At 45.3% G+C, this 140,331-nt stretch overlaps 8 protein-coding genes and 1 long non-coding RNA gene across 13 annotated transcripts in view; 5 read left to right on the top strand and 4 right to left on the bottom strand.

The window, feature by feature from the left end:
• The window catches only part of C1QTNF6 (C1q and TNF related 6), a 6,312-nt gene extending 2,076 nt beyond the window's left edge, over positions 1 to 4,236 (top strand). The window contains exons 2-3 of the mRNA XM_066550386.1: positions 1,859 to 2,096; positions 3,689 to 4,236. Of these exons, the coding sequence (XP_066406483.1) occupies positions 1,865 to 2,096; positions 3,689 to 4,236 (780 nt within the window). The 5' untranslated portion in view covers positions 1,859 to 1,864. The remainder of the gene's footprint in view (positions 1 to 1,858; positions 2,097 to 3,688) is intronic.
• Positions 4,237 to 20,289: 16,053 nt separating this feature from the next.
• IL2RB (interleukin 2 receptor subunit beta) lies at positions 20,290 to 34,723 on the top strand. The gene is made up of 9 exons (XM_066549861.1): positions 20,290 to 20,482; positions 20,805 to 20,931; positions 22,379 to 22,493; positions 23,657 to 23,768; positions 24,304 to 24,452; positions 24,882 to 25,059; positions 26,858 to 26,954; positions 28,779 to 28,863; positions 30,205 to 34,723. Exons 1-9 carry the CDS (start codon positions 20,401 to 20,403, stop codon positions 31,039 to 31,041), a joined length of 1,782 nt encoding a protein of 593 aa, XP_066405958.1. The 5' UTR covers positions 20,290 to 20,400; the 3' UTR covers positions 31,042 to 34,723.
• A 3,850-nt stretch (positions 34,724 to 38,573) lies between these two features.
• On the top strand, positions 38,574 to 53,768 carry TMPRSS6 (transmembrane serine protease 6). Its single transcript, XM_066550319.1, has 17 exons — positions 38,574 to 38,721; positions 38,895 to 39,037; positions 39,217 to 39,284; positions 40,500 to 40,684; positions 43,401 to 43,442; positions 44,286 to 44,490; positions 44,821 to 44,957; positions 45,167 to 45,279; positions 45,766 to 45,875; positions 46,950 to 47,095; positions 48,015 to 48,113; positions 50,032 to 50,145; positions 50,430 to 50,546; positions 51,269 to 51,437; positions 51,823 to 52,094; positions 52,777 to 52,913; positions 53,610 to 53,768. The coding sequence occupies exons 1-17, from the start codon at positions 38,574 to 38,576 to the stop codon at positions 53,766 to 53,768; spliced, it is 2,364 nt and encodes a 787-aa protein (XP_066406416.1).
• Positions 53,769 to 55,131: 1,363 nt separating this feature from the next.
• KCTD17 (potassium channel tetramerization domain containing 17) lies at positions 55,132 to 62,646 on the bottom strand. 5 transcript variants are annotated; one of them, XM_066550822.1, is made up of 8 exons: positions 62,133 to 62,646; positions 61,403 to 61,511; positions 59,587 to 59,678; positions 58,570 to 58,665; positions 58,063 to 58,188; positions 57,277 to 57,355; positions 56,743 to 57,032; positions 55,132 to 55,867 (listed from the first exon to the last, which is right to left on the bottom strand). In XM_066550822.1, the coding sequence occupies exons 1-7, from the start codon at positions 62,337 to 62,339 to the stop codon at positions 56,776 to 56,778; spliced, it is 966 nt and encodes a 321-aa protein (XP_066406919.1). In that variant the 5' UTR covers positions 62,340 to 62,646; the 3' UTR covers positions 55,132 to 55,867; positions 56,743 to 56,775. The 5 variants fall into 5 exon arrangements, with proteins under 5 accessions (XP_066406919.1, XP_066406920.1, XP_066406921.1 ...); XM_066550823.1 differs by having other exon boundaries at positions 56,816 to 57,032; XM_066550824.1 differs by lacking the exon at positions 57,277 to 57,355.
• Positions 62,647 to 68,453: 5,807 nt separating this feature from the next.
• On the bottom strand, positions 68,454 to 71,249 carry MPST (mercaptopyruvate sulfurtransferase). Its single transcript, XM_066550827.1, has 3 exons — positions 71,141 to 71,249; positions 70,049 to 70,701; positions 68,454 to 69,436 (listed from the first exon to the last, which is right to left on the bottom strand). Exons 2-3 carry the CDS (start codon positions 70,641 to 70,643, stop codon positions 69,138 to 69,140), a joined length of 894 nt encoding a protein of 297 aa, XP_066406924.1. The 5' UTR covers positions 70,644 to 70,701; positions 71,141 to 71,249; the 3' UTR covers positions 68,454 to 69,137.
• Positions 71,250 to 71,309: 60 nt separating this feature from the next.
• Positions 71,310 to 80,117, top strand: TST (thiosulfate sulfurtransferase). Its single transcript, XM_066550828.1, has 2 exons — positions 71,310 to 71,931; positions 79,625 to 80,117. Exons 1-2 carry the CDS (start codon positions 71,346 to 71,348, stop codon positions 79,921 to 79,923), a joined length of 885 nt encoding a protein of 294 aa, XP_066406925.1. The 5' UTR covers positions 71,310 to 71,345; the 3' UTR covers positions 79,924 to 80,117.
• Positions 80,118 to 80,126: 9 nt separating this feature from the next.
• LOC136557204 (uncharacterized) lies at positions 80,127 to 85,149 on the top strand. The gene is made up of 3 exons (XR_010783742.1): positions 80,127 to 80,453; positions 83,266 to 83,413; positions 84,981 to 85,149. It is a non-coding gene; the product is annotated as an uncharacterized lncRNA (long non-coding RNA).
• Positions 85,150 to 103,843: 18,694 nt separating this feature from the next.
• Positions 103,844 to 117,629, bottom strand: CSF2RB (colony stimulating factor 2 receptor subunit beta). Its single transcript, XM_066550048.1, has 14 exons — positions 117,547 to 117,629; positions 116,547 to 116,716; positions 114,269 to 114,398; positions 112,099 to 112,292; positions 111,637 to 111,785; positions 110,577 to 110,748; positions 110,364 to 110,496; positions 110,104 to 110,264; positions 109,071 to 109,216; positions 108,796 to 108,970; positions 107,694 to 107,784; positions 107,356 to 107,425; positions 106,470 to 106,573; positions 103,844 to 106,169 (listed from the first exon to the last, which is right to left on the bottom strand). Exons 2-14 carry the CDS (start codon positions 116,614 to 116,616, stop codon positions 104,966 to 104,968), a joined length of 2,799 nt encoding a protein of 932 aa, XP_066406145.1. The 5' UTR covers positions 116,617 to 116,716; positions 117,547 to 117,629; the 3' UTR covers positions 103,844 to 104,965.
• A 1,604-nt stretch (positions 117,630 to 119,233) lies between these two features.
• Positions 119,234 to 129,962, bottom strand: NCF4 (neutrophil cytosolic factor 4). Its single transcript, XM_066550302.1, has 10 exons — positions 129,872 to 129,962; positions 127,873 to 127,957; positions 126,571 to 126,724; positions 126,194 to 126,264; positions 124,660 to 124,787; positions 123,622 to 123,679; positions 121,953 to 122,051; positions 121,081 to 121,211; positions 120,922 to 120,987; positions 119,234 to 120,147 (listed from the first exon to the last, which is right to left on the bottom strand). The coding sequence occupies exons 1-10, from the start codon at positions 129,901 to 129,903 to the stop codon at positions 119,919 to 119,921; spliced, it is 1,053 nt and encodes a 350-aa protein (XP_066406399.1). The 5' UTR covers positions 129,904 to 129,962; the 3' UTR covers positions 119,234 to 119,918.
• Between the last annotated feature and the right edge of the window lie 10,369 nt (positions 129,963 to 140,331).

Below are 140,331 nucleotides of genomic sequence, written 5' to 3'. Positions count from 1 at the left end.
CCATCTCTCCCACCCTGCATTCTTCTCCCCTCCAAAATGCCCTTCATTCCAATGTTCTGGTGCATCCACATTGTGCTTACCCCAAAGGCACAAGCTTGTCAGCTTGGCGCCAAGCTGGGGACAATGGTCACAGCCAGGGTTTGTTTCCAGATCCCCAGTTTTGCTGGCAGGCAGCTCCCAGCAGCCAGGCTCGGCTTCAGAGCAGGCACACCCCTCCCATCCAAAAAGCTCGGCCTGGAACCTAACCAGGGGACATGACCGGGGGATGACACGTGCTGGAGCACAAGGCTTGGGGCTCTGCCCAGGCAGAGGGGATGACCAGAGAGGGAAAAAACTGATGCCTCTCCCAGTTGGCAGCTGCTCCTGCTAGAAATATCATGCCTAGGGCAAGAGGCCACAGTGATGTGCAGAAAAAACAATGCAGGAGAGAATGAAAGATGAAGTCTGGGGACATGAGTGGGTCAGGCACAGCTGGGGAGAGAGCATGGCCAAGAATGGCCCTGGGACAAGGGACTAGCACAAAGGACTGAGGGCAGAATTCTGTAGCACCCTGCCCGAAGGAACGTCTGTCTCTTGCACCAATGCACCTTACCTTGTCCATCCTGAGATGCCAAGGGTGGGACACTGCCCTGCTGCTGTCCACCCCTTGCACAGGGCACAGTCCGTGCTGCCTGCCGTTTTTTGCTGGCTGGAAGTGAAAAGGCAGAGAATAAAACCAAACTAATATCGTGTGCAAGGAAAAGGCACTTCCTAGGAAAGAGTTAAAAAGACGCTGAAACCCAAGCCGGTTTGGGATGGAGAGCACCCAAAGCCAGGGAGGGAGCAGGCGGGAGAGGAGAGGGGAGGGAGCCGGTCCAAGCCCGGCTTGCGCACCCGGCCAGCGCTGCGCAGTGCCTGTGCCAAGAGCCGGCTTCCTTAAAGCCATGGCTCGGGGGCCTGCCCTGCAGGCAGAGGGGAGCCGGCGAGCCGGGGCTGGGACGCGGAGAGGGGAAGCTGCGGCCCGCGGGGTGAGCGCTGCGCGGTGCCGGGGCAGGCAGCACTATGGGGCACGGGCTGCCACAGGGGCTTTCTCCGCTGCTTGGCGTGCTTGTCTTTCGTAAGCACGCTTCTCTGCAAGCTGTGGAGCTTCACGTCCCTCACCCTCGGCAGAGAGGCAGCTCCCCTCGGGTCCGCCCAAAGGCTGCGCTGGGGCCGGCCGGCCCCTCGGGAAGGTGCTGGGCTTTGTCTGGGAACCCACTGGGCACGGGCGGGAGGGGACCGAGCCGCCGGGACGGGTGGGATTTGAGGGGGGAAAGGAGGGGGCTGGAGTTAGGTTCCCAGCCCACAGGGGAAGAGGCATCTCTGCTGGGACATGGGGATTTTGGAGTTAGATTCCTATAAAGAGTTGGTATGTAGTGATAGGAGGGCTGGAGAATTTTTTACAGTGATTCCCGCAGATTGAGCAGCCTACCAGAGCATGCTTTTGTTAAAGAGCTGTTGAGGTTGGACTCAATGACCCTAGAGGTCTTTTTCAATCTTAACAAATCTATGATTCTGTCTCCTTCCTCTATCCCAGCCTGGGGATTGCATATTCTAGTGGCTTTAATGGTTTGCCTAGTCAGCATCAAGCCTGCTCCTAAGGTCAGCACCAAGTCTCCACTGGCCTGGGCAGAAGGGCGTGGGGCATCCTCATGGGCCATGTGGTTGCTGCTCCGATTGCAGCTTTCACTAAGCCTGTAAGCTCCCTCCACAGGACAATACCATTTCATCCCACCCCAGCCCCAACCACAGAAAGATATTTTATCATGATCTCTGTTCCATCCCCTATGTTGTCCCCCTTCTTATACCTCACTCTTGGCACTTCCTCATATCTTCCCAGGTCACCATGGACATAACCTACCTGCGCACATCCCTGACCTTCCTTTTTCTCCCTCTTGTTGTGTTTGGGGCACCCGCTGATGAACCCAACCTCACAGAACCAGGCCCTGGTGCTTGCAAGCGCTGTTGTGACTCACTGGACTCCTCCACAGATACCCCACCAGTCCCTCCCAGCCACCACCACTTTCCCTACCCAGTGCCAGAGGTCCGTCCCTACATCAACATCACCATTCTGAAGGGTAAGTCTTTGCCCCGGATGCCAAGGCTGGTTCAGGGACTGATGGCATTGCAGTGGAGGTGACAGCTGGATTGCTGGTCTGCTGTTGTCCTGAGACCACCAGGAGCCATCCTGGAGGATAAGTGACCACACATGCTGTGCCCTGGGTTTAGGCATTTTGTGCTGTGATGAGGAGTAGCCTGGCGGGATAGAAGTCAGTGCTATCTCTGCTGTGATCTCTGTGTCTCAGGATGTGCCTGCTGCTAATTAGTCCTCTTTGCTAACACAGGACAGCCTCTTGCCAAGCTGGGAGGACACATTCCTTGTCTCAGACTTACAGAGTCCTGTAGTGCCCGAGGGAAGGAACACTCCTTATCAACTGCAAAATAAGCATGTTTGGAGGGCATTGGCACCCAGGGAGGTTGTGGGGAAACTTTCTCCAGCACCGTGGGTCATGTGCATTTGGGATCGTGAGGAGGGCAAAGGGAAGCAGCAGTTATTTGCAAGCACCTCCAGGTTAAACTTGCAGTGACCCCCAGCTCATTCCACCCTGCAGTGGCTGGCTTGGCTAAGGGGAAAGGGTTCCCTATTTTAGATCAGCTCCTCCCTTCAGGACTCCCCTTTTAGCCTTTGCTGTGGGCAAAAGCCTGTTCCCAGCTGGATGCTGCCACATGCTTCTTGTAGCTCTGTGGTTTTTCTGGGTTAACTGGACGGATGCTCTCCCTTCCCTGCCCTGCCTGGAAGTAGCTGTAATCCATCAAATCTCAGAAGGGCAGATAGAGGCCTAGACTAGAGTGGGGTGTCATAGGGGGACCTTCAATACCATGCAGGGGATGGAGAGGAGGAAAAGAACAAGATACAGATTTTGAATGCTGTCACTTAGAGCTGGAGGCTGCTCTGAGTCCCATTTCTTCTCTGCATACACAAAGTACATTTTGGTGCTGGTCTCTCTATGTATTGATGCCTGCCCAAGTGTGTGATGGGCAGTGCACATACCCCACGTTAGAAGTGCAGTATTAATTATACAAGATGCTCAAAGCACGCCAGTATTGTGAAAGCATCATCCCTCTAAGCTGCAGTGCTCCATCTACCCAGTCCAGCTTGGATCTTTTCTCTCTGACCCACCCTATTGTCCCTCCCTAATCATATTCCCCCACAGGCGTTAGCAGTTCCTCCCCTCCTGCAGCCTACAGCCACACCAGTGTGCATCCTCTGTGGATAATTGGGTCATTGGAGAGGTGCATGGGAGGTAAGGCTGTGCTGGAGGTAAAGGAGTGTGGGGGAGGAAGAAGAGGTCGAGAGCCCCAGTAGTACTGTGGGCTGCTGGGCTCCCTCTGAGGCTGAAGTCTCCTAGGGAGACATCCTGGTGCCTCCAGCAGAGCCACATCATTTGGTGAGCAGGGGATTCATTGGAGAAGAGACTACAGTCACTCCCAGAGTTCTGCTAGCTGCTTTCCCATGTAGAGCAGTGGTATTGTCACCCTCAGAAGTGTTCCCTCTTCTGGCATTGCCCCATTCTTGTGCAATCCTCTTCCTCCTCATTAGGCTTTCTCACTGCCACTTCCACATCTTCTGGTATCACACAGGAGTTGTGTCCTCTGCTTCCTCCTGTAGGAGAGAAAGGAGACCGGGGAGAGCCTGGGATGCCAGGGAAATGGGGCAAAGAAGGACCACGAGGCGAGCGGGGTGCCCAGGGCCAGAAAGGCAGCAAGGGACAGATGGGCACGGCAGGAGACCCCTGCAAGCATCAGTACGCTGCGTTCTCCGTGGGCCGCAAGAAAGCACTGCACAGCAGCGAGGGCTTCCAGGTCCTGATCTTTGACACCGTCTTCGTCAACCTCTACAGCCACTTCGACATGTTCAATGGCAAGTTCTACTGCTCAGTGGGTGGACTTTACTATTTCAGCCTCAATGTCCACACCTGGAACTTCAAGGAGACCTACATGCACATCATGCACAACGAAGAGGAGGCTGTCATCCTGTATGCCCAACCCAGCGACCGCAGCATCATGCAGAGCCAGAGCCTCATGCTGGAGCTCCAGGAAAATGATGAGATCTGGGTGAGGCTCTACAAGCGGGAGCGGGAGAATGCCATTTACAGTGATGATGTTGATGTGTACATCACCTTCAGCGGGTATTTGGTCAAGCCCAGCATTGAATAACTCCTCTTCCTTAGGGCTCTTAGGCCTTTTCCTTATTCTTCTCTCTTCCTTTCTCTCTCTCTCTCTCTCTCTCTCTTTCTCTCTTTACTGCCCGTAACCACTGCAAATCACTTGGAAATGGGCCTGTCAAATCTCTGGCACCGAGTGTGAAACTTGCCACACTGGCTCCCACCTCACGCTCTCTTGTAGCCAGACCTGTATCTGTCCACTTTACATCATGGCACTACCACCTCTTGCCCCTCACCTCATAACCCCAACTTAGGTTATTGGCTTCTTCTCAATCTGCCAGCAAGCTGCCCCTGGCATTTAGGGTTCTAGAGCAAGAGGAAAGATAAAATGCTGCTCCTGGGCCTGTGTCCCTCCTTGGGGCTTCATACACAAAGGACTCCTGTGGAAAGGGCTAGAAAGTCCCCACTGCTGAGGTACATCCTGGCTCCTCTCCATCCCAACTAGACATGTTTCAGTTTTGCAGCCTGAAACAAGGTCTTGATGTCACCTCTGTTATCTGTAGTCTTGAGAGCAGACTGAGGTCTGATGGTCTCCTGTAGCACAAGGAAGATGTAGGAGCACTGGGAGAGGATATTGTCTTTTCAAAAGGAGAACACTTGGCCTTCTAAACTGGTTTTCCATAGACACTCTTCTGTGTCTCAGACTCCAGGCTGGCTGTCAAACCTAGACCTGGTGGGATTGTCCTCCTCTGTGCCATCTCTAGCTCTTCAAAGGGATGAAGGGCCAGACACCTGGCCAGACCCTTCATGGGCATCTGCCCATGATTCAGTAGAGGCAGCCATTCTGTTCCCACTAGGGATCAGCAGTACAGAACGAGAGACAGAGAGAGAAAACCTTGAAAACCCCTGGGGTGCTACTCAGTCTTGGCTCGTCAGCTATGGGAAGCTAGTCCAGAGAGGGAACCCAAATCTGCTCTCCTTTGGCAGAGGTGCCATTTCATTGTCCTCCTGAAGGTGGTTCTCCCACGCTGGTATTGAAGGACCACTGTTTCAGGGCCTGAGCTTGAGGCTGTAGGGGCAATTGCAGTTCAATCCATTCCTAATGTGGACAGGCTGCCATGTCTTTGCCTCTGTGATGGAACAGAGATAGAGGTGAGACAACAGCACCTTGCCCAAGGGTTAAAAGCTTCCCTGCCATATGCTCCATGCCCTTTTCTGGCAATCTCATTAGAGTAAGTGAGGAAAACATGTGGCTAAACAAACCCTCGCTCTTTTTGTCAGGTTGGAGATGTCGCAGTGAGAAAGGAATGCCAGTGGTAGGGTTTTCTAGTACTATTTATATTGGTCTCACACTGCTCCCACTGGCATCCCTCTGGTGGGGATGCTGCAGTCCTGGGGGAGCAGGTGAGGCTGGCTCAGCACTTTAGGAACCCTACTTCCATGTGATGCTCCCATAAACAGCAGTGCCAGGACTTGTCTCCTTTTTGAATCTCAGGGCAGGACAAGCAGGAGAGACACAGGTATTTCTCCTCTGCTCATCACTGGTCATGAAATCTTTGGACTTAACGTGGGTTCTGCTGTCTCATTGATGAGCCACGGTCTCTGCCTATAGCACCTGGGAGTTCCAGGGCTCTCCCAGAAGAAATGTGCATCATTGTACAAGATTATGTCTGGTACACACAGCCCGGGATAGCAAAGGAACAGGGACCAAGGCTAAATATTAAAACTGACCTTGAAAAAATTGCAGGGCATTTTCTCTCTTATCCTGTTTGCTTTATCTGCATGCTTTTCTAAGGAAGCTGCATGACTGCAGTGAGTTTCAGGAACTTTGCTCTGGATCCTCCCCACCACTGTCAATGAGGCAATGGGTATAAAAACAAAGTTTCACTAAGGCAAGGCTGATTTTTTCACAGGGAAACATGTGATGAAGGGATCATGGAAACTAAAGGAGACTGTGGGTTTCCTCCTCTCCCTTAGCAGGTCAAGTGTGTGGAATTGCTCAGGGACAGGATTTCAGATAGCAGAGGAAGCAGAAAGCTAGAAGTGATACTCGGGACTGAATCCCTTTCTCTTTTCCTCAACAGGCTGCAAACCCAAATACAGTCAATTTACAGTGCCCCATGCCTCCCTGAGGAGAAGCAAGCCTCTCTAACACTGAATATCTCCATAAACAAGCTTCCTTCTTTCTCCTTTCCTATTTGGTGATTGAATGCTGGTGACAGGTCTCCTGTGCTATCCATGAGCAGCCAGAGGGTGCCTGATGCACATGAGAGACGAGGGCAGGGGGACCAAAGGGTGTGTTTAACAGGCTTCTGGTGCTAAACAAGATGGCATTCCCTTGGTGCTAAATCAGATTTCAGGAGTATTGGGTGCTTTCTGGAAAGTGTAATAGGCTGAGTTGTGATGTACTCTGGAATTAATGGTGCTTTATGTAACAAAACCAAACAAACTCCAAGAACTTTTGTATATATATATTTTTTCAGTGGTATTAAACTTTTTTCCTTGGTTGTTTTGCACTTAAATCTGTTTTTGTCTCCCAACCTATTCCTTCTAGCTCTGGTTATTGCTGAATGATGTGATGGAAAAGACACTGGCCTGAAATTGACTGGTACGAAGTTTAACTCAGCTCTGAAACTTCCCTGGGCAATCCTGTGTCTGTTTACTTTGCAAGGAACTATTACCTTAAAATATTAACTGCTTGAACATTTCTAATTATGAAAACCCTCTCCCTTTTGCTGGAAAAGCTTTCAGCAAATTCAGAAAAGGATTCTTTGGAGATTACAAAAAATTCCCAGGACAATACAATGGGTTGTAGGAGTAGGCTTCAAGTACTTACTTATATGGAGGAAGGGTGGGTTAATGTTGGAGTTCTCTTAAGGGAGATCAGATCCCTTTATCTTATGAAATTTTTTGCACATTCTTCTATCAAGTACTTGGTAAGCACTGTTTTCCCTATGACATTTCTCTGTTCTCTGCCAAGAGCTGAAGGCCAGGAAGCAGAGTGTAGGAGGGATAGTAAACTGTTGACTGGACACTTATGCTTCCTAATATTGGAATGAGTGGGAGTTCCAGAGTTAAGCTGGACATGCATATTTGGAAGACCTGTGTGTGATGACAAAGGTCTGAGGTTCAGGTCAGGGGTGGAAGGACAAGTGGCAATTGCTCATAAAGTTGAGGGAGAAGGGAAGACATGAGCAAGGCCTGGAGTCTTGTAAGCTTGAGTGAAAGATCTGGAAGGATAGAATCCTAAGGACAGGGAGATGCCTTTTGGGGTCTCAGTCCAAGTCAAAGAGGTACATGGAGTTTTGCTTATCATCTTTGGACTGAGGGGACTCCTGCTGAGGTAGAAGGACAGGCAAAAGAACAAGACGAGGTGCCCATATAGGACCTTCTGTTTTGAGTTTAATTTGCCTTCACATAGTTTCTCCTGTGGTTTGATGTGTACCAGACGCTCATTTGGCAAAGGGTGGAATACATAATCATACACATCCCTACAGGCCTCTTTGGTCCTGTGACAGGCCCAGAGCAAGGGCTATATATATCCTAGTAAATGCAATGGTCTGTCAGGTCAGAGCCCAGCCTTCTTCCCATTTTTTATTTACTTCTGAGGAAGCAGATAAAAATGTGTCCTCAGGAAGTGTAGTGGTTGTGTTTGTGCATGTTCCTGTTCCTTGAGGTGAGAGGCTGGCAGATTGGAAGTGACTTTGTCACACTTACAAAAGGTGAGGAAAGGAGGGAGGGAGGGAGGGAGGAAGGGAGGGAGGGAGGGAGGGAGGGAGGGAGGGAGGGAGGGAGGGGGGACAGGAAATGTGCAGTCAGATCTTCAAGAAAAGTTTTCTATGATTCAACCTTTCAGCCTGGCCCCTGAAGAGTCTCCTCAGCCAAATCCCTTGGGGCTAAGATGCACGGTGACAGGCAGGGTCTGTAGCTGGTGCCGCCCCTCACACCATGAATGCCTGACCAGGGAGTTGCTGCAGGTGGGGCTCAGATCAGGCAAGGGGAACCCTGCAATGCTTTGAAGGAACAAGGTCTGGGGCAGATCAGCCCTGCTGGCCTGCCAGTGAGTGCACCCATGCCCAGAAGGCCATGAGACTGTTCATTCATTCATTCATTCATTCACCCCAGGTCTGTGCTTTTTTCCATGCAGTAGAGCTGCCCTGTGGAATGTGATTCAGGGGTGGGTGACAGCCAGAATCTCTCTCCTGGACAAGCAAGTGCCCTGGGGTGCACAGCTACAGCACTACCCCTGGAGCTGTGCCTATATTTTCCCCTGAAGGAGTGATCCAAACTCTGCTGCAAAAGGCTCTGTGGACATGTCGGAAGTTTGTTCAAGGCATCTCTCACAGGGCTGTCCCTGAAAACTGCCTTCCTTCAGGTCCCTGGTCTTGCAGGTATGAAAGGAAGGGAGTGAGAGAAAGGAGGTGAAGTGCAGGACATGGAGCAGTCCCTGGGAAAGGAAGCTCATGCCAGGGACAAGTCAGGAGCAGCTGAAGACCGTGCAATAGCTCCTTGCCCTGTGATGGCTGTGGGAAAGGGGAAGAGAGAAGCAGGACAAGGAAAGTATGAAGGAGGCCCTTGACCCTGCAGGTGGGCACAGGCGGATGTGCCTGCACCCAAAGCACCAGGGAGAGCAGGGACACAAGAAAGGACCTGGCTCCACATCCCTTCAGAGCCTTTGTCACAGGAGGCGCAGTCACAGGAAGAGTCTCTGGCCTTGCCTCAGCTGCCAGCTATGGTGCAAGATCTGCCCCACATCAGTGCACTATTCAGGGGCTGCCACACTGCCCTGGAGCAAGTTTCCCCTCTGCTGCAGCCTGCTGTCCTTCCTCCTCTCCCAAACCTCCCAGACAGCCGGCTTCACTCACACCCCAGCCTTGTTCATCTCCCAGGGTCCAGAGAGGGAGAGGGGGCGATGCAACACCCCAGCCAGCATTGCCCAGTGCCACAAGCAGAGCTGCCACCTCCCTCCATCTAGCACACTGCAGCCAGATACCAGCAGTGGATTCAGCCTGCCCAGACCTCCTTTCTCCCACCTTCCCTTTCCCACTGCTGGCTGGGAGCTCCCACAGGATTTAAAGGGCTGGATGTGGACCCTGCTCAAGGCTATGTGGATGGTGGGGCACAGCTGCATTTGAGGGCAGTTGTGAAATGCACGCTGCCTCGTGTGGTGTGGCCCTTCTCTGACCACAGTGGCAAAGCAGGCCCTGGCCCAGTCACACCAGGCTTCAGAGGCCAGCTCAGTGCACACTCTGCTGTGACACCCACACATGCCAACACACATACCAACCTCACATGGACACCTCTCACCTTCCTGACAACGGAAACTGTTGCCCTTTGCAAGCCTGGCTCGCTCTGAAGATGCTATCAGGAGGTGGGCAGAGGATGCTGAGGCTCCAGGCCTCTTTGGTACAAGCACAGCTCCCTCATCTAATGAAATACCTCCTCCTTCACCCACCAGCTCTCTGTGATCTCGTGCCTTGCAGTTATACCACAGTGAGGACCAGGGCAGGAGGTTTAAATCAAAGGCTTCCGACAGTTTCTCATTCCACAGACCATCCAGTCTCCTGGGTTTATGTCACTTAACTCACAAATGACCTGTGAATTATTGCAAAACTTCACACTTTTCCCAGGCTCTCTTTGCAACAGTTAAGATGGGAGGGAGCAGGATGTAGAGCTTTCAGCTTGGACAAGCTAAGGATTAGGGAACTCTCCATCTACCTGGACAGGTTGTAAATGGAGGCCTGGGTGAGTGGGAGGCAGGAATCTGTGTTTTTTCTTGATCCATTTCAACACAACTTGCACCCGTTGCCAGTGTGGGTGAGGATGGAGAAGCGCAGAGGTGCCTCCCCTGATGGTGTGAGCTGCAGTGCACCCCTGAGGGGGCAGATGTGCCCAAGCCTCACAGGTGCTGCTGAGGGCAGATACAATGCTTCAAAGTAGCCAGAGGAAGAAATGGTCCACGGAAAAGATGGAAAACAATAGGTCTCTTGTCTAACTGACCCACATCCTGCAGGCATCATTTTCACTGTTCTGATCCCCTGCTCTGGAGCCCTGATCACCTTCCAAGTGTTTGACACAACAATGCCCTAGAGCAAGCATCTTCTATGGGATGCCTGACCATCACAGCATTCTGTTTGCCCCACAAGTGCTTTTCTGGGTTTGTGGCATTCTCACATTCACCCCTTCAGACACTCTTTTTCTCCCCACATGTCCTCAGTTCTTTCCCTGAAATAGTGGAATGGGCAGATCACTAGAAAGCACATTCCAGGCAACAAAGCCCTGTCACCTGCAGCCACAGCCAGCAATTCAGCAGATCTTTAGGGCTAAGGATTACTATTCCACACACAATCCAAAACGCCTCTCAAGCCCTTGCTTTGCCCCAACTCCCACTTTTCTATGTGTGGTGTGGTGGTGGCATTGTTTTAGTCTAAGAGAATTTTACAGGCTTTCACAGCTGTACCACATGATTTTAATTTTTTTTTTAATTCTATTTGTTCATTATATGGCAGATACTGAAGACTCCCCTGACCCTCAGACAGGCTTCCTTCTCCTCCTTCATCCCCAGTCCTGCCAGCTGTGGAGGCAGAGCATCTGAGCCTTCAGCTCAATGGGTAGAGCAGGCAGGGGCAGTGGTGAGCTGGCTAAGCCCACGACTCTCTTGTCTTGCAGGATGGCAACCTGAGCCCGAAGGAAATGGAGAGAGGATGAATGCATAGCCTTCTCTTTGCTGTACGTATTTTTTTTTCCACTCCCCCTCCTCCTTTACGTTCCTGTGCCAGTCCCCCTCACCATTTCAAAGCCCTGTGCAGAGAGCTCTCGGAGCACAAAGAGCAGGGGAGCAGGGGGAGGGCAGGTGAGGACAGAGAAGGCGAGAGGAAAAGGTCAGTGACAGCCCAGAGCGATGGCTCTCGGCTGTGCTGCGGTTTGTCCGTGGTGCACGACTGCTGCTCGGCAGCACTTCACACATCTGGGGACCACAGCTCCTTCCACCGCCCACGCTCCTCCCTCCCCCAGCACGGGGGCTGAGGCAGGGGAGGGGGAAGGAGGGAGAGATGCTGCACCAGCCTGCCTGCATCATTTCCAAGACCAAAAGGATAAAAACCCTGAGCAGCTCCTTCCATCAGCCACCTTCCCTCTGAACACTGAGCATCTCTGATGAAGAAATCTGCTGCCTGCAAAGAGGGTGGGGAAAGTAGCAAGAAAAGGCGGGATCTTTTGTGGTGCACAGAAGGTCAGCACTGGAGAAATGCAGTGACACTCTTGTCCTTGAAATATAAAAGCAACAGTACGTGTTTCCTATTAGAATGAAAGCCTCACCTGTGTGGACTGTGGCTAAGAGAAGGGACTCTGGTGCCTGTGGACACGTGCTGTCCTTGGCCTGTTTTCAGGGTAAGCATTCAAGTGGAGCCAAGTGCTTGATACCCCCCTTGCTTCCCCACTGGGCCTGAACTGTGCTCTGTGTGTGTTTGTGAGCACGAATGTGTGCTCAGGTGCAGGCACAGGGCAGTGCCCCCACGGACCTTCCCTGCAGCCTGCTCCAACTGCAGGGCACAGCACCTGCCTAAAATAGCCCTCCCAGCCCCATGCAATTGCTCTTTGCAACTGCAGGGAGAGGGAGGGTGAAATTCTGAACTGCTTCATGCTCTGTGCCCTTTCCTGCCTCTCATGTGGGAGCTACCAGAGCAACAGGGAACAGTGATGCACAAAATGACATTTCCCCCTGCCCATGTGTGTCAGTCAGGAAAAGAAGAGGAGGAAAGTGTAACCCTGTGTGTCTTTCTCTCAGTGAACTAAGTCCCATTTTCCCTGAGACATATACATCCCATTTCCCAAATAGGGGCACAGCCTGTGGAGCAGATGAGGTGAGCTGCAGCTTGGGCTTTATGTTATGGCAACGAACTTGACAGGTACCACATGGACAGGGCTCTGGGTTGGATCTCTAAGGACCATCTACAGGTTCCTTAGAGACCATAGTGAGGAAAACAAGCTCCACAGAGCTTGTTTTTCCTCCAAGTGGTGGTCTTGCAATGTTCACCAGGATCTTGTTAGTAGTCTCCAGTAACATGCAGCCTTGCCTACCCATAGGCACAAAATAGTCTTTTTGATTGTGTGCAGCCTCATGGAGCCAGAGCCACTCTGCTGCAGGAAGTTCACCTCACGGGAGGGCTCCATAGGAGGAAAATCCTCAGAGGAGCAATCCCAGAGGTAAAACCCTGGCAGAGGTGTGCTCTCAGGAGGGCTGGGGGGCTCTGTTCTGAGCTGTTTCACAAGGTACATCCCTTGAGGGAGTGAAATGCCCTCAAGTCCTTGGGTCAGGTGATTCACCTGAACACCAGTCTTCCCTTCCACTCCTTACACCCAAGTACAGTGGCTGTGGGCTTTCTCATCAGACCTTCTGCTTCCCAAGGTGGGGAGCAGCAACGTTAGAGGGCAAATGGGGGCAGAGCTGAACCCAGGAAACCACAGAACAGAGGGAAAATAGCTCTTCAGGCTGAGCCCAGGGGGGAAAGAGGAATGCAGTTCCTGAGCAGTGAGCTGTAAGGAGACAGGAAGCTGCCTCCCAACAAGTAATTTCTGTTCAGGCATTTTAATGACATGAAAGTTAATAATTACTGCAGTCACAAATCAGTAACCCCCAGAAGGGCTTAAGGGGGAGTAGGAGGTTGGCCCTTGGATAAGCATGACATCACCAACCATATTTTAAAACAAAATCAACAATCTAATTAACTCCCTTTCTAGAAGCTGCTCAGGCAGAGAGATGAAGAAAACTGAGGAGCAAGGAGAGCTCTGAGCAGAATGGGGGTGGTGTCTGTAATGATTTTTTTCCTCTGGAGAAGGAAGGGAAATGTGATTAAACTGGAAGCAAGCCTTGATAATCAAAATACCTGAGGGTTTATTCTCAAAAATCTTCTTACAGTATTGTGTCTTGCCTTCAAGCAATTTTGAATGTACAATAAATCCCTAAATTCTTCTCAATTTATTCAGTCTGGAAGCTGTCATTGCTTCATATTAGGCTTGTCAAGTATTTGTACCCTCTAACTTTAAACAGAGAGAGATGTAACACATTGACAGGCTGAAAAACAGAGCAGGGCTTTATCTCTCCAAGACTGCCCAGGTAATAAGGTAATGATTTCCCTCAAGGACAAGAGCAGCCACTGATGCTGAATAGGAGATCAGCCAGCATTCAGCTCATTACCTTGCTTGGGCATAGACTTGGTGTAAGGCTGTTCTCTGCGTCCAGTGCTGCCTTCCTGTGGAACACATCACTTGTACAGGTAATCCATCTTCAATAAAGGTCTGTGAGCAAGTTCTGTAGGCAGTCTAGCCATGCATCTTCAGTATTCAATGCCAGGAGAACCCTCAGGGATTTGCAGAGGCATGTTTAAATACTGTAAGTCAATAATGGCCCTACAGACCTGGGCAGTGGACACCTGGGTGTGATGCAAGAGCCTGGTCTGTGAGTCTGTTTTTGAAGAAGATGGGAAGGTGTCCTTTATGTCTCTTTCTCTGCTGTGGAAATTGAGACTCAGAGAGGATGTGAGAGCTGTGCACACATGATCATAGTCCCATGGGTACACACCTTCCTTCCAGTTCCCACTGCTGAATTTTCCATCGCAGCATCCCCAGAATAAGACCATCTGCATACACAGACACCATGATTAAGCTGACAGAGATCACTTGCCACACTGCTGTGGCTCAGATGCCTGCTAGGCCTCAGACACCATGTCTCCAGGCTCAGACAAGGGTGTAGGCAGTAGTCTTCCTTCATGTGGCTGAGCCAGGCCCAGGGTGACAGCCCAGGTCTTCCTTGAGAGTCTCTAGGGAGGGACTCTGGGTCTGAACAGCCCTTGTGGCACCATGAGCACTCATCAGGGAGACAGACATCCACTCCTAGGAGCTCTCTTAAAGCTTGACTCTGCTGCTGGGCTCCAGCCCCTCCAGCAGTCCTGACACTGTCTAGTTCAGCCCAAACATAATGAGGAGCCAGGACTCAGGTCCCAAGCAGGAGCATCTCGTGACTGTCCCATGCTCCTCCTCATGAGAACATAGCAGTGTATTCACAGCCAGGCAGGCTAAGAGTGAAACTGCTTGAAAGTAGCATGCTCTCCCTCCCACCCTTTTTCCCCCACTTCTCTAGGGCTGTGACCAGCACTGTCAAGGAGTGAAAGTGAACACCTCCTCCATCACCTCCCACCTCTGGCCTCCGACTTGTCTCAAGTAAAGGTGCCTATGAATGCCTCAGCCTCGTACCACTTTTGTCCATGTTCTTCTATAGCCTACAGGGCTACAGAAGGGGTATCCCTACTTTTGAACATTTTGTGTATTCATGTGTATATTTGATGTCTACTGCCCTTATCAGGCATGTCTACCAGGTAACTCTGTAGGGCAGAATTTGAAGGAAAGAAATGCAGGAATATCATCTGCCCTTAGGTAGGCTTAGCACTTGCTGCCCAGCATTGTTACTCCATTGTGGTACCTGATTCCAGATCTTAAACTCTATTTCTTAAATACCTCTCCACTTAAACACAGTGATGGAGATTAACCTGAGGGCAGTGTTTAGCCTGTAGCAGTGATATCTCTAGGAATCATGGAGAGGGAGGGAAAAAATCTCTCTCACATCAGCCCAAGTTTGCTGTTTTGATACAAAGGAAAACCTCTTACAGGCTTGTAATGTGAACAAATTCAATAAAGACCTCACTTATACACTGAGCAGTGGTTTCCCACAAGGCCATTTTTACAGACATTTTTCGGAGTAGAACCACAGTTTAAGGGGAAAATAACTGCAGATGTAGAACAACAGCGTAGTTTTGAGAAGCGCACGCATACGATTGGCAGGAAATTCAATGCAAAGGTTATAGTTAAAACAACATTATTTGGAAAGTACCAGAAATAACTTGCAGAGCTTCTAGAGACCTTCACTGTGTATCCTGTCAGGAGGCGAACTTCAGTGGCCATCAGGGCATCTCTGCCCTCATGCCTTCACCTCCTGCTTGTTCTGTGCCCTTTCCACCGCTCCACTCCAGAGGGCCATGGGGACAGGACACCGAGATGGATCTGCTGAGCCCTCCACCGAGCTCACCCCGGTGAGCTGGGCAGTTTGCAAGGCATCCCAGTTAGCCTGGCACTCTGGTCCCACTGAGAGCCAGTAAAGGGAAGAGGTGTCCCCAGCCTAACAAACATGATGAGCTGATGACTTGTGGGATAATTTGACACCACACAATGCTTTTACCCTTCATGCTTCTTCTGTGTCTATTTCCCCGTTCACCTTTGTCATTTTGCAGAGACTCTCAGTGGACACACAACTGAAAATGAACAGTTTCAGCAGCACTCCTCTTCTCTAATGAAAGCAGTGTGAAGGCAAAAAGTCTTGTGCATTAGTACGTGCCTCAGTCTTGAGTATTTTTAAAACTTATGTTGCCCCTGAAAAGAATCTGTACCAAACAACACCTTTAACAAAACCTCCATCATCACACTTTTACCTGCTACTTTAACACTGAGCAACAACACTGACTGCAGAGTTTACCTATCTCAGCCACTATTATGGGGACAGGAAGGTAAAGCCAAGAACACCTCTTTGTGTTGCTGACAGTGTGGTTTTGTTTGGCTTCTCACATTACGAATGGCGCAATTCCTAACAATATCAGTGTAAAGGAGATAAAAAGTGCCACATTCTCAGTAGCACAACATCTTGGGCAATCAAGTTCAAAAACTGTGCTGACAGCAAGCATAATTTACATGTGCCAGATGGGGTCTGGACATAATGCCTTTATCATGTCTCTGGAGGAAACCCTCTAGTTTATGCCACATGGTCATTGCTTCATACATTTTAAACTGTGTTTCCAAGAAAAATATGCTGAGGAAGTTTGTGTCACAGGTTGAGGTTTGGTTGTCTGTAGCTGATCCATGGGATCATTCCCCCTCCCTTCACAGTTTTGGAAAAGTCAATCAATTCCAGTTGCCCTTGACAAAGAGGTAAATCCCTTATTGAGCCAGGGTATCTCAATAGAGGAGTGTTGGTTTTCCATTGGGACCCTCCATGGGAAGGTCTTCCATGTGACATCAGTCCTTACTAGATGGAAGGAAATCTGCACGAGAACCTATCACAGAGAAACAGATCTAGAAAAACACAGCCTCCAGAGAGGCAGCTGATCACACAAATCCTTGTTTCCAGCTCCATCAGCCACCCATCCCCTATAGGGGGTGACTAAATGTTAAATTTTCTTCTTCTACTATTTCAGGTGCCATAGTGCACAATCAACTTCATATGATTTTTATGCATATTAAAAAAAAAGGAAAAAAAGGGAATCAGTGGAGTTTTTTTCCTTGATAAGCTGAACAATAAAAAACCTGTGCTATGTGCATTTGCTTTTCCAAAGTGATCTTTGCTCTTAAGGAAGGTGTAGGTTTCTCTAGCCTGAAGGACAAACAGGAAAAATTATGGTTAATATGAATGATCCATTTCAGCTGCAATGGTGGTGATACCAAGAACTTACAGAGAATTTCATTGCTTCAGCTGAGGATTTCTGTGCCAGAGCAAGATGCATTCATTTTCAGAGTTCCTAGGAAGGGTGGTCTGTGGCCTGATGATCCATGCCATTACATCTCCATCCCAATGGGAGCCTCCAAGGTGCAGCACACACAGCCAGCAGTTTCCAGAGCAGGAGAGCACACAACCCATCCTCTCCCCTGCCCTTCTTCAGCAGAGGCTGGCTGGTTTGGATTCCCTAGTTGTCCTCCCCAAGCCTGGCCTGACAAGAGTTTTCAGATGCATTCAAATGACAGCTCTCAAGACTCCTGGTTCTTGTTGTGAGATGAAGAAAGTGGTGCTGCACTCCACTACTGCTGGTTAAGTGAGTGCTTGGTTCTGGATCAGCTGCAATGCTTTCCTAGAAATGGCCATGAGGATTGACTATTGCAGCCTTCTGCAAAATGGCTCTGCCTTCAAACTACTGTGTTTTTCTCCAACACTGTTGCAGGCATCTTTTCACTAAAAATCCTTTCTTAGGATTTTTTTCCCTTCTGAGGAGCTGAGGCCTCAGAAACAAAATGTAAACAATGGTTATCTGCTGCTGTGGAATGGATCAGGTGGATTTTTGATGGGCCCATCTTGGATGTTTATAATTAATGGCCAATCAAGGCCGAGTTATCTCTGACAGTCTGAGAGAGCTGCCTTTTGTTATCATTCTTTTCTATTTTTAGCTAGCCTTCTGAGGAAACCTTTCCTTCTATTTCTTTTTAGTATAGTTATAATGTAATATATATATATCATAGGGTAATAAATCAAGCCTTCTGAACATGGAGTCAACATTCTCGTCTCTTGCCTCATCCAAGAACCCCTGTGAACACAGTCACACAACACTATTTCTTTTTGAGGTCTAGTATCTTCTGAGATCCAGTCTCTGGGCTGAGCTTCCTGTGACTAAGAACCCATCTTCCTCCTACACCCTTTTTCCACTACCTGAATCCAAGATCACTTTGTTCTTATACTAGGTCCCATCCTCCAGGTTTATAGAGCCCTCAATCAAGAACTGCCTGGAGACTTGAGATTAGCCTCTAGCAACTTTTGGTCAGCAAAACCTTCTTGCCAAACCTGAGTTTGGGCCTTCAGCTGCTCTGTGAGGAGCACCGAGTGTGGTGACCACTGTACATGTAAGAGGAGACTCTCACCATGTGGCCTCACACGAGCGGCCATCATTGTGCAGCCCAGAGCAGACAGGAAACGTGATGTGCTGCACTTCAGAGAATTCTATTTCTGTATGGAAAAGAGAAAGGGGTGTGAGGACACGTTTTCAGGTCCGGGTCTATCTATGAACCGTGCAACCTTCAGGCTGTGGATTTGCATTTGTACATCTGCCTTGGCTTGGGATGTGAAGGCAAAGAAAGGGGCTATCTGTCTGCAAAGGTGAGGGCATAGGAAGCTTTGGAAGAAGGTGAAAATATTTTTTGTATCTTTTTCTGGCCTGTTGAATGCATAAGCCATGCCAAACAGGCACTGCAGCTACTGCAGGGTGGTATTGCCTGGCTGGACTAGCTGCAAGGCTCAGGTCAGAGAAGGGTGGTTCTTCCTTCTGTGGAGTGAATGGGGTATTTGGCTGGGTAGGAAGGCAGTGGGATGGGTGTTCTTGTGGTGTCACACCATCTGCAAGTGTGAGGGTGTGCCTCAAACTTGTTCACACTCAGCATTGACCTGGTTCTACTCCAACTGTGACCTAGCATGGATTCTCTAAAACTGGGGCAACCATGTCTAGTTTCATTCAGGTGTTCCTCAGGTCAGCAACTCCAGCTATTTTTCACAAAGTAGTCCATGGTATTTCTACTGTAGACAGACTCCTGCCCCCACTTTCAAAGTGATCTGTAAACTTGTGCAGACCCTGAGAGCAATATGAGTGATCCATTTGGGTGCCTAAAAGAGGAAGATATGGGTCTTGCCAGTATCCCAAGAGGTTCTTTTTGCTCTCTTTTGCCTCTCAGCAATGGTTTGAAACTGGTCCCAGAATGTCTGAGCACTGCTAAGACCTGACCCCTCTAAACCTGTTTCTGCACTTAACTGCTTTATCAGCAGGAAGTAAAATGTGGTTTTGTTTTGGTTTTTTTTATTCTTGGCCTTACTAGCCTTTTCGATACTCTGGGGTCTTGTCTCAGTCTGACAAGGCAGGCAAGCAGCAGCTTCCTGTGCACAGGTGAGAGGGAGAAGGCAGACACCATGCGCATATGAGAGAAACAGCTTTGGAGCAGAACTGCCAGGCTGTAGGCACCTCTTCTCCCGTGGACATGCACTGAGCCAGGATATCTGCCTTCATCATTCTGCCTTCTTCCCTTCACCCTTCCTCTCACTGTTTGACATTCAGCACCTGCTGCCGTCCAGCCTCACGACCCCAGGGACTCCCTTCGTCTGGACTGCTCAGTGCCTGGAGCTGGAAGGTAAAGAGGGTAATGCCAGCTCTCTCCCACATGGGGGTGGCTGATCTGAAAGCATCTTAGAAGGAGTTTCAATCTGACAAACTGCACCCTGCCGTTGGGAAGGGCTGAGAACATATTTATCTCTCTGTCTCTCCACAATCCTCTCAAATCATACCCCACATCTCACAACCATGCTGCTTTCTCTCTTTTTCTCTCCTGTCTTCTAATGTGTTGTCATCATGTTTTTCTTCCTCTGAACCTAATCTTTTATCACAACGGGAATTGATATTAAACTCATGCTGGCCCTTTATGAACCCTCTCTTCACACCCCTCTGGCAGTCCCAGCAAGGTCCGGTGGGACTTCCATCTTGTTTTCCTCAGCTCTGCCTGAGCTCCAGGGTTGGTGAGAAGTGAGGGCAGCTCCTTCTCCTCTCCTGTGGGCAAAGGCTGATCTCAAGGTCCAGGTGTCCGGGTGGACGGGGAGAGACAGAGGTTAGCATGAGAAGACTGTAAGGCCAGTCTGTCTAATATGGAACACAACTGTACAGGCATTGTAAGACAAGGAGGGTCCCTGGGTGCCTGGTCCTGGGTGCCAGGATGAGGGCTGCTGCTGAGTTTCCTAATTACAAAGCCCAAATTTTCTGATTCATCTAAAATCATTCACTTCCAAGGCAGAGCAAGGGTCTACTTGGAGGGGATGATGCATAGTTTGTACACTATTATAAAATATTTTTTTATATGGTAAAGCCTTGACTTTCTAAAACGTGGTAAACACTTTCTTCTCCCTGATTCCCCCACCTGTCCCAAACATGCTATTCAAAATGTGCCTCCTAAGCCATGAGCTCTGCACTAACTTCTGTCAGTTGCATCCAGGGACCCTCTTACTCAGCAAGCACCTAGTTATTTCAGCCCTAGGGTTTACCAAAAAAAGAAGCTCTTCAAAGCGCAGGCTGTGCACAGCCGAGGCAGCACTCTCTACCTGAGTCAGCAGGCAGCCTGAGACAGCGCGCACGGACTGCTGCGCGCTCACTCTCGCGTTTGCAGAAGACAAGATTTCTGCAAACAGCCTCTGTGCTGCCCTGTGAACAGCCTCACTGCTGAGCAGAGCACCCAAGGCAGGAGAACAGCGAGGTGCTGAGGGAAAGGTGCAGACTCCAGAGTGGAAGCGATATGAGTTTCTGAACCTAGAAGACTGGCACTGCATCCTAGGACAGTGGAGGCCTCCTGTGAGATGACATCTCAACATCCTCCTAAGTTCCATTGCTGAGCTGTGTTGTGGGGGTGTCTTCTCTCCTTCAGTGTGTCACCAGTACTGATGAAGCCCTCATTGCTGCTTCTGTCTCACCTCTGCCTGTTCAGCCTCATGCCTCCCTCATGGGCATCAGACTCAGCACAAGGTAAGAAGTGATTCCTTTCACCTGTGCCAGCTGGGTGAACAGGGAGGGCAGTCAGCCAGGGCAGTGGGTGCACCATGTATGCTGCTGTGCAATGTTTGTGTTGCAACGTGCAGCCAGAGAGGGTTGCAATATTACAGGTCTCTGATGAGCACATCAGCCTACAAAGATATAGAAATGAGTGGCACTGCCTTTCTTACTTGGATGTCCAGCAGAGGGTTCAGTCAGTAGTTTGGGATGGGGCAGCATTGTCCAGGATGATGATCAATGCCAAGCATCGTTGCTAATTGAGCCACATTGCTGTCTGTCTCTTCTCTGCTGGCAGGTGCCTCCAGCCTCACTTGCTGGTATGACTCACGGGCAGCTCTCTTCTGTGACTGGGACCCGGGCAGGGACCTGGCTGAAGCACCATGCCAGCTGGAGATTTTATCAGAGAAAGGCTTTTGTGACAGGTGGGTGACTGGAGAGACTGAGGGAAAGCAAGGCCACTTTACAAAAATGTAGGCTTCCCCTTCCCAGGCCAGGTGTAGTGGAGTCACTGAGCTGAGGTGTTTTGTCTTGAACTCTGTCTCTGTCTCTCCATGTGGGCTGAGATGCTGGCAGCCACTGCTCAGTGTTTGCCATCTGACAGTCCCAAACTGTCTAGCACAACCCATCTTCCAGTTCCATGGCTCTATCTGAACTTCACTTTTCAAAAAATCCCTTTTCCTTGGCAGACATCCTGGGGACTGAAAGGCATTTTCAATGGAAAATGAGGATGTATAGAGATGGGGCTGGAGAAGGGTGGAATTGAAATTATACAGAGGCCATTTGGCAATTGCCAGGATGAACTGAGATTCAGTTGCACTTTGAGTAAAAATGAATGAAGAAAAATATTGTCCTTCTTTCTCCCCCCTGACTCTTTCATCTCTTCCAGTTCATGCTGTTTTCCTCTCCCACATGCCTCCCAGCAGAGGGGAGGTGTTTGGCCAGTACTGCAATGGGTGCTGGCTGAGTCTCTGTCATCTCCAGACAGGACATCTGCAGCCAAGAGGCTTACCAGCCAAGCCCAGGACTGCCCTGGGTGCCTGCCTCAAGGACAGGCTCAGTGTGATTCTGTCACTGGGTGGGTTACTTGTCACTGACAAGTGAGACACCTCCAGTTTGGTTAGATTGACAAATATATCTTGGGGCTGGTGCATGGCCCTAGAAAGCTAAAACACTGATGTTGCTCCATGGGTGTGAATCAGAGATTGTGGCTGGAATTGGGGCTGGATGTGGAACCATCCCCACTGCCAGTGAATCCCAGGCCTGATTGACCTCAGAGCTGGAAGAGGCACCTCAGTCAGACACTGCCCCAGCTGCAGCCCCAGAGATGTTCTCCACCCTGCCACACCCCATGCCAGAGCTCAGCTGGGGCTCTCTTGTCAGGGTAGAAGAGAGGTTTCGGTGTAGTGCTGCCACTTGAGATGTACTGTTCTGGCTGACTGAGATGTGACCGGGCTCAGAAGGTGCATGTCACTCAGTATCTGAGATCCTACAGGACTGTCAGTGTCTGGAAGGAGACCTGTAAATCCTAGAGGGACTGAAACAGGCATCTGTCTTTCAGGGCCAGGTTGCTGTAGGTGAGTTTGGGCTCTGTATGCCCTCTGATATCAACAGGAAGCAGAGACGATAGGAAGAGGATTTTGTGAAATCTTTGAAACTGGAAATCTGCTGTTATCTTTGCCTTGAAATAACTGGGATGCATTGACTTCCATGTGCCAGCACATAAAATTTGTCTGAGTGCTACAATGGGGAGAGAAAGTAGGATTAAATCTTTCCTGTAACCTGTTCAGCAAATACAGTAGAAGGTAAATTCTTTGAAAGCCCTTTAGTATTACATTGTATTTGACTAACTACAAAGCTATAACTTTCCAGCTCATTGGAGTTCTATCCCTCACCTGAAAAACCCAAGAAGCACTGCAAATTACCCAAGGCAGAGCATATGACAGGACTGAGGAGATGCATCAAAACCTTCAACCAAAACGTTAATGTGAGTAATTCATCTGGGATGTCCTGGCTAATGACAAAGGGGAAAGGATTTACATATGTATTTTGGGTGTATAAACAGTGCAACATCCAGGGGTAGTATAAAAAGGCCAAATCTAATCCCTGAGTCCACATGTGGGATGGGGCTTGGTGTGTGTTGTGCCTCTCGTGGGTTCCCCTGGAGGAGGGATTGGCTTCATTGTGAGCTGTGCTGACACAAGTAGAAGAGCTGCAGAACAGACAGATCATCAGCAGTGTCCTATGTCTCAGTCACCTGTGTTTGGCCCTAATCCCTTCCTCTGAGGAGGGACGGGCATCACCACCAGCTCTGAGGTCACCTCTTGAACTCTTTTTCCTAGCAATTATCAATACCACTTTCCAGATCATTAGCTACTGTGAAGTGTGGTTAGATGTGTTATGCAAGATGCAACAGCAACACATCACTGGAGCTAATGGTGATGCAAATCTTCCAACTATTATTCTTTATTTAAATCAGTCTTATTTTGGATCCATTATGTACTTCCTTCAGCCACATCCAGTGTCACTGCAGTTCCCATGTTTTCAGAAAACACCCACCCAAATTTGAGCTAATATTTTTATTGGTAAAGTCACAGCCAGTTCTAATGACAGACAAGCTTTCATACATTTGCATATTATGTGCAAAGACAAATTGCAGGGTTGGGATATAGCTCCAAAATCTTTTCTTTGTAATCAAGCTAATTTCTCTGTTGCTTATTCAGTACTGTATGATGTATGTGGCCCTTCAGTATCACTGCATTTCAAGTGTCAAGTTTAATATTAATGTGGTTTCAGTTTTACCAAGGAACATAAAATGTTCTGGTAAAAATAAAATTTCTCAATAAATATCATCCATAGAGAGTAACTTTTGTTACTCTGCTTAGTCAGCACACACAGGAATCCCAAGAAACTAGCGTATCACAATATACTGTGCCCTTCTTGCCAATAAACAAACAAAAACAAATCCAACCACATGAAATGTAAATTTTTGGTTCCTCACTCACCACTGAGATTTATGCCTTTCTGCCACATGTAGCTTCCATATTTATTGTCAAGTACGCCTAATAATTTTATGCCTGGGCAATGCTTAGAAATTTGAATGCTTATTCACAAAGTTTCACTGTCACTAATGGTTAATTTTCCCTGCAGAATCAGTGCTTCACCATTTCAGACCGTCTTAACTTGTCTGTCCATTGCCACACTGGAGAGAATAAAACCAAAATACCTGAGCAAATAAAAAACTTCAATCCATTTGCAAATAGTGAGTACTCATCTGCCTTCTGGTCTCTGAAGCTTCCCCATGAGAGGATAGCTAATTTTCCTTCCTCATCCACTCCTATGCAACACCCACAGCTGATTTTAGGCCTTTGTCTATTGTTTATCCCCTGCTACAATGAGCACAATGTTGATTCCTGCCACCGACTCCTCTGTCACACAGTGCCATGCCAGCCACATCCTGTCCTGTCCCATATCTGACTTCAAACACGTAATGATAGTTCAGCTGCCCTCATGAAAAATGTGTGCTGCAGGAAGGATGGAAAGTCTTGCTGCTCTTCCTCTGCCCCCTCTAGCTATGTGCTCCCACCCTTCTTTAAGACAGCTTTGGCATGTTTCAGTCTTTGCTAAAACAATTCAAGTCACTAATCCAGAAGAAAAACATCTGCTAGGGACATTGTTTTGCTGGCTGTGTGATTTTACCCATCTCAAGGAGATGTCCTGCTGCTGAGGGGCTTGGTGTGCAGTCCTGTTATGGACAGAGTATGGGGATGTCAGCCCTGCTTCTTCTCTCTTTCCAGTAAAGCTGAGGCCTCCAGGAGACCTTCAGCTGGTTAACATAACTGAAAACACCTCCAACCTAACATGGAGCCTGAATATTTCCTCTCACTATTTGGATGGGAAGCGGGAGTACCAAGTGCGGTTCCGACACGTGAGTCAGTCCTGGGAGGTGAGTACAGAGGGGGAAGCTGGGATGTGTTACCATGTGAGTCCTGGAGAATCCTGGTCTTGTTTACGTATCCCAAGACCTGCTCCTGGGCCTTCTCTCAGGATGTAAGCAGTTTTGGTGAAGCTGGAGGGAGGATGGCAGCCCCTGCCCTTTTATCTGTGTCACCTGCTGCCAATGTCTGGTGATAACAAAGAGGCAGATGGGGATCCTATTTTACTTAGTGTTGTCACAAAAAAATTCAGACAGTTCCAGGACAGACCTGAAAGGTATGGGAAAAGCAAAGCAAAGAAGAATTTTCCTTCAGGGTGAACAAGGCGTGCATGAGGTGTAAGGACTTGAGACAAGTCTCCTCTGAGGATTTTGGAGAAGATGGGTACGTGAGTTGTAAACCAGGGCGTTGACGATGTTCTAAATTTGCCCTACTCCCAGGAGGCTGCAAACTTGCCCATTGAACAGGACCAGATGTGGGCAAATTTTGAGAGACTCTCACCCAACTCTAAGTATGAAGCATCTGTTCGTGCAAGGCCAAGTGCCAGGAGCACCTACAAAGGCATGTGGAGTGACTGGAGCAAGCCAGTCCTGTGGAGGACACATGCTGACCATAAGGGTAAGTCAGGTAGTCTGACCTCAAGGGGAAAATGGGAACTCAGGGCAAACAAGGTAGAATGACCAAAACAGGGTGAGAAGCTGAAGGAAGATGTGTAGGGAGAGCTATGTTGACCAAAGAGTAATAGAAAGGTTGAAAACTGTTCCTCCTGATCAGTTAGGTGAGATCATCTGAGCATCACAGCTTAAGGGCAAAGACCTCCTGACCCCACCTGGCAAAGCCCCTCTGACTTCCAGAAGCTAGGCAAAATGCACAAGGTATAAATCAGGGACTGCTTCCCCAGAGCAGTAAGGCCAGATGTCTAACCAGCAGAAGCAGTGGCCACGATTGGCATTTTCCCAGATGCTAATGTTACCTGGGAACATTCTCCCAGCTTCCTAAAATGGCCCAGGTCAGTGGAGGTATTGATCAGTGAAATGCAGTGAAACAGCTCTCAGCTCCTGAGCTGAGGAACACCTGAGCTTGGGAAGCAAAGTCTCATGGAAACTGGGAGAGGCTTACTGACTTACAAGCATGATAAGACCCTTTCAAAAAAGGGTCTGAGGTCTGCTGAGGTCTGCATCGGTCACTGTGTGAACTTCCAGCCTTGGAAGATAGAGCCCTTCAGTGAGTCGGTGGCTGTAGCCTCTGTCATTCTTTTTTCCAAAAAATAAGCAGGTAGAGGTTATTCCTTCTCACATTGCCCCCATCCTGCCTCTGCTCAACCCCTCCCTGTTGTTCCTGATCTTGGTATAAACAGAGGAGCTATGTTTAGAAAGGGCACTGTGTTGCTGTGGCGATCAAATTTTGACAGTGTGTGATGTCAGTGAATAGGATACAGCCGCAACCAGTTGTCATAGCAACCAAGACCCAAAGATAACCAGGGTACCAGAGGCAGAGGAGACAAAGTGATCTGAGTAGCATCTCAAGGACAGGGAAAGAAAGAATGTGCTAAAAATGTTCCCTCCATCTTTTATTTTTCTCTGTTCTCTCCCAACTGCTCCAGAGATTCTCTGCATGACCAGGCCAAGGGACTTGAGGGGTGGCAGGAGATGAGGGGCAGGCAGAGGAAACAGGCACAGAATAGCAAGACCAAGCAAAGGTGCACTGGGGAGATATGTGTGAAAGAGACAGATTAAGGAATGTTTGAGACAATGCCAAACAAGCCTGAGGAGTGCTGGCAGCCCTGGCAATGTGGGAGCCCAGTCTCTTTGTTCTAACCCTACAATCCAAGTACTAAAATATGGTGTAAAGTTGTAACCTTCCTAGCATCCTAACGCTTCCCTACACCTCTCCAAAGAAAGAAGCCAGTCCCTTGATCCCTAACCTTCTCTATCCTTATCCTCTTGCCCTCTCAGAGACCTGTGAACCCCATGACTCCCTCTCCCCCACTGACCAGTAATGCTGTTTCAAGCCTCCAACCCCACTTTCGCTGATTTTAGGAGTCCCTGCTTTCCTTGGCAATGAAACAGGTTGGTGGACACCTCAACTAGCAGACTGTGCAACCTCATCTGTGGCCACTCCTACCTGTGGTGCTGTTATGACCAGGGAGTTCAAGCTTTGTTTGTTCAGCAGAAATTATCTGTTAAGCAATGCTTAGACTCTGAAACCCATATCAGCTCAAAGGCATCCTACACAACACATCAGAACTCACATTTATGGACCTATATATTAAAATTCTAGATATTATAATATTATATAAATTATAACAAAGGCCCACTTTGATCATCTTGAACAGCCATGAAAGGGCTGCAGCTTCTACCTACAGAATCCTGGTTAGATTTTAACAGCCGTTTCCTCATTCTTTCTCATCTTGCAGGAACATCCCAGCCAGTCCTGCCAGTTCTGATAGTGAGCACTTTCATCTTTGTGATCATTGGGACCGCCTTCCTCATTAACTTACGGACCCTGAAATGGTAATTGAGAATTAAGTTTATGTCTCTGTTCCTCTCCTGTATCTTGTGGGTATTCTCAAAACTCAGATTATTTTTCACCTGGTGTTGCTCAGGATAGAGATGGCTTTAAGGCAACTAATTTATGGTATATAGCCCAACCTCCTGAGACTGATATTTGCCTGTGGAAAAACAACACCACCCAAGATGATGTGGTTTCACCAGCACTGTTGTATTGTGCCATTCTCCTGTGACCTGGTACCATGCCCTGGCTAAATTTAAAACAGCTGCCTCAGCACATCTGTTGCCCAGGGGTTAGAGTGGTGTTTCCTGGCAGGGATGCATCAAAATTGCCTCTTCAAAAGCAGGTCACCGGGTTGGGAACTCTCCCTGTAGTGAGGACCAAGCAAGCCTGGTTACCACTTCCTTCTCATTTAAACATTCCAGCAAGAGCTCGGGGCAGGATGAGATGACATTGGGCCTGCAGGCAAAACTCCTGAGTGAGGAGCACAATTCTTGTTCTACCTGGTCTGTGCAGTCCTCACACACTGATAAAACCTATATAATGCTTCAAGACCTCTTTGCCGGTGTTTCTACCCAGACACTGCTTTTATTAAGGACTGAAAGTGTCTCACAAGGTTACTCAACTCAATAATAGGAACAGTGACCTCTCAGCTTGGCACAAGATTAGAAACAGTCACAGGTTTTCTCATCTCAGGTCAGGGGTAAAGAAGCTGATATTCATGCTGATATTCATGGCAGGGAGCAGGGACAAACATTCTCAGGGATGAGGTTGCAGAGGCTGGATGGTTTCTCTGTAAGGAAAGACAGAGAACCATGCTGAAGGACTATTGATACTGAGAAAGTCACTGGTCACTATTTTACCCTGAGTCACTACAAAAAGTTGAGGAAGTGCTAGATGTACAGCACAGAGGGAGTTAAAAAGGCCTCCTTTCTCCACAAAGTATAATCAACCCAGGGGAATTGAGTGCAGAATAATGCTGAAGTAAGATGCAAGGAAGAATTAGACATGCATGAATAAAAATAGCATCTGCCGTGATGTAAGGTAGTTTATATGCAAGAGCTAGCAAACTCTGATACTTCAGAGAGTACACTGATTGCCTCCAGAGGTCAGGAGGGTTTTTCCTTACAACATCCTACAGCAAAGCTTCAGCAAAGGGATGACAAGATGATCCAACCACTCTGAGAAGCTGAGGAGCAGCTTAGATCACTCCAGGCTGCCTCAGGATGACAACACACTGGTTCCAAGGAAGGAGAGGCCTCTGGACAATGCAAGGCATACTCACTCAGATGGCTTGCACAGCCAGTGTGCCCCAGCTATGCCATGCAGCATGCTGCTAGGAGGAAAGAGAGCTGTGGCAGAGCTTTCCCAGTGATGGCCCTGCTCAGGCCACATGATCCTGAGCCATTATGGTGATAGAAAACAGAGAACAAACAGCACACAGCAGCGGGAACTTGGAAACAAGGGAGGCCTGCTCAGCTTGTCATCAGGACAGGGGCTGAAGGGGGCAGGTAGAGAGGCTAAGGTGACCAGGCAGGGCAGGGAAGAAAGCAGAAAAACCAGGGGTTGTCTTTCCCCAGGGAAAAGGCTGGGGGAAATGTATTTTCCAGTGCCAGGTTTATCTGTCTCACCTCTATACATCTCGTGGCTCAGTAGTGCCTCTCAGACCATTCAAGAGGAAGGACAGACCCCAGGCTCGACTTTACCTCTTCCCCCATGCCAGGGCAGTACCTGTGAATTGCAGGGCACTCTTTCACCCCCACCACAGTGACAGTGATTGGGATCAGGCCCTGCTTCATTTGTCCTTCTCATTGTCTCTCCTCAAGGTTTAAGAAAATCCTGAAGATTCACATCCCAGACCCTGAGAAGTTTTTTCCCCCACTTGTTTCGGTTCATGGAGGTGACATTCAGGTATGGGCTGGGGATGGAACCAGAGTGGGGAGAAATGAGGGAAAGGAGCACCCAGCTGCACATGCCCAGGACAGATAGACTACCCATGCACACACGATATATGCACCAGTAGCACCAGCTGCTGGGTTCTCTGCTCAAGTTCTATTTTCTGACCTTCTAAAACCTGACATGCAGCCAAGACATCTCTAATTACAAGAACAAAGAAATGGCAAACCACACAAAGCACAGCATCCTGCTCCCATAATCAGCAGCCTGAGAGACAGCAAGGGACCTGCAGGAGGGGGCTTGGCCTCTCAAGATCCCCCTCCCTCCCAGTTCAGCGCCTCCCTACTTGCCCTAGGCTGCCCAGCTCTTCCCCAGATTTCCTGCTGTGAGCTTCTCCTCTGCTCCTGTTGTGAATTGCCATCACACTGGATAGCACTTAGCTATTCCTTGCATTCTTGTCAGCTTCCCTTCTTTTCCCACTCCACTATTTCCCTCCCCTAGGCTCTCTGTGAGTATGGGCAGCTGCAAGGAGACAATTACCACTCTGTGCAGCATTAAAGGGAGCATCAGATGCAAGACGTGGGAGGTGATCCCAAGGGGCATCTTGCTTTAAGAAGGATGGAAACAAACTGCAGAGGGTTCAGAAAGAGCAAAGCTTTGGAAAAGCCAAGGTATAAAAATACTTAGAAAGCTTAAACTACAGGGAATGAGTACAGAGTAGGGGGATGGGGTTGTGCACTCAAGACACTTTATCAGCGCAGAAAGAACTTGAAAAATTTGCTTTACAAGCCATAAAGGCAATGGATTTGGGTGTTATTGAAACCAGTTTATTTTTAAGGATAATGATGCACTGGAAGATGCTGCTCATGATGACTATGAAAATTAGGCAGAAGGGGTCTGGAAGAGCACTTTAGACAAGAAATCTGCATACGGCCATGTGGATATGTCAGAAGCTGTTCAGCACCTAGGAATAGATTACATGAGATACACCTCAATATTGTTTTTCATGTTTCACTTCATCTTATGGTCTTGTTAGGGTTTTTCCTACCTTTTTTATTCCCTTTGTTTCATTTTAATTCTCCATCTTAAATTCGCTGCTTCAGAAATCTCAAAACATAGGCTGACAAGATCCACTCTTAATTTTAATGTGACAGAATGACATACTCTGAAAATCCTGCAGATGAGACATCATGAATGGGAATTTCCCTCCCCACCGTCTCTGGTAACCCTTGCTTGGACACAAAAGAGGTCACTTGATTGCTGTGGCCAGTCAGTAGATGAAACCTTTGGTTCCTCTCTGAGTGCTATACTTTGATAGTCACTGTCTCTCTCTCTCTTGTGTTTCTTCCCCACCAGAAATGGCTCTCCTCCCCATTCTCCACATCTTCCTACTGCGTGAACAGCACAATTCCAGAGATCTCCATGCTCGAGGTGATGCAGAAGAATGACCAGGAATCCCGGTTTCTACTTTCCAAGGGAGCCCTGACTCTTGATCCTCCCATAGAAACCAGTGTGCACTCTGGATCCAGCTGCTTCACCAACCAAGGCTACTTCTTCTTCCACGTTTCCAACTCCTTTGAGATCGAGCCCTGTCAGGTCTACTTCACCTACGAGCCTTTCAGCCAGGAGGGCAGTAGCAGCAAGGATGGTGACTGTTACCAGGCTCTCCCCTCTCCAGACCTCTGCACACTGGCAGAGGACATGAATGTGCTGCCCAACAACTTCTTTCACTGTATTGAGGCAAGCCAGGGCTCCCAAAAGAGCAACTTCATGGAAGAGACAGCAGGTGAAGCCCAGCAGGCCATGGCTGTTCCTGGGGCTCTCCAGTCGAGGGAAGGCACTTCACCAACACCGCTTCTGGAGCAGGATGAGAAGGTGATGGACAAAGCAGCTTCACAGCCGGCTGGGGCCGTGTGCCAGCTGGACATTGACATTCTTGACCCACTGGACCTGCAGGACAGCGACACTGTCAGTATAACCGAAGGCAGCGGGAAGGGGGGCCCTCCAGCTGACCCCTGCCCACCAGCAGCAAATGCTGCCTCTTCCTCCTCCCAGCCTCCACAGCCTCCACCTCTAATGCAAAGACAGGATGAGGAGCCATGCAAAACAGCCTTCTCCAGCCAGATCCCAAACACCGGTGCCTACCTTTCTCTGAGGGACCTCCAAAGCCAGTACAGCCATTGCTCTGTCTAGGATCTGCCTGGAGGAGACCCACAGGTGGAAAAGGCCACCTAAGCAGGGAAGACTAGATGGACAGTTTCTCTCCTCAGGACATGAATGTAACTTCAGCATCAATCCCATTGGGACTGCTCACTAATGAGGCTGGAGAAACCCAGCCAACAAGGACTTACCTTCACAAGCAAATCTGTTCTGTTACTACTGGCTCCGATGGCATAGAAACTCCTCACATTTCTCAAGTGACATTCCAAACCTCACTAATTCATTTTTCCCTTCCCAGCTCCTGGTAGGAGACTGTGCCAGCACTTCCATGCTCTGCATTTTGGTGTAAAATAGCACTCAGCTTTGAGGCTGAGCTGGCATATCATCAGTTTGCCTCATAGTGGCCTAAAAACCTCTAATGGGACAGAGAAATGCCTGAAGATGTGGATGTTAGATTTTAGACAAGGGCCAATAGCACTGCCCAACAGTGCTGGAGTTGATGATGAAATGGATGAAGACATCTCCTACTGACTGACCAAGGGTGTGATTTTTTTTTCAATGATGTTCTCACTTAAAGTTTTAATCAGAGATTACATTCTAAGCTACTTGGTCCAGCTTTACACGTTAGAGTCCAGACCCTGGAGTCTCTAAGACCGGCTCAGAGCCACAACAGCATCAGCTGTCTAAGCAGTGCAGTGTAAAAAAGAAATCCCCATTATTGAGTTAAAAATACTGGGGAAATCCCCTCCCTCTCTTTCTTTCCTCCACCTCTGATGGTGGCAGTAAAAAGAACTCACACAGTTTCCCATCCTTGCTACAATATTTTTCATGAAATCGAAAGCCTTTCTGCCCTGCTGGCAAACTACAGTTATTTGACTATGATAAGCTGATTGCAGAATAGTTCATCCCACATCCTGTATAAGTGGAAAACATCACAGCAGTGCTGCCCATTCCTTCCACTGCTGAAGGGAAACCATTGCCTAATTAGCAGCAAAGATGTGGTGAATGAGCCCAGAAAACTAACCCACAAATCAGCACCTTTACTGAAAAGAAAACCTCAATCCATTTGCAAAGAATGGGGATAGCACAGACTTCATTTTTCTTCTTCCTCTACATGCCCTGATCTGGCTTAGAAAAAGCCACAGAAGAAAAGTGGTAAGGCAAAGGAAGATCCCTGCATTCATCATTTGTACCATCTGTGCATTTTCTTGCCATATTTTTGGACTTTTCAGCAGTGGGAAAATACCAGCCATGTGCTAAGAGTTCTTATCTCTTCAAAACTCTTCTACGAGAATTTATACCAAAAAGTTCAAGGATATTGAACTTGTTAATGCTTCTGTCACAGCTGTGAGTGTCAGCTAGAGCTAATTCTTTCCTATCTCTGTCTGGCCAAGCATTGAGATTCCTGCTCCTACACTGTTACCTGGCACTGAAGTATGCATCCTGAATGTCATTATGAGTCCCAAGTGCAGGGTCACCCACTGGCTTGGATTTCAGCTGAAAAGGGCTGTTCAGAGGAGTTGAGTCTACTTGCTATTGGGAGGTCTTTGGGAACTATTCCTCTCCTCTCATCAGTTCCTTCACCATCTGCCTCAAGACACAGACTGCTCCATTGTGTCCAGGAGAAAACAGGAGACACATTTCCCAGATAGGGAAGTACAAGGCTTTCTCAGCTATTTCCTGTACCTTGAGAATCTTCCCAGATGGACTTTGAAAACCCTCCCAGAGACACTGACTCCCTTGCCTCTGATGGGCAGTTTGCTATCTTACATGGGCCAAGGATCCAAGCTGCACTGTCCCCATGTAGACTTTCTTAAGCTTTTCTATTTTCCTCCTATTTTCCTGAAGATTGGAAAAAACCTTCAAGATTATCTAGTCCAAATTTTGACTGAATACTACCATGCCCACTAAACTGTCTTGCAAAGGGCCACATCTACTTGTTTTCCAAACACTTTCCTGGAGAGCCTATTCCAATGTTTAACCACTCTTTCAGTGAAGAAATTTTTCCTGATATCCAACTTGAACTTCCCTGGTGCAATTTGAAGTATTTTCCTCTTGATCTATCACTTGTTATCTGGAAGAAGAGACTGACCTCTACCTTGCCACAACTTCCTCTCAGAGAGTTGTAGAGAGCAATAAGGTTACCCTTGAGCCTTCTTTTCTCCAGGCTAAACAACCCCAGCAATCCCTCAGCGTGTGCTCCAGACCCTTCACCATCTCTATTGCCCTTCTCTGGACATGCTCCAGCACCTCAATGTCCTTCCTGTATTGAGCATCCCAAAACTGAATACAGGATTTGAGGTGTGGCCTCTGTACAGGGGGATGATCCCTTTCCTGGCCCTGCTGGCCACACTATTCCTGGTACAAGCCAGGATGTCATCAGCCTTCTTGGTCCCCTGGGCACACCTGGCTCATGTTCAACCAGCACCCCCAGGTCCTTTCCCACTGGGCAGATTTTCAGCCACTCTTCCCCCAGTCTGCAGCAGTGCATGGTGCTGTTGTGACGCTGTTGCTAACAGGACCTGGCACCTTGTTGAACCTCATACCATTGGCTTTGTCTCATCACTCCAGCCCATCCAGACCCCTCTGCACAGCCTTCCTACCCTGCAGCAGACCAACACTTCTGCCCAGCTTGGTGTCATCTGCAAACTGACTAAAGGGGAGCCCTTGATCATCTAGATTTTCAACAGATATTAAACACATCTGGCCCCTATACTAAGCCTTGTGGAACACCACTGGTGACTGGCTGCCAATTGGATTTAACTCCAATCACCACAACTCTTTGGGTTGGGCCATCCAGCCAGTGTTTTACCTAGCAAAGAGTACACACATCATGCCATGGGCTGCCAGTTTCTCCAGGACAATGCTGTGGTAAGATAGTGTAAAAGGTTTTACTAAAGATTAGGTAGAGACCATCCACAGCCTTTCCTTCTTCCACTGAGTGAAGTTCACCCTGTCATAGAAGAAAAGGCTGGTCAAGCTGAACAAGACTTTCCCAAACCCATGCTGGCTGGGCTTGATCCTTTTGTTGTTCTGCACCTGCCATGTGATGGCACTCAAGGTGACCTGTGCCATGATCTTCTGTGGCACTGAGGTCAGGTTGATGGGCCTGTAGTTCTCAGATCCTCCTTCCAGCCCTTTTTGTAGATGGGTGTCACACTGGCTAACCTCCAGTCACCTGGAACCTCTCTGGCCAGCCAGGACTGCTGATAAATGATGGAAAGTGGCTTAGTGAGCCCTTCTGCCAGTTTTCTCAGTGCCCTTGGGTGGACGCCATCCAGCCCAAAAAATTTGGGGGTGTCTAAGTGGCACAGCTTGCCACTAACTACTTCCTCCTGGATTATAGGGGGTTTATTCTGCTCCCTGTCTTTGTCTTCTAGATCAGGGGGGTGGGTACCCTGGGGACATCTGGTCTTTCTGTTAGAAACTGAGGTAAAGAAGGCATTAAGTAGCTCAACCTCTTCCTTAATGACAATATTCCCCTGCCAAGTCAAATAAAGGATGGAGCTTCTCCTTGACCCTCTTTTTGTTATTAATGTATTTGTTATTTTTGATAACAGTAGCTAGATCGAGTTCTAGCTGGACTTTCTCCTTTCTAATTTTCTCTCTGCAGGACCAAACTGTATATCTGTACTCTTACTGAGTACATCTTGCTGCTAAGATGAGTACAAAAAACCAGATTAGCTTCTTTGTAAATAAAATATTAAGTAATCTACAGTGTTTTTCTGTCCTTTGAGTGAGGGGAAATGATTAACAACTTTTCTAAACAGGGAACTAGGTAAAGTTTTGCTTGGACTAATATACCTTTAGCTCTCCTTCCTACTCCCTGCCCCAAGGGACTCAGACACCTAAAAAAGAGAGCAGAGTTAGAGGTGATCCTGTGGCAAGCTCCTGAGGACTGTCCTGCTGGCTCAGTATTTTCACACACACACACACACACACACACACACACACACACACACACACACACACACACACCTCGCTTTTTGTGAAAATGTTGACAGCTTTGGAGCTGGCAAGCTGTTAGCGCAGCTTTCACAACCATGCTGGGTGTGATGTGTGACACACCGCGGCAGGAAGTGCTCAGCGTCAGATCTGGCGATAACCGGACCTTTCTTCCAGGAAGACGAGATCATGTGGTTCTGTGTGTGAGTAACGCGGGCTGTGAGTGCCAGAGTCATTACACCCTCAGTGATTTGGGGACCTTTTGGGTTCCCAAGAGCCCTTTGGAAATGTCACACGGGGAGCAGTCACACGCTGTGTTCTCCTCTCCGAGCCCATGAGAGTGTGGCGTGTGGTTCGCAAAGCCACAGAAACACACCACAGCCGTGTTTGCCAGTACCAGAGGCAAACCAAAGATGAACAACAGCACTGGGTGGAAAATATTGGTGTGGAAAATATCAAGCTAACAGCCACAGGCACGAGTCCTCTCTTTATCTTAAGCCCAGAGACAGCAAAGATAGCTGTCACATCCCTCATCTCCTTTCCAAGATACCTTGTTCATAAATAGATACCACTCTCAGCCTCCTCCCACATCTCTTTTTTTTTTTTTTTTTTCTGTGAAGAAACAGAAAGCAAGGGGTACTTGCAGTAAAAAAATTCCTCTGAAGTCAGATCTGATCAAGGGTTTGGGTCCTTGGTTGATTCAAAAGCCTGTGGTGATAGATGTGGTATGCTTGCTTAGATAGATCAGATTGAGATTCTACATTTTTTGTTCTGCTGAAAACACCAGAAAATTTAGATTCTTCTTTCCAGGAAAATTTAATTCAAAAAAGTAAGGTTTTTGGCATTGAGAAATATCCTCAGATGGGTTCTGACCCACTGCGGCAAGCCCCTCATAGTGTAAACTTAGAAAAGCTATATATGTATACATTTGTGCCTAAAGATGCTGCTTGTCCTTCATTATCTGTGGAAATTCTGGTTCAAAGTAACTTTTAAAAGTGAAACAACGTCTCAAATCTCTTGATTCTGAAAGCATTCCCAGTCAAACACTACAGCTTTCTACCTACATTGAGTGTTTATCTACTAGAATCCACCATGAGGCAACTACAGCAATGGCCTTTGGTCTTCATGCAGTCCCAGACTAAACCTGGTCCAGTGACAGAGCTGACAAATATCTATCCCTGCACAGCTGCCAAAACGAGCCCAAGCAAGCCCTGGCCCAAATAAGCTCAACCCCAGGTCGATGTCACTGGCTAGAGCTCAGCCCTGGGTCAGGAGCCACCCATTTATTGATAGAGTAACTGCTTGCTCTGCTCTAGCTGCAGTGTCTCTGCTTTCTGTGACAAACAAAGGGCACATACAGACCTGCAGGACTGTAAGCAGAAGGTCATGTGGGAAAAGTAGCTGAGGAGGACCTGGGGCTGGAAGAAAAGCAGATGCTGCAGGGAGGTATGAGTGGCTGTGCAGCTGAGTGTAGGGAGCCCAGTGTCAGCGAGAAGTGCAAGAAGACAAGAGGGAGTCTCCGAGGCCGGCATTAAGAGGCACTGTGCTTTGCTTTCATCTGATGAACACTGTGGTAACCAGACCTGGTCTCTGCTGCTGTCTTCCCTCCTTCCAGCCATCTACCCCTGCCAGCCAGCATCTGCTCCATCCCTGTGCTGGGGAGCGCACACCAATGGGACCAGAGAGGGTGGCTAAGAAATGCAGCAGTTGCACAGCAACTCCCTGTCCCCTGAGGAGGACAACGTAAGCTATCTGCACCAATCTCCTGGGCTGCTCTTCTCTGCACATCTAGAGGTGCTCCTACCTTTACTTTTTCTGGATTTCCCCTGCTCAGCCTGCAGATCTTCTCCCACTTTAAGCCTCCAAACCCTCCATTTCAGAAAAGAAAAAAGCAACTGTGCAGGGTGCACTGACCCACTGCAGCAGCATGATGCAGGACAAAGGCCGAGCTGAAGGGACATGCCACCAGGTTACTGATCACTGAGGAGACCTTGAGCTGGGTAAATAGATGTCCTGCTTTGTCCCCCACTGCCTGCAGGTGTGAGTTGGGGTGTGGGCCAGGTCTCACGGGCAGCAGCAGGCTTTAGAGGTAGGTCTGCAGCTCTGGGGGAAACCTCGGTGCCTGCCATCAAATCTACTAACAAAGAGGCTCTTCTGCTGCTTCCTGCCCTCCCTCCCCTGCCCCTCCATCTGTGGTCGTGTGCTTATGCCTGCTGTTTCTGAAGGGATGCTGTAGTAGTGGAGAGGTGCCCTTGCTCTCCTGGACTACCCAGTTTGGCTCCTTGGGGAGTAGAGCCTTCCCAGGGGTTGCACAGAAAGGTGCCCCACAAGAAGCAAGGGAGGGCAGCCTGTGCTGGGCCTCTTTGTACCACCTGCTCCTCTGGAAGGGTGTGTTAGAGCAAGTGGATGTGGGACTGCTTGTCTGAGTGTGGATGTTCACCCGGCTGGGTTTGATGTTCTGGAGTGAGTTACCTCATGCTTAGATTCTGCAAATGCGTTTCCATGTTGCAAGGCAGCCTGGAGGGCTTGGGGCTCCATAACTGGGGGCAGGAGGCTGAAAAGCCCACTCATCCTTATCAGGTAATGCTCAGTGGCACCCACATGGGCTAAAACCTGCATGAGGCCAGACACCTCTTCCCCCAGCTGTAGCAAGTCCCTCCCATGCACTTCTCTCCCCATGTTCACATGCAGCACTGGGAACAAAGATGACTCACAGACAGGACACAAGCATTCCACAAGATCTCTGTGTTCTCCCATGCAGATGCATCCACATCCCTTTTCTCTCCAACCACAGAAACGCAGAAAACCTTTGAGGGCAGGCATGTACTGTGTGGTGGCAGAGGAAAGTGGGTGACAAAACCAATATTAATGTGGCTCTTTTGGGCAATGGTATTTCTCACCCTCAGAACGTGGGGCTGACAGAAGAGAAGCAGCCAGGAAGAAGCAAAAGAAGCAATTTGGGGGAGATGAGGGGCAAAGGAAGACAGAAGGCGTCCCCTAGCACAAACGGGTGGTGGTGAAGGGCTGAACATTATTCAGGTGCTCTCTTCTCATTAACTCAGCTATTGCGCCAGTGCCAGCATTGGCTTTGCCTGGGAACGCACGGCCTGGTGGGAATGGCAACGTTTGCTTACTTGTAGGGATCAAGATAAAAATGGAACAGCAGGCAAAGTGTAACTTCAGGTTCCCAGGCAGTGGCTGCTTTGTGCAGCTTTTGCTCACATTTCAGGTCACCAATTTTCTTCCACATTGATTTCTAGATCAAAAAATACCAGTTTTAAAACAACTCCCAGCTGGGAGGACACTTTTGTATTCAGAGAAACTCATTGTTGTACTAATTTGCACTTTTGACAGAAGAAAAACCCAGGGAATGCCTTTGAATACCAATGGATTACCAGGAGATGTAGACAAGACGGTGTCCTGGGAGCCTGTCTCCCACTGATTTAGCAGTTTTACTCACATTTACTCTGAGCAAAGTCTTTGATATTTGCACAGTGATCTCTTGGGGCCGTACATCTTGGGAGAGGAGGACAGATTTGGCATAACACCTTCAGAGAGGGTGTAAGGGGAAACAGAAAAACCAGCCTGACCCTGGCATGCTGTGTCACCAGACGCTCCTGATGGAGGCGGAGGAACAGGAGGAAGACTCTAGCTCCCTCTCAAATGACAAATCAGAAACTAACTCACGTCGTTGCCTCCGCTATGTGCCCCTTGGGATAGCCTTTCTTGTGCTGGCTGGAGCTGCTGCAGCAACCTGGTATTTCCTAGGTAAAAATTCACGTTTTTTATCCCCAGCAGGAGGCGGAGGGGGGGTAGTCAAAGCAATGCCCAGCCCAGAGCACATTAGGGCCTCTGGGTGGCCTTTAGACCGTCACACACTGGGGTAACCCCCTCTTTCCTATGTATCACTAAGGTGACCCAGAAGTGTCTTCTCTTGGCAGACTACAGACCATGGCATCTGGAGCCATCCATCCTGCAGTTCTACTGCGGCAGCCTCCAGGTCCTCAACCACCGCTACTCCCCGGAGCTGGGGCAGGTGGAGTCCAGAGCCTTCTGGGTGGAGTCAGCTAAGCTCCAGAACATGGTGAGGGCACTTTCATCAACAGAGCCAGCCCTGAGGCTGCTCACTGAGTAGGATGAGGAAGGGCTCAGGCACCCCCACCCAAGGGCAGGCTTGGGCAGGCTGTACAGCAAGAGGGATGAAAGGTGGGATCAGGCACTGTAACATTGCCCTGTAGTTACGGGACAACGTTCTTGTTGCAGCTGAAGGAACTGATTCTTGCCACAGAGATGGGTCAGTACTACAACTCCAGCACGGTGTATGCCTTTGGGTGAGTAGCACCTGCAACATATCTGCTTGTTCCTGTGTAAACCTTCCAGTAAATTGTACTCTGGTTTCACTGAAATCTGCCCATGACAAACTTCTGCAGACCCTGCCATGACCTCTAAGCTAAGCTGGACAGTCCAGGTTCAGAATTGCTCCAGCATAATAGAGCTGGGGATATTTTGATGCTCCTCTTCGTCCCAGGTCATGATGAAAAGCCAAAACTGAGAAATTTTTCAGAGAGGCAAAAGTTCAAGAGAGTAAAAAAATATAATTGGGAAGAGATCTAAAAAAATTGTCTTGGCATTGTCAATAGAAACCAAGCAGCTGGAAATTAATTTTTCTAATTCAAGAAAGCTATTTTATGGCCTGACTCTAGGCACCAGAAGGGAGAGGCCAGATTGCAGCATGGAAAAGTTATTCCCACCAAGAAGCCTGGACCACCTGGGAACAGGATAACAGTGGAATGGGACAGATGTGGGACTACAGCTTTGCAGCTCATAACAGTAGAACAGGATAGCAGAAAAGAATTCCAGACTGATGGTCATTTGCTTCTGATTTTTTTCCTATGGAAAACTAGACCCCTAAAATTGTCCTTTACCTAAGGAGTATTCCAACTTTGACATAATTCCATTTTCAGTTGGGAAAGAAAAGTTTCACTTGCACATCTTCCTCTGGCCTTTTACTGAACAAAGATGTGTTGCAACATCTCCTTGCCCTCCCCCAGCCAATTTTCTCTGCCAGCTGGTTGAACAGAACTTTCCCAGGCACAGTCTCCTGCAGCATTAATGGGTTGAGGTAAGGTATCTGGTCATAAATCATCCACTTGTCACCACTGGGAGATGAGACAGTGAAGTCTTGAGCTTCTCTTTTCAACCCCCTAGTCAGTAGTACCCAAAGGTCATTTCTACCTGAAATGAGATTACTCATTAGACAAGTCTTGATTAATTATCATAATAATTTGAGCTCATATGGTCATGAGTAAAGCCAGATGGCATGGAACGGCTTCTTCCCACAAAGCACTGACTCACACCATGGATATTGCAGCTCTCCTGCCCCACTCAGAGAGGTTCCTCTGGGTCACAACAGCGGAGTTGGAAAATCTACACAGATATGTCTGATTTATGGAGAAATAGTGCGGAGGGTAATTCTCCAGGGTTTGTCTCTCCAGTAATTCTGGAGATGATGAGCAAGAATATTTTACATGCTATTTCTCTATTAGGGAGGGAGCTCTGACCTTCTTCTTCTGGTTCACCCTCCAAATCCCTGAGAGTCAGCAGAAGGAGGCGACTGCTGAGAGGGTAAACACTGTGCTCCACCAAGAGCTCTCCACCAGCTTCAACAGCTCAGGCAGCCTGTCCTACCAGACAGAGTACAGGGTCAACCCAGACTCTCTGGTTCTCCTGGGTAAGTACCAGCTGCTCAGCTGTGGCCTGAGCAGTCAGAAATGCTCCACGATGCAGAAGGTTAGGAGAAAAGGCCAGGAGTCTATTGAAGGAGACAGAGGAAACCTGAAGAGGATGAGGGAAATAATAAGGATCAGGAGATACAATGTTATGCATTTTTTTCCTGATAGAGAAGAACTGAAGTCTGATTTAAAAAAAAAAAATCCTTCCTTTGAAGGATTGAAATTATTGGAGATACACCTGACCATGATCAGATAGGTGATTCCTTTTTCACCCATCAGCTTTGGCTTCTGTAGAGCAAGGTCTTAGACAGGTCATGACTTTGATCAGCTCAGCTTGAAAATACCAAGCACTTAGGTTTGCTACTTTCCTTTGGGAGATTATTCCAGACTGCTTGATAGAGAGAACAAAAGTAACATATCTGAGTCACCACTAAGTCTTCCTCTGAGACAAAGCATCATTGTCATTTCAGTTCCTGACATATGATTTTAAGGATTATTTATTGTTGTTCACAGTGAAGGTCACAGCCTGTTTAAAAAGCTACCCATGCAAAACTGCTTCAGAGCAGCTGTTAGGTAAGGGACCAAGGATATATATGTAATCAATGCATACAAGTCCAATGGAATTTATATTTGATTGATGTAATGAGGCTTAACTTGTCAGCCTTGTCTGATCCCTCTTACAGAGTACCAAATCTCACAGGTTTTAAAATACACTGTATTTCTTCTCCTCCTCTTGGGACTCCTATTTCCAAGTTTCTTCTTCCCATGAGATGTTCAATCTCCAAGTTGCTTGTTTTGATTTTTTTTCCCCCAGGCATGCCATCTTGGATTATTCTAAGATGAAGTTTCTTTTATTATATCCTACCCATACTTTCTTTAACTTTTACCCCCACATCCCAATTGTTTTGTGAGTCGTTTTTTGGTGCCTGTAAAGAAAATTTGATTTCCTCTAAATGATTTTCACTCCCTCATCCAGTCCATCATTTTAAGGTCTTAGTCAGAAGATGCATTAGCATCTCATCAAGACATCTCCTCCCACAGTTACCATTAGCTCCTTACTTATGATTTGTTTCCAGCATACCAAATCCTATGCTCAGCCAATTTAAATGAACTTTCTTTACAAAGATATCACAAGGAAATACGCTAAATCCTTCCAAGTCAGCCCATCTAGCATTTTCCTTTTATTTGTTCACTTCATAATGCAACCCATAAACAAATAAAAATGATGGTGCCATAATTTTAGCTGTTCCCAGTTCCCTCTTATTTGCTTTGCATCTGTTTCACTGTTTTATTCATTTCAGCAAACCACACTTCTTTCTATTTTGGACTTAACACACCAGTTGTAGTTTATCCAGCTCCTTCTGCTTTCCCTAGTCCTTTCTCCCTCCAGTCAGAAGCACAGTCTGATAACTGAGACAAAAGCCAAAAATTTCTTATGCTGTTGAGCCAGGGTGACCTCCAGCCAGTGACTTCACCTCTGGTGTCATTTGCCCTGTACAGTCAGAGTGGAGAAACAGCCAGCTAAGAGCAGTCATTAGCACTTCATTGCTTTCTGGCAGACTCTTGCCGGCCTGCTCAGCTCTAAGCTCTGCCTTGAGACACAGAGCTGCAAACCATTGACTACTGCAGGAACCTCTCCACCATCTCCAGTGCTTTATTTTTACTAACAGCCACTCAGCCGCTACTTTCCAGTACACTACCTTTCCCCCTTCCCCAAAAATCGTTCAGGACTTGCTGTTCTCTACAGGAACTCGATTTTATTAGCTTCAGATATAGGAGTACTTACTACCAGCTCTGCACAGACTATTCCCTACAGCACATGAGCTTGCCTAGGAGCCTGCCTTATGCCTGCAGGATCCTATTTTCCACAACAACTGTTTTTGCTATGACAAAACCACTCATCTCTCCCCACTGATTTGTTTGGAAGCTACGAATAACCAAAGCCCTGACCTAGGCAAACCCCCAACAACAATCCTCACACCCAGCTGACCTCACAGTGCCTTTTATTTTGGCAATTATTCCCACTAGCACCTGATCTCTGACTGATTCCAGTTCAGCTGGGAGGCTGGAGAAAAGCCCATCTCTCTTAAAGAGTTATCCACTCTGTGGCCGATTTGCAGAGATTTGTAGCTCCTGATGGTCACTTTCTCTGCAACTCCTTTCTCCAAAGGTGGACTCTGCAAGGATGTTGAGTAGCTCATTGCACAGTGGTCATCAAAAGAGAACTCCTCTCCACCCTCAGTGACTCCCGTATTTTTGATTGGGCATTCTTTCAAGTGGGACAGCAGATGGTGAAGGCTCTGGGAAGTGGGGCTGTGCCCTGTGATGTGGCTGGCAGAGGAGGGGAATGACTGCCTGAAGCAGTGCCCAGCCCTCCTGGGAAGGGGAAGAGGTCCTGGAACAGCTCACCAAAATGGGCAAGGAAAAAGACAGAGAAGTCCCTGGTGGGCTGGAAAGCAAGAATTAGGGCTGATGGATTTGGGTCGGGGCAGAAAAACTTCTCAGAGAGATGGCCTGGGGAAGGCATGACTGAAACAAGACCCTGAAAGCAGACACAGAGGTACCTGGAGGATGCCCCATGCTGAAGCTGTAAGTGAGCTAGTTGCAGAAGGAAGGAAGGGAGTCCTCACCTACCATACTAGGTCATCAGATTATCTTTTTTTTATCCAGTTTATATTTTTGTTTATCTTCCTTTATATATTTTCTTTCTAACAGAATCCAGTGTGAAAGACATAGTAGTTCTGCAATCCACTCTGGGTAGGCTACCTTCTCCTTTCCTTTTGAGTTCATGACTTTATGGGAGGGATTTTCACTGGGGACAGAAAGCTCCTTGGCCTTCTGGAGTTGTAAATCCTGGGAAGGGGAGAGTAGCAGCAAGGGAGCAGCAGTGCTGCTGCTTGGCCAGATCCAAACTACATGACTGCTATGTACTGGATGGCTCTGGGCAGAGATGCCAGCTGCCAGGGGCAATGCAGCCCCTCAGACTTGTCCTGGCCCTAATGAGAACTGTGAAATAGCTGGGTATACTGGCACCACAGTGCTGATTCCAGGCCCCATGCCATGCTGCTGTTGGGGTGGGGGTTTCCTGCGTGTCTCTACATTGGATGTGCCTCATTTGGGAGTCTGTTGTCTTGGCAATGTTTGAAGATGCTTTTAGTAATTTCAGGCAGTGTTGTAAGTTCTCTGTCTGGCAGCTTGCATTAGATATGCTATTAGAAGTTCACCTTTAAGCTGATATTTACTCAAAAATCCTGGTGTGAAAGTCTTCTGAAACCTGGAATTCAGATGAGGGAGATCTAAAGTCAGGAAGAATATGGGGCTGAGAGGAGAAAGAGGTGAAAAAGTAAATAAAGCCAGTGGAAGATAACTGTGCTGTGCTGATATTTAAAGCCTGAGATAGTGTTAGGTTAACCAAGGAAGGGGGGACAGTTCTTAGAGAAACTGGGGCAATGGTACAAAAGGATCAGTGCCACCACAACATACGTAAAAGTAAACCAAGATCACTGGGATGAGTCAGCCTTACCCTAAAAAAGGGCTTACACTGATATACCAAGTGACAATCCCATATCTTAATTTCTCTTACAACCACATCTATTTCAGGTTGCTACAGGTACAGCTATGTCCAGGAGGATGATGTCCTAAGGCTGGAGGGCCCTGACTACCTGGCCTCCAGTTGTCTTTGGCACCTCCATGGCCTCAAGGGCTACATGATCAAGCTACGGCTGGAGTGGACCCTGCCTGAGTGCAGGGACCGCCTGGCGATGTACGACGCAGCCGGGCCCCTGGAGAAACACCTCATCACCTCGTAGGTGGCTCCTGAGCAGGGAGAACAGCTGGGGGAGACAGGCAGGATGGCACGACACACCACAGCAGGGGATGGTGTCAGACAACATCAAAGGAGGTTCTCCTTGATGTACAACCTGTCTGTTGTTGCTCAGCTGAAGTCACTGATGTGGGATATGTCTTAAAACCATGCTGCAGAAGCTGCTGCTGTTGGCACTTTGTTTGGTTCAGATAGCACCTTACAACTGCTGTGTGTAGATCACACAGATATCCATTGCCTCTCTTTCTCATTCTTCTCTTTCATTTGTTTACTGCTTGCTTCACTCCCATCCTTTGATCTCTTTCCTCTGAGGATCTATGGCTGCAGCCGGCAGGAGCCCATAGTTGAAGTCCTTTCGTCTGGCCCTGTCATGTCTGTTGTGTGGAAGAAAGCCATGTACAGCTACTATGACCCCTTCATCCTCTCAGCACAGGCGGTGCCCCTCGAAGGTGAGGAAGGCTGGAGGAGAGTGGCTATGGTTACAGGGAGAAGATTGGTTTTCTCCTACAGTATCACAGCTCCTAGAGGTCCTACATCCCTGTTAGGGGCAGAATTCATTCTGGATTGCAGGGGTAGTCAGTAAAAGGCAGGTTACATGGCCTCCCCGGGCTGAGGCTGAGCTGACAGAGAGCAGGGCTTTGAATGTTTGCATTTACAGCTTGTGAAGTGAACATAACTCTGCGGGAGAGCCTGGAGCTGCAGGGGAAGATCGGCACCCCACACTACCCCAGTTACTACTCGCCCAACACGCAGTGCACCTGGCACATGACGGTAAGAGCCAGCTCCCACAAGAGCATCCACCCTGTCCCCAAAACCAGGGCAGCACTCTGCACATTGTGGGGGTACAGCCAGGGCTCTCAGTCAGGTCATCAAGAGAAGCAAGAAGAGGGTGAGTGACATTCTTCCCAGCCTCCACATAAGGTGTGTTTCTGAAGGGGAAGAAGTCTAATATTGCATGCCAGCACAGAGATGCTGTAGCTGAGGAGGAATCTGAAATCTGATCTCCAAAGGGGTTCTTCAAAACAGAATTAGATTGATAGGAATTGATAAGAATTGCCAGGCTTTGATACCAGCAGCAGAGCCACCCTGGGCTGTGGCATGGCTCCAGTTTAGAGGGTGCTTCTTTCTGACTGCAGTGTGGTCAGAGACATCTGGCCTTCACATTTGCTCTGCTCATGCCTGACTTACAAAGCGTGCTGTAACACTCCCAGGAGCCATCTGCCCTCTGCCCCCCACCCTACACCCCCTTGTCTGCAGGTCCCATCCCTCGACTATGGGGTCACCCTCTGGTTCGACGCCTATGCACTCAGCAGACAGAAGCACGACCTGCCCTGTACCCAAGGCCAGTGGATCATTCAGAACAGAAGGTGTGTGGTGGGGTCCTGGTTTCTGTCGCTCACTTCCCACCTGGGATAAAACAGGGATTAAACCTCTGCAGGTTCCCTGCTCACTTCAGCCACCATATGTGAGGAAGAAGGGCCATACACTGAGCTGCACTCAGTGACCACTCTTTGTGCTGGTGCCTCCTGCTTTTCTGCTAATCTTGTTCACTCTCTCCCCAGTGAACACATTTCTCACAGATTTGCTTCAAGCTACCAACCTGCTTTCTCTGTCTTGCTGTTCGCATCAGGCTTCTTAGTTTTCTCCTGTGTGTGTAACCTTGGTGTCCTCCCACGTCTCCTGTGTTTGCAAATCTGCCTGTCACCACCTCTGCAATATTATCTGTGTGTGCCATTGCCTTGCAGCCACCTCCGTACAGATCTTCCCCTTAGCTCCATATCCTCCTGCTTTGACTGCAGCCATTTCCCCTGCAGGACTTCCCACAAAGAGCATCCATATGTAGCTGGGGCTACTGCTCACCACTGCCCAGGTGAAAAGGATGGAGACCTGTTGTGCTCCCATCTCCTCAAAGCTGGCTCTGAGACAGATGGATCTATAGCTTTTGGTTTTCCTCCCACTTATTGCAAAATTGCCTGTTTCCCTCCTAAACCTCCCCCAATCCACCTCATTAGTGCCTTCTCCATGGTTCCTGTAGGGGTAACTTCTCTTCCTAGGAAGGATCTGATCTAGAAGTTATGTTACCCTGGCTTAGGATTTCCACTTTTTCTCTCCCTGCCTCCCTCTCTTAAACTGTCAGTGCCACAGTTTCTACAACACGGCTTCTTCAGGAAGATTATGAAGGAGAATCTCCTTACACTATAAGAACTGAACTGCTTTGCATGGCCTGATCTCAGTGCTTTCCAGAAAGCAGGAAATGTCCAAAGACAGGAGGGTCCCTCTGGACTCTGTATCTCATGCATACTGAAAGCATTTTGTATTCCTGGTTTGCCCACAGTACCCAATCTGTGTGACCCATTCCTACCCCAGCCCCACCCAGCCCCCTTGCCCTGCTTTGTCCCTGCCTCCCTGTCCAACCCACCTTGCCTGTGTTTGCCCCTCAGGTTGTGTGGCCTGCGGACCCTGCAAGCCTACGCTGAGCGGATCCCAGTCACATCTTCTGCTGACATCGCCATCACCTTCACCTCGCAGATCTCCTTAACCGGCCCTGGTGTACAGGCAGCTTACAGTCTGTACAAGCAATCTGACCGTAAGCTTAGCTTCTTCCCTGCTCCTTTGTGGGGATCCAGCAGCCCCTCTGCACTTGGCTTGTGCTGGGAGAAACACAAGGCACAGCCCAGGAGCCCTAGGTGCCATCCACCCTTCAGGAAGATCCTCACAAATAAGTGATGCACCAGTGATCCCCCCAAAAGAAGAGGCAGTTATGTGCAAAGCTGTTTCTGCACATGTGGCCCTGCCTCTTGTGGCCAGAGCATCCATGCAACAAAACCAAAGGTCACAAAATTGCCTAAAATCTTACCCTCGAGTTAACATCACAGACTGGCCTTGAGAATTCAATGAGAAAGCACCTCTGCTTGAAGCAACATTTGTTTTGATTACAAGATCTCTTAGAGAGACCTGTTTCCTGCTCACCTTGGAATCCGTGCAAACAAGAGACGAATAAAACCGCACACAAATACACACATATGCAAATGCCACCCACAGTCTGTCTTTCCAAGGTTTCACCATCTCCCTCCTAAAGGGTGCCAGTAATGCACACCAGTCCCTGAATATGTGCACCTGTCAACGTGTCTAACAACAACCCCTTCAAGGTCCCACGTAAGTTTTGATAGTAACTCCAAAGAGCCTGTTTCAGCTTTCCCGTGGCCTTCAGGAGACTTGAAACAGCCGCGATCCTGATGTATGGTGTGCCAGACAGATGGCTGTCCTGGATATTGCCCATTGGTACCATGCAAAACAGTGAAAGCCCTTTTTCCCCTGGTGTATATCCTGGCTCCATATGTCCCTGTTAAGAGCAGATGACATGGCAGATTTTGGGGAGTACAGTACACTGCAGCAGCACTCTTGTGGTCAGGAGGGTGTGCAGTTCCACCGTTTCAAGCCATGGTGCTCTGCTGCCAGGAGGTTTCCAGTCATTGGGGACTAATTACTCTCTTTTGGTTTCACAGCCTGTCCTGGGGAGTTTCTGTGTTTGGTGAACGGTTTGTGTGTCCCAGCCTGTGACGGGATCAAAGATTGCCCCAATGGGCTGGATGAGAGAAACTGTGGTGAGTGATTTCTTCTCCCTGCTAGTCCCTGGAGCAAGACACAGTCCCTTGCTCCTCCAAAGGCAGGGAGACATGGAGAGATTTGGGTGGCCAAGGCACAGCCTTGTACCTCAACTTTAGGAACTTAAACCTCTGTGCCCTTAGAAGTCTCATCCCACTGCTATATGGCTTTAGCCTGCTCTGGAAAGAGCAGTAATGCTTCTGGCTCCTGTCACAGTACAGCCTTCCTGAGAGAGTCCCCTGGGAGCAAGAGCACCAAGAGTTCCAGGCAGCCTTAAAGAAGCCCCCTACCCCCTGTCCCCCACCTTGTCCTGCTTTCCTCCCTCCCAGGGTCTACAACCAACCTCAGCCCTGGCCTACAGCCTCCTCTGCTGTCACACCCCTCAGCATCCCCCTCCCTGCTCTCACCTCCCCTAGCCCACCTGCTGCCCTTCTTTCTCCACTTTCCCCCCCAGCCATTTGTGACACTTCATCTGTACAGATCCTCACTCATATTTTGCCCCAGTTTGGGAGCATCAAAGTCCTTGATTAGCCTCAATCAGTTCTTCATGCCAAAAGCAGTTAGTGCTGATTCAGGCTCCACTCTTAGCATCTCAGAACTCCTGCAAGGCCCCATTCTCATAGGAACAGCAATTCAGGCTTAGACATGGCACCTAATTAATCTATTCTCTCACCTCTGGTGTGATGGGGGGCTCATCTTATTGCTGCCACCACTAACTTTTCATTAGTTGTTTCCTATAGATGTTTCTTTCACAGATAAAGAGCCCTGAACCACTGGAGAGAGTGGCCAGAGGAAGCTGCAGGAAAAGTCTAAAGTCAAAGGAAGGAAAAATCTTTCTAAAGAAGCTTTAATTCAGTGCTAGAAATGTGAGAGCTCACATAAGATTGCCAAAGTTGGGTTTTGTATTGTCTGCAGTGCTGCTGACAATGTGCTCTGTCCCATCATCCAGCTGTCTGATATCAGGGTTTGCATGCTTCCCTCCTGTAGACATGGATACATTTCCATCCTTATGAAAATCTAATCTTTTCTTGAATCCCAGTATGTCCTTGGCCCCAGGGATATCATGTCGTTCAGTTCTACAGGTTGACACAGACCAAGACTGACAGAAACCCCACACTGTGTTTTCCAATATTATTTCTATTTGAAAAAGAAAATAGAAACATTATTGTTTCCTTCCATTCTTATTCTCTTGCCACTAGTGCCTCTCTGATTATTCACTCTATGTTGGTATGGAACAATCCCTGTCTTTAAAATCAAAGTTCGAGTTGCCTCAGACCTTTTTGTACCTTTAGTCATCTAGAAGCTTCACGCTATTGATGAAAAAATCATAGTCATTGCAGTAAGAAAATGGTACACACAAACAGAACAAGATCCTGCTATGGAAATCTGTGGACAGAAGTCAAACTCTGTGGTGGGCAGGCAGCTTAGACCCATCTCCATCCTCCAGTGTCCACCAGGGCTCACGGACATTCTGGAATCCTGTGTTGTTCAGGACTCAGCTGCAAGGGGAAGTGCTGGTTTGTGTGGAACAGTGACCCATGAGCTGGGGTTGACAGCAAGGCAGGAGGAACAGTGACCTCACCAGACAGGATGCCGTCCTACAAAACCCTAACAAGGCAAGCAGACCAGGACTGGTGGTGGTAACTGAGGAGTCCATGGACCTCAAGACAAATACATAGTGCTGAGGTGGGTCTGAGGCCAAGACAAGAAAAGTTAAGTCAGCAACAGTGCAGTGTAAGACAGGGTGCAGGCATAACTAGAATGCAGATCAGGCAAAAGCTACACAGCTGCACTAAACCAGAGCTGGTCTCAAGCACAGCCTATGAGGTGGGGGTAGAGGCTGCAGAGACTCCAGGACTTATGACCCTGACCTCACACCTTGTCTGCCTGATTCCCACATGCTTCCCTCCTGTGCAGTGTGCCCTGCAAAGTTCCAGTGCCATGAGGACAGCACTTGCATCGAGTTCAGCAGGGTCTGCAACCAGCAGCTGGACTGTGTCAACGGGAGTGATGAGGAGCACTGCAGTGGAGGTAGGGAGGGGACAGTGCTGGGATGACAAATGCCCACCCCTGTGTTCAAACCAAGGCTGTCTGTAGAGTACTTCCCACATGACATAAGGGCACCATCGGGGAGTTAGCTCGCCCAGCCTCCTCACAACGTTTGTGAGCTGTTTGTCTGTTCAGGAAATTCCCTGTCATCATTTATGGAGTTCCCCCAAGCTCTTCTGCTGCCCTTTCTCCTCATTTAAAGGACTTCAGGCTGTATCTACAACCAGCTGCCCTCTCTCAGTCTTGGCTTCCCTTCCTTTTTGCAGGGGTCCCCTGTGGTCCTTTCACCTACCGCTGTGAAGATGGGACCTGTGTGAAGAAACCCAACCCGCTGTGTGACACCACTGCAGACTGCAAGGACCTGTCTGATGAGAATCACTGTGGTGAGGAAATGATCAGCCACACGTTAGCCAGGCAGGTTCAGGATGACACGTAGCTGCAAGTTGCCCCATTTTCTCCCACCACCCAGAAGAAGCAGCCACCGTCCCTTGTTCCACCACCTCAGTCCCACAGTACCAGTGTGCCTGCTCCACCCTGCAGTGGCAGGGACAGCAGCAACAAGCCAGCTCTGCGCTGAGTGTGAGCGAGCTCTTGCTCTTTGGACAGCTGCTCCCTGCCTCCTTCAGGCAGAGGCATCAGGCCAGACAGACATGCCTGACAGGCCAGATTCAACCTACAGGCTGCCTGTTTGACCACTCTGTCAGCTAATATGTCATTGTTCAAGGCTCCAGCCAGGAAAATCACCCACATCTGCATGGCCACTGGCAGGGAGAGAGTTAATATTTTGATTTCCCTACTTGTTTTTTTTTCTGGAGCCTCAGGAGGCAGTGAAGGAGAATGACAGGGAGGGTTTCCTGACAGCACAGTAGTTAGCACAGTCAGCATGCTACCCCAAAGGCATCCCCAGGCTGCAGCTGGAGGTGGGGAATGCTGGGAGGGAGTGCTCACTAGACCTGTCCTGGGCAGTACATAAAGCATGTGCTGGCTGGGTAAAACAAGCAGTAAGAGGTCAAACTCTTCAGTTAACTAAGTAGGAATGGAAGGGCAGGCATAGTGTTTCATGTTCCCTTCCTTCCCTGAAGTACCTGCTGTGTCTCCTCCTCAGACTGTGGGATGCAAGCCCCTCTCAGCAGGATTGTGGGTGGTATGAATTCTGTGGAAGGGGAATGGCCATGGCAGGCCAGCCTGCAAGTTCGGGGCCGGCACATTTGTGGGGGAACACTCATTGCTGACCGCTGGGTGGTCTCAGCCGCGCACTGCTTCCAGGATGAGAGGTAAACGGAGAGGGGAGGTGCTGGTAGAAAGATTTGCATTGCTTTCCACGTCATGCTTGATGGGAGACTATTCTGACTGATGAAAATATCAGGGGGCAGCTGCACTCCTCCTCTGGCACCTCAGCCATGCTTCTCCATGCCATTCCAAAATATGCAGTATTATCTGGTGGTGTGTGCAGAGGAAAGGGGGCAATGCTGAGATTCACAGAGCAGCTTCCAGGGTGCAGTGATAGCGGAAGATGCTGCACAGCTCCACCTTTGTTTTGGCTCTGTGTTGTCCCCACGCTGTCACAATGATGGGGATGTCAGCATGTGCTAGGATGGGGATAGCATTACCTGCAAAGTGTGCCCTTTGGGTCCCATGCTCCTCTGCTGCATCCTACAGGCTGGCCTCCCCCTCCATCTGGACGGTTTACTTGGGTAAATACTTGCAAAATGCCACCGGCCACACAGAGGTGTCCTTCAAGGTTATCCATCTCTTTCTTCACCCTTATTATGAGGAGGACAGCCATGATTATGATGTGGCCCTGCTCCAGCTGGATCATCCTGTGATCATCTCACCCTTAATCCAGCCCATCTGCTTGCCTGCTCCATCTCACATCTTTGAGCCTGGCCTTCTTTGCTGGATCACTGGCTGGGGAGCCCTCAAGGAAGGAGGTAGGTTCAAGGTCTCTTGGTGGCCTACTGCAGCAGTGCTGAGGCAGAAACATAGGTTCAGATGGGTCATAGGCACAACAGGCTTCTGTTCATCCCAAAACATTGTGCCTCCTTCACTCCTTCTGATTTTGGGTAATAGGTTGACCAAAGTTACCTGTTGAGTGCCCTGAAACCTCATGTGGTGAGGCAGGCATGGCAGTCTGGTAATCTGTATGGGAACAGTGTGTGTTTCCTCATTCAAAGACTAGAATAGCCCTTCTGGTCAGTTTAGTGCCTTCACCCACTTACAGACTTATTCCAGCTGCTTCCCAACTGGAAACACTCAGGAAACTATACAGAACTGGACACTCCTGGTTTGTACTCTTAGACAGAAGAGCTTAACATCCCTTTCAGTGAGAAACAAACCCAAGACTCTGACAACCCAGAGGTTTCCCCAAAGCAGAATACTCCTTGTCCCAAAAGCTGAAGTACCCACAACATATGCCTGTAGGGAAAGGAATGAAGGGGAATTTTATGCCTTCCACCCAGAAAAAGTGCTCTGCTCAAAGTCAGAGACTGTGATGCCAGTGGAGAGCAGAACAGAAATTCCAATGGCAGGTTTCAGCATGCAGTGAGGTAGCCATGGTCTAGGGGAAGTTCCACCATAGCTCACCTGTGCTAATTTTGGTGCTCTACTTTTCAGGGCATATCAGCAATGTTCTGCAGAAGGTGGATGTGCAGCTCATCCAGCAGAACATCTGCAGTGAGGCTTATCACTACATGATTACTCCCAGGATGCTGTGTGCTGGGTACTACCAGGGCAAGAAGGATGCTTGCCAGGTGACACAGGAGTTGTGGGATCAGGGTTGACTACCAAAGGTGGGATGTGTCCCAAGTCTCACAAATGCAATGCACAGCCTGAAATGAGGGGGAAAAGACCATATAAGGTCACTCTCCCAACACTTCCTCTGATCTAAGCAGCCAACAACAGGTCTCATGACCACTTCTTCCCAGCATCCTTCCCTTAGGATCCAAATACAGTTAAATTACCCTTTTCTCATTTCAGCCCATTCTCCACTCTACCTCCCACTTCCAAGTCAGGTGACTACATCAGTCTCTTACACCCTCAGCCTCTTTAGCACCTGTCATACACAATAACCTGTGTGCTCTTTCATTACTATTAATCTCAAGGAATTCCTCTCTGCCACCCTTCATGGAATCCAGTTAAATTCCAACAATCATCCTTGCCTGCCACATCCTTGGAAATGCCATGTGGGCCAGGAGGCATCAGTAGAGCAATCAGCTTTTTGGGCTGAGGGGGAGGAATTTGCATGATGAAGGAATAACTGCATCAGATGTTTGCACTGGAGACTGTTTTTGACATCTTTTTAAAGTACAAGGAATGTTACAGATGTCCCAGGCATGAGTTGAGGGGATACAGGGATCTGTATACAGAGGGGCTCAAAGACAACCTAATCAGGCAGCAGCAGAAGCTGGTGGATCACCACCACTTGATTTTACTTTTCTTTTTTCTAGGGTGATTCTGGAGGTCCACTGGCCTGCAAAGAACCCAGTGGCAGATGGTTTCTGGCTGGTTTGGTCAGCTGGGGAATGGGATGTGCACGTGCAAATCACTATGGAGTATACACCAGGATCACTCAAGTGCTGGGCTGGATGAACCAAACCATGAGCTGACAAAAGTGCATCTCTGTCTTCTCCCCATCACACCTACACTCACATGGCACTCATTCCTGATCTTGCTCACTTGCCTCCCAAAGAAAGAGAATGTGGGATGCTGTCAGACCCAGGATGCTCTTCTGAACTAGGTAAAAAAAGGCTGCTGCAGAGATTGTGGAGAAAAGCAGGCAGACCCCTGCTTTTTTTTTTTTTTTTCTCCCTTAGTGCTTCCCAGGGAGCATCCCAAGGGGTTTTTGGGCCATCCATCCAAAAACAGGGAGAAGGGAGGTAGGTGGGGGAGTTTGGGGCAATGACACACAGCAATAGGCCCAAGCTGATGGTTTCTGAGAAGAGGAATAAGGGGATTTGAACTTTCCATGAACCATGTGATTCAGCCACAGTCTTATGCTGGAACATTTGCTGAAAGAAAATGTGACTGATGTAGTTAGAGATTCCAGTAACTGTGAAATCAATCTGCCTCCCTCTTCCTTCCTGCTGCTTATCCTTCATCTCCCTTCCCCTCCCATCACTCCTCCTCTTCCATCTCCCTAATTGCTTCTTTTCTTAGCTGGCGTGTGCTGCTCAGCGTGCTGTTCAGCTCAGCCAGCCAACTCTTCACGTCTCACTGACTCCCAGGCACGAGCCCAGCATCGCACCCCCGAGCACGTGTCCTGCCTCCCTGCTGGAGCAGCACCCAGCCTCCACTGCTGCACTTCCCCCAGTAAAAATGCTGGAGCAGACTCCCATCCCCTTCCTTCAGCCCTTCTAAATACCTTTAACATCAGGGCATCTCAACCTCTCCCATCTCCTATCTCAGATAATGCAGGAGATGAAGGAGAAGGCTTCAGGGCACAGGGTTTAAACTGCAACTGCTGCAGGTTTGGTTTTCAAACTAAAGATACACGTGTGTGTATGTGTCTGTGTGTGTACATAATTGGCCACTCTCTGGAATTATAAATAAAATTAATTTGAGGATTTTTTTGGCTCTAGTTTTCCTCACTCTGCTAAAAAATTATCTTGAGGTTTGTATATTTTTGACCAAACTCCAGTCCTGGCACTGGCAACTGGCAAAAGGTTCCACACCCCTGCCCACCCCCCGCCATCAGATGTCCCTGGGATCAATAAGTTCACTAGCCAGGTGGTCCTCACTTACTGTTATGATTTAGGGCTGCAGATAAGCAAACCTGCTCTGTAGCCCAGCTGCCTGCACTGGGGATGCAGCAGCACAGACACAGTGGGAAGCACCTTCAGCCCCCAGAAGACAGGCACAGTACAAGCAGCTTCTGGTGGCTCCAGGTGATGAATCCAAACTCCTTTTCTCCAACTCCCACCCCCTTACAGCAGCAATGAATTATTGCCACTTAAAATGAGAGGCGGCAAGGAGGAACAGACTGTGAATTTTATTCAGGAGTCTTCAGACACAGCAGTGAAGCAAACACCCTGCTCCCCAAAACTGGGATCTGCTTGGTGCTGGCTGACACAACATGAGGTACCAGCATGTTCATGGTACCCAGGCAGCACCATTCTCCTTCTCACACTGCTGGCACAGAGCTGCTTTGGGGGGACAGGGGGGGAGGCACCAAGGAATGTGATACCCAGCACAGGGACACCTCCGAGCCATACAGGTGGCCCAGAAAAGGACGGTGGCTCTGCATTTGTCCCCAGGCCACAAGCCCACACCAGTTGCCTGCAACAGTGAAAGGGCAAGGGCTGGTCCTTCCACAGCTGCCACCACCTCGGTCCGCATTTGCATCCAGGGTGCTCAGGAAGGGACCGCAGGCTGCAGTGGCTGATCGCTGATGTCCCCACCAGGGGCCACTGTGACATTAAGGAAAGCCAGACTGCCAGGCATAGGAGGGGGCTGAGGGCTCCCGCTCCTACAGCAGCTCAGGGGCTCCATGCAGCATCTGCCCTCCTCCAGGGCTGGAAGCTCAGGCCTCCGAGGTGAGTTTGTAAAAAAAAAATGGCTGTATGTGAAGAGTGAAGGGGGCTGGGGACGTCACTGTGGGAGAAAGGGCTGCCATACACTGCAGTACAAAAATAAAGATATAAACAAGAAATGAAAAGGCTGGAGTGGAGTGTTCAGATCACATCCTCAGATCTCTGGCTTGTAACAGCTAGAGAAGGAGAGAGAAAGAGAAACACAATCAATGGTAGGGAAAAAAAGCAACTGAGCATGGAGGGGAGAGTGAGAAACAGAAAAGGGGAAATGACAGAGGAAACACAAACAGAAGAAAAAGAAAATAAATGAGGGTGGGAAAATAGAACAGAAGGAAGAAAAAGTCCATGTGATTAACATACACTGAGTCTTAATAACACTCAGGTCCCATAGCCACAGAGGGAGAGAGAAATGTCAGCCAGCTAACAAGTGTCCTCCATCAGGACTGGTGGAGATTGACACTGAGCATCTCCAGTTTAACAGGAGCCTCACAGTTCTGCAGTATGGAGAGGAATCCTCTTTCTAACACTCTCCCTACCCAGCCCCACACTTGTCGGCCAGCCAGCCTTCCTAAGCAGGAGGCAGAGCAGAGAAGCTCATTTTCCACACAGCTGTGAGAGCATCTGCAGTGGGGACCAGCTGCTTCTGCTCTGCCTTTGCCACCTTTCCCACTGCATTCTCACCCTGGCAGAGCCTGTGGAGGAAAAGCTCAGGGAAGGAAAAAAAACAGGCTGCCTTCTGCAAACTGCCCAGGCTGGCAGGCAAAGGAGCTGCGGACGCAGTCTGGAGGAGCGATCTGGCATGCATGTCACGCAGACACGTGGCAGAATTCCACCCCTTCCCCAAACCACCCCAGCCTGCTTTGCATTCATTTCCACCCCTCTCCCAGCTGCACTCTCCTTTCTGCTGCCAGAGCCTCTGGTCCACAGCCATAGGATCTGCTTGGCAGGTAAAGGCACGCATAGGATCAGAATATGTAAAGCCACCTTAGGGATGAGTCAACCTCACACCTCCCTCCTTCCCCTCCCCAAGCTCTACAAACCAGGGCCATACCCACAAGAGGGAAGTGAGTCACTCATGCAGAGCTCAGGCTGGCAGGAGCTGGGAGTGCAGACAGGTAACATACCTGCAGAGGAGGAAAAGTGAGGAGCAGAGAGAGACAAGGCCCTGGGCAGAGACCACTCTGAGCCCTGAGGGACAAGGAGAGCAGAGGGAAGGATGCTGGAGGCTGGCGAGTGGGGCAATGTGGGAGGTAGATGGCAGTGCTGGGATGGACACGGAAGGGAGCAGGAGGGAGGGTCCGCAGGAAGAGAGTTTAGCACAATCCCGAATAGATGGACGGTCTGCAAATAAAAATAAAACCGTAGATAAACCAAACAGTTTAAAATACAAAGCAGCAGCCATGGTAACAGCTCTCCCCTGACAGCTTTATCTCCAGAGAGACTCCAACTCCTGGAGAGGACAGCCCCCACACCCCACACCTGTTCTAATCCTTCCCTGCTGCTAGCTGTGAGCTCTCACCAGAAAGGTGGACGAGTCTATGCCTGGGGGGTTATTTTTATCATTTTCCTCAGGGATTTGCTGCACCTTTCTCCTCTGCTTCTGCTTCTGCCTCTGCCTCCTCCTCCACCTCCTGCTCTTCCTCCTCCAGGTCCTCCTCTGTGTTCTGTGGCCCAGCATGTGGGACAAAAGGAAGAAAGAGTGGAAATGCTTGCAAGATGAGCCATGGCAGTTCTTTCTGACACACAACGGAACAAAGCAATTGTCATAACACTGGAATAAAAAGGGACTTTTCCCCATGGCCAAGACAATTCTAGGTCAGGGAACAGAGAGGGTTCTTTTCCTCTGGAGTATCACATCAGGGTATCTAACCCACTTACAAGTGCTGTGACCCCACCGTCCAACAACTGCCATCAGTTGCTAGTGTTCCTTCCTGCATCCTGGGTGCCTACAGAATGTCATGCACTGCACATGTTTCTGTCCTTCCCTCAAATGGGGAGCAGGAGATATCTGCCCTTCAGGCTGAGACTCAAAAAGGAAAGAGAATGCTGCAAAACCTTCAGAGAAATAATGCCCTATAGGCAGTGATACACACAGAATGGGCATGAGGAGGCATGAGGGGGATGTTAGAGTAGCATGAGAGGCGCCAGGATGACTTGCTAAAGCCACACAACCACACACCATCCCTCCAACACACATACTCCTCCTTTTGGGCAACGGGTGTAATGCCACAGTGCTGAACACCAGGGCAGGCCCCTGTATTTCACCACTGAGGTGCCCCACTGTTGCAAGGGAGAGAGAAAAGAGAGAAGGAGCAAAGAGCAAAGGATCTCATAGGCAATGGGAGCAGGGCCATAACAAAGTTAATCTCACCTTGGCTTTGTGGCTGGGCTCAGAGCTCAGGCCATTGGGGGAGTTGTACAACTCCTTGGAGACCACGCACAGGAATTCTGTCTGATCCTCATTCCCATAATTATAGGATGAGCCAATGTTCACAAGCTAGAAAAGATGAGAGCAAGAATCACAAGCACATATTCCTGGAAACACCCACTCCACCTGGGGAGCAAGGCAGAAAGCCCATCATGCAGCACTGAGTCCAATGCATAATCCTGTTGGAAAGGCCTCATAACTAAGCCGAGGAGACAACACAGAGAAGCAGGAGAGAAGTCAGCCAGGATGCAAAACAGGCTGGCCTCACACAGTATCCTCTAAACCTCTAGAAAGGGGCAAGAAAGAGTCATTGATTGAGCATGATGAGTCAATCAATGACTTACCCAGTATTCTCAGAGAGGGAAGGAGCCTTGCCCGGCAACTGTATGGTATCCATGATCTTTTCCCCAGAAGACAACTCCTTCTCCCCGTGCTCTGCCTTACCCATACCTGCTCAAAGCGCCATCCATCTGACATAGTGGAAACCATCTGAGTGAGCTCCTCTTCCTGGCACTGCAGCACACGGTAGACATGCTTAGGAGGCACCTGAGAGCAAAATTGCAGAGCACACTGACAACTGTCACATGCTAAAAGCTGTTCCCCTCCTGCAGAATGAAGTGGTAATACCCCTCCTTGACAGACCTGTCCTCTTCCCCATGTCCCAGGTGAAAGGGGAGTGGGAACCACAATCCAGCTTTCTCCTGTGCTGTCACCGGAGGCAAGAACAGTATCTCTTCTGAAGAGTAGGGACTGAGCTGAGTGCTCCCTGCATTGTCCCCAGAAGATACTGCCCTCTTTTGATGGGGAGCATGCACTTGTAAGTACAAAATAATTTTTGCAAATGCAACAAATGCTGAGGGAGCTTTGCAGCACAAAGTGGCTGTGCTGCTGGAGGCTTACAATCTGAGGAAGACAAGATGAAAAGTGAGATAGCAGACAATCCTCCCTCTAAGAAAGATTTTCAAAGATTGCTGGCCAAGACAGGGTGTGATTGTGCCACAGGATTGATTATTTGTCAGCATTTAACTCTTTCACAGCTATCTCTTCACCTGTTTCCTCCAGGTTTCTCTACAGGTATTTCCATGCTCTTCATTATGATTACACTCCCAGGACTCCCCACACCAGTCCTCCTCCCCATGACACCTTTGCTCTCCTCACAAACATTCCTCTATATCACACAGTAACCAGCTGCCTTCTTCCAAAAGCTAGAGGAGCTCACTTAGTTTCAGGGGCTATACCCAGCATTACTTCTGGGATGAAAAGCAAGACTGCAACTTGTTTATTATAACTAAATTGGTGGTAGCTTGTCCCCTGAAAGATTTTGCTGCATTGGGATTAGCACATAATCTCTAATTAGTTGTTTCCTTCCGTTCCTTGCTGCTTCTCTCAAGTCTTCTCTCACTCTGGACTCACCTCTCTCCTTTTTTACACCCCCTGCTTTCCCCACCCCACTCCATCTTGCCATACCTGTGTTACTGTGTAGTCCTTCTCCTCCATTCGATCCTTGATTATTCGGATCAAAGGACCAATGTTATAGAACTCAGCTTCTTCAAGGATCCCTGAGAAAGACAGACAGAAGGACCACAAAGACAGAAAGTTAGCAGCCCGTCTTTATTTTTTGACTTGCAAAAGATCAATTCTAAGCCTCACAAGGTCCATAGGGAGAAATTATATTACTGCTTTTCTTTTTAACAGGCTTGAAACCCTTACTGCAGAGAATTGAAACTTGGCTCTCTGCATCTTGTTTTAATGCTCACCCCAACTTCCTTATGCTGCCTGCTACTACAGAAACAGGCACTGCCAGTGAAGGCTTGTGCTGAGGACTACCAATACCTTTCCCAGATACCTGGCCAAGGAGAACAACTGTAGGCTTCAGTCTCTCTCAATGACCATTTGTCTGACCTTGCTCAGACTTTCTTAATAAGGCAGAAAACAAAAACTTGCAGTTCTGACAAGTCACCAAAAGACCCTAGAAAAGCCTAGCTTACCTCCTAGGCCACTTGGAGTTGCAGCCCCATATGACTTTATATGATCTTTGGCTCTATTCCCCGTGCTTCAACTTAAAAGAGGTAAATGGAAATGTTTTTGTTTTTTTCTCTATGGTGTTTGCATCCATCACCTCTCCTGAGACTCACCTGTTCGCTAACAGGCCTTCAGGAAAAGGGAGGTGGTTCCCAGAGAGTCAGTGAGGGAAAGTTGGCTAGAAGCCAACACTCACATGTTCCCAGGGCAGTACAAAGAAAATATAGATGGGGAGGTCCCTCACTACCTGACACACTCAGACCTCTTCTGTGTCTCTCATTCAGCAGTGAATTGTCTACTAGGTTAGTCTTATGCCAGCCTAAATGTTTGCAGCAGGATAAAAAAAGGCAATGCAAATGAACTGGGCTCCTGTTTATGTTTCAGATTTGATATTAAAACCTGCAGATGAACTCTCTCTGATCCGAGGCTTACAAGAAATGTAAAGTAGGAAACACCTCAAAATTGTGCTTATTACAATCCTGTACCATTAGTTGGGTATATTTTTGGAATTATAACTGGTAAGACTATTCAGAAGAAAAGTTTCCTTGCTTTAGGTAAAAATGTCTAAGAAAGGCAAGAAGACAAATGACCATGCAGAAACCATGCTTGGCAAGGGCTGGACAGCACAACCTGTATTTGGAATTGGCTCCTTATTACACCCTAGCATCCAAAAAATAACAAGGCACTGTGGACTGCTGACTGGTAACACTGTGATGTCATTAAGTCATTCTATTAGACCCACTGTCAACCTCAGATGAAGGATTAGTTTGTCTGACTTGTTCCACTGGAATTTCTGCAGTCCACAACCATGAGAGCACAAGCAGCATAACAGTGCATATCACTGATTAATGATGGTCTTTATTGCAGTCAGTAGAAGAGATGAACTTGGTTTTGTTTGGTCTATTGGGCTTTCATTCCTAATTAGAAACAGACATTAATAGAAAACTCAGTCATAGAGCCTGGTTAAAAGTAGATCAGGAACCAGTAAAAAATGGCTTATTGAGGCTCTAAGATCCTGCCTACTTCTGTCTTGGTGACATCTCTGCTGGGCAGTTGTGATGCCACAACACCTGCAAGGATGCCTTCCTCACCCACTGCAAACCCCTTTAGTAAAGGAGACATTGTCATACTTCGCAGGGATAGCTCTCTGAAATCCCCCCACATCAACATCCAAAACAAGAACAAGAGACAACAAGATTGACCACAAGTCCTATTTTTCCTAAATATGGGAAGCGGGATTTTTCTGAGCTCCACAACTCACCCTCTTCAGCCATATCTTTATCCAGGACCAGTTTCCCATGACGGAGGAAATTCAGAATGGGTCCAAAGTAAGTGGGGTCCCGATCTATTAGGTATGCACCAGTTTCGTCCTAGCAACAGATATAGATCACAAGGAGAAAAAACCCAAGGAAAACTGTAACCAACTGTAAAATACCCTAGAATACAAGAAAATACAAACCTAAGCAAAAATGTCCACTATTTCTAAGATTCTTTGGAAACCATCAGTCCCTGAGAGTCCCTAGCCAAGTCAGTCCAGCTTGGATTTTAACTCCTGTATTGATCTGCTCAGCATGCCCACCTCAGCATGAATCAATCCAGATGAAAAAGTCAAAAAAATAGGCCTCAGCCTCTTTGTGTAACTGTGAATCCCGGCCTGGTGCAAGAGAGCAGAGACCGCCTTACAGGAACAAGGCTGAGTCAGGCAGACACAGCTGGGAAGTAAACCCAGGATGTGGGGTGACAAAGAGGAAGGAGAGCAGGAGCAGAGGGGAGATGGCCTCTCTTTTCCCCAGCTCAGGAAGGCAGGTGCCAGGCTACAACAAGGTGGAATCTGGCATGGGGAAATCCTTCCCGGGAGAGTGGGGGCAAAGAGCAGGCGTTTCTCACTCAGTTGCTCCTGCAGCTGCCGGGGTCTGGCGCCATCCCTGCATCCCTCCAGCCCTCCCCATGCTCCGTGGGGCACGGTGCGGGAGGCAACCCAGCTGCCTTACCCGGTCCGACTGCAGCTCCTCGCCCTGGCACAAGCGACACAGGAAAGATTTCTGCTCCCGACACAGGGTCTGCCTGGTGGTGAGGAACACGGTGCCCCCCACATTGAGCCTCACCCACTTGGCCTGGGTGCCAGCGGGTGGCGGAATGTCCCAGGTGCAGCGTAGCCCCACGGCGCCCTGCATCTCCTCCCTGCCCTCCATCCTCATCCTCACCCCCACCTCCCCCACGGCGTGCAGGGACTGCCGCAGGTGCTGCCTGTCGGAGAATGCCGGGATCTGTAGTTTATCTGCCTCTCCCTCCGCAGCAGCCGTGTTTCCCGGGGACCAGGATCTTCCCTGTGACTACCAAGGGAGTCCTGAGAGGAGGAAGGTAGCCCGACGCTGGAGGATATCACTATAGCTATTGGGGTGGGCAAAGCCACAGCTCCACAGTGCTGACAGTCCCTTGGCTTTTCCCCTGTTCCCGTTTTCACAGACCATGGGCCGGTCAGCACTCCGGAGGTGCAGGGTGTTATGCAAAAATCGTCGGCATTTATTTCCACAGACATCCTCTCTTTAAAAGGTTCTGGGAACTGTAGTTTCGCCGGGACATGCACAAAAGGGTGATGGGAACTGTAGTTTTCCCACCTCGCAGTTCCTGCAATGAGGATGCTGTAACGAAGGGCACTGCACACATGACGCCAGCCCTGCGGTCGGTACTCTGCCTGCTTCCAGTCCTGGGTCTTGTCTGCAAGCTTCCTCGGAGACAGGAAGCACAAGCTGCTTCCTGGCAGTCGGCAGATTAAGCCCCTCAGGGCTGTACTTCACAGCATTCCCTTCAGGACATCCATTACCCCAGGCTCAGTGCTCAGTGCCACATCAGTTGCCATACTTTCTTGCAGCAAAATATGCAGACAGTTGCCTTCTTGCTAACGTACGTAGGGACAGTTCTGGGAACTGTATTTTGGATCTGTATGAAGTGCTGGCAGGGGGCAGGAATCATTTTTCTTCCAGGTCAGAGGAGTTGCTGACTCAGCAAACTCCCCCCCCTGTGCTGCTCTACCAGCGCAAACCACCCACGTCCTTCCCCTGGGCTCCTGCCATCCCTGTTTGTGTCTAGGCAAGAGAGCTCAGACTGTAACTCAGCTCTCTGTGGAGTTTTACCTCTGCCCCAGGCATGTATCACCTGCCGAGGCTAATGTGCCAATCCCGTGTTATGGAATCTAGCCCTGCCTCTGCCACTCGCTCCTGCCAGGCCAAGCCTGGTGCTCAGCAGTTCATGCCCCAGGGGACTCTGTTCAAACACACTCCTTGGCACAGAAACAATCTGAACAAGCTCTCTCCAACAGCTCTGCCTTACCCACTCCCACCTAAGCATTGCTGTGCTTGCTAGCAGCTCGAGCACATTAAGAATGGAAAGGAAAGGCTGGTGTTTCACCCCATTGTGGCTCAAAACCTTCCTCCACCTAAGCAACTTCCTGGCTCTTCCTTTACAGGGCAATGCAGCACTGCAGAGACACACAACACTTTCTTTTTCTTGCATTTAGATCTTAGTGCCTTTGGACATGGGGGGTTATTGAGTGAAGAGGCTGGGTAAAAAAAAAACATTATGTTTTACTCTTACATTCCTTTTCTTCTTGTCCTTCCTTCTTTTACTTGCAAATCACTCCCTTTTATCACTACAGAAGAAGGCAGCATTGCCCTTCCCCCAATCACCCAGGATTTCCTTCACAAAGATGGCATGTGTACTTTGCTCCTTCTGTGGAGGAGTGCCAAGGGGAGAAGAAGAAGAGAGGGTAACACGGAAGAGGTTTCAAGATTGCTGACCTTCAGTTAATTTAAGGACAGGAACAATTCAGCTGCTTCAGGGTGTAAATAATTTTGGGTTCAAATAATTTTGAATCAGCACTAGAGTGACCATTAACAGAGCATGAAAAAATATTTTTGTCTACCCATATGGAGCAAGCTCTGGCCAAAATTACTGCCCAGCCCTGGGACCAGTCTCCACTGAGCAGTAACATGCATCTAAGATGCTCGGACTAACACTGACCTGGGCTGAAGCGTCACAGTGCAACACAGCTCTCGGCTGTCAGACTGCTGTCCTCCTAATTCTGCCTCTGAGTCAAACCACAGCAAATTGGAGACCTCTGCCCTGCCCTCTGGTGTGTGAGGACTACAGGACCCTGTCTGTGCTGGCTGCAGCTCCAGCACAGAACTGGGGTGAGGATTGTGCCTCTCCAATATGAATGCAGCAGTTGGGTGGCAGACTATAGCCATTTATCTTCCCCTGCAAGAAATTTGCCCTGCCTTCAATTTTTTTTCCCTCTTTCACCAAGGGTTCACCCTCTCTTTTTCCTCCTCTCACATCCCCTCAGCCTCTTTTTAAGGTCCATCTCTTGTTCTCAACATCTTCTTTTCCAACCTCCCCCATGACAATGCTGCTCATGAGTCCAGGATGGTCTATATTCAAGGCATACTTTGTTCCATCAATACCAGTCTCCACTTGTGGCTGGAACCTCAAGTCTTGCTCACCTCAGGGCCACGGGGTGAAAAGTTAATTGCTAAATCTAAAGAGGTATATTGTGAGTAAGGAAAGATGTCAAGGAACACCACTTCTAACATCAGAGCCTTTTTTTCTGCAATATGCAGCAAAAAAATCATTGAAAATGCACCAGGCCAGGGATTTCCCCACAGTATATGAAAATACTCCTCAGTAAGAAGCCAGTATGGGCTACCAACTGAAATGTTCTGATGAGTTGGTGGCATGGGCTAAGTACAGACTTGATTGCACACTATCACCAGATGTAGTTCTGAGGTGCAATTAAGGCAGCCTTGTTAAGGTCCCCTAAAATCAAGAAATAGGACACAGGAGAGGTAAGCTTAAACAATCAGTGGTGTTCGGTCAAAGGTTGGACTTAATGATATCAGTTCTTTCTCAGTCTTATGGTTTTATGAGTCTATGACTTGTTCCTGCTGCCTTTTTGACAACTGTATATAAAATATATGCACAGAGGGAGAGCAAGCAACAGCTTACACAGCACTGTGTGATGCTGTAAGACCCTATAACCTTGCAGAGTCCCCAGAGAAATCATGGGGACCATTGCTCAGGCAGACTGGGAGCAGGAAAAACTTGACAGCCACTGGATACTGAACAAGAGCTGAGGAGAAGAGAGCAGGACATAAACTGGGAGTGTCTTGGTTCAGCAGTCAGGCCTGCAATGCAATCCTGCAGAAGGCTACACACACTGCAGTGCTCTGCAGCTTGGTACATGGCATATGATGCATCACTGGCATTGTAGAGCTGCTCTTCTGGAACTGTTGCATTGTGGAACAGCGGTGGGAGCAGGGATCACCGTGTGTTGGCACAGAGTGTCACCACTTTGACAGGCTGGGAACACATGGCAGTAGGCACTGGAGAAGAAACCAGGAAAAACTAGTTGGCATGTCCATATAGGATCAGTGCCACTCTCTTTTCTGCAGGAAGTGGAGAGGGGAAGACAAGTGATGCTCTGACATTTTGCCAGTAAGCCAACAGGGAATCAGGCAAATAAAATTCCCTACACTGGACTTGGGGGTGGACACAGTTGAATAATAGAGTGCAGCTTGACTGCCAGCTGAGCCAGGCACATTGAAGCATGAAGAGAAAGGCTCCATGGCATACAAGCAAGCTAATCTTCCTCCAGCTCCATGAGGAGCTGTGAGCAATGTACCTGCATTCAAAGCAGTGTGCAAAGCCTGTGTGTGGATGTGCATCATGCAGCACCTTTGCTGAAGACTGCTGGGAGGAGGAGACAGAATGGCTGTGTAGCACCTGGCTGTAAGCTGAGACCAGGAGAGATGGGAGGAATATAAAATGTCCCTGCAGGCAACACCAATTACCACGGCTCATACAGTGCTCAGGCCAGTGGTGCTGGTAGAAGGGCTGCTTTAGAATTTGGAAAAATTTGCAGAGAAACAGAGTTTGCTGGGAAATGAAGCATGAAATAGTGCAGCCTGACTGCTAGGGAGCGGGATGGAAGGAAGAGGAAGAGGAAGAGAGGTGACAAAGAAGACAAGTGAAGAACAGGGGACCATGGGATTACTTTTGACTAGACCAGACTGCACAGAATTCAAACCTCCTTCAGGACAAAAGTATTGCAGATAGTAAATATACCAATAAACAGTTTACATGTTGGCCTGGGATTCTCAAATTTATATAGAGAACTGTAAACTCTAGTCCCAAGGTAGCCACAGGTCAGTGTGACCTTCCTCCTACATCAGAGCTGTTGTTTAGGCTACCTTTTTGGCTACCATGAGCCCTATTCCACAAAAGATATGCTATTACCAATCCTCTGTGGCAAATTTTCCACAGGAAAATCATGAACATTAGTGATTTGCATTATCTCCACTTCTCCCCAGCTTTTGGTTCCTATAGGAAACCCACCCACTGAGTCAGGGACATAAAGATCTGCAGAACATTTATAGTCCTGGTGTAAGTCCCCTCAGCTGTTCCATATGTCCAGTAGCATCTGTTATAGCTCAAAATAGGTTTTACAAGTCTCCAGGATTTGAAAACATTGTCTCGGTCTTCACAACCTTCTCAGTGCTTTGCCTGCATCACCAGAAGGGATCTCAACGAAAAAGAGGGGGAACATCAGAAGACACTCTTGGATAGATTTTTGATACATGATATAAGAGGGAATACCTCAGAAAAACAAAGTATCTTGCTGTGGGAAAGAAGATCTCAGTTTCTCCTCTGTGGAGAAATGAAGGCAAAGTTAAGCATCTGGGAAAACATTTGCCAAAAGCTGGGAAGAATCACTGAGATTTTGTAGCAGAAAATTCAGCCAGAGAAGGGCAGTTGAGTACTGCCAAGCTTGGCTAAATACCAGAGAGGGGGAAGGGCCCTGTTAGATGTCATCAAGCCACAGGGGTGAAATGTAGAGCAAGGGCAGGGGGAAGATTTCAGTGTAATCTGCAATCTCCAGGTGGATGTCTGGGCTGTGTCACACATCTCCCTGCAACACTGGACAGAGAAAAGTATCCCAATCTCAAGAGGAAGCAGAGAGATTCCCCACTGACCCCCAGGACTGATGGGTCAGTGGCAAAAAAAGGAAGAGAGTGCTTAGGATGCATCAAAAAATATACTGGAAGGACACACAAGAGCCAGCTCCCTGCATCTATTGCAAATAAGTCTGAAACAATATGTCAATTTTCCTAATAACTAAATTTTCCTGGAGAAACAGAGCAGGCACTCATCTGGCCACATAATCACAAAATCAACCTCTCTGTGTTGTGGTTGTTGTGACAAGGGTCATTTGTTTCAGACCCCTGCGCACCCTGTATGCTCAGCACTTGCTGCAATGCCAGCCCCAAGGCCTCCAAGAGCTGGGTTGTCAGTCTGGATGCAAGCAGGGAAATTGCAGGCTGTCAGTCACTGGGTGCTCAGACCCTATGTGTGAGTGGGGAGGACAGAGGAAGAAATAAACTGAACAGTGAAATTCCAGCTGCCCAGGAGGTGAGCAGAAACAGAACTTCCATGCATGCAAGCCAAGGCCAAGAAGAAGCAGCCAAAAGAGGTAAGAGGAAATGCAAAGAATAAACACTCAGCAATAGGGAAGAATCCAGTCCTTATAGTCAAAACTGTGACAATAAGTATCCACTGCATTCCCTAGAAAGTGCAACCCCATTATCCACAGATGTTTACAGGTACCTGTTGCTGCAAGCCCAAGAGAAGAAACTGTCACATTAACTTTTAAGTTACCAGTAGGCCAAAAGAGATGCAGGCTTTTTTTTTTTTTTTGTGGGAGGTTTCCGTGGGTTTTTTGTTTAGTCTTGGGCATTTTCTCCTCACATGACGAGAAAATCTCAGAGAGAACAAAATCTTGAACATTATCAGGGATACCTGGTGTACTTTCATCTTTTAGACATAAAATAAAAAGGTCTTGGGGAAAAATAGGTTTCAGTATGGGCTATTCCTCTGATGGTCTCAGTTCTGCTAAGTTTGCAGGGAAAGGTTACATGGCAAGAATGAAAATACCCATGCAGTCCATTTGCCACTATGTAAGCTGACATCCAGTGTTTCAAGAACAGAGCTGTAACCTACAACTGTGGACTTTAAGGCAAAAATGCAAATGGACTTAGGACTGAAAGCAGGAAGATGGTGCAGAGACCCAAGAGAGAGGCATGCCATTGTCCTTCCTGGGTCAAAGAGCTTGTTGAGGTTAAGAGGTATGGCTCTACTTTCAGAGAGAAGGAAATATCTCATTTGAATCTCACTGTGGACAACGTGATTCCATAAAAACAGAACTCCTGAAAAGTATTCACCTAAGCAACACTCAAGGAAGTTCCATTCAGCAGAAAGACCTTGAAACATGTTTATTTACATTGTTTAAATCCCATAATCTTTTCTTTTTCTCAAGGGGGATTTTGGACAATAGGGCTACAAGGCTGGCTAAGTACACATTAGAGTCCAAGTACGAGAAAAAATACAAATCAAGTCTCTAGCCCAAGTGCCAACCTGAATGCTGTATTTGCTCCTTTAACAGCCATCTCTTTCCACAAAGTTTTGCACTCAAAGTGGCCATAACATGCATGGATGGGACAGAAGCAGAGAGCAGGATTATGAGGCACAGTTACATAAGTATGACCATCCTGTGAATGAGCATGATTGAATGTTTCGAGTCAGGAGCTTGGCTTAACTCAATTAATTCCCCATGCTGGCAGCAGCACTCTCTGCCATCCATCTGATAAGGTGAAATGGTCATAGAATCACAGAATGGCTGAGGTTGGAAGTGACCTTGAGAGGACATCTGTTCCACCCTATCTTCTCAAGCAGGGTCACCTAGAGCTGGCTGCCCAGAACTGCTGTCATCTTCATCCTCCTAAGCAGCAGCAGGGTAAGGAGAAAGTGCCGAAGCACCATGTGCGCATGATTGTTATCCAATGCCTTCATCTCAAGACACTTAATCAGGAAAGCTAAACCCATCTTTTCCAAATCCTGTTTCAAGGCAAGCTATGTGCACAGCTGGGAAACAATGCAGCTTATTACACTGTTTTCCCCTTTCCCTCAGAAATAATATTTTCAGGCTGTGCCCGCATGTACCATTCCACCCAGGCCCCATCGTACACTGCGACATCTGGCTTGCCACAGAGGTAGGCCCCCAGAGCCACATGGCAGGCAGTGACCCCAGAGCCACATGTGGCTACCACTGGCTTCAAGAGGTCCACCTTCTTCTCCTGGAACAGAGTGCGGATCTGCTCAGGGGTCTTCTCTAAGCCAGACTCTGTGAGGAAATCAGTGAAGGGGATGCTCGTCGACCCAGGGACATGACCAGGCTCAATTCCTAGAGAAAAAACAATACAGACAGGTATTAACCTCTATTATCTGGGACAAGTCTATTGCAAAGCCTCTTCTGTTTCACTGAGAGGAATATTTATTGCTTAGAGTATTTTGTTAAAAAAGTACATTTACTTTTGTTACACTTTGCTTTACTAGATTACTGATTACGCAGGAAGGATGGCTCTATGTGTAACCTTCATGTTACCATATGGACACAACCCTGCCAAGTTCCATTCTCTCCCCTAGTTCCCTCCACATCTTTCTCCCCATGAGAGCAACCCACACTGATGACACCCCTCCACAGACCATTCTGAAGGGAAGAGTAGCACCAGTACTTGAAGAGACCAATGAGAATCTTCAGGGCGTATCAAAAGCTATGTTCCTCACCCCAGCCCCTCATGAGGACAAAAAGATACATGGCTTCCCTACTGCTGAATTTTCAATGAGTAGCACTTGCTAGTCAAAAGGGAAGGAGGACAGGTGGACGCACTGCCTGAAGTCCCATCCCATAAAAGACAGCCATTATTTCCTAGCATTTCCTCTACAGGAGTCAAAGTGATGGGCACCCTAAATGAAACCCCTCTTTATAATGCCACTGTCTCAGAAGGCGCATTACCATCTCGGGGCTCTGGCTCTACTCCCCGGAACCGTCCTGCAGCACGGGCATCCACTAGTTGGAAGCGACGGGAATCCAAGTTATCTAAGACATCCTCATATGTTTTCACCAGGGACTTGTCCAAGGAGGCATGGAACTCAGATGGAGCTACCTGGGTTTTCCCAGAGCTAAGTGCATTCCCCTCTCGCTGCCAGTTCTTCAGGCCACCATCCAGAAGGGAGACAGCTTCGTGTCCAAAGACCCGGAACATCCACCATACCCGAGGTGCTGAGAAGAGACCTTGGTCGCTGCCATCATACACCACAACATGGGAATCATTCCCCACACCCAGCTTCCCCACATACTCGGCAAAATCATTAGCCTTGGGCAGCATGTGATCGTAAGGCGAGGTTCGGTCACTGCACTGGTCAATGTCAAAGAAAACCGCACCAGGGATGTGGCGTTCCTCAAACTCCCGCTTCGGATCGCGCTTCATCTTCGGCAAATACCAGGATGCATCCACGATTTTCAAGGCCAGGCCAGCTTGCTGGGACTTGATGGCTTCTGAAAGCCATTTTGCAGATACCAGAGCTCGGTAAAGGAGTTGTTGCGACATCGCTCCCGAGTCCTGGCTGAGATTAGCCAATTTCTGGATTCTGCCGGAGTCCACCTGACTGCAGAAGGTAGAAAGAGTCACAAATTAGAGACCAGTCTTTCAAAAAGCAACTGGACAAAGATGTATTTTGAGACCTGTGTCTGCATTGAGGTGCTGGCTAAGCCTACAATGAGGGGCGTGAAATGCTCCAGCCCTGAAAGTAGTTTCCCAGAGCTCGTCCCAAACAACGCCCCGAGCGGGACAGCCACGGCAGTCGTGCCCTGCGCCCGGCCCCACGCAGCTCCTCTGGCCCTATCCAGGGACGCCAGCCAGCACCAACAGCAGCCAGAGCGGAGCGGGGCAGCCCAAGGACCAAGTGCTCGGCGGTCAGGCACGGCCCCATGCCTCTGCCCGCACGGAGAACACCGGCAGCCGGGGCCTTGCGGGGCCCCGCCGCCGCCCTCTGCGAGCCCCCCCCGGCTCGGCGGGGCCGCGATTGCCGCCGCTTCGCCCCGTACCTCCGTGCTGGGCCTCGTTGCCCGCCAGCCACGGCCGCCGCCGGAGGGCGGGAGCGCTCCCAGCGGGCCGGTCCCGGCCGTGCGGCCGCCTCCGTGCCGCCCCTCGGGCCGCGCCTCCCGCCGCCATTTCGTGTGTCGGGCCGCGTCGGGTTCTGTGTGTGAGGGGAGCGCGGCCCGGCGGCGGCGCTCCCGCCGGTGCCCCGAGATGGCGCGGCAGAGCCTCAGCCGGGCGCTGGTCACGGCCTCCTGGCTGGCGGAGGCGGTGCGGGCCGGGCGGGTGGGCGCCGGCCTGCGGGTGCTGGACGCCTCCTGGTACCCCCCCAAGGAGCGAAACGCCCGGCAGGAGTTCAAAGAGAGGCACATCCCCGGGGCGTCCTTCTTCGACATCGAGGAGTGCCGGGACAAGTCGTCCCCCTACGACTTCATGCTGCCCAGCGAGTCCCACTTCGCCGACTACGTGGGGGGGCTGGGGGTGAGCAATGACACCCACGTGGTGGTGTACGACGGGGACGAGGTGGGCACCTTCTACGCCCCCCGCGCCTGGTGGATGTTCCGGGCCTTCGGGCACAAGGAAGTCTCTGTGCTGAATGGTGGCTTCAAGAATTGGGTGAAGGAGGGGCACCCCGTCACGGCGGAGGTCACCCAGCCCACCCCGGCTGTCTTTAAGGCCAGGCTGAACAGGGCCCTGGTGAAGACTTTTGAGGAGATGGTACAGAACGTGTCGTCCCTAAACTTCCAGGTGGTGGATTCCCGCCCCGAGGGCCGGTTTCGGGGGACAGAGCTGGATCAAGGTAATGGAGGTGGGACTGGCACCTGCCCCAGAATGGGATAAATGTGAATACTAGACCGGGAGTAACAGCTCTTGACAGCCATCAAAAAGATTTTCCTAATGCACAGGCATGCCTCAGCCCGACTCATTGGTTACCTTAAGGGATCCACAGTTGCACGTTCAGACCCCAGTGCCATCACTGAATGCTTTTGTTGCAGTTGGCTGCAGGAGGAAATAGCCGATAAAGTTGCAGGAGGAAATAGCAGAAAAGGGCTGCAGTCATTTGGTTCCAGGATCTCCCATTCCACACCCTGCAGAAGTTTTTCAAAATGCAAACATGGGAGGTGAGAGCTCCCAGGGGTTTGTTCAGGGCCATATCTAAAACCAGCAGACACATAAAAACTATCAGTATTCATACAGGCGCCTCTCACCATAATGAGTGCACAAGCAAAAGCCAAGGTTTTAGGTAATACAGTAACCCAAGGGACATTCTTCTTATCACTCTGACTTCCAGCAAATAGAGAATTTGCTTGAGCTGATCTTTGTTCTTTTGCTTATGTAAGAAAAGTCTGAAGCCTTTAGCAAATGTGTGGGGTGTCAGCCTCTCTCTTTTAGGTGCCCCAAGTTAGAGGAACAAAAACTGATTTCGTTACCTCGGTGAAACACTGGACACCCAATCAGCAGAAGTCCTGGGTGGGAGAAGTCCTGTGCAGTGGGGACAGCAGGTACAGCAGTGTGCCTGAAATGAAATTGAAGTTGGTTAAAGGAGGCCCTTGCTGTGTAATTTAAGCCTTGGTGTATCCCAGAATAACCTCCCTTCTGAAAGGGTGTAAAGGAAACTTTCCTGACTGACCATTCAGGAGGCACTCTGGCAATCACACTCCCACCACTAGAGACTTTTAACTGCTGGGACCAAAGTCCCTTTTCAACAGGCAGTTCCACTAAACTGATGGGTGCCCCACTTGACTACCTACACCCCCCGCACACACACTCAGACCAGGTTTTCTTACCGTCTCGAGCCTGGGTTTTCCTTAGCAGAGCCTCAAAAGTCTGGTTCCTTAAAGCAATTTATTAACAGTACAATAACACAGAAACAGCTTGAGCTCATGCCTCCAAGGAGGGACCTAAACAAAGGAAGCACTGAACTTTTATGCTCTTGCAGTCTCTGTGTGACAAAGTCCTGGCTCTTCCTGCTGAGTCCTCGGCTCCTGCTGTGTCTCAGTGTCCGGTCACCTGGCTGTGCCACAGGTCCTGTGCCCTCTGCTGTGCCAAGGGTCAGCACCAGTTCCTGGCCTCCTGCCTGGGGCTCTCACAGCCCAGAGCCCAACCTGCGGCTGGCACTGCAGCTGCACACCGAGCTGCCAGCACTGAATGTGTTCCTCAACAAGGGAATCACAGAAATGGTTGGAAAAGAGAGAGTTCTACAAGAAAGCACAGAAAAGCTCAGCAGCAGCTGTTGGGTCTGAGCAGAGCCCGCCCTGCTGGGTTTCTGTGGTCCCCGGGCTGTGCTGCCCTGCTGCCCCACAGGTTGTTGTCATTCTGTCCTGGCTGTTCACATGTGCGTGTGTTGCTGTACCGCCAGTTATTGTGGCTGCATGTCCTGAAGTACATTCCTGCATCCAAACTTCAGGAGCATTTGGCTGTAAATGACTGCACACATGGGTGGCCCAGGTGTCTACAGGGAGCCCCTCAACACATTTGATCTGCAGAAAGACAATGTGGAAGATGGGAGAGGTAATGGGAGTAACGGAGGAGCCTGTTGCTGGGGAAAGGAAAAGTTAGGCTTATCACTCATTCTATTTCTTCTCCTACCACAGCCCATCAAAGTGAAGGTTGAATTTTAACCTCAAGATGTGACTAAAATGCTCCTTGCTGGGAGCTGGTAGATTTTGCATTCTTTCCCAAGGTGAGAGTTGTCACAAGATGACAAATACCACAGACCCAACAGCATCAAAACAGATTTTTCCTTTGAAATGAGTCAGCATGGAACAGCTTATTTGTGGTGGTCCAGTTTTGCTTCCCACAGCAGATCCAGCAGGATAAGCACTCCAGCTGCAGCTGCTCATTCCACAGGAGCTTGACAGCTCTCTGAACCAAGCTAGCCAGTAGCAGCACATCAGCCAGCAGTAGGTAAAAGACAGTGCTTACACCTAAAAGAGCAATTTGAAATCAATGCTGATTAATTGCAGGGGTCATCCAATCAGGGAGGACACAATTTAGAGAAGACTAATGGTCTTCAGGTTAAGGAACTTTCTGCCTTCTCAGGTGATTTCAGTTTAATTATTGCTTCAGTTCTTGACTTCCTAATTAAGTCAATTAATCTCTCCTGTTCTGTGAACTTTGTCTCTAGAAGAGGCTAATTGCAGCTGACTCTTTTGCCTCTTTAGTTTCTCAGTTCTTTGTGGTAAGAATTAATTGTCCCCGTTTTACTTTTATCCTTGCTGGGATTTAGATCTCTGTACTGGTTAAGATAAGCCATAATATAGTACTAAATTTTATTTGGTGGGAGAGGTTCACCAAAGTTGCCAGAGTGGAATAAAGTGGGCATCTCTATAGGCCAGGTCTCATAGGTCTTAAATGCAGGTATTGCTTTGGATGCAAAGCTTGGGTGTTCATGCAGAGTGTGCAGCAGAAGCCTGACAGATGTGCAGCCCTGACCTATGCACTGAGTAGTTTGAGGTGTCCCTGCACAGTGCTCTGTTTCTGCAGGAGCTAGCTGTCCAGGGCTGATGATAAAAATAATTACATGATGGTCGCCAGTGCTGATCCTCTCTGGCTGTCGGGCACTGAAAACTGATGAACAAGAATTATAGTTAACCAAATGCATACGGAAAAGTTGTGAATTTCTGAATTCCTTTGCAGACATCTGAGAAAAGAGGCAAAAGTTGCCAGGCAAGAACTCTATCATCTAAAAAAAGAGAGGAAACCCAAAATCATTTAATGAGCTTGCAGGTAGTTTTCTTCTCTTTCTCAGCCCTGAAGTAGTCCTTGTCTCCCTTCTGCATATAGAACTCTTCAGATTTTGCCCATTTTTCCAGCTCTCCATCCTGCCTGCCTCAAACATAAAGCTTTTACTAATCTTGAATATTCAGTGGGAATGTGAATGAAATGTACATTTTTCTTTCCCCTCTCCTCTAAGAGGATTCTGCAGCTGGGAGTGGACTGGCTTTGCTTTGATCCTGTAATAATTCTTGGGGCACAGGAATGGAGATTGAGAGACTTTATCAAAGTCTGTTTCAACCTACAGGAGCCTATAAGGACTTTGAGGGAGCTGGCCAGGACCAAGCTTAAAGTGTTCCTTACAATGTGTTCACGGTAGGTTAGACAAGATCAGTAATTGTCCCTTCTAAGACATACCATTTGAATGGAAGAGAGAGATAAACAAGGAGGCAACAGAGGAGGCATTTGGAAAAGAACTATCTGCAGCCAGCACACTCCAAAGCCACAGGGAGTTAAATATGGGCTGAACAAATCTTTTATCTCTTTGACATTAAGAAATTCCATCTGGAGCTTTCATCGCAAAGAGAAGGCTAGAGAGGAGGGGCTATGGTCTTAGATAAATAGCCAACAATAAAAACAATATGTAAGCAGAGAATCAACAGATGTGGAAAAGGGGATTAAGTAGTGAAGAAGATAACATATTACAAGTTATAAATTGTGAGGAAGGATTGCCAGACACCAAGCTGAGTGCGACTTGGCAAAAGGAATTAAATAACAAAATCTTCTGGAACAGAGTGAACAAAAGAGAACAAGGAGAGAAAGAATAAATAAGGTTGCTGTGCAGTTAGCAGGGGTTCCAGGTGCAAGATTATTTGTGTGTGGTCTTGGCATTATACTGAGCCCTGAGTCTGTGCTACCATGTTTTCTTCTCTCCTACGGATAATTCTGCAGAGCAGGGAGAGAGCTAACCAAAAGATATTCCCATGCTCAAAGCAGTGAGGCAGATGATCTCGATCCCAAATATGTGTCAAAAATCAGTCATGTGATATTGGAACTTCATGAAGCAATAATTTAATACATTTATTCAAAGCATAGTTCTATGGGACAGAAACAATTGCAAACATCATCTTTAGAATAGGGGATATAGCACAACCTAGGCAGCTGCTGGTCTTCTAACATGGACAGACTGGGAAACTTTCAAAAAACTCTTCAAGAAAAATTACTTTAAACAAAGGCAAAATTGAGTAAAATATGTTGGTAGACTTGCACTTTACCCAAGAGCTTTATTTCCTTGCCAACAGAATTGGTTGGCCAGATAAGAGAAATGGAAACATGCATGTCTGGAAGTAATGTCTGATCTTTTCTTCCACCCATTGGAAGCATCTACAAGGTAGAGTTGTGCCATTTGCACTTTATTCATGCTTTGGGCATAACATTAGAGGGGCATTTATTGGGTCAATATGAGGAGAGGGCAAATCGCATGAGTATTGTTAGGTTTTAAAAATTGACTGAAAAGGAGAAAAGTCAGATAAGAACAGCATGCACTGAAAGAAGATCTGTGGGGTTGTAAGTTGCCAGCAAGGTCCCATCATCAAGCTTACATGTTTTGTTTTGTATTTTCCTGAATCATCAAGGCTTTGAACATAGGGAGTTGTTACTGAAATGTGCTGTGGGACAGCCATGGGAAGGTCTAAATGATCACATGGGGAGAATGATGTGAGGTGCCACCTGCAGATGTACGAGTGTTTAAAACTACAGAGAGCAAATTCAAGTGCTTAGTAGCCCAAAACTGTAGTGCTTGTGTTTTTCCTACAGGACAATAACCCACATTTGGAAGCAGTAGAAGAGGCTAAGACTTGGATAAATTAGTTGGGTGCAGGAACATCTCATATAATTTGACCTTGGCAACTCCTGTCTGCCAACTGTGATGGTAGGAAATGCCATTTCTTTGTCCAGAAGCCTGCTGGACACCTAGAGCTGTTTATAGGGTGGCCGAGACAGAGAAAAGTGTATCTAATTGGCTCTTACTGGGTTTAGGCTAAGGACATGAGGTTTTTGGGAGTGCTGAGGCCTTGCCATCAGTCTGTTGGAGCAATAGCAGAAGGGCAGAAAAACTATTTCGGCCATAGGGCAGTGTTAGCTCAAGGATAAGTGGTGTATGGACTGACTGTGATGATCTGAACACTGGAAATTAATGTTCTTCCTCACATGAGCCAGGAGGTACTTAAGTGGGAAGTTTCATGACAAGAATCCACACTATTTCTGAGATGGATGCTTTTTTGAAAGGCAGCTTATAAAATGACTGCTGAGGTAGCTGGGGTCCAGGCTCTGTAGTCCTAGGGTTCCTTCCTGGAGTTTCTGATGGTGACTGCATGAATCTGGTCTGGAGTGTCCTCTGTTTCATATGGGACAAGAGCAAATGTATCCTCTCCCCTGTTCAGATTCCAGCTGCATCCAGCCTTGCCTTCCAGTCCTATGTTTCTCTGCTCTTGACCTAGCAGAGAGAGATTATAAAGCTTCCTCAGCCACTTGAGAGCTCTTCTTAGGCAGTCCAAGCGATTGTGGTTGTGCAGTTTCAGCTCTTTTTCTCAGCTGAACACCCACATATGTGAATAAATGCAGTTTCTACAGAATTCTCCATCTTTCACCCACAGAGTGCAAACACTGGTCTCTGACTCCAGCAGAGTTTTGAATCTCTGGAGCAATAAAGTCTCCCTAAAGATCAAAGTCCAAACTGCTCTAAAATGAGTGTTTTTTTCAGATCTGCTCAGCTCCTACCTGAAGAGTGGTTTAAGGGTGATGAATTGTCAGTCTCCAATAAGAGAGGTACAAACCTATTTTAAGGTGTGTGAACAGTCTAGAGAAGCAATAATGATCATGGTGCCTGGGACACCTAGAAAGTGAATCGATGGCCCAGCAAGCCTGTTTGAGCAAGAGTTCCCTTCTAGTTCATCCTCCAGGAGTTCCTGGTCTCAGTACACTTCCCAGTGCCCTAGGTGGCTCACAGACTTTTCTGTATTGGGGTGATCACCAGTACTGCAGCAGAGCCTTGCAGAAATCCTTTGCTGAAAGCATCCTTTTCCATTTACTCTGTGGGAAAGTGGTAGCCTAACCCAGGCGCGTAAGAGGCTCCAGTAAGCAGCTTTGCAGTCTGAGAACTATATACAAGTTTTTCTCAGTTTTTGCTTCATTTTTTATTTCCTCTCTGTCATACAGACACTGTATTGATGAGTGAGTTTTGGAGTTCTCTGTACTGAAGTGATGAGCTGTTGTCTTCTGCAGCTGGAAAAAATATGGTGAAACCATCAGTCAAAACGCTGCCTTTTCTATTTTTTCTATTCCTTTTTAAACATTAGTCCCTGCAGAAGTCAGCAGTTTTTATCCCAACTTCTCTCAGTAATGCTAAACATTTCTGAAGGATGCATGAGGTGACTCCTGGACAACTGTGCTGTATTTTTAATGCACCCGGGGAGGATTAATCAAGAGACAAAGAGGGTACATCTGGAACAGGAAGAGGACTTGTGAAGCTGACTCAGGGCAGCTTTGATTGTCTTTAGGCTCTGTCTTTGTTCAGCAGAGCAAAAATTCCCTTCAATTCTGTGCCAAAGCCATTTTCCCCTTATATCTCACTATGTCATGTTACCACTCTGCATAGTGATGAAACTGCAGTGTCACTATGTATGATGTCAGTCTCTGTCTAGGTATACTTTAATCATTTGACTGTAACAAAGTCAAATGATTAAACTGCCCCAATCGCTCCCATCTCCCAAGACCAGTTATCCCAATAATTTGGGCACATAGATAGCTGCCAGTGAAACAGATTACTATTCATGTGATTTTTTTTAGATCTGTCTCATTAGAAGTTCAAACCTAGCAAGGAAACATTCCCTGAAACACATTTTCAGTGTAATACATAATGGTTTTGGCTCCAATGAGGCTTGATCCAAAGCCTCTCAAAATGATTGGAAAAGCTTCCATTATTAAGCCTTAAGAGTCTGAATTTGAAGGGTGTGATGCCAATCTTGTCCATTATATTTTTATATCTGCAACTCTCTAAAGACCTTCTTTTGACATGCAGTTTTGGACTTGCCCGAAGTGGTCAGATACACCAGAAGAAAAACAACCTGTGCTGATTTCATTCATGGAGTAGATAAGAAGTGATACAAAATTTAAATTTTGACTTCTCTGACCCCATTGTCCCAGGATAGCTGCCTCAGACGTGATGTGGCTGACTTAAGGTTGCTTTATGATTTCTTATTTATTTTTCTGAAATATGACTTTAAGGTGATGCAGAAATAAACTGTGAACAGATAACCACTTTCACAAATTCCACATACAGTCCACATTTCCTGCTTCTGAAAACTACAGTGTGTCACTACACACTGATGGCATACCTGGGGAAGGTTGGAAGTGCATTGCTTTATTCCTCTTATCACAGGTGCCCTTAATGCCTTTGTTAAGGCATTTTCTGTGGAGGTTATTTGATTCCTATCATGTCTAGGGCTTCTTCAGATTTCTACATCTCATTGCTTTCAGCGAGGAAATAGTTTGCTAAATATTCTGGAAGTTTTGACTTCAACGAAGTTGAATAATATTTGTCCTCTTCTTTTTAGCCTAATACCACTTTGTATCTTCATCCTCAAGTGGAATAAATGAGTCTTCTGGATGGAGTGAGACTATCTGCAGTGATGTCTCTAATGTCTCTTGTGGGTGTCTTTCATCACCTATGTTAATGTGTCCTTGCTCATGTTTCATTTTCTGGTTCACTCTCGCAGGGCTGGAATCTGGCCACATCCCTGGTGCTGTGAACATACCCTTCCACTCATTCCTATCAGAAACAGGGCACGAGAAGAGTATTGAGGAGATCCAGGAAATATTCCGTGAGAAGAAGGTGGATCTCTCGAAGCCGCTGACGGCCACGTGCCGCAAGGGTGTCACGGCGTGCCAGATTGCCCTGGCCGCCTTCCTGTGCGGCAAGCGCGACGTGGCCGTGTACGACGGCTCCTGGTCCGAGTGGTTCCACCGAGCCCCTCCGCACTACAAAGTCTCCGAGCTGAAGCGCAGCAAGGCCTAGAGGGAGGGCTGGGTCTGGGATAACGCGGTCTAGCAGCTGTCTCCAGCCCAGGGTAAAGCAAAAGGGAGGAGGTGGAAGTAAAGAAAATATCGGTTTGTTTAGATTTTTCCAATTTTTTAAAGAATTATCATTAGGTTTCTATTGAACTTCTGATTTTTGACAAATAATAAAATCTTAGATGATGCATCTGTGAATATTTCTAATTCTCTTCTGTTACCTGCGACCTGCTTGTGTTGGGTGGGAAAAGCAGCTCTGCAGCATGAAAGAGAGTTCCACTCTGTGCCTGAAGACCTGCAGAAATTCCTGTGGCCTGGTGAAAGATCAGGGCCAGAGTGAATCAAAGTTCAGTGCTAAAATACAGCACTGGGTATTGGACATGGGAGGGCCAAGCTGTGGTTCTGTCATTGACTCTATGGAAGATTTCTTGCCAGCCCACCATCTCCCCATTTGGAATGTGGAAAATGAGGGTACCTTCCATATAGCAACTGGACCCAACCCACAGGGAGGTGCGTTGCTTCCCTGGGGTTCAGGTAAGGGACATCAAAAAGAAGTGTATGGTATCAACTGGTATGGTCCACTGATTATTACCCTCTACTGCTGTTCCAGGCAGGCAGCAACAAGGTCCCAGCAAGAAGGCTGAGGTCGGAGAGCTCATGTTCAGCTTTAGCATTTGGAGATGCTAAAAGATCCATTTCTGCTGAAATACAGTCTTGTTGATTATCATGACTATGTTAGGAAAGCCTCCATGAAATCCTTTATGTGTGATGAGAACTTTTGGGCATGGGTATTTCATGAAACATGAACCTTTTACTCTGCTCCTTGTGTGGTTTTCCATCAGCAAGGATAACCCTTCTCTAAACTGTGTGAAACCATGTTTCCTATGGAGCTGGAGCCCACAGCTCATAGAGGGAGAGAGCATTGTTCCCTAGCAACCATCTCTACTCTTCAGCCTTCATCCCACCTCCATACCTGGACTTCAGCAGGACCTCCCTGCTTCTACAAACCACCAGTCACCACACCGGGGATCATGGACCAGGTCAGAGAGGTGGTTATGGAAGAGGCTTTGCCTCCTGGTAAACCATAGATATTTGGATTTTTTTAATCAGTTAAGAAAAAGAAGAGAGAAATGTCATGTTCACATCCATGGGGCTCCTGAGGTTTGGAAAGTCACTGAAACCTCCTCACACTTTGGAGACCCAGTCAAAGGTGGAAGGCCTATGAGACCACTCTTGGCCATGGCTGCTGGCTGGTGAGAGTGGCCAGTTCCCACACCTGTCTAAGGAGGTTTTCTGCCTGGGAAGAACAGCTCCCTCTTTCCTCAAAGGCTGCATGTCGGGAAAGTCAGTGTTAGGCTATGCTAAACATTTCCTTCAGAAAGAAAGATCACGTTTAAGCCTTCTTAGCTCTTTGATCAAGATATATCATTTCTGATTGGTTGCCTATTGTCCCTCACAGAATTGGTTTAGCAAAGCAATAAGTAGACATACTTCTGTGGTTTCTGTTATCCAGGAGGATGGTGAAATGGCCTTGAAGTCCTTCTTGACCTCAAGGTGTGGGATTCTCTGAGCAGTGCTTTGATTTTGGACCTTCAGGGCAGAAATGAAATAAAATAAAATAACAATCACATGCAGTTGCAGTGTTTTTATAATAACACTGACAACAACATCATATACAATTACAAACTGGAAAGTAGGAACAGTTGCAGGCTTTGGTGTCATTTTGTCTTGAGAGGAGCTGGGGAAATTATTGATGAAAGGGATTTGGGAAATGAAGACATTGCCTCATTAAACAGAAATTCTGCTTTGTTGGAAGAATTGGGAGAGGAGGAATTTCTACATCAGCAGACTGGAAAGTTCTTCCTACCGAATATAGTAATAATAACAAACAGACATGTTTTTGTTTTAAGTAGGAGGTGGGAGTTAGCACAGCAGTTTATTTAGCAGCAGCTTCCTGCACTTTGATCATGTGTAAGTGTATGGCTCTTCTTTAAAAAGAAAGAAGAGTGATAGAGAAAAGAAGCAGATCATTCTCTGTGAGTCAGGACTGGCTTCCTCTCCTCATGTCTTGTGGCTCTGTTCTTTTTGTGGGAGAGGTTCTGCAGAGCATGCAGCGCTGACTCCTGGAGTCTGGCTGATACAGTAACTTCGGCTTCAGGATCCCAATACTGTGTTAAGACTTGGTGCTGCAAAGACTTGTCTCAGTGTAAAACCCAAGCTGCTGCTGATTCACAGCAGCCCTGGTGGAGCACTAGGCTTCCTATCCCATGGGCTGGCACCTTCATTCCCACAACTGCCTCAAGAGCAGAAGGTAAGCCCCATGTCATGTCCTGAGCTAATCTGACAAATCCAAACATACATTCCTACCTGATCCAGATCCCATTTGTCCTGCTGCTAGTGCCAGCAGGCTCACAATTACTGTATTCCACACTGTGGCGGTACCACTTGTCAGTTTCTCCGAGTATGGATTGAAGGCACTTGAGACAGCAGTTCACGTTTGGACTCAGGTGTTTATTATTTCTTATCGGTGAAACAGTCTCACCACTGTGAGTTTGGCAGCTTTTCATTAGAAAGCAGAAAATGGCTAACAATCTCTTGTTACAAGGTCTTTTAAGACTAAACTATCCAATTAAGAACTGACACCTAGATTATTTTCTCTTTTAACCCAATAACTGACCCCAAGGAGCCCCCAATGCAGGCTTTCCTGCCCAATTACAAAATGCCACCCAAACCCATGAAGAAGAAGGAAGAAGCAGCATGAAGAAGAAACCCAGGATGACACCCTGTGCCCTCCATCTTGCATCCATCCACAACATACTAAAAATCCTAAAACCTAAATTTCTCACCAGGTGATACACCTACACTACTCTCTATAAAATATTTCACACTTTTGTGCATTCTAGTCTATCTTGAACTCTAGGAAACTTTCTCCATGAATGAGGGTCAAAGTCAGTGCTCCCCAGGGGGTCAGGGCACCCCAGAGCAGACTGAGAAATATTCCCAATGCCCTGGGTTTCCACACACCACTATGGGCCAGGGCTTTGGTTTTAACTTGTCACAGCCTTTGCATGGGCTAAACCTATCAAGTCCTCCTGGGATGAGGAACACACCCAACAAGCAGGACATGACAGAGGGTTACACAGATGTTCCCTCTGCCCAAAAGGCTCTTCTCATCCTAGTTGTCCAATGCATTGCCTGCAGAAGCCGCTAAGGGAGACTCAAGGACAGACCCAGGTCCCAGGGATTAGTCATAGCTGAAAGAGCTGTGCAGGGGGGGAAATGCCAGGAGTTTGCTGCACTTTGGGAAAGTGGATTGACAGAGTTTCCCTGTTGTTTGTATTTCCAGAAACATCAAGCTCAGGACAATGCAGCATTAGAAACAGGACAAAAAGGACCTAACAACTGTACTGAAATGACAAGAAACTCCTTGACCTGGGCATCTCTTTCAGATTACCAACAACTGGATTACAATTTGAGAGTAAATCTCTTCCAAGGTGAGGGGACACACCACCTACCCCTGACTTTCAAAGCTGATTCCATCTATGCTTTGCCAGGGCTCAGGCAGCCACGTTTCTGTGGGTAGAGATCTGACCATAGGTAATACTCACTTTCCCTTCTTATTCCTTCCATCCAAAGTCACTGCTTTTCCAGGCTGTGGTACCTGAGGAACTAGAATCTAGACACTCCCATTTTATGTATTCTATCCCTTTCTTTTCTTTCACTATTTTTTCCCCCACAGTGTGAAAAGTGAATGCAAATCATAACCTCTGTCATCCTGTCCAGAGCTGTCCAAATGGACACCATTTGCATTTGTCCAAATGGACACCAATGTTCCCTGCCATCTCCAGTTGCTAGTTACCTCCAGTTCAGTTTCAACATAATTTCTGTTCCAGGCCTTTAGACACGTGGAGCTCTGAAGTATCTTTCCCTAACCTCTGTTTCCAAGGTTCCCCAAGATCCCTCCATCTAAGCAAATATTGGAAACTGAGAATTCATCCAAGAAACTCTGAAATAATTGTCCCTGGTCCTAGTTTCTCATGTACCAGCATAAGGCAGATTCCTTTTCCTTATACAGTATGTTCCATGACATACTGTGGGTATTGAGGACTGCATTGTCCTTGACTGCATTGTTCCGTGTAGTCACATGGAAAAGAAGGACATCTCTCCTCAGGGAGCTCAAAATCAATATTGTCAAGACAAAGGTGTGATTAAAAGGAAGGTGAAGAGGAAAGGGTTAGAAATTAAAATAAAGCCCCCTTGTGGCTAGAAGTAAAGAGGGGATAAAAAGAGAAGTCACAGTTGGCAACTCTTTGTTAAGTAATGTGGCAGAAAATGAGATCAAGAAGGCCTGGAGTGGTAAGATGGTGGTGATTTTGTGGAGCTGTGCTGCTAGTAGCTGCTAGGCAGCTAGTCACATGGATGAGGAGATTCAACAGGAGGTAAGTGGGCGCTTGACTGAATAAAGATAGGATACAAATAAAGATGATACCTTGCAGCACCCTTTGTGTGCATCTCATACTTGAGGATGAAAAGCAGATAAATTGGCAAACACAGGCAACCTCCTGGGTGATGATGATGAAGCTATTTTTCAGCACCCAGCCTCAGACCTGATTGAAGGTACTGCAGTCATCACATGCCTTTTCTTGAGCCCTGGCAACTGCTGGTGTTGCTCCCCTGCTCAAATCCAGGACTGCAGTAGGGTGATTTCTACATACAATTCCTTATTTGCTGTTCCTTACAGGTGGCCCACTGAAGATCCAAAGCTTGATGAGAGATTCCTACACCCCTGACATATTTCAGAAGGCAGTCAGAGATCCCAGACATTGGCATGGAAGGAGAATTAGTGAGCTAGGTATGACTTCTGCCAGGAGAAGCACATTGCGGAATTCCTGAGATGGGTGCTGCTTCTGCCAAGGACAAAGGATTAATTTGGGCAGAGGCACAAGGGGAGTAGAAAATGGCATTTTAACAAGAGAGAAGCTCTACAGCTAGAATAATCCTTGGGGTATGATAACACTAGGAGGGAAGCTGTAACTGAACTATGATTTCCCTTCTTTACAGGGAGATGGTATGAGAAATATTTCCTAGATCTTAACGTGCAGAATGAAATGAAGAAACATGGCGGGAGTAAAAAAGACAAATCCTAGAAGATGAAGGTTGAAGACTGGAGTGCATTCAACAATGAGTCTTTTTCTTCCACCATCTAATAAACCTGCCTGTGAAACCTGAACCCATTGCCTGCTAGCTGGCAACAGCAGATTTGTTCCTGGTGCTTTCTCCCCTCTCTATAAAGTGTTTCTGGGAAGAGCAGTGTGAGATAAATCTGAATATGCAAACAAGAAAAAAATCACTTAGTTATTTCCAGCACAGGTACGGTGGGAAGGATTAGTGTGTGATGTCCATACCCTTGCAGAAGGATGTGGTGTTGAGAGGAGCCCACACAGAAATTCACCTGCTCAGCTTGTAAGTTGGAGCAGGACCTGTGAGTGGTGTAAGAGGGCAGTGGAGGAAGGGGTGTGTGTTTGTGAGCAAACTCATCTTTGTGAGAAGATTCATGATCCTTTGACAGCTACCCCAGCAGTCCAGAGAGCACAGAGGATGCACTGGGATCCTGCCAGGGTTGTCCCAGCAGCAGAAATGTGCTAAAGCAAATGGAAATTCACCTGAGAAGAGGCAGCATCAGGCTGTTTGTGAAAGCTCATGCTATTTACAAGCCAAGACAGTGAAAATAAAACCAAAGAAACAACAGGTTATTCCACCTAAATGGAACAGGAAAGCTGTAAGAAGCCTCAGGACTCCTCCAATGCACAAATCACCCCACAACATGCATGTTCCCTTACTGAAGCTCTCATAAGCCCCACTTGCCCCTGACAGACCTTTACCTAGCTCAGAGGTAAGTGGCTCTCAGAGAGAAGCACATACATCCAGCGTCCAGTCTGTTCAACCTGGAGTTCAGGGGCGTATCTGGGCAGTAAGTAAGGACCACCCAAGGGTTGAATGATGCAGGGTCTTTAGTGCTTCCTGATGTGTTTTTCTCACAAATGTAATGGTCTTTATTGCAGACTCTGCCTTCCAGCTCCAAAGTGTAGCAATTTGGTGCAGCAATCACAAAGTATGTTTCTGGGAATAGCAATGCCCTGTTCTTCCCCATCTGGTCCTAAGCTCTCACCATTTTGGAAGATTGATGCTTTGCTCAATAATATGAACTGTTTTGGGACAGAATTAGGATTATTACTTCACCATTGGCTGGTGATTAGATAACAGTATGCTGACTTTGTTAAAGTAGTGAAGGAGGTTAAAATTTAACTAATATGATAATCAAGTGATAATCATTCTCCACCACCAATAATTAACCGAATATTTCCAGGCAGATGTCCAAGTCTTTCCAATTAAGGAGACTGGCCAAATTGCAGCTTGTAGAAATATCCCTGTGGGTTTGCTTTGTACATCAGTACTGAGTGGCTGCTGTCTGAGCACACACCACTCTGGCCTGCCCTGAACAGCACAGCTCTGCAGGAACAGCCGGTTCTCTGTGTTGCACCCAGCACTGATGGCCAATATAACTCCAGGTACATAATGAACACTGTCCTCTGAGACCACAGCAAGTCCTAGTCCAGAAAACATGGAGCTGAACAGAAATCTACTGATGTTATTTGGCATATTGGGAGCAGGCAGTTCAGGGCACAGTCAGCTAATAGGCAACACAATGTGGGATGAATCCACACATAGATATAAAATTTGTTCCTACTAGACATTAAAAATGCCTACTAGCCATTAGAAATGGACACTAGGGCAAGCAGGCAGACTGCAGGATTATGGTTCAGCTGGAAGCAAACACCTTTTTACTATTCATGAAGGGTTCATTAAGAGAATAGATCAGAAGAGAAATGGACTGCAAGGTCCTGTTGGTGCACCACTGGGCACAAAATGAGGTATTTGCCTCTTGCAGTGAAATGAAGGCACTGTGTATACCTTTTACAAATGAAGATATTTTATAACCACTTAAATAGTATAAAATACTTGGTGTTGTATAATGCACTCAAATGGGTGACAGCTGTTTGATGATAAATGAACATACCTGTGTCAATCCCCCTTCATCTTCTTTGCTTTCCCAAATGGTACAGCTCAGCCAGGAAAAGCCACTTTCAGACAGGTGGCACATGAAAGCTCCAGAGATAACTGAGATTATAGTTTTCAGTAAGGCAGCACAGCCACTAGGGACAATCAATACCTGAAGTCTTTGAGTGCTGAAAAGACTAATTTAGCCACAGCCTTGGCAAGGAGCATTTTCCTGTGTGGCAGAAGTGTTTTAGAGTGCTTTGGATTTCTAAACACATATATGGAAAGCCAGCCTTGGAATCTCCAGGTACCATGTCACATGCAGTTAGAAAAGAACAGAGTTGAAATAAGTGCTCATGCTCACAGCAGGTGAAATCTCCCTTCTATCCATTCTTCAGCTCTCAACAGTTCATTCCTTCTTGCTTGTTTTGTGCTGGTGTTGGCACTTCCCTGCCCATGCTCTGAACTGAGTCAAATTGATAAACCAGCAGAAAATCAGTACAGAACGAAAAACAAAACAAACCAGAAGTTAACAGGTTAACCATTTAAAATTTCTAAGCAAGGCAGACAAGGCAATGAGTGATGGGATATGCAGATGTGGGGAAAGAGGAGGAGAAGGAGAATGGAAATGAAAATGGCCTTTCACTGCCTTTTTTATGCAGCAAGAAATTAGTTTGCCTCCAGTGTATTGTCTCACAGAACGCAGTGCTTTGCAACACAGGTAGCCCGTATTTGAGTGATTTTACAGGGTCTGATCATTGGGTGGCAGCTCTGAGCCAGTGTTTTTATCTGACAGCTCAGAAACTGGAAAAAAAAAAAAGACTTCTTCTCTGGTGTAGCGAAAGCATTCACTGAAATTGCTATTAAAGAACTGTTTAGGTCACCTCTAAAGAGTCGGTGCACTTGAAGTATAATCAAACTACAAGGACTTGAAGTAGAAGAAGCTGGTTTCACCCCAGCTTCTGCAGCACTCTCCTCACAGCTTTTTCTAGCAGTAATGGCTACTTCCCAGTTCAGGTTTATGCATCACTGCAGTTAAAGCACAGGTCATTTTGCATGATATCACTTGCAATAAATATTTCCTATTATCCAAACAATATTTTATTTTTCTTTTCATTTAACCCTCTCACCTCTGCCTATTTCATGCTTTCCTGAACGATTCCAACCTTTGGTATCTCCACTGTGAATGACTTTGAATGGCTTATATAAAGAGATGGTAACAACTGTAAGAACAGAAGACAGACACTGCAAAAACTCCTTTTAGCGTCTTCAGCCAGCTATTTGATTCAATCCTTTGTGCTGTAAACTTGCATGGAAGTAAAACTCAAATTCAGAGCTACATCTATCCTGAGGTAAGCCCGGTATTCCTAAAAGAATGGAGACTTACTGCTGATCCTGCCCATAATGGGATCAAAGAGAAATCCAGCACTGCTTGAAGTGACAAGAGATCACAACAAAAAGGGAGCAGGTGAATTGACTTCAGTGGATTTCACTCTCAGGCAGTTTAAAATACAATTGTGTCTTACTTTTGAAGGTATTAAAAACTCTTATTCATGAAGAGAGAATGGTGATTTGAGGGTTAGGAATTACCTGTGGTGCTCCACTTGATAGTGGTAGAGCAAATGAGCTGAGGAGCAAGAAAGGTATCAAACAAAACCAAAACTCAAATGGTGTGTTCCTCAGGGTTCACTTTGTGTTTTCCTTGCCACAGACTCCTCTCTGACAGAGCCAAGGCTTCCTGGATTGAAGGTGGAAAAGCAATGACCCAGTCTCAGGGGTGGGAAACAGTACAAGAGGTTTAAGAACAACAACTCCTTACAGATGGAGAATAGGCTTTCTCAGCTTTGGGCAAAACAGGGGTGAGGGCTACATTGAAAAATATGCAAGAAGGTTCTATTGCTGATTTTAGTGAACAGGCCTAGAATTTTTATGCTGAGTTGCCATTTTATCCCTCTTAATAACATTCCTTTTCTTTTAAACCCTTGGTTTCATTGCTTCTGAGCAGGAAAACTGATTATCCAAGCTCATTATGTGCCCAAGTGAAATCATTTTCTTTTCCTATAACCCAAGAGCCTTGAGCTGAAATTGATTAACTATTTTTAGAAAGAAGCTCTAGCTAAATCTAACTTCTTCCCCTGCCAATCACACCTATCAATGGAGTGCAAAACAAGCCTATCTGAATGCAGGTCCCTAGGAATTATGGACTGTCCCTTTTACCAAATACATTAATATGACTGAGAAAGAGCTGGAGTTCTTTGAGATCTTTCACCATCTTGGACTAGAAGCTGGAGAGAAGAGGTAGCATTTTTGGACAGAAAATGGGATGATAGTGGTGTTATATTTCGAATTTTTTGTTTGGTTATCTAACACCCCTGCAAGGGGTTTTCTGAATCTCAAGGCTGGCTACTTTCCTTTTCCAACAGCTTTCTTTAGGGTTCTGAAGACCCTTGCAGTGTCTTCCTTGCCACTGCTGGATGAAAAGAAGCACAGGACTTGGCTGCTACTAACAGCTCTCTAGCTGGCAGCTCTCTAAGGTGCTAACAGGAGATGCTCTAAGGTGCATACGGACAGGAGATGAGGGTACAATGGGGTACATTGTCTTCCAGAAAGCCAGAAGGAACCTCTGGCCAAATCTTTTGTACCTTCCTCAGAAGTTGCAAGCCTCAGACTTTTCTGTGACCCAGGAAGAGGTCAACTGTCTACTGCCAACTGCAAGTGTCCCAGTTCAGAGATATGAAAGCACAATTCAGCTTTTGAGAAAAATCTACGTTTTTCCCATAAATAAAACAGGGGCAGGGGCCATTCTCTGGCTCTCTGGTAAAATGGCACAGGCTGGCTGCATCTGTAGCCTTGCTGGTCTCCTTGGTCTCCCACAGAGCCTCTGCAGTGTAAAATACAGATCAAGTTCTGTGTCTCTTTTATTCAAGCTCAAAGTGCCCGACGCACTGTGTTACAGCTTTACTCTGAGTGAAAAAGGATGTGCTTTGCCCAGCCTGGCTGCAAAGCCTGCTGGGATGCTGCTGAAGGACACTGCCTACAGCCTCAGCCAGTACAGCTGTGTCCATGTTGCCCAGTGGGAATTGTTGCTACCCTGTGCTGTCTCCCAAATGGTGCCAGGTTGTTATCTTGGAGAGCACTGGTTGGCACAGGCAAAACCATGGCAGGGGGAGTGCTGACAACAAAACAGTGCAAGCAGTTGCAAGGCAGTGTGTGATACTACATCTTGGCCCTGAATTATTTGGCACTAATAACTCAGGCAATGTGACTGCTAGGATCAGCATTTATGAAACTCACGAGCTTTCAGGGATATTTTGCAGTCAGTTTTTTAAAATAAAGGGCCCTTGTCTCTTACAAGCACTGAGTGTGAGACTAGACAAAGGGAGAAGACAGCAATTTCCAAGAAGCTGCAAACAACCCCAACTTTTCTTCGCATGACCTACAAAAGTACAAATTAAAAAGACCTGACCCTCACTCCTACGAGCCAGATAATTATCATGAGACCCAGGAGTCAATTTAATTTGTATCAGCTTCCCTAACTGCTCTGCAACCTAGGATATTTTCCCAAAGAGAGTGTTCTGGTCACCTTCCCTCTCTGTCATAAATTTGAGGCATTATGGACCATTTAGAGCTATTTCTGACCAGCCACACACTGGCTGGGACCAATGCAGCTGTTCTTTGTTTACATTCCACTTTCAAAGTCAGACTTTGCTTCAAGGAGCAGAAAGTATGTCATTTCTAAAGGATGAGGGGGTAAGGGAATATCTGTGTTTTTGTGAGAGAGAAGTTGTGTTCAGGCAAGCTGGAAGGAATTCAGCCAAGAAGGTTTCCACTGTTTTTTATTGAAACCTATTTCCAAAGGAAATAGAAGAAGAAGAAAGGAAGCAGTTTTCTGTCCTCAGACTTCCATCCAGGGAGATCAAGGACTGCAGCTGCAGTAATTCCTTACAATTTCCATAGGTGTTTGGAAGGTGACACAGGAGATAAATGGGTGAAAATACTTTGGTCCCCCCATTGCAATGGGTGATACCCACATGCAGCCTGCTCTTAGCCTATGGCTAGTAAGGAATTCAAGGATTAGATATTCAATAATATAATCTGAGAATGTTTTAAATACTCAAGACTAGAGACAAAACTTAGTGGTTCACCTTTATCATTCTGAAACAAGTAGATATTTATCTCTGCCTCCACTATCAAGTCAAATTAGAAGTTGTGGTTTTCTTGATCATATCCATGGTTGTGACACACTCAGGATATTGAGAAGTTCTGGAAGTCAAGGTGTTTTAGACCTTTGTGGGACTTTCAAGTCCATTTCTTTGTTCAGAACCATTTATTTGTTCCTGGTTAATCAGAAGGAAAAAAGCATGACTATCTCAGTATGATGCTGCTGCACTGCCCTATGTGTGGTTGCTGAATCTTTCCCCACTTATATTTTGCTCTGTTTCTAAATCAATATTACATTATACTGGCATACTCCTGTAATTCTTTAAGTGACATGAATAAATTCTCTAATATCAAACACTTCTGCTTTACTCTCTCTTTCTTTTCTCACAGGAGGATGCACTCAAAATAACTATTTTGGGTTGGTGGGTGTCTGAGCCCTGAGCACAACCTTTTTCATGCCTTCCCTCAAAAGGGGTTTGGCTGCCCATGCTCAAGGTTGCCTAAACTGGAATCATCCTGGCTGAGGGTCTCCCCACCTTCACTCAGAAGGTGCTTGTAAATGCAGGCCCTTGCCTGAGCTATGGCACAGCCATATTTGTGCCTGGTGATGCACATTGCTGATTGTGATCCATGGGATTGACTTCCTAGCTTGACCTTAGGTCTGGATACTGCGTTGGGACTTCCTATGAGGTCTGGATTGATGGCTGATTTTGGTCACTGTCACTGCTCTACATTTCCTGTTACTGTGGGATCACACCATTGTCACTGAGGTCAATGCCTTGCTGTCACCTTCAGCTCCCAGCTCACCTTCCCTCAGCAAGCAAAGCTTGTGACTTCCATAGCAGCAGGCTTGGCATTTTACATGTGTACACACATCTGTTGTGCTTGCTCACACTAGAGAATACAAAGCAGGGACACCACAGAAATGTAACCAGCAGTTGAGACAGAGGTTTTGTAAGGGCTGTGGGACTGCAGAGCTCCTGCAAACAGAAAATTATTTCCGTGCAGACCATGAAGTCCTTTATGCTGCAGGAGTACTTCTGTGGTTTGAGACTTCAGAGCAAATTGCTAATTTTTGGAATGTAATTCAATACTCTAGGGATTGTAAAAGCTACTTTCTCCATTGGCTTCACGGCTGTCAAGTCAATTCATGAATGAAATCTACAGCTCTTTCTCAAAATTAAAACCAAGGTAATTTCTTCCTATTCTTATTTCATGTGTTTTCTTTCCTGCCAATCTCTTTGCTGGAGAGAAAGATCATCTCCTCATTCACTATTGAACTTTTTCTCTTTCCCCTATCTCTTCTTGATTCTCTGTTCCTTCCTCCCTCTCATACTCTCCAATCTGACTGTTCTGTTCTCTTCCTGAAAGGAAGCAGAAGTAGCAACAAGATAGTGCAAGACACATCTAGTATATCTAGGAGGAAACAAGTCAAACAAACACATACAGCTTCTGTTTTTCTCACAGTTTTTGTTTTGCAGAAATAATTTCAACAGAGCTATGCTCTTACTGACATAAGGAAGAACCAGCCCTCTTTGCCAATCTGATTAGTTGTTATCACCACCGTCTCTAGTGTAACACATTATTCTCCACTCAAGTGCAATTATTAGCAAGTCCTGTAACTAAATGTGCTACAATGTGTCTGTGTGCTCTCACAGCAAAAGCAGGGGACAGTGATTGAAAAGCTAATGAAACCAGATGGATTAGCCTGCTCTGCTTCCTGTTCTTCCTCATCCTGTAGAGAACCAGCTTCCTCCCTTGTCTGGACATAACACTGGTGTCTGCAAGCTGGATACTATGCTAGCTGCAAGACCAGCCCATGCCCTTTTGCCCAGCTCCATCTCTCTGGTTCATCAACAAAGCCTCTTCAGGCCCTTCAAGGGACACCAGCCAGGAACTTTGTTTTTACAGCAGCTATTAAAGCTCAGAGTCACATTCATGATTTGATGATCCTGAGAACACTTCATCCATGTGCCAGCTGTAAGAGGTGTAGTCATTGTAGGGTCGTATTGTAGTCACTGTAGGGTCTTCACTGGGAGGCTTTCTGAATAGAAAATGGATCAGGCTGAAGAAGACAGTGGGAAATGGTAAAATGAACATGGACTGGAGAAAGCAGAGACACAGAATGTGCTGGGTGATGAGAACTGATGGGAATAACCACAGTATTGATCTGTGTTTATTTCACTAGTCAAGATTGGCCCCACATGGGAAAGTGGCAAGAAGTCTCCAACATCAGTTGCTGCTCTTAGAACAGGCTGAAGTCTTTGCCTTTTATCAGAATTTTATCTGAGTCTTAGAACTGAAAAAGTCTCAACTGTTTGACTCTGGGTGTTTGTAAATCAAAATATTCATGCAAGAAAAGTAAGACTCTGGTCTGCAACCTGTGCAGAAAAGTTGGAATTGTTTTCTCATAGGTAAAATTAATTTTCAATAAATATGCTAATTCAAAAGATACGTCTAAAGGGTGGTTTGATGCTTTTAAGCCTCATTAGGCTTCATGCCTTTGGATCAAAAGGGCCTCATAACACTTGCTAAAACTGCAAATACATCTTTCCCTTTCCCTCTCTCACCCCCCAAAAGGAATCACAGCCATTCTGACACAGTGAGCTACCATCTAAGACTTGTGATGGTACCTTTGACTGTCTTCCTGAACTGCAGAGGCCTGGTGCTCCATGAAACCCCACACAGATGGAAGGCTGGTCAAGCGAGTGTGAGTATAACACAGAAAGCCTAAAAGAGCAGCTGTCCCCAGTGAGAAACCTGTTGTTGGAGGAAATGAGAGTACCAACACCAACTGGGTAATGCTGAATGGGAATTTATTTAGCTGAGCACTCACATTAGTATTAGTGTCCTAGGATAAGCATAATTCTGACTCCTGGTAATTCTCTGCATAGTTTTGCAAAAAGCAAGGGTCTAAACTGAATGAGAGGACCCTCAGGACCTAAGCAGTGTAGTGTTGACTTTTGTACCCCTTAACAAGAGAAAGAATGTGGCAGACATTTAGAAAAACAACTAAGAACATAATTACAGATTTTTTAAAAGCCAAACAAATGCTCTCAGCAATCCACTGCTTTTCTAACAGTCAAGAGAGATCTCATTAAAAAGTCAGCAAGGGCAAGATATGAGTGAGTGATTTATTGTTTAAGGCAAAAAACTAGATGCCTCATTAAGCACGACATTCAACTTTGCCTTTGTGGGTTGTTTTTATTTGGTCAATACATTGCCATGCCCACCAAATAAGCCCACTTGCCTTAGCAAGAGTTCTGCCTCTAGCAAGTCATATGCAAAAGTGAGAGACACCCACTCTGTTTAGCTACAAAGTCACAGAAAGGAGAAAGCTTCCTGGCAAGGAAAACACATTTCAAAAACCTAGCAGCTGAAAAACTCGTGTCCCTCTATCAGTAAACAAACATTTCTCATGGGTGGATTTGCAGAGAACCTGCTCTTCCTTTTTCTTTTCTGAAAAACCTCCATGCAAGTGGGAGCTGAGTCTGTGTTGAGGAAAAGTCACTGTTAATCAAGAAAAATGAATGTGCCCTTCCCTGAGAATTCAAACTCCAAGAACAGGAGCTGAAGTTGTCTCTGCTATCACGAGAATTCCTGGATCAGCTTGGTTGAGTGCCCTGTTTTTTAGAAACAGCGGTCAAAAGATGGCAAGGAATGATTTTGTCTTTCCTAGCAGTCCAAGGACAGCTTAACCTTGCAAGAAACACCTCATTGCCTGAGCCTTGCCTCAGCGCCTGAGCCAAGTCACTGTCAGGTCCAAAAAGTCAAACAGGCTGCCAAGACTGGGTTGTTTCAACCATTGTAGAGTTACTGCTTGAGAGACCACAAGTCCATGGCATTCAGTACCGTGAATCATATGTAATGCAAGGAATCTTCCCAGTTTGTGTTTATTTCTGGAAAGATCACAGTGCAATGATGTGCTGGTTTGGGCTTTCACAGAGTTAATTTTCTTCACAGTAGCTGTTATGGGGCTGTGTTTTGGATTTGTGCTGGAAACAGTGTTGATAATTCAGGGATGTTTTAGTTACTGCTGAGCAGTGCTGAGTCAAGGCCTTTCTGCTTCACCCCACCAGTGAGGAGGAGGCTGGGGGTGCACAAGAAATTGCACAAGACACAGCCAGGACAGCTGACCCCAACTGACCCAAGGGATATTCCCTACCACATGGCATCATGGTCAGCATATAAAGCTGAGGGAAGAAGAGGGAAGGGGAATCTTTGGAGTCATGGCATTTGTCTTCCCAAGTCACCATAACACGTAATGAATGGATAGAGCCCTGCATCCCTGGGGATGACAGAGCTCTTGCCTTCCCATGGGACGTGGTGAATGCATTCCCTGGTTTGCTTTGCTTCTATGAGCAGGTTTTGCTTTCCCTATTAAACTGTCTTTTGCTTTCCCTATTAAACTTTCTTTACCTCAACCCACAAGTTTTCCCACTTTTATTCTTCCTCTTTCCATTCTTTTTCCCCTCCCACCATGAGGTGCTGAGTGGCAGTTGCCACCTGGAATGAAACCACAAGCATTTTCATCACCTTTTGTTCCAATACCTTTTTTTGAGCACCTCAGAGGCTCCAACACGTCTGAGTAATGGCTGAGTTCCTCTCTCACACTGAGAGCAGGTGCTGTGCCTCTGCTCTGCCAGCTGTGTTACTAACTACATCTTGACTTTAGCGTAGGTCCAGCAACTAGGTTCCTGATGAGATGTCATAAAATTAAGAAGAACAGGGAAGTAAGTATTTTCAGCGTTACATTTTGCTTAACCAATTTCCCAGAACTGTGATATTTTTCTGCCAGTGAGATGTAATGATCTCTTACCAGAGGCTGAACTTTGCTGCTTGTTCCCTTTTCTGTTAATCTGCGCTCAGAACCTGTCCTTTAAATCACCATTCTCCTGGTGTGCAATGCTTTCTGAAAGGAAAATTCATTTCCATAAATTTAAACAGTCATTAAACAAAATATTGCTTTTACACAGTGAATGCTGTCTTAAGGGCACATTGTTGTTGCTAAGTCTGATGTGTATAAAACTGTCTGCATTCAAATAGTAGCACAACAGAGTGTGTAATGGCACTATTGAATACTTCATAGTAGCACTACTAAATATGGATTCTGCTTAAACCAAACCCACACAGCTGAGGGATTAAAATTCAAGCCACACTCTGATTGCATATTTTAATTTAAGTGATAATATCATTCTGCATCAATAGAAGTGAGGCAAATACACTCAAATAGAGACAGTGTAATGTAACACATATTTATCTTTTTAATCTTTGGGGGAAAAAAAGAAGGGGCTGGTGGCATCTAATGAAGTGAGAGGCAGTGAAATCTCTTACTGTTTTCTGTAACCTGGACTGCAGCCTCTGTGAAGAGAGTTCTGCAGGTTTGGACACTGCCTTCAGCAACTGAAAGGAGCAGAGCTCAGCCAGCTGTGGATTAGATCCACCACAGTGTACACAGCTTCTTAGGAATCAGTGACAGCTGGAAGTGCATCAGAAATTAAAAAAAATTAAAAGCTAAAAGATAAACAGAGTAAGGCAAGGAGTGGAATAAGAAGGGAAAGCTACTTGACAATAATTTTCAGAGTATACTGTAAAAATGAACATTGGACACAGTGCATGGACATGAAATTGAGAACAGAGACTTTTCATCTTCACATTTCCAAAAGGGCACACATGTACACTTCTCTCTTCATGCTCTTTTCCCAGATTAAAAAAAAAAAAAAAAAGAAGAAAAGAAAAAAAAAGAGGTGTGTAAAACAGGCAGAAGAATTTTCCCACTTAGATGGAGAGACCTCAGTGGAGAAAGATGAGAACTGGTTGTGAATACCCATGCACTTTGTCTCTTGAAACTTCAGTCACTCATAAATAATTGCCGTTTCTTTTTTTCATGCTTGTTGAACACAGTCACACTGTGTGTGATTCCAAGCAATACTTTGTTACTGCTCTCACTTAATTTACTCCAATTAGGTCCTGGTGTCCCTAGACACCAAGGATCTGCCTATCAGATGGAGTGTTTCTGCAACAGAGCAATGCTTGGTGAACAAGAGATTAAAGTTCCCTGGGGTGGAACTGAGGCATCTCTGTTCAGCAAAGCTGTGGCAACTTGTGCTTGCCTGGAATGTGACGGGATCAGTGACAGCAAATTCACCACGCTGGTCTCATGGCAGAGTCTGGCAGCCCCCCTTACCACGTTAGCTTGCACTGAAACAGCAGCCTCACTGTGTCAGGAGATATCTGTGCTAAAAAGGACTGACAGCTCTGGCTTGGGCAGGTTGAAAGGAAACTCCCTCTGCAGAGCCAGGCTGTGAAGTTGTGCCTTTCTTCTTAAAGGTCACCCAAAGGGAGTTAACTGGTGTGTTAATTCCCTATTTAAAGTGAAATCCAGTTAGAGCCCTCAGCAGCATCTTAGGGTAGAGGTTCGAGAAAACTCTTCAGATATAAAGAGTGAGCAGGAGAGATCAGTCTAAATCCCAAAATTTCTCCTTCTCTATTTGCTGAGCCTTAGTGAAAGCAGCTTTCATGGGTGTATATGAAAAGCAGTGGGCAGATTGCCATAAATTCATAGGTAATCTCTTCAGGGCTACTGGGATGGGCTCTTCAACTAGAAATACTTCAGTAAATCCTTTCAGGAAACACAGAATCATGAGCTGACAAGACACCAAAAGGCCATCTGTAAAGCAGTCAAAAACTTCCGTCCCAAAGTGGGACATAACCTGACTGAATAGGTAGACAAGTCAAGCCTTTTAGCTCCAACACAGGACATGAGGATGAAGCCAAATCATTGTTTCAATACTGTGTGGGCATTGCCCTATCTGTACAGGCCATTCACAGCCTCTCTTGCACACGGTGGAAGCTTTGTCAGGCATGTGATGTCACAGACTGAGATCACAGCAGCCAGGTACCCCCTGCTGGCTCTGGTCTCCACCCCCCGGAGGATGTCACCTCCCAAAAGGAGACCTGAAGTTACATGAACATTACCAACACTGCACCAGGAGTTATTCCACAGGGACCATGTGCAAAAAAGGTTGAAAGGTGTCTTCTTAAGTAGGATGGGCTCCCTTCAGGAGCAAAAAAAAGGAAAACATCTCCTTCATTTCTCATGACCAAGTAAATACAAAAATGGATAAATGCTTTTACTAGAAAAGATACATGCAGTAGAAAAGATGACAGACCACAAGGTATCTAGACATTCTCTCAGTATGTGCCAAGAAAAACCCAATGGTTGTGGCCCAACAACAAAGAAACAGCAGGTGAGAGCTTCTGAAAGCAGAGTTTAAACCAGGAGGCTGAAAAAAGGAGTCCTACATAGTAGCATTCTTCAATGGTCCTGCTTTTATACACTCTGTCAGATAAGAGTCTCACTGCATGTTTGATTAAACTCTGTGGGGAAAAGGGGATTATATTTATTAGTATCTGGTAACATTTTGAAGCAGATTAAGTTTATATAAGATGGATTCTACCTAATCAAAACAGAATCAGTTCTGCTGACATTTAAGATTAAAGACACTATGAGGCAATTTTAAAATGAAAACCAAGGAAATGATGCCAGATGTGGAAAATAAATTGTTCGGATTGATCTGTTTGTGTGGTCTGAAATCACAGAAAGCCTGTGACTTAGAAAAAGGGATAGGATAGAAGGTAGGAAAAATACAGAGAAAAACAATAGCCTGGATAAGCAGAGCATATAAAACTATGCAACCAAATCAAGACAAATGCTTTGTTTTATTTTACTTTATTTGATAGTATTAATCTAGCCTCAGAGTCTATTTTTTAGCCACTGTAAATAATTGCTTCTTGAAGTTATTTGTGAAAGCACTCACAAGAAAACAAACAGATTTAGTCCTGAAACATATACAAGACCTAGTACAAGCTGAAACAATGAAAGGCATAAGTACAATAATGTTTTAAGGAAAAACTGGCAAAAATAAGACTAAGAAGCTGTTAAAGGATGAAATGTTTTCAGTGGACAAAGGAGCTGTTTAAAGTATCATATACAAATTTTAAAAGTGAACTTAGGCCTTTTGTAAGTCTACCCATGCTGTAAAGGTAGAGTTATTCTAGCCTTAATGTTCTGAAAAAAGTAAATGAGGCAAGACATGTAGAGAAAAATGACAACTTAGAATGATCTTTTGCAACTAAATTTTACTGTTTAATAAAACGTATTTACTTTCTTTACAAGCCTTGCATAACCTATACTATTACTCAATTGGTTTCTTATCATATAAATCTGCAAAGGAATTTAAACATTCAATTGCTGAACAAGGACTTGAGGTAAATAATCAAAGGCATTAGCAGGCCTCAGCATCAGAGAAAAAGAAATACCAAATACCAAAGCTTTTGAGGAGTACTCAGAGAATTATCCAGGGAACCACTGACCAGTCAGGCTGGTTTTTGTACAGGATGATACAAACTATAAAGAAAAATAGAAATAGTAGAGAAAAAATGTTCTGGAGAAGTGTTAGCATCCCTGTGTAAAAGAGACTTGTTTATGCCTCATAAAACTGGTAGAGTTCTTGGAAGAACTCCAGGAGCAAACATGCACAGGGTTATCCGATTAATGCCTCATACCTAGATGTCTAACTAGATGTCTAAAGAGCTTGAAGTCCCTCAAAAATGCATTTCCAAGAAACTAAGAGATAAAAGGAAGGTTGTCATGTAGATTGAAGTCCTTTAAAGACAGAAAATTAATGAGAAAAATTAATGGTTAGTTTTCATATTGGAGAAAGGATTTAAGTGTTTTTTTTCCCAGGAAAATTATTAATTATCTGGCAGACCAAGTGGTGAGATGTTGTATTGCACTAAATAGTTTATTTAGTTGTTGTTTGCACAAGGTAATGGGAAAATTTTACTGGGTATGTCAGGCCATGTGGATGGTTTATTCCCCCTCCCTTTCACATGGTCTCTTCCTCACACACCCCCCCCCCTTTCTGTATCCTCTGGTGGTCTGTCCCATGGGTGGCCCCCTCCCCTCGCCCCTCCCCAATGGCATCCCATTGGCCGCGGTCTCTTTTCCCTTGGCTATAAAACTCCACTGCACGGGCGCTATGTGCTCTTTCCTGCCTGGGTCGTTGCTGTCTCTGGAGGTGTCCTGCCCCAAGCCAATAAACAGGATACTCACTCCCACGTGGGGAAGAGCACTTCTTGTCTCCTACTTCGTCTATGCAGTCCGTGTGGTCTAAGGGTTCGAGCTAGCCAGGTCAGATTTATATAAGCCCAGAGAGCCTCAGATTACTGCATTGAGAGATCTGAATGACTGAGAGAGATAATGTTTCTTCTGGGGTACTCCAACCTAATGATGATGGAGAAAACACTAAGCTATTAGGTATAAGTGGGATATGAGATTAGAATCATAGAACCAGAGATTCACAGAATGGTTTGGGTTGGAAGGATCCAAACCACCTGCCATGGGCGAGGGCATCCTCCATTAGACCAAACTGCTGAAAGCCCTATCCATCCTGGCCTCGAACCTGAGCTGCTAGTTTCTTTGTCTTGTCTCTCATTGTAAAAATTTCTTCCTTATGTCCAATCCAAATCTATCCTGTTTCAGTTTAAAACTGCTGCCCACTGTCCTGGACACTACAGGAATGAAACCTTGGGATTACAATGAGGATCAACTGGGCAAACTTCCATCCAGATTCCTGCACTTAATGCCATCCCCATTCACTTTTATTGCTTTCACTTTGATTCAGAATTGTCTCTTTTTCTCTTAAGCATTAAATTTCGTCAGTTTCTTCTCCTGTCTCTTTGTTTAGCTTTCCTCCCTGATTTGGGGATTTCAATGAGAATACTTTTGGCAAGTTTTCAGTCCTTTTCACTGCACCTCTTTTCATCTCAGTATACTTGGCTGTAGTCATTCAATTTCAAAATTCTCTGGGTTTCTTCAATCATATTTTATTGGATCATATCTCTCTTCCAGAGAGTTTGTTCCCCTTTCTTCCCTGATTTGGGAACACTGCAGTTACAAAAGCCATGCCAAGGGGAACACAGGACTGCCACAACAGGGCTCCCTCCACACCTTTCTGCTTGGCACCAGCCTCAGCCCAAGGCTGCTTTTACTGCTGCACCTAGGGTTATGGTTACACCAAATATTCTGAGATGAGAAGAAGTGTATTGAAAAGGACAGAAACTTGCCAAAATTATTCTGATTAAAATCCCCAAATCCGTGACTAAAGGAAAACAAAGAGAGAAGTCAAGGAATGCAAGGGTTGAAACTGGAGTGCACGAAATAAACTCAAAAATGTGTGTCAACAATCTGTGTAACTTTGAGTGCCACAGAAGGACAAACAGCTTAGAAGATTAAAAAGTACTCATCCCAAACCTTTGCAATGTATGTGCACACTGCAAGCAAGGAGCTGGAAAATTTTTTAAAAGATAATAGGAAAAGCTGTCCAGTTGTTTCAGATAGCTTTACAACTACTTCTCTAGACAAACAAATCATCCTCAAGAATGAGGACCAAATGGTTCCCTACCAACAAGCTGAAAATTACACAACCAACTTACAAAGGTTTTGGCCTAAATCTGGTTCATGTACAAATTTGTAGAGGAGTTTGGGTTCACCCACTGAGCCTCATGGTGAAACATCCATTGTGTTGTATTGAGGAGTTGTTAGGGTCAGGGTTGGAACATGTGGAATCCTGGTATACACCTGAAAGGACTTGTAAGGGGCAAAAAGAGGCATGAAGTCATAGTGTTACTTATTCCCCATGTACAGAATGGGACTTTTTTCATGGAAATTCCATCTCCATAGTGAGAGCAAAGGGAGCATGTAGGGAGTGAGGAGAAGAGACAGAGTGGAGTTCTATGGGAATAAGATTGTGTGTACAATGTGCTTGTAAACAAGAAACTAGGCAGGGACTGCAGGATGGGTTGGTTTTTTTTCCATTTCCCAGCAGAGGTACAGGATTCTCTGAAATTCTCCAGCTACTGTTCCTTGAGGTTTTGGAGGGCTTTCCACCACAGGTTTCTTTTTCTAACAAACCATTCAGCCCCATTTTCGTTCCTTACATAAGAGAAAAGCCCCAAGCCTACAGAAATACAGCAATAGACCAGTTCAGCATTGACCTTAATTAGAACTACTGAGGTCACAATAAACTTCCTACCCTAGTCTCATGCAAATTCAAGTAATATGTTTCTGGTTGATGAAGATTATGATAAGGGAATAATAAAGTGATTACTTCAGAGCAAGGAAAAATGCCTGCTGTTAAAACATGGGCACAATCTTTTATGTTTGAGTATGCAGTAAGGAAAGGGTTGCAATCATCTCATAACTCGTTTTTTGACTATGTAGGAAACATTGGTGACTCATCATGCAGATATACAGGCTGAGGGGGTGAACTACTTAGTGAGAAGCCCTACAGAGAGAAACATGTCATAATTGGCTCCTGAATCATCAGAATGATGATTCCCCTCCTGCTTATCAGTACCTAGCACTGGGGAAGGGAGCAGCGACTTGCCTTTGCACAGTAACTTTGTGGCTCAAGCTAATGATCAGGAAGTTGAAGACCTGGGACTCATGACTGCTTCTAAGTCTTGAATCACCAGGCTACAGGATTGAAAAATGCTTTTTACCACTCTCACTGCATCTGGACTTCATGCAGAGGAGAATGGAAAATTCATAGGATCAGCAACAGGTGAAGTTTATAGAAGTTTTGATTCCAGTAAGAAGTGGATTCCTCTGGCAGAGAAGAGCCGTGGATTATGAGCTCTGTTTCTAATGTTCATTGCATATTTTATTTAATGATACTTAGGTGGATATTGAAGAAAGTATCCCTAGAGCAGAAACTCATTCTGCTCTAAATGAATTGTTATAGCTGGAAAGCAAACCACTGTGCAGCTCCCCTATCCTGACAATGGCATGTTACTCTGCAAACTCCAGGCTTCTTTAGATGATAATATAATCTCTGTGGGATCATAACAAATGTGTTCTTATCTGTAAATCCTGTCTCCAAAATCAGCCTCTGCAAATGCCCAGCCAAGTGCAGAGGAGCAGAAGGAACAGAGAGCTGTCAGAGTACTGATCACATCTTAAACTACTGATGACAATGCAAATGGGCTTTATCCAAAAGCCACTGGGCTGAATAAAACTTCTCCCACTCATTATTCTTCTTGATTATTAAACCCCAGCAATTCAAGGCCCAGCAAAATGATGCATATCTAAGATATTAATTCAGATACAACATTTACATATGAATTTGAACATCTCCTTTTAGGATATGCTTCGATAGAGCACAATTATACAGCCTGGAAGAAGCCAATTGTGCCACTTATAAAAGGCCAAAGAAGAAATTCTCAAAAAAAAATCCATTGATTACAAAAGGTCTAAATTGCAAATCTCTCAAAGTGTTCATCACTATTCTCTATCAGAGGCTGCAACTGCCTTCTTTCTGCTGTGAAGAGCACCAAGTTCAATTTTCACACCTTTCAGATTTAAAATGGTATTTACAAGGATTAAATTCCCAAAAACCCAAATAATTTCACTGTAATTTTTGAATCAGCACAGTCCCATTAACCCAGCAGGAGGAATCAAGTGGCACAAACACAGAACTTCTTTACTCTGTCAAGTAATACAGCAAAGTCAGGAGAAAAATGTCCTACCTCATAGATCGCATAGTTGAACATATAGAATTTTTTGAGACCTGAGCAAATGATCTGATAGTAATTTTATTGTAAACACAATATGTTTAACATATGAAACAAAATACTCATAGGAAGAAATAATATGTTTATTGATACAGATTTTATATTTGAAAAAAGATTTTTTTTGGAAGCCAAGTCTACCTTCAGGTCTGAAACCAAAGCCTTTTCAATGATTGCAGAGTAGTAGTTCTGAACAAATGCTCTTACCTTGCACCACTTTCTATAAAGCAAAACTGGGAAAAAGGTCTCCGCTTTCTCAACTCTCATTTTTAAGGGAAAAAAAACCAAACTAAGAATCAATTCCACTTTAGGATGAAGTATATAATGCACAGTCAATGAACATAAAAGAAAATCATATTGTACTTCAACACTTAGAAGAACCACAGCAGTTACAGGCTTGTGCACCTTCCCAGCATCTCTTACCTACCATTTTCTGTTATCTGCCCCACTCCCTCTCACTGAACCTTAGGAGCCCTTGGGTCTTCTTTCAGTAATATTTCTTCTTCCAAATGATTCTCTACAACTTGCTTTATGTATCCCAGTAATGTTTCCTTGTTATCCTCTGAATCCACTGTGAGAGACTGGACGTTAACATTAAGAAACTTTTCCTGGATTTCGACAATATTTTCTCAGTTTTTATTTATGCTTCTATAAGTGTCTGGGTTTTTTTCACCTTAGGCAACACCTATTTCATGCCATATTGGAAAGGCAAAGATACAGAATTTCCTTGGTGACTTCTAGAGCTATTTTATAAGTGCACAGAAATTAAACAAAATGGCTTTTAAGGATAGAACTTTTCTTTCCAAGTTTTTCAAGCTTGTCTTCTTCTGATAGCTTTTCAAGCTGTTAAGTCTGCATTTCCTGCCACAAGATTTGCCAAGCAATCTGATATAATTGCAAGATGATTGTGATGTATTATAGGATCATGGGGAGGATAAACTGATCATCATGGATAAGCCAAAAAGTTTAAAAAACACTACACTGCAATATTTGTGTAGTCCTTCATGCCAAATCTGTGAAGACCCCCAAGAATGACATTGGGCTACTTCAAGTTTTTTAACATGTTGGACTGAAAGCTTGAAAATGGAACTGGTGTTTATTTGTTCCTAGGTTTGAGGGTTCATTTTCACCAGATGGTTGCAACCTCTTTCAGTTACCTGTCTCTTTGGTATTCATTAATATTTACTCATTTAACATATTTCTTTGATCCTCAAAGATTGCTGCCAGGAAAAGTAATCATCTGATTTCAGGTTTTTGAAGAGCTGGATGGCCTGTATTTTTTCCCTCTTCCATACATCCTTTTCCTTCCCTGTGATGGATTCATCATCACATACAGGCTGCCCAAGTGTTGTTTCGCTTTCAGAAAGTTTCATGACTTGATGGTCTTCCTGACTATTATCCATCTTCACACTGGATTTTAGGCTGTGGAAGCAATAGTCACCAACCTGGCAAAGGAAAACTGGCTCAGTGCTGTCAGGGTTTAACACCAGCAAGTTACCTTCTGACAAAGGCTGCTTTCTAGGAATACCATTTTCCTTCTGTAAGATAGGCAAAGAAATCTTTGTGGGCTTTGAATGTTCACGGAGACCTTCAGGCAGGGTAAGATAGTCACCAAAGGTATCCAGGTGCAATTCAGGAGATGAGGCTGGTGCTTGGCCTGAAACTGGGATCATGACACCAGTTTTCCCCTGAGAAGACTCATGGCAAGAGTGGTCACTGGGAGGCTGGGGCTGCTGTGAGCCACAAGGTGATTCCTCGGCTGTGACAAGTGGAGGATGGGTGGAGGTGCTGGCTGATGGCAGTACCAGGCTGTCTGTGGTGATGTACTCCAAAGGGCACTGTTGAGGAGATGTGGTACAGCTGAGAGCCTTTGGAGAGTTCTGCTCCTCTGTTCCCCTGTTGGTGCCTTCTCCACAGGGTGATGAGGCCTGTGAGACTTCTTCCTTGTCACTGAGGTGCTGCATCATTTCCTTCTGATCCGGGAGCATGTCCCTTGGAGAAGCTGCTTCTAGCTGCTCCTGGCTCTGTGGGGCCTGGGGAGAGTCTTCCCTTGGGAGAGTCACATACTGAAGGGAAACTGATTTCTTAATGAGTCCCATAGGGTCCATTTCCAGGGTCTGGTGTATATCAGGGTGAGAGGACACCACTGGGCTGTACAAGTACGGACCATTGAAAGCAAAGCAAGGGATTGCTGTGTGGGAAGCAATACTTGCATCAGCACTGTTTCTCCTTGAAATGGGAAAGGAATGACCAGCTCTCTGACTTGAGCAGGCAACTGGGGCATGCTCTGACTCATTTAAAGCATGGTATGAGTTCTGTAGGTCAGGTGTAACAGGGGAAACATCTGTCTTCTTAGTCTGCCCTTCAAGGCACTCTGCCAAAGTCTTCGCCGGCCTGAATGTGGGAAAGAAGAATAAAAAGAAAAGAAAGAACAATAAAAATTGTTCATGAGAGAGATTATTGTTTTAAACACAAAATATAAACCAATCTTAGTTGAAAACACACATAGCTACACACAGCCTTAGAAAAAAATTCGTGCAGATGCAGCTACCCCTGTAGTAAAAAATTGAATCTCCTCCTCAAAAGCAACTTGTATAGGATTTTTAGTGACAGAATATTTGATTATATTCTGCCATGATGCAGTGAGGTCTTAGAGACCATCCACAGTGACACCATCATGTGCTGTTCACTCACTTGTCCACAACTTGAAGGAAGCTAGCCTGCTCCATCTTCTCTGAAAGGTTGTATTTGTTGAAGTCCAGCTGGTTGCTTGTTGGCCAACTTCCCAAATGTCCTTTCTGAAAACGAAAAAGCAGACATGACCAAAGAGCAGTATCTCACTGGCAGTAGAATCAGGAATTGTACATTCCCCATGGACGAAGAAAACAAATAGAAGAGCCTATAGCACCTGGTAACAGGGATACAACTTCACGAATACAACTCAAAGGTATGTTCTCCTCTCCAGAAGATGGTTTCTTCAAACCCATATTGCCTTATCACTGACCTGACTACAAGTACTCAGTGAGCGAGATAGGAAAGATGCCCTCCTAAACTTGTTATTTGTGAATGGAGGACCTAAGGGATTTGATAGTAGGTAGTTGTCTTGGCCAAAGTGATCATGAAATGATTGAGTTTAACATTTTCAGAGTAATGGGAGAAAACAAAAAGGAACAGTAGAGTTACTACTCTGGTCTTCAAGAGAGCAAACTTCAAGCTGTTCAGGGAGCTACTTGGCAGCATACCCTAGGAACCTGCTTTTGAGATTTAGTGAGCCCATAAGTGCTGGGCAGGTTTTAAGAACCCCCTTTTAGAAGCAAGGCACAGGAAATTTTAAAGTACTGAAAATTTTTCTACATTGATTTTAAATCACAGTTGTGTTGACAAGCACAGCACAAAGAGGTCTGCTAAATATAAGAGCACTGTTATGTTGAGTAGGACCAGAACTTCTAAAAACAAGTAATAGATAAATGAAGGTATCTGTTAATTGTGGACTAGAAAACAAGAAGAGCTCTTAAGATTATTGGAAGTCCTGAAAAAGAAAGAGAAATAACGAATCCTTCAAGGCACAGTTCCCTCTTACCCGCAGATAGCCCTGGATCAGGAGACTCTTGCTGGGGTTTGGAATCTTTTCTTCCCACATTTTCTTCTTCCTGCAGCAAGAACAGTTTTCAAGATTTGCTTCTCAATTTGCTGCTACCAGAAAAGGCTGCACCACATAGACTGTGCTGCTCAGCACAGCAGGGCACAGCCAAGGCAGCGCTGCAGCCCTACCCAGCTCTCTTGCCTGCCCAGCCATGCTCAAGGCTGCCCACCAAGGCCCATCTCCACCCAGACCTCTCTCCTGGGGGACAAGAAGTGCCTCAGACTTCATGCCACCCACATGGGCTGTTAAGTCTCCCTGATGCAATGCAAGCCTACCTGAGGAAATACTTATAGCTGCAATAAGCAACTATCAGTGAAGCGATGATGAGAGCTGGGAGCGTCACTGGGAGAACCACAGGTGGCAGAACTGAAACAGAGAAAAGAGAAAATCTATCCACCTGCAGAGTGACTGTTTCCTGCAACAGGTTTTTCACTTTGGCCACTATTCAGGGAATTTGATATGAGGAGGAACAGGATCATAGGGCCTTCAAACTGTTGGAATATCTTCCAAAGTGGGACAGGCCAAATGTGCCCTGAACAGCACACTGACCAAAGGAGTTCATTGTTTCCTTTACTGATTAACTTCTTACCTTCTATTGACATCAGAATTAAACATTTTAAGCTAATGAAAAGATGGTTATGAACCTAACTCCGCTATGAACAACAGGCATGGCTTCAGACATCTTAAGTCTGCATGACTCTGCACAGTTCTGAGGAAATGGGGTCTCAGAGATTTTCTAAGAGCTCCCCCTGTCAACAGCCACAACAGCACACTAATTTCTTCCTGAATACGTGTACCAAAATTTGCCCACAGTATAATCACTACAGCCTTCCTCAGGACAAATCATACAAGATCATATTACTTTGGGCAAAAGATTGTATGATGGCAGACATTCTGCCTCCAAGTCCATAAACAGCAAAAACATATAAAGATTTTATCTCCAGCAGACTCCATTGTGTGTTTTACACAACCTTATAGTCACTCTGCAAATATAAAAAGCTGATGTCTTATCTTCTATCTTCTTAAAGTATCAAGCTCTTTAGTCACTGACAGCAGAATGGATTACTGGAATCAGAAAATAATGATAATCTTTTGGGCAGGATGTCTTTGATTCATTCTCCACATGGAAAACTTTATGGTTAGTTGTACTCACCTTATGAAGGCAAGCAAGAAAGAAGTTTAAGAGGTCATTCACTTCCTTCCCTAGCATTGTTGATGTACTGCAAGGATGCAGGCAGGGCAGCTGCCTTGGTAAGTGACTCCAACTTAGGCCATGGCTGCACCTCACTCCAACCCCAGCTGAGACAATGTGTTATACTAAAGAGCCATCCCAGCCGTTAGCAGTCCACCAAAACCTGACAGAAGCATGGAAAGTACCATTCTCAGTCTTCCAGGTGAACTCCTCACTCCATTCACTCCAAGGTCCCTCATAGTCTGGAGGCTTATTCACCCTTGCACGCATTTTCCCCCTATATTCTGTAGATGCTGCCAGCATCTGCAGGGTGAAGATGAAGGGAGGTTCATCATTGCTGATATTTAACACCTGGAGAGTCTGAGGAGAAGGAAGAAGCACAAATGACAGAGGTGAGAAGAGCTGTCTTTCCATTTGACCAGTGAAGAAATATCCATGACTCTTGCACTTTGTAAGTTACCTTTTCATATCGGTCGTTTTCCCAGTACTTGACTTGGTATCTCTGTGGTATGAAGTTGTACTTCAAATTGTGTTTTTTCCACCTTAGTTCATATTCTTGGTTCCCTGTTGCTGTTACTGACACATTTGCAGGCGGCAGCACCTGGACTGAAACACACTGAATGTCTCAGAGCACTTACCAACCTACTGGTCTCTTTCCACATTGTGAATCATTTCCCGTGACTGAAAACAAGGTTGTTTTGTGCAATGTAAAATGGCTCAGCTTTTTAACACTTCTTAACTCTCTGCATCTTTATCTTGTAATAAAATACAACAATATTAACAGTATACAAGAGTATTAAATAACAGAAAATCCATACCCATGAATACTGAGAGTGCTCCCTGTGTACAGAAAAGCAGCAAAGCAATAGTTGAAATATCTGTACTTGTCCACCACATTTCCAGAAATTTTCAATTCTTTTGGAGTTACCTCCTGATATTTTCACCCACTGCAGGAGCTGCCCCAGCTTTAGAGTTTGAGAAGTCACCCAAATACCTTCAGATACATGTGGGCAGAGATGACCTACCTGGTGCACCTCACTGGGAAAAGGATTCCTACCTCATCCAGGGTTCCAGGGGCCATTGCACAAACCCACAAGAGCTCACTGACTTCTTGAGAAATCACATAGTGACACACTCCTACTCACTACAGACACCTCTCACTGCAGTCCCGTCACCTGGGACATTCACGAATGTGAATCACAGAGAAGTCAGCAGGATGGCAAATACTCACTGAGAAGCTCCAGGTCACAACCTGGATTTCTGCACAACAGTTTCCATCACTGTCACCTTCCTCAGAGTAGCAAGTGCCACTGAGGAACTCCACACCTACACCCCAGAGCTCTGACCTGATACAATCCCTTTCTTCATCAGCGATTGTTTCTTCCACTTCCCACTCACATTTCCTCAACACCATTGTCCTCAGCCCCACTTGCTCAGACAGGCTTCTCTCCAAGAAACAAGAAGGAGAAGCAGGAAACAACACAGGAACTCACTGTTTTTGTGGGCTTCAATCGTCTTTTCCTCTGTCTTGGCCCGGACAGATACATGGTACTGGCTCTGGCTGCTAGAATTGCTAACAGGGATCTCACAGCTCTGGACCACGTATGGGGTGTGGGGCAAAGTCTTCTCATGCACAGGAGAGCACTCCTCTTCTCTGAAGAGAAGAAAGAGGATGAATGGGAATCAGGGAGATGGGACAGGCAGAAGCCCCATGGGAGAGGCACAGACACACTGCCATGGACAGAGCACATACTGTGATTCTGGGGTGGCCCTGACGAACAAGCCAAAGAGGACAGAGGTGGTGATCACTTTCTTCACTTCCCAGCTGCACGTCAGACGATCTCCACCATTGAAGAGGCAGCGAAGGTTCCTGGGCTGAAGGCCACCTTCAGAGAACACAAGTGCAAGGTTAGTGACAGGAAGGTTCTGGCTTCTCAGTTTCCAATCCCACTCCCTCCCATGCTACCTTCAGGGGTCTTCCATGACACCTCCGTGCTCCACTTGCTGTACTGCCCAGAGAAGCCACTGGCCTGCCCTGGTCTGGCTCGCACACGGGCAACGTAGCTGCTCCCTGGGACAAGGTCCTCAGGCCTGAGACTGCACTGGGTGGTGCTGGAGAGCAAGAGCGAGGCAGCTTCCTGTTGTTGGGAGAGAGGAAGGGAGGAAGGAAATTGGGACATTGAGGGATGGAGAGGTGCAGGGAAGACAGGGAAAGAGTGAGAGGAGGAGGAGTTGACTGCCAGGCTGCATCTCCAACAATCCCACAAGTGTGATGGTCCATGCACATGCTGCCATGCAGTGTCTCCTCACTGCCACACAAGAGGGCTCCAGCGTGTGCTGCAGCACAGCTCAAGACAGGTGAGGCACAGCTCAAGACTGTCAGGCACAATCTTCCCTCGCAACAAGTAGCAAACTCCTGCAGCTTGCAAAATCCAGACTGTCTTCAGCTCCAGCTACACATGTTCATAGCACTGCTCAGCGCAGAATTAGGTGGGAATCTGGCCAAGATAATTCTCTTAAAATCTAAAGATCAGTCCGACAGGTACAGAGCCAGAAACGTGCAGATTTAAGGAAATGATAGGGCAAAGGATATGGACTCCTAAAAACTTAAACAAAAAAAAAAAAAAAAAGGAAAACCCAAAACATATCTGTCTCAAAGGGGGAGCAACTTCAAATGTATTTTGCTGTTTTCCCCATATGAACCCACAGCCTCCTGTTCGATCACGATTTAATTCAGTTTAAGAGGGATTCAAATCCAACTCAAATCCAAGTACAATGGTTGGGAGTTTCTTCGAGTGGAGAAGAGATCTTTGCATTCCGTTCAGGAAAAATGGCATTTCACAGGACAAGTCACTTGCTAACAGAAAGAGAGCCCCTTCCACCTGACCCAAAACAACACTTGTTGTAGCTGTTCACAGTGACTGAAGAATGGAAAGACCATTCATTTGCACAACTTTTTCCACAGACTTTGAACTGCCCAAATTGGTGCAGCCCAAACCAGGACACCTCAGCTCCTCTGCTCTTACCTCCCAGGACTCCCACTGCCGCTTGTAAGTGACTTCATAGTCCAGTGCACTGCCCAGCCCCTGGCTTCCATCAGCTGTTTGCCAGGTCAGCAAGAAGTCTCCTGATATCATTGGGCTGACTGAGAGGTTTTGAGGTGGGAGGGGCCGAACTGGAAGGTGAAGGTACAATGCATGAGAGGAGATAATGAGGAAATGACACAAAGAGGGGAAGAAGACATCTAGGTAAGCTTCCCCATTTCCAGAGTATCTTATCCCTGACAGACCAAGTACCTCCTGCTTTACTAGCTCCTGAGATGATACCACATACAGCTGCTCTCAGAAACTTGCTGCCTTCTCTCCCTACCCAACCCTCGCAATGTGGAGTTCTTTGGCAGTTTTCACAATTCTAGATCAACAGCAAATACATTCTCAAAAATCCTTAAAATTCATTGGGAAACAAGAATTTGGTATTTTAAGCCTTACCGTTTTGGAAAAGATCAACATCCAGTTCTGTTTGATTAACATCTGTTCCATTTTTAGGCCTGAAGCCGTAAGTATCCTTTATCCCTATTCCTAAATAGTCTGTAGTCCTGCGGCAGACCCAGTGCACAAACACGTCTGGAGCTTCATGCAAGTCACTTTCTGTCTGGCGTTCACAAGACATGTTCTTGTTCTCCCTGTGTACAGAGAAAGTGATCTATAAAGATCTGATCCAAAAACCTGTAGTTAGTACAAAATTACAACCTGAAACCAATTTCATCCCATTCTGATGTTATAATTCACAAAGGCACTTATATCCTTTTCTCATTGTTCCTATTAGTCCTGGTTTGCATCAGTTAATACGAGAAACATTTTTTACACCAGAATTTTGCCTCCCCATTTCAAAGTCGTGTGGCAGAATGTTACAGTACCAGTTAATTTTTTTTTTACTTTTTAGCCTAGCTCTATGTAATCTCATATTTTTAGGTGAGATATAGTATGATGAAAGTTTATGTCATGTAAATACACCTTTTACTCAGAGTTAAAGGCCATAAAATTTCTGATGATCCTAAACTGCTTTAAGACTCTCATTTTGCAGTACCAGAAAAACACTTAGAAAAAGATTCTCAACCAAAATGTACTTCTATATCCTTAGTAGTTCTGTTCTGCCAAGGGACCTTAAGTATTCATTAAAGATTTCATCCACAATGTTAATCCTCCTTTCAGATGGCTTTTCTCCAGGCCAAGCAGCATCATGAAAATTTGAAACATTTTTTTAAAACTAGGCATGAGAGGATAATCTTTGTGTGGTTGCAGTAGCCTTAGCTGCTGGAGAGATGCGTTGCTTCTTTATGCACCCTGTGGAATTTTGTTTGTGCTTATGGCTTCATGCCCAGTATATTATCTTTTTCCAGCTCAGATGAGAAATATTAAGTTGTGAATATTTAAGGCCAAATAGTCTCTTCCAGGACAGGATGGAGTCTTCTAGCCAACTTATATCAGCAAGCATAATTCAGCACTATTGCTATTTTTATAAGTTGGGTATTAGCAATGAAACCAGGGACATTGCTGAAGTATGGATTGGACACTGCAGTATGTGTGTAGCCTTAAGTAAAAGAGTCAGCCCAAAGGGTGTGAAGCTGTGAAGTTATTTCTATCTACTCACCAGCATTACCTTACAGGTTGGGGTTTAGTCAACTATTCATCTATGAGCTGATCTTGTTTAATTGTTGGCCATTTTGATTTCAGCTGACTGTCCATGTTTAACACCTGCTTGTCTGATTCCTTCACCTCAGTTATATTTCATGATCCACACACTTCATCATGTAACAATGTTTCAGAGAATCCTCCAAAAGTCCAAGAAACTTTATATCATCTTTTCCCAGAAGTATTTAGCCTCAAGGTCCTGTTCCAAAGTTCTTCCACTGTTTTCATCTACTTTTAGGTCTATTAAATTCCCACTTGTTTGCAATAAAATCAAGAGTTCTTAATTTTTCCTTTTCTTCCTGTATCTCCAGACTCTAAATAATTTTCTTCTCAACTATCCATCTTTGCCTTCCTCTCTCCCTTAACTATTCCTCTATTTCTGTCCTTTCTTATCCTCACCAATGATCCAATCTGGTGATTTGGTTCCCTTTTGAAAAGGAAACAAATGTGACAGAGAGATACTGTCATAAACACACCAGTATCTCTTGTAGGAAAACTGATGGCACAGATAGAGAACTTACCAGCTCTCTCTATCTCATAAATATACAGTCTACACATATTTCTCAAAAGTTATCAAAACCACATTCTCAATGCTCCTAAATGAGCAAAAGGACAGGGGGAATATCTCCTCCCTTTAGGGTTACAAACAATATTTACACTTGTTCTGACACCTCCTTCTCCCCTAATGCTGATTATTAGCAGCCTATATGCCCCATCATATTTCATATCTATGATCCTACAACAAAATTATGGAAAATAATTGTAAAGGTGATAAAAATATCTCCACTGGCATAGCTCACTCATTCCTCTCTTCTAGATGAGGCTCAGAAGCAGGTATAACTTTTGCTAAATTAAAAAACAGTGTGGATGTGCTTTCTAAAAACTTGACTGCATGTCTCCAGAATTCCAAGTTATGGCAAATTTCCCTTTGGACTTTTATCTAGCTCAGCACATTTCAGGTACTTACATGTCAATATTATCCCTTTGGTAAAGAATCATACCAATGAGGTCATGAGCCTCTGAATGCTCCATCCATGTGCAAGTCACCTGTGAGTTGTAGTCACTGTAGCACTTCAAGCTTTTCATTGGGATACTCTCTGGGAAAGAAATTCAGGCAAAGAAAAGATGCAGTGATTAAAAATATAAATGGTGAGAGATGTGATACAGAATGCGTGAGGCTCTGATAAAAAAAGTCTCCTCTTGGCACCAGAAAATCCTAGACTCCTAGAAATGTTTGGGTTGGAAGGCACCTTAAACATCATGTAGTTCCTCCTGCCATGGGCAGGGACACCTTCCATTGCACCACTTTGCTCAGAGCGCCATTCAATCTGGCCCTAAAGGTCTCAGGGATGGGGCATGACTCCATGAATATATGTGCAGAGTTGTGACCACTCTGCACATCTCCACAACACACAAGTGTCCAAACCAGGCTACAGCTAACAACAATTTAGTGAAATCTTTGTGCCTGCAAGACATACAGTTCTAGCCAAACACTGAGTATATCCAAGGATTAGTCGATACCATGGTTAGCAGACATATGGTGATCATTTCCTACTTATGTGTTGCTGTGGGAACTTTTTTGCTACTAACTTCCCAGTAAAGTTTGTAATGCTAGAAAGGTCTATTTCTAGGTGAGATGCTCTGAGAATAGCCTTGCTATGACTCAGAAGAATGTCCAAACTAATTTGTTGGAACTAGCTTTATGATCCAGAGATGGCCAGATCTCTCATCAAGGATATTTTCTTTTTTAAGTTCACAACTGTGAAGCTGAAAAATATAGACTGCCTCTGGCACATGCACTATGAAGCAAGCTGCTTTCTTATCCTTCCTTATTTTCCCTGAAGGCAATATCCATGCTGCACTATTGGGCTATTGCACCTTCAGGTGACAAAGGTGCATACATGAGTGTGCTCTCTCAAATAATATTTCTCGATGAGAGCTATAATCAGCTTGTTTGAGAGGCTTTTTACAAGCAAAAACCCATCAGAACACAATGTTGCTGTCTTAGGAGGCATAAGAGGGACCTTACTTTGATCTTCTACTGAAAACCAGTACAAAGTTCTATTGCTTTCCTTGTGTAACCAGAAAATGGAGCATCCCACATAGAAAAGAATGTGGAAGTGTCAATGTGGGGGTAAGGCTCAGAATGCCAAGAACCCAGTCTGACCTACACTTCAGAGACCTCAAAGGAAGATATCCTGTAATTAATGCTGGGCCAGGCAGCACAACTCCTCCAGCTACTGCAGACATGAGCATCTGCGTTAGAAAAGGTAGATGCCCGTGCAGCACAACTCCTGATAACACTCTTTGTCTGCTCTCTGTAGGATGGCTATATGCCTAGTCTTGTGGCAGGTATGGTGTACTTCCTATTGATTTCCTGGCTCTGTGAAATCAAATTTGGAGGCAGGGGAGGACAGAGCGTGGGAGGAAAAAGGAAAAGGAAAAAGGAAAAAGGAAAAAGGAGAAGAGAAGAGAAGAGAAGAGAAGAGAAGAGAAGAGAAGAGAAGAGAAGAGAAGAGAAGAGAAGAGAAGAGAAGAGAAGAGAAGAGAAGAGAAGAGAAGAGAAGAGAAGAGAAGAGAAGAGAAGAGAAGAGAAGAGAAGAGAGAAGAGAAGAGAAGAGAAGAGAAGAAAAGAAAAGAAAAGAAAAGAAAAGAAAAGAAAAGAAAAGAAAAGAAAAGAAAAGAAAAGAAAAGAAAAGAAAAGAAAAGAAAAGAAAAGAAAAGAAAAGAAAAGAAGAAATAAGTTCTCATTGTGTAAGAAAGGAAGCACAAGCAATGGATATGGCAGATGGTCTCTTTATCTGTCAGCTATTCCAGAAGAAGAAAAACAGGTCATCTGGATTTTGCTCTTGGTAGCCCCCACCACACTGTCTTGTGTCTGGCCACATGTCTCTACTCCTGTGCACCATCTGAATTATGCATTCATTTGCAGTCCTTCATTTTCCTATGTTTTCACTAATTATCGGGGTCTATCCCTCCTTCCATTCACTCATTATCCAATCAGCTTGTTCATCTCGTCCATTTATATACTGTCCATACCACCAACATACAACTGATTTAGCTGTACATGCACATGCTACATGCTGGTTTTGCTCAGGATGTCTGCTCTCTTACAGCTTAGAAAACAGGAGAAGAAAGCAGAAAAGCAAGCAGAAAAGGAGGAAGAGCATTGGCTGAAAGAAGGAGACATTTAAAAAGAAAGGCAATAATGGAAGGATGAAAGAGAATATAAATTTGAATCTCACCTTGAATGGCTTGAACATGGAAGACCAAATACAGATATAGCAGCAGGATGAAAATCTCTTTTATGTCCATATTGTCCTTGGCACACAGGCTTGATCCTAACTCAGAATTTCAGAGTTTCCATTGCCCACTGGCCACTCTCTTGCCCTGCTTACTGTGGAGCTGTTTGTTTCTGTTTCACATAAAGAGAAGTAAAACTGAATAAGGGAACTTCTTTAAGATCATGTTGAAGTGACATTCAGGAAGAACTTCTACCAGACATTTCTTGTAGGACAAAATTCACGTCCTCACTGTGTGTTGTTGCAATGCAAGCAGAGAATGAAGTAAATGTACATTTCCAAGGAAGTGCAGGGATTTGGTCAGCTGAGCAGCAACAAGACAAAAATCCTGATTTGTGATGAGAACTCATCCTTAAAATTAATTTCATTCTTCTGCTCTTTATGCTTAAAGCCTTCCTAATGAACCACAACAGTGGGTAATTTCCTTAAAAATATGATCTCAATGACAAAGTTCCTAGGAACTATAGTGGATGGATTTCCATATTCATTCACTCTGAGAAGTTTCTTGAACTTTTCTCACTGTGCCCCAAACAAGTTGCAAATTGTAGACATACAACCAAAGAAATTAATTTAATTTTTTCCTGGTTTTTGGTTAAGACTAAAAGTAGATTGAGCAGTTCCAGGACCATGGACCACACTGTTCAATACCAGAATTTAAGTAATTTTGGCCATCTCTCATCGCTCTCTCAAAATCATAGTACACACACCTACTTAAGTATGTTACATATCTGAGACTTTTTCTACTTTAGGGGAGCATGGAAAAAGCACTTGTCAATTCCTATTGATTTTCAGATTCCCAAAAGCCACTTCCTTGGACTGGAAACAGCTGCCTGAGCCGTTGAATAATCATTGCAGCTAAGGAATCCCCCAGTAACTCACAAGTCCTTGTATGAGAGCAGCCTCTACCATTATGCTTCCCCCAGAAAGGAAGTCATTCCCTTACCTGAATCCAGGGGTGTCTGTGAGGCGGATGATTCAACCTGATGGGGAACTCTCCCTGTCCAGCACCACCCCCCAACACCAGAATCCTCTGATGCAGATATCAGCAAATCCACACTTGCCTAGAACTGGAGACAGAAGTATAAACCAACCACAGGATTTTCTTGGCAAGTAAGTCTTCAAAATAACTACTGCATCTTTTATGAACCTCAAATGCCACTTTCAGAGAAGCTGACACCTCCCTTTCAAGGAAAGTCTGTGCAATTGCACAAAATAGGAAGTCCGTACTTCCTATTTAGCCCCCAAAGCATGCACTTAGATGGGACTGTTGGGTTAACTGGGAAGGGAGGGAAGGGAAGTTTGTCATTGCCAATCTATGTGTTAGTAATTACCAGATCTTGAGACTTATGTATTTTAAGAAAGATACAGGACTGACTGCAGCAGATGTAAGAGACATGAAGAAAGAATTTTCTGTTTTTCACTCCAGTACTGTTTCTTGTTTTGCTCTAGACTAGACAATCTTCATGGCAGGGATCTCTCTGGACTTTTGTTTGTACATCTGTATTGGGGGAGAGTGAACTACCTTTATCTCTGTAACTCTTTAGTAATATTTCTAAGTTTTACCCATTTCAACAACAATTAATAATAAACTATAAGTACTGTAGTACATAAAGAAAACAAGAAAACTGGTGAGAGTAGTTGATCTGAAGTTAACCTACATCCAAGGCAGCCTAATCTTTTAATCCAACCATAAAGCAGCCCAGAAGCCTTCAGAAATAAACCTTAGGAAAGTTAGGCAGCCATAAGGGAGAAACATGCTCAGGTTTGTGTTCTCAGGGATAAACTATGGGGGCTTATATGAGTCCCCAGATACAGAATATAACTGGCAGAGACCTGCACTGCTACTCCTCCTCTCAATCCTCATGGTACTGACCAAAACCACAGGCAGCAGACTTATTCTCTTATCAGAACTGCATCAATAAACAAGCAAAAAAAATCCAAAAAACCCCTATCATGTGAATAAGGGAAACATGCAAAGCAAGAAAAAGAAAATGGATAATATCTGGGGTAACTGTGTGTGAGAAGGTGTCCATATAAAACCTGCAGACAGTTAGGGGAATATGTAACTTGGCTGGATGGGAAGGATTTATTTTGCATTGCAGTTTAAAGGGGGATCATCCTGCCCTGATTTTCAAAGGCCAGTGTGTGTTTATGTTCTTCCAGCACCCTTATAAAAGAGGACAGTTGCTCCCTAGCAGACATTTTTCCTCCCTTTCCATTCTCATTGAAAATGTTCCTCCATTTTGAGAGAGACATGCTGGTTGGCATGAGTTGCTGGTTACATCACAGGATCCAATTGTCACTGAAAATCTCTGAGTGCCACTTGCTCTGTTGAACTCCAGGAACAAGTAACAAAGAATCCTGCACACCAGAAACTTTGCAGTCCATACCTGCCATTAGGCTTCAAACTTACAATGCATTTTCTTACGTATCACATGTAATATCACATTGCTGTTACTTCATCTCCTTTCTAAACTGCATTGCTACAATGCCTCTGAAGTAGGAAGTTACATTTTGTAATATTTTAATAAAATAATGTCAAGAAGCCGATCCCCCCCAAAAAACCACTTTTAAATAAAAATTGACAAACTAATATTTAACTTTATTCATTGAAGAATCTGATACAGTAATTTCTTGTTAGTTCTACTTTGAATGCAGTGTCAGAAAGCAGAAGATAGAGAAGAGAATGCTGTTTGAGTAGGATATCCTACACATTTTCCTAGAACATGAAAATAAGTAGATTGTACAGTTATATAAAGGTCTAAAAGGAAGACCACAGGTGTACTAGGTTTGATTCACAGAATTCAATATACTGGTCAGTGGAAAAGAAGAAAGCTAAGATGGGCTGAAACTTCTTCACTGAAATCCAAAAAAGTTTTATTGATCCTCTGAGGACAAACTCTGAACACCCAGTCAGACTCCAATGGCCCACAAACCTTCAGATCAGCAAATGAAGAGAAATTTATGGGAGTCTAGAGAAAAAACAAAAGCTTATGAAGACATTCTGGACAAATAACTAGTCTTGGGAGTAAGAACAGAAACTAGAGCAGGTCCAAGGGCTCAGGAGACCTCTTTTGCAGGCTGACACTGACTTGCTTTGTAAACACGGCCCATGATTTTATTTCTCTATTACTCACTTTCTCTGGTCTCTATGTAGATGTCTGTATTGCAGATGTGTGCTAAAAAGCTGAAGAAGTTAACTAAGTACAGATTTTACACTGAAAGGTAATATATCACTAAAAATTACTCATTTCAGGGACACTTCAAAGACATTTTGAAGGAAACTGCCTGCAGAGAGGGATATCTATATAGCACTTACATCTCCCCTACTGTTTGAGTAGCACCTGTTCCTGGACTAGTGTTGTAGACACCCAAGTCATCTTTGTGAGTGATGTGCAGCTTCCAAGGGAAGAAGTGCTTCTCAGAGGGACTTCTTCTGCTCTGAGACACCATGAGTTCAACATCCTGATCGGAGAGCAAGCGGATCAGGTCACCTTCAGGATCCCGGTAATTCAAAACAATGTCTTCTTGGTTAAACTCCTGCCTGGGAGAAAAGAAATGGATTGATCCCAAGAAATCAAGGAATGCCTGGGAGGTGCTACATGATGAATAATATACTGACAATCTAATTAATTTTAATAAAAGTCACACAAACCCTTGGGTATCTTGGCTTTCTTGATGCAGCAGTACTAGAAATCATATAGCCACATTCATGCTGTGTTGTGTTTAAGCTAAGAAATCTACCAGAACCAAGAACCATTTCCAGTAACACCACATAAATGGCACAATTAATCTGTGTGTTTTATAGAACTACCATGCAAAAGAGCTGACTGTGGTTACCACCCACTTTTGCCTACTTATTTTTGCTCTTTCTGAGGAGTGTAAGAATATTAGAACAGGTGTTCTATTACCAGTATTTACTAATATTTAATGTTCTAAATTGTTGATGTTCAACACCAGATTAATCTAGTTTAACAAGTGTTAGAAGGCCGTGTCCTACATCATGAAGAAATGTACTAGACAAAAGATGCTTTTATGGGGGTATGGCTCTTGTCATAGTACAAGAAATGGAAATTTCTACCCATCACAATTGAGTCAGAAGTGTGTGTCATTCCTTACTCATTGACAATCCCAGAAAGGACTAGTGTCTGCACAGATGACCCTAGGCCAAGTCAAAGTGTAACTTCTTCAAGACACTTGAAAAGTATTTCATACGTAAAACATGGAGCTGACCAAGTAGAATGTGGAAAATCTCAAACCAGAATGAACTTGACAAATGTTTAAGCATCAAATATACAGCCAAGTGCTTGCATTGTACCTCATCAATTCCATTAGATCTTTGAATGATGGAATGCTGCTCAGATCCTCTTCCACTGAGATATCCCTGTATTTAGAACACATATACTCATTACATATCATGACAAGAGAATTGTTGGTGTTTCTTCATCAGCAAACTTGAAGGCTATTTTGTTACTACCTGATGGTGCTCACAGTCTCATCATAGTAATAACAGCGAACTTTATTAACTGTGTCTTCCTGCTGTGGTAAATCTTTTATTATCTTCACAAAAGCACATGGGAAAATCCCAGTGGCACCATCAGCAGTTCCCTGGAATGATAGGAAATGTTAGAATCAAGAAAACCATGCCATTTTGGCCACATGCAATAAGTTCTGGAATTCGATTAATTTACATAGAAACAACAGTAAGAATTTTTCCACTATAATCAAGAAAAGAAATTCTATGGAAGTGACCTGATGGCATCCCTACAAAAAGGTTATACAATTACACAGTCAAATACCAGGCAGGGGAGTGAAACAGTGTGTAAAAAATGCAAGTCAGATGGCTAGAAAGGAAGGCTGTGGTGTTTGAGCAAGCAGAGATATCATATCAGCAAACATACAGTATGTTCCCCTCATCCTTTTTTCAGAGCACTGCTGCATTACCCAAGTTCTCCCTAATCAGGCTGACGTGTGTTGTGGTATGAAGCATGAAGCATACATCAACTCACCCTGAGGCCAGAAACCAATTAATCGCTGAAATGGAGTTTCCATCTCCTTTCTGTGGCCTTTCTGTGTTCTAATCACTTCCAAAGAATTTAAAAACATTCCAGCAGAAGCAAATGCAAATGAAAACTGAAGTCTGGAGGGCAAAACATTTGTAAGCTAAAAACCATCAAGGAACCAAACAATTACTAATTTGGAATCAGGGATTTAGTTTTGACAATAAGACCTGATTATGATACAGTTTCTCCTTGAAAGGAAGAGGCAAGTCACAAGGATCAGAAGAGCCCTTTCTACTCATATATTTCAAGGTATGCTAATAATTCAGTACTGCTATTGCAGTCTTACCTCCAACCAGTCTTTGTTTATTTTGCTGAGAAGATAGATCAAATCACCCTTCTTGAATCTGAGTTCCAGTTTATTGGTTCCAGGAAAATCAAACAGTGCCTATGGAAAGTAATAACCTCAAAATTATTAATTCACAGAATTACAAAAGCAAATCTTTCTGTTGTGTTCTTGAGGAGAAAGCATAAAGCAGCAAGACAGTGTGCACTTTGTCATCACATATGTATTTCTGGGATAAGGTCACATATATTTGACCGTAGTCTGCAGTTCTCACAATCTCTTCTCCTACTCAGCACACACAAAACTGCTTTGAAGAAGCAGTGAAAGCAGTAGGATAAACATGACCCTGAGAGAGCTACATAAAAGGATTCTTAAAGTGACAGAACACTGAGCACCAGAAAGATCAATATACATAAGCTGAAAATACTTAAGAGCAAGTAAGACAACAGAGCTAAAGCCAATTGACAGCTTGAAATCCTGAGAACTGAAAAAATATAATATTTCTCATTGCAGCCTTACAGCTTTTAGATTTGCTGCAAAATATCACAAAGAGCCTTTAAAAATTGCAGAAATGTTGTGTCTTAATTTAAGGGTAACTAACTGTTGCTTTTACATCTAGCTTTCAGGTCTGGATGCTGAACTGAGAGATGTGGGAAAGCTTGGGAAATTGACGTGTTGTTGAAATGGAGTTTAGATGCCCTCTTCAGGAAAAAAAAAAAAAAAAAAGGAGGCAAATACATGCTTATCACCCTAACAAAAGGTTAGAGAGTTAAAGTGGCTGTGTTATCAAAAATACACATCTCTCCTATTGTCCTTAGAGAAACATGGTCATTTAAATGGTCCTAGAGGAGCAAAAATGAAAAGGTGCTCTTTATTCTGTGTTGCAATTGCTCTTTTGATCTTGTTTATGCCAAGAGTTCTCTTAATAAAAAACAAACAAAACAATGCTATTGTTATGCTAGTGTCTACTTATTAGCCCTTTCAAAAGCCTTTTTTCACCTATTGAAAAGTTCTGGTAGGTATATTCAATACTAATAAATTAATAGATAAAACCCAAGAGATATGACTGTTCCAAGACCTATCACTCTCTGTGTAAAGAACAAAAGCAACAAAACTCAAAGCAGATGCCTGGGGATTTTAATCTTATATGGCAAATCACATGTTTCAGGAAGCAAAAACCTGCTCGGACAAATACTGGTTACAAAGCAGTCTCATGTGCTTAATACTGAGAAAATATACCACAAAAGACAAGAGTATGGGCATTTCTGTTACAGAAAATACATTTATGTTACAGAAAATACAAAAATAAGATGCCTCCCCTGCAAAGCCTTTAAACATATGCTGAAGACACTGAGGCTGAAGCTTATGCCTGTTTTAGATTTAACTTATGGGTAGCACTATGCAAATGTGGACCATTTGGCAGTAAACTGTACGTGTCTCAGTTTTGAATCTCCTGTCACTCTGATTTCACCATAGACCTTCTTATTACTCAAGAGATGAGGAACAGGACACCTCTTTCCATCCTTTGTTTCATTCCCTGTTGTTAAAATCAATTGTTTCTTTCACTTTCTTCCCCCAAGCTCTAATTGAAAATGGCAACCTGATGGATGAGGTACCACAGTAAACCGGAGTTTAATCTCCTGTCCTGTGACACATTGTGCAGAGTACTCACCTCAGCCCGTGGAGCTGCGGTGCGATCAAAAACAGGCACTTGATCTGAAACACTCTTACTGCAAAGAAATGAGACAACAGGGAGGAAAACATCCTTCTAAGTCATTAAAAATGCTACACAATCAGTAGTGCAGTGTCTGTGTTTTTACTTTTTAAGGGGCATGTAAGCCATAGACCACCAGAGAAACTGCATGAGAATCTGTGTGCAGCACTGAAGTAAATAAATATGGATGCAATGACACTGCCCTAGTTCTCTCAGTTTCAGTGCAGAGCAGCAGCAATCTGATGGTGTCTGCTCCTGAGAACAGATGGAATTTTCAATACAGTCAGTATTCTGGACCTCTCTTCCATAGCACTGCTCAGTCCCCCTACTCTGCTTTCTGGGCATCATTGTTTCTAGCATTTATGGCATTTAGTTCAAACTCTGCCATCATATACTCATGCAGTTTTTGCACTGTTTGAGGCAGGTGAAAAGGAAGCGAGCCCATCTTTGGAATGCTGAAAGGAGAATTAATTTATCTGAAGGGTAATGAAATATGACGTCTACTTAGCAGTTCTCCAAAGGGGTGTCAATGCTGCTATGTAGGACAGGCCTCTGTTTAGACAAAGGATGGGAACAAATTAAGTATTCAGTTTCATTTAGTGCCTGAACCAGATCTCACTGAATTCTGTGCCAAAACTCACACTGACTTCAGTGGTGCAAGCCTATGTCCTTAAGCTTGGCCTGTATATTCTGCACATTATAATAGAGATTACCATTAAAGAAATATGGGCAGATAGAGCTGGACAGTATTTTTAAAAAGGCAAATACTCTCATTTTGGAATTTTCCTTTAATGCAAGTACCACATCCACTTAAAAAATCTGAGATAACTGAAAACAAGAAACAGTCTGTGTTCACTCCATCACAAAGACCCTCATATTAGGGATTCATGGATTCACTTGGAAAACACAGTGGTGATCCTCATCTCTCTCTCTCCCCAAAACTGGACAGCGTCTCTTACATCAAGCAATGCTGAAAAAAACATGTCAATCACTTACACTCGGCGTGTCCGTGGGCGAAGCCGTCTCAGTCTGTGAGGCACCTGCTCGCCATCAAAGGTTGAGTGGTAGAAGAACAGCCGAACGTCCTCATCCATCAACACCCAAGCAGGGAGGCAGAGCAGGTTCTGTGCCAAGAGCAAGCAGGAAGCAGAGTGTAACAGTGGGAGAGACCAATTCTCTATTTATTTACATGTTACAAATATGCCTCTCTGACCTACAGGATCATGAAGGATATTCATTACTGCCAGAAAGCTCCCTCCTCTCTTTTCTCACTCAGCAGGACACAGCTGAACAGCTGACAGTCTTTCCTCTTTGCTCCTGGAGTTGGCCAATGTATTGCTTCACACTTTTTGTACCTGATTTACTGCAGAACTAAATTGCTCTTTGTTTTTCTTTTCGGAACATGAATGACTGTGGAAAGAAGGCAGTCTTAAGTAGTGGAAATCTTGGCCAGTGCTTCAGACTTTTACTGATTTGAAGTTCAGGTCTTCAGTTAACCTGCACACAAAGAATATCTCTCCTTGATGCATGCTGCATCTTCACTGTAATTCAGGTACTCTCAGAAGCCCACCTGTCCTGATTCTGGCTGTGAGAGAGTCAGTTTTCTTCTTAATAGCTGGTACAGTGCTGTGTGTTGGATTTAGCACAAGAATGATGTCGATAACACACAGATGTTTTAGTTGTTTCTAACTACCGGCTTACTTAGTCTAAGCCAACAGCTTTTCTGGTTCCCAAGTCCTGCCAGTGAGGAGCTGCACAAGAAGTCAGGAGGGAGCATGGCCAGAAGAGCCGGTCCATGGGATATTCCATGGAGAGCCATCCAAAGGGATATTCCATGCCATAGAACATCATGCCCAGTATGTAACTGGAGGGAGCTGCCCAGGAGCCACTGATCACTGCTCAGTGCACTGGCTGGCCATTGGTCAGCAGGTGGTGAGCAATTGTATGGTGCATCATTTGTTTGTTTTCTTCTTTAGTTTTATTTCTTTGTATTTTTGGTTACCTCCCCTCTAATTACAATTATTTATTAGTATTATATTTTACTTTATTTCAATTATTAAACTGTTCTTATCTCAACCCGTGGGTTTTACCATTTCCCAGTTGTTCTCTTCTCCCCATTCCATTAGGGAAGGAGGGAGTGAGCAAGAGGCTGCGTGGCACTTGATGGTGGGTGGGGTAAAGCACAACCCACCCACCATTCTCCTAATCCCTTGGATGCAGACACCAACTCTGTATTCATGCAGCACCTGGAGAGTCACCATTTCCTCACACATCTTGGGGGGTTTTGGTAAGGATGTCTATCTGTATATGAAGACCCTTTGTGAACTGCATACTCCAGCAGACACCACAGTCTGAACAATCTGGGGAAGAGGACTTCAGGTTGTACCACAGTGTGGGCACTGTGTCTTCAGGAAAGCAGAACAGAGAAGCAGATACTTAGAACCCAAAAAGTACTGTCTACCTTAGCTGATTTCAATGGCTAAGTATCTGCAGTGATCACTGCATTCTTTACTTTAAAATTAAGTTTTACCTTCATGTAGACATTTAAGATAGGAATCCTGTTCTCAGCAATTTCCTTTTTGGCACCAACAAAAACTTTTCCTGGAAAATATAAAACCTGTAACAGTTATTGAAGAAAAAAAAGCAAAAAAGAGGCTGTCAGAGAAATGAAGCAGTCAGGAGGAAGTAGAAGCTGAAAAAAAATTTACATCTTTTCTAAAGGATTTTAGGTTTCTAAATGAACATTACTACAAGTGAAGGGGCTGTCAATGGAACATGACTTCTCTGGCATCCACAGCCAGGAATTAGTTCCTTGTCACAACTACTTCTCTCATTGCATTCCTCCTTCAGGCAGCCTGAAGCTGAGAAAGCTGCTAATTGTGCAAAGGTTTGGTACTGACAGCTTACCTGGCAGTACAGGGAGTGTGCAGGTAAATGGGCTGTTATTGCTCTCTGGCCCATATCTCTCCTCTAGTTTGGTGTGCAGGGCATAGAACTCACGATAGCGCCGGAAAATCAGGTATCTGCCACCACCTTTAAGCTTTACTTCAATGACAAACATCTGAAACAGAGAAGAGGGATTCCGGATGGTGTTCATACTTATAAATACTCACCAACTGAATGTGAGGAATAAAATAGGAACATAAGATCTGTGCTCCATTAGTGGGAATATCCTCTTAGGAGCAGAGAGGAAAGCAAGCCTTCAGTTAAGCATCTGCCAATTCGGGAACTAGGATATAACAAGGTATTTGTGTGGGTCCATCTTGCATATGAGGCATGTCCCTATGGCTGCTTTATATTATATGATCTTAAAAGGAAACATGAAATTACTAAATTCAACTTTATGCTTGCACACTTTGCCTCAGTGACAAGCAAAATACATTACGAAGACAAACACAAATATTTTACAATAAGATGCCTTGGACATCTAAATCTGAAGACAGACTGACATTTAAATGAATTGATTTTCAGAATTGAAGGCATTCATACTTCTTTTTTGACTTTAATGTACACAGTTGCAGAAATTATTGTCTGACCTCCTTCAACCACTATTTTATTTTTCTTTTGACAAAATTGCTTTGCTCTAAGGGAACCCAAAATTTCCACGCACTGACCTCTGAGTCACATTGCAGCCAGATCCTTCAAAAAACATAAAAACAGAGCAACCAAACATCACTCTATTCCAGAGAAAAACCTGAATTCTGCAGTGGGAAGTGTTTTAAGAGCAATGTCTCCAGCAGAAGTCAGACTGAGATAGGCATATTCAAACCTTCAGAAAATCTTAGTGCCTTTCCCAACTATTCCCATCCTGTGTGCTCTTTCGTGTCTTAATATGCTTCTTTCTGTGAAGATGGGAGCATCCTAACTTGCCAGTACCATGGAATAATGAAGCAAGACTCTCCCTTTCTACCCTCTGAGTTATTTTCCCACTATCTTCACCAATCATACAGCACTCCAACAGGAAACAAATCAATTAGGAAAAATTATGATGTTAGAGGATATCTCCTACATTTCATTCAGAAAATAAATTTTTAGACTGAATCTGGGATAACTATACTCCATTCCTGAAAAATAAAGCACTGAGAAATCTTCCACATGGAACTACTCACACCAAAAAGCAATTACACCAGATTAAGTGCATTTTGCTTCCCACAACCAAACCAGTCACTGGTGAAGGCATGTAGAGGCAGGATAAATCTCCCTTCTTACATAGTAATTAGTAAAGCCTTTCTTCTCTTCAATATCTGCAATATTAGCTGAAACAGGTACATCATCTGGAAGCTGGTCAAAATCACTGTGAAGCAAGAACAGAAGATTTAGGTTACTCATATTGGTAATAGCCTTTGAGATGTCCTATGCCACACAGAGCAAAGATAGGCAATATCACATTTTCTAATATGAAAACCAAGATATTAGAAACTCATGGTGTCAGTCTCTTCCTCTGGAGGTCTGATCTTGAGATGTCAAATTTCAATAAATTCAGCATAAATCAGTCACCATTGAGAAGATTCATTATGCCTGAAAAATACCCCTCTCATTCCTAGGCTTGCTCAAGGAACAGGACTACAAAACAAATACTTGAACTGCTAAGCTTTTCCTGATAAATGTGATCAGCTGTGGATGCATTCTTAATCCTTCCTTAATCTAGGAGATTTACAGAAAGAACTCTGCATCAGTGGATCCTATTCTAAGGAGATCATTACACATCATGATTTATGCTGCTATTATTACTGCATTACTGTAGAATATAGGAAACAGTTTTGAGAAAAGAGCTTGTTATGCAAGGTGCTGTAGAAACTGACAGCACAAAACTAAATCCTAAAAACTTTATACTCTGTGCAAGATGCATAAAATATACCACATACATATAAGAAAAGAAACAACAGGATAAGCACAAACAGAAAAAGAACAAAGAAACAAAAGCATAGTATTTTTCTATATGAAAACTATTGGTGCCTACACCAGCTGTCAAAATGTTGTAAAATTTTCTTGATGACATCACAATAAAGCAAACTCTTGAAGAGGCTTGGAAAAATAAGGCTAGGCTATCAAATATTTGGAGAGAGACCTCCCAGTCACAGCAGGTAAGGTTCATCACAGAATATTTGGAGTTGGAAGGGACTAACTTTCAAAGATCATCAAGTACAACTCTTAATGAATGGCCTGCACGGGGATAGAACCTACGACCTTGGCATTTATCCCCCAGTCTCAGCAGATAACCTGAAGCACAAAGATACTTGTTTGAAAATGTCAAAAGTGTGTGAAGGAACTCATGTTAGTAGGCAAGGTTAGAATAAGCTTTGCAGATCCTAGAAAGAATTGGATTTGAAGTGAGAAGGAAGAATCTCTGCTGGAACAGGGATTACTAACAAGCAGCCATATGACCACTCAGTCATGTTACTAGTCTATACTGCCCACACTACAAAAAAGCATGGATTGGCAGATGCTTTTTCCTCTATGACCTTCTCCTTGGTGCAACAATTTTGACAAGCAGCAGACAAATTCACCTTTGCTTCAGTCTTATAACTCAGTGTTGTCAGAGGGGTATTTATATTAACACCTGAGTAAAAAGCATCTAGAATGAGGAAAATAGAATAATAAATGAGATAAAGAGAGACTTCTAAAAGGATCATCTAAAAAATCCCAAGCTGACAAAATGTTAAATATTCTGATAGTACAAAACCAAAAACTGGTAGCTGTCTCAGTTTATTCTGCTAGGAGAATATCCCAACCAGGGGCTTCCACAAGGCGTAGCCCATTTGAAATGCTGAAGCAATGATGCAACATCTTGCAATAGTTTGCTGTACAAGGAAAATGCCATGAATCAGCACCACCCACAATACTGTAAATACTACCCCTTACTGTGAAGAAGGATGTGGTTATGGAGAGCAAGAGATATAATTAGTCATATCACAAACACTCATCACAAACTCCAGTAAAAGGGAAACTTGTTTTGCAGCTATAAAGAGGACAATGACCCACTATGTCCTAGGTTGTGAATATTCCCCACAAAAAGAAGAAAGTCCTCTCCAGCAAAAGAAATGGTCTGCTTGACCCTAAGCAGCCTAATAGTGTGGAAGTTACACACTGTTCTGATAACAAGAAGCCTTTTAGAATCACCAAAGATGTTTGCATCCAAATTAACCAAACAGATCAGGAGTTACATGAGGCTTGTGGGGAGGCAGGAGCAAGCTATATAACCCATTACCTCTTTTCTCGCAGCTGTCGGGGAAGAGACATTGTTCTTCTTAAATCCAGATGACTAAGATCTATTCCTCTACTTCTTGGGCACTTCCTGGTTTAATAGGATGAACACGAAGTCAAAGTAATTCTCCTGCAGGAAACAAGACTCCTTTGCAAGGCCTCAGAGATCTTTTTTTAATGTTTCAATGTCAGACGATTTCTGCTGTACCTCCCCACCCCCATGGGTTTGAGGAAGTACCAGGGGGAAACAGTAATAAAGAGACACTGCTCTGTGATGTCTGTCATGTCTCAAAACTGCCACAATTGAGAAACTGAAAGCCCAAGAAAAAGCAGAAACTATGAGCCACATATTCCATTGTCCACCCTCCACCAAAATATTTGCCTCTGTTGAAAGCCAGTATGACAGGGCACAGCAAAGACTCTTTTGCCTCAGCTAAAATGTCCCCATATATACCTCTACATTAATATTTGTAAACTAGGATGAATACTTCTGATCCCTTCTTGAGGCTCTGTGATTCCCAAGGATCTTCCTTTTCACAGACCAAGAGCCAGGAGGTGGAGCTAAAGAATAAATTTTAAAATGGGAGCAGAATGTATCATCAGAAAAATCAGCCTTGTCAAACACCAGGGCATCAGGCACAGATGAGATTTGAAGGATGGATCAATGAAAGTAAGACAGGAGTCCTTTAAAGGCCAGAGATTTTTTTTGGCTTCATGTGCACAAAACAACCCACATTTGCCACATACAAAGACAAGGTAACGGCTTGCCCTGGCTTTTACTCAAACTGTAGTGACAAAGCATTTATATAACATCAGTTGACAATCTTTCAGGAAGAAAGTGATGAGGAAACCATGATTTCTTAACAATATGGCTAAGTTGTAACACAGCTTATCTGCCTTTTAGTCAAAAACTGTTATGTGCATCCTTGCCTCTCCATTTCAGTCTTTGATTCTCTGCCATTTTTGTGTTCAATACATATTTGCCTCCTTCTCCTCCTTCCGCTGCCAAGAACAAAAATTCCCATCTGAATGGAGCAAAAATCATCCAGCATCCTTCAAAATAAAACTCTATTTACAACTGTAATCATCAGCCTTGAGAGTAACTGCATTGCATTGCATTTTAATGAAGTAAATCCTTCACCCAGCTCCTTTCCATGGCACCATAATAGAATTTGAGAGGGGATATAGTGTCTCTTGATCAGAAGGGACCAGGAGAACAAAATTCTGAACTGTATTTTCTGAGTGATCTGCTACTCTGCTACATATCATAGCTTTGACAAGAAAATCATAGAAAGGGTATCCTAATTTTTTTTCAAATGTCCTGAAAGATAATCTAGATACAATGCAGGTACAGCTTTTAATAGACAGAGGATATGGCACAATGCAAAAATACATGTTCATTGTTTATCTAGGAATGTGGCTTCTTGAAAACAAGTTGACAGAAACTCTTAGACAGATTGTCTATGCAAATGTTCTGCTGTAAGATGAGTAAATCAAACTGAAAGCAGCTCAATTCCACTACTCTCCACTAGACATTACAGCTAGGAATAATACTAACCTGACAGAATAATGCTAAACCTACTAAGAATGTTTATGATTCTGCAGTATTTTCTTGTTCTGCACTCAACCAGAAAAAAGCCTTGCTTTTCTTACAAAAGGCAGATTTCTACCTCAGATAAGTGGATAGCTGATTTGTTAGAAGGATCACCAAGGTTGTGAGACTAAGATTGGAAACACTGCTTTGCCATGTTCTTCTGTGCCAAATCAGTGCCTCAACTACCACATGCTTTCTTTCCATTTCTACTATTGTGCTACTATAGTAGAAATAATACCCCTATTATTTGGGCTGAGAAAATAGGCTGTCTAATCAAATACACATGCTTTCTCTGTTCAAATAATTATTTCATGAATGAAATAAGTATCCATTACAAAACTGATATCCTAACAGTACCTATGTCAAGAGATATGCCTGCACTAGGAAAGTACCCAATTTCATCATCTGGCATGGCCAGCTCTCAGTTTTGAGAAAACCCATCCACACACTATGGCTGGCATGGTCATTGTGGTGCTGTGCACCAACCCAAATACACATGCAAGAGAAGAGAAAGCAGGAATTCATCCAAGTGCAAGGAATACAAAACAAAAATTGGTTCATTAAAGGAGACTACTAAGAGAATCCGCAGATGACTGAATCATGACCATATGCTGCCACCGCTATATGCCTCTTCACAGTTCACAATCTTCTCTATTATTTTGGACATGCCTGTGAGCTGTGAAACTGTGGCCTTCTGTCCAATGCACCTGTTGTTAGAAAACACATGTACAAGGATACACAGCACCCTGGAAATCTGACAGTATCAGCTAGAACCAAACAACCAAAGCAAGTGAGGAATTTTAGTGAGAAATAGGAATGCAGTCCCAAATCACTAGAGATACATGAACCACCAATAAAAGGTAAACCAAAAAATGTAGAAGAAATACTCAGCTGAATCAAGTTTGGGTGACAGCACTACATACCATGTCTGCTAGGGCAGCAGCAACTGTATCATTTTGTATATCTCTATGGAATAATGGCTTCTTTCTGATGCACCTGATCTTACAAAAGTGCTATGCAGTTATGCTCAATCACCAGCCATAGAATAAATCTTTTAAGTGATAGGAGAAAGTGAACAAGAATAATATGGTTAAAAGATTCTGATCTCATCACAGATTTATCTGCAAAGGAAGTAACATTTAGCCATAACTGCAAGGAAGCTGAACATCAAATACAAACACACATGGCAGAGTTGGCTTTCAAGATACTTTCACTCAACCTACTGTTTTCAAAGGATATGTGGAATATTTCTTTCTGTAGCATACACATCATTAGCAGTTGGATGCCTTGACTCCTGTGGTTGAGACTGAGCTACAACTGTAATAACACTGATTTGGGAAGTGTTTGGGGATCTTTTCCATTTTCCTTTAATAATACTTGTACAGACCACCAGCTTTACGGAATGCTTTAATAGACTTTTACAATACTTATTTTCAAATACAGCCATGTATAAACTAGCAATTATTTTTATTATAGCACATGAATAATTAATTACAGTTCTGTAAAATTTCTGGACAAAAGTTACATTTGATAAGCTATTAATGGCCCTGTAATATTTGGAGCACTTTTGCAGGTAGTGCTACAAAATCCTTAGGAGGCAGTTGGCACAATGGAAACTAATAAGACTGTTTCTTTCCTATATGCTTTCAGGACAGTTGAAAAAAAAATTAAAAAAAATAAAAATGCTGAAGTTGTTCTATCTTTCTGAACTTGAAACTTTAAAAAAAAAAAAGAGGGCATAAGTTGAGCTAATTGGTTTTGTATTCTTAATTTGATAATGGTTCAATTAATAGTGTCTGGATGTATGGATATTCTCCCTGTCATGCATTATGTTGGGATTTAAAAAGTCACAGGAGTATGGATTGATAGAATTTAGAAATGTTCTTTGAATTAAATCTAGACAGTGTTTCCATGATTGCTTTTTTAGGGTGAAAAGTAGCTAGTAGGTATTTGCAGAAAAAGACTCTTTTCATGCCCTGCTGATATAAACACAACTGAATAATCCATCTTGGACTGAAGAAATTTAAAGGTCAGCATCTACCACTATTCCTGACAGTGAATTTAATGGTGTCTTTTCCAGAATAAATTATTACTCAACATGGAAGAGGTTTACAGTACCAAATCTTAAGGAAAGAGCAGCATTTTTTAAAATTACATTTTTCTCAGAATATCAAACTAAATCATATACCTGAATCCTGGCTTTTTCACCTCTTGAGCAAAATAAGGATTTCAGGGAAAAAAAACCAAAACAACAAACCAAAAAGTGATGTTTTTCTTTTGACATTATCAGCTATTTTGGAAACATGCAACCAACAGTACCATTCTGAGGTTTGATAGTTCATGATTCAATAGGCAGATCTCTCCAGCTTTTCTTATGCAGAGCAATATCACAAGCAGTATTATGATCTTCCTCTCAGTGGAAAACAATTCTTCTTTTAAAATAAACCTGCTTCCTTTGAAAAATATACAGGGTTTCTTCCTGATGGAATAGAATCACTAAGAATGGAAGAGTTGAACATGTTCATGTCCTTCGTGAACAATGGACATTTTGTTCTTGCAGAGCTCAGGTGGATATTTGATACCCAGGACTAGACAAAGTGAGAAAAATGGAAGCTCAGAAACAACAAGAGAACATTTCTTCATCCACATCATATATGACTTCCTGGATAAAAGAGGTAAATAAGGAAGAAATAGGGCAGAGCTTGTCACTGCTATTGTGCATGACAGATGTGGGCTGGAGGTGGAGCCCTGTGCTCCAGTCAACTTCTCCAATGTCAAAATCTGGTAACTCGCCATTGCAGACAAAGAAGCAGGAAAGTTCCATTCAAACACTCCTGAGAGAGTTATGCCTACAACCATCCCTCCAGAACTTTAAAATCTACTTTTGGTGCACAGCAGCAGTGCACCTTTTTGGCAGGATGGTTTTTGTAAGTCTCCTAATCATCTTGAGAATCAAAAATTTGTGTAAGTGATTGCTACTCAAGGCAAAAAAAAATCTGCTTCATCTATTTCACAAGTTCAAAAGACCTGTTAAAGTTACTCAAAAAAAATTTCACTGAACTTCCCCAAATGGCAAAACAGGGTTGGGATTTGCTAAAATTTGTACAGTGATGCATTCAAATCAGCCTACACTGTTCCTAACAGTTTAATTTCCCTATCCATTTGAAGAAATCCTGAGACCAAATTCCTTTTTACCTTATTAAGGAACTTTAGATAAGTGCCTGTAGTTAAGTGAAGTTCTCTGAAAAGTGAAGAGAGACAGGCACCACTGGCCAGTAAATAAGACCTCAAGTGGGCCAATTCTCCCCATAAAGGTTTTATCTGTCTCCTAGGAATATACATGAATTATGAAATGACTATATTCCCAGTTTTGTCGCCTCAGGTTTCTAAAGGTAAGGTAATAAATCTGTCCCTTGCTGTGGACCTAGTTATTACTGGTACAAAGGTACCTTCTCATGGGGGACTCAGCTATATTTGGATATGCACTTTTACACTGGTATAATTGTCTTTACCCTAGGGGAGTTGTACTACTTAAGATACACTGATATAGTCAAAGAAGCACAATTTTCTGGTGCAGAAAGATCCAGTCTGCTCCTTATAGAGAGTTTATGGCTCATTTTCTAATGGTTCATAAATTGGGACAATATTTCTTAATAAAATCAGGGGGCAAGGGGGCTAGAGATTAGGATAGGCAGGCAAGTAGCAAACAGAGAGGCAATAAATAGCAAAGTCTGGTGATTTACAAAGTTCTGTTCTGTCTGTTCCTCACAACATATACTTACAGCCTGCCTCACCTGCTGCCTCACCTACTGGCCTTTTATTACCTCAGCCTTCATTCCTTGAAAGATAAACTCGTGGGATGAATGCACCAATTAACATTTCAATAAGCAATTAAATCCCCAATCAGTGGCTGAACTGTCCATTTCAAGTGTGGAAGACTGGAGTTTATGTCTCCCATATCTCAAAAGGCAGAAGGCTGCCTCTTTATGTGAAACTGGGTCTGAACAAGAGACCTCTTAATTAACTTCCATAGCAAGTTCAGCCCCTGCCTTGCTGTGTGTAATTCCTTCTGCCTTAGCTTTGCCATCTGTAAAATAGGGCTGACTAAGACTTTTCTCATGAGGGGGGAGGTGAGAAGGAAAAATGCTCAGTAGAGGTATAATTCTTGGGGAAAATCAGGAAAAAAGTGACAAACTACAACCATTATCCTTTGCAACCCATCTGCACTCAAAATCACCTGCAGTGCAAACAGAAAACAATACAAAAAGGTTGCTCTTTAAAATGTGCCAGTAATGCTCTGATGCCAGGCCTTAGAACAGATTCCCAAACCCTCAGAAAAAACTGTAGTTGGCTAAACTATCACATATGTTAAACAGCAGTAGCCAACAGGCCTGTCCTACTACAGAAAAGAACAAGGAAAGGAAATGAAGAATAACTTTCTGCCCAGAGTGCTATTTAATCTTGGAATGCATCATTGTGCTTGTGGATTGCTTCAATAATCTGAGCCAAACAAAGGTACTGGAGAACTTTGAAGCCGTGATTTCGAGAAATCAGTATATGGTAATGGTAACAGCTTAGGAAATTCTCTGTCTTCACATACTCTTGCTTTTTTCCTGCCTCACAAGATGGCACATCTGCAAAATACATCAGCTAACTAAGCCAGCTGTAAAAACAGCTTTTTAAGCCACAGATCAATTTCTCAGCCCAGCTCACAGCACAGACATCAACATGATGAGGAGAATGAATGGGGAGGAATACATTAAACAAGCACTGCCTGATAACTTTGTCTTGCAAAAGCATTCTGGTCTGACAACACAGTGAGTGCATGTGTGTGCATGTACAGCCCCAAATGACTCATTTTGTCTCCTGACAATCCATCTCCACATGCCAATACTAATGCAGCCTCTTTCACCCATATGCTTCAGGGCAATCTAACAGTGGTGTGGCAAGAATTTTACCACTTCTATGATGTATGGAAGAAGCCAAAACACACCCCCAAACCATGACCTATGCTGTAATAGTTTTTCTGAATGAGACAGCAGCTACTGAGTTAGTATCTACAGAACACAGCTCCTGAGTAGCCTCTCCTCTCTCCTTTAGTGCCTTAGCCCTGTTTGTCACCACTTTATTCATTTGCCACCACTTTATTCATTTTTCCAGATTTCACTACAAACAACTTGTACAAGCTGTTGCACGATGTGAATGCAGTGCCATAACAGTGGGTTTCTCATCAGGAATCATAACACAGGTAGGTGGAAAAGAGGGCAGAAAACTGTATGGCAACAACACTTTTTCATGATTGGAAAGTGTTTTCCTTGTGAAAGGGCAAAAAAAACCCCTTCAAAATAAAGGAAAAGGAGGAAGTGAAGGGTGGGTGGGTGGGGGGGGAGTAAAAATCAAACATGCCTGTGACTAAGACATACAATAAAATCTATTGACTACCCAAATATTTCTTAGGTGCAAACAAGGTGGTTATGACACTCTCAGATATGTCTGCTGAAAAACAGCAAAAGGTAGAGGGGGATTGATGTCCTGTTCCAGTTCTTTCTGTTCCACATCTCGCCTCTTGAGTTCTGCTGAATGTGACATTTTTCCCTGGCACCTAATACACAGAACTCTGCTGCTAATTTTGTGCACAGAGTTCTCATGCTGTGTAATTTGAGGCCAGAGACTCCTCCAACAGCCTGCCAGACGGAGCGCACACCCTTCAACACTGCTTCTGCTGCAGAGAAAGGGGGGATGGGACAAGGAAATGAGCCAAACAAGAAACAAGAAACAAGCTTCCAAACTTGTCCGAGATGTTTAGCCAATTTTTGGCTCTTAGATTTATCAGGGATCTATCTCCAGCTCATCCTGTTCAGTTTGTCAGAAGACGCTTGCAGTGGATTTGCCAGCAATTGCAAATACTCAGTCAACTTAGGATGCACGCTTTTCCTTTTTTTCCCCATATTAGATTCTGTCTGGCTGCTCTAAAACTAAATCAGGCTGTTGGCCGCAAGGGTCTTTCAGTACTGCCCTGATGAGATAGTATAAAAACTGATTTCTGAAATATTATAATCAAGGATTTGAAAGGGAATCTGTTTTCTCTTTCTCCCCACCTTGGTTAACATCTTTGCATCTCACAGAGATAGTCTTTACTGTAATACATTCTACTAAAATGAGAATGGTCAAGTAACCTTCAAAAGATGGGCTGATGTGCTCAGTAGGGGATTGAACTGGATGTCTTCCCATTAACTAACCAGAAAAAACAGACTCCTCTCTTTGCCTCCAGTGCCTTTTAGTGGGATCATCATTTTCCACACTATTGAATTAATCCATTTTCAATACTACTTACTTTTTCCTTGGTGCTGATATTGCCAGAAGGAGAACACTCCACATTACTCTATTCTCTCCACTCCAATCTTCTTTCTCTTGACTGTATCACAAACAGACAGTGAGGGGACTGTAGGATTAAAAAAAAAAATCAGAACTTTCATAACAGAATTGTATCAGTAACTTCTTTTACTGTAAACACTTTATGTCAGAACAAAATCAAAATAATCTGCACTGCCTAAAGATTTCTTTGGATGGTACAGCATCATCCTCACTAATGCCTCTTCTCTGATAATTATTTTCACCAGCAGTACCAAGCACAAAGCTAGTCTGAAAAAAAAAAAAGGAAGGATCTCAGGCCCTGCTGTACAGTGAGTGCTATGATAATCCACAGACCCATCTGAGACTAATTTAAATCTTTCTTTAGAATTTGAGAAGAGCTGGGACATCTTCTGCTGTTCACCTGCAAGAGAGCATCGTGATCTTTGACACCCAGAGAACTTTCTTTGAACTTTCTCTGCAGTTCATCTCATTGTGAAATATGTGCCTCTGGAGAGAGAACAAGGAAAGGAAGGCTGGGAAGAAGAACACAGTCCTTTATTCTACATCTGGGAAGTGGGATAAACCAAAAATTATACATAAAAGTTAGATAACTTCGTATACTAATTTACTACAATCACTAACATGCTCCACTGAAGAAAAAGGGAGGGAAATGAGGGAAAACATAGGGACAATGCACAGCTGACAAAAAGAGTAACATAAAAAATAAAAATAGGGATGTGTGGAAACAATCAAATGTAAGGAAGAATTGGGAAGAATCTATCCTTTCTCCAAAGAAATGAAGTACATTTCCAAATTTGACCCACATGTGTCTGGCTATCTAATTTATGAGATGTGAAGCTGACCACCCAGAAGGTTGGCTATAAATTATATCTCTTAGATATGCCAATATGATTTACATTAGGAGCTAGGAAGGGAAAACTGATGAATCCTGACCTTACCCTCTGGGGAACTGCCTGGAATATACTCTGTTGGTACCTGAAAGTCTGTAGATGCCCTGAGGTAGTAATATTCCTTGCCAAGACCTCTGCATCATAAAAGGTAATAGATCAGAGCCTTTTCTCCACTGTCTGACTGCATGGCTGCCTAGAACAACTACAGTCTCAGATCCACAACAGTTGCAATTTTGCTAAGTTTTACTCAAATCCTTGCTTTTTCCTCTTCTTTCATAGATCTTTGTTGTTTAGCCTTTGTTTCTCTCTCTATAATTCCACTTCGGTTTGTTGGGGATTTTTGCAGTAGCAAAACAGTAGCCAGTAGGTCAAGAGTAATTCTTTTTCTCGTCTAGTAAATGCTTATCAGGCTGTATCTGGAATGCTGGAAGACTGTATCTGGAATACTATCACTTGTTTTGGACCCTCAAAAATGAGACAAAGAGTGACAGTCTGATAGACGTCAACCAGGGACAAATAAGGCTGGAGAGCACGATATTCAAGGTAAGGTTGAAGTTAAAGACTTAGTTTAGCTTAAAAAGGAAAAGACTGGGAGGGAGATATAATTGTTACTCTAAACAAAAAAAGTGAAATTAAAGAGCAGACACAGCTAGACTCTTCTCCTAGGTGGACAACAAAAGGACAGGAGAGAGAGTTGCACAAGCAAAAAAATCTCAGTGGAGATAAAAAATAATTCAACATGACACTGGAACAAGGGCCTAGAAAGACTCTGGGATCTTTATCATGGGAAATGTGCAAACTTTGACTAGACAAGTTTAACCTACCCTTTATATTAGGTCATCTTTGAGCTATTCATTGCATACATGACATCTGGTGGCCCCTTCTAACCTTACTTATTCTATGTTCAGATCCCAGATGCTATCTTCAGACAACCAAAGCCTCCATCAGAGTTACTGGCCAGCCAAGACAATCTGCTTGACCTAAATTAAAATCTCTCAGGCATTTGGCAACCATGAACGTTTCAGACAGTCTATGATACGGTGCTATAAAATTAAATTTCTTTTATTAAAAAAAAAGAATTAGATAAAACCCACGTTTCCATAAAATTAATACTTCTAAAATCATTACCTTTAATAACATCATAGTAAAAAGTACTGATACATATTCTCAGATTGGAAAGAAGAAGAAATCCACTGATCTCCATGCCTTGCTCATACTTCCTGTCTTGTTCATCTGCAAATTCTTTTCTCCTTGATCACCAACTTTTCCCACCTCACCATTTTCCCCTGGAAATGGTGAAATTTTTCATCCCTCCCCAAGCCCATCTTCCTCCTCAACTTACTTTTCTCTTCACAGAACCTTTTATTTCCTTTATTGATCCCAACCTTTGTCCTTCTAGCCTTGAACCTCTGAGCTGGAAAATAATTCCTCAAGCCACCTCCCCTAAATAGCAGCTAATTATTTGGCTTTGGGCCTGCACCTGCTTTGTCAGCTCTCTTGTCATCAAGTCTATCAAGTGTGTGGGGAAGATTTGGAATGACCAAGAAACCTATAAACTGACCCGGTAATCCCAGGGAAAACCTGGTCTGCATTAATGATACTTGT

This window comes from Molothrus aeneus, chromosome 5, assembly GCF_037042795.1.
Source record: "Molothrus aeneus isolate 106 chromosome 5, BPBGC_Maene_1.0, whole genome shotgun sequence".
NCBI lineage: Eukaryota > Metazoa > Chordata > Aves > Passeriformes > Icteridae > Molothrus > Molothrus aeneus.
The sequence above is the reverse complement of the archived record's forward strand: the minus strand, read 5'-3'. Positions and strand labels throughout refer to the sequence as shown.

What these genes read in the sequence shown, in the direction of transcription:
- CSF2RB (XM_066550048.1), bottom strand. Translation starts at nt 116,616, where the DNA reads ATGGACATAAAAGAGATTTTCATCCTGCTGCTATATCTGTATTTGGTC. An exon ending in CACCTGGAAGACTGAGAATG is followed by an intron (nt 107,785 to 108,795) that starts GTACTTTCCATG and finishes TCTCTGTTTCAG; the next exon opens with TTCTGCCACCTGTGGTTCTC. An exon ending in TTCCTTCAAGTTGTGGACAA is followed by an intron (nt 106,170 to 106,469) that starts GTGAGTGAACAG and finishes TCCCACATTCAG; the next exon opens with GCCGGCGAAGACTTTGGCAG.
- KCTD17 (XM_066550822.1), bottom strand. Translation starts at nt 62,339, where the DNA reads ATGAGGATGGAGGGCAGGGAGGAGATGCAGGGCGCCGTGGGGCTACGC. An exon ending in TAAAGATATGGCTGAAGAGG is followed by an intron (nt 59,679 to 61,402) that starts GTGAGTTGTGGA and finishes TGTCTTTCTCAG; the next exon opens with GGATCCTTGAAGAAGCTGAG. An exon ending in AGCAGAAGCAGAGGAGAAAG is followed by an intron (nt 57,033 to 57,276) that starts GTGCAGCAAATC and finishes TTTTATTTGCAG; the next exon opens with ACCGTCCATCTATTCGGGAT.
- MPST (XM_066550827.1), bottom strand. Translation starts at nt 70,643, where the DNA reads ATGTCGCAACAACTCCTTTACCGAGCTCTGGTATCTGCAAAATGGCTT. An exon ending in AGAGCCAGAGCCCCGAGATG is followed by an intron (nt 69,437 to 70,048) that starts GTAATGCGCCTT and finishes TTTTTTCTCTAG; the next exon opens with GAATTGAGCCTGGTCATGTC.
- IL2RB (XM_066549861.1), top strand. Translation starts at nt 20,401, where the DNA reads ATGAAGCCCTCATTGCTGCTTCTGTCTCACCTCTGCCTGTTCAGCCTC. An exon ending in GAGAAAGGCTTTTGTGACAG is followed by an intron (nt 20,932 to 22,378) that starts GTGGGTGACTGG and finishes ATAACTTTCCAG; the next exon opens with CTCATTGGAGTTCTATCCCT. An exon ending in CCTTCAACCAAAACGTTAAT is followed by an intron (nt 22,494 to 23,656) that starts GTGAGTAATTCA and finishes TTTTCCCTGCAG; the next exon opens with AATCAGTGCTTCACCATTTC.
- TST (XM_066550828.1), top strand. Translation starts at nt 71,346, where the DNA reads ATGGCGCGGCAGAGCCTCAGCCGGGCGCTGGTCACGGCCTCCTGGCTG. An exon ending in GGGGACAGAGCTGGATCAAG is followed by an intron (nt 71,932 to 79,624) that starts GTAATGGAGGTG and finishes TCACTCTCGCAG; the next exon opens with GGCTGGAATCTGGCCACATC.
- TMPRSS6 (XM_066550319.1), top strand. Translation starts at nt 38,574, where the DNA reads ATGGAGGCGGAGGAACAGGAGGAAGACTCTAGCTCCCTCTCAAATGAC. An exon ending in ACAGGCGGTGCCCCTCGAAG is followed by an intron (nt 44,958 to 45,166) that starts GTGAGGAAGGCT and finishes TTGCATTTACAG; the next exon opens with CTTGTGAAGTGAACATAACT. An exon ending in GCAAGAAGGATGCTTGCCAG is followed by an intron (nt 52,914 to 53,609) that starts GTGACACAGGAG and finishes TCTTTTTTCTAG; the next exon opens with GGTGATTCTGGAGGTCCACT.
- NCF4 (XM_066550302.1), bottom strand. Translation starts at nt 129,903, where the DNA reads ATGTCTCTTCCCCGACAGCTGCGAGAAAAGAG. An exon ending in CGCCCACGGACACGCCGAGT is followed by an intron (nt 123,680 to 124,659) that starts GTAAGTGATTGA and finishes ATTTCTTTGCAG; the next exon opens with TAAGAGTGTTTCAGATCAAG. An exon ending in GATCTAATGGAATTGATGAG is followed by an intron (nt 120,148 to 120,921) that starts GTACAATGCAAG and finishes CTTTTCTCCCAG; the next exon opens with GCAGGAGTTTAACCAAGAAG.